The 143,752-nt window shown below is 37.7% G+C and overlaps 5 protein-coding genes and 1 long non-coding RNA gene across 12 annotated transcripts; 4 read left to right on the forward strand and 2 right to left on the reverse strand.

Annotated features, from left to right (window-relative positions):
* Nucleotides 1-1,443: 1,443 nt before the first annotated feature.
* On the reverse strand, nt 1,444-39,728 carry LOC121302742 (AP-3 complex subunit sigma-1). 4 transcript variants are annotated; one of them, XM_041232901.1, is made up of 7 exons: nt 39,508-39,724; nt 34,284-34,375; nt 30,644-30,755; nt 22,888-22,959; nt 14,999-15,106; nt 7,014-7,055; nt 1,701-1,786 (listed from the first exon to the last, which is right to left on the reverse strand). In XM_041232901.1, the coding sequence occupies exons 1-6, from the start codon at nt 39,574-39,576 to the stop codon at nt 7,020-7,022; spliced, it is 489 nt and encodes a 162-aa protein (XP_041088835.1). In that variant the 5' UTR covers nt 39,577-39,724; the 3' UTR covers nt 1,701-1,786; nt 7,014-7,019. The 4 variants fall into 4 exon arrangements, with proteins under 4 accessions (XP_041088814.1, XP_041088825.1, XP_041088835.1 ...); XM_041232880.1 differs by lacking the exon at nt 7,014-7,055 and having other exon boundaries at nt 1,444-1,786; nt 39,508-39,723; XM_041232910.1 differs by lacking the exon at nt 22,888-22,959 and having other exon boundaries at nt 39,508-39,728.
* A 37-nt stretch (nt 39,729-39,765) lies between these two features.
* Nucleotides 39,766-42,723, forward strand: LOC121302754. The gene is made up of 3 exons (XR_005947724.1): nt 39,766-39,853; nt 40,526-40,834; nt 41,798-42,723. It is a non-coding gene; the product is annotated as an uncharacterized LOC121302754 (long non-coding RNA).
* A 4,867-nt stretch (nt 42,724-47,590) lies between these two features.
* Nucleotides 47,591-61,725, forward strand: LOC121302759 (cysteine dioxygenase type 1-like). 2 transcript variants are annotated; one of them, XM_041232931.1, is made up of 6 exons: nt 47,591-47,820; nt 50,769-50,846; nt 51,146-51,303; nt 56,938-57,107; nt 58,493-58,588; nt 61,014-61,725. In XM_041232931.1, exons 1-5 carry the CDS (start codon nt 47,651-47,653, stop codon nt 58,541-58,543), a joined length of 627 nt encoding a protein of 208 aa, XP_041088865.1. In that variant the 5' UTR covers nt 47,591-47,650; the 3' UTR covers nt 58,544-58,588; nt 61,014-61,725. The 2 variants fall into 2 exon arrangements, with proteins under 2 accessions (XP_041088865.1, XP_041088875.1); XM_041232941.1 differs by lacking the exon at nt 58,493-58,588 and having other exon boundaries at nt 47,593-47,820.
* Nucleotides 61,726-86,071: 24,346 nt separating this feature from the next.
* On the forward strand, nt 86,072-90,252 carry LOC121302766 (transmembrane emp24 domain-containing protein 7-like). 2 transcript variants are annotated; one of them, XM_041232954.1, is made up of 4 exons: nt 86,072-86,167; nt 86,440-86,657; nt 87,252-87,497; nt 87,738-90,252. In XM_041232954.1, exons 2-4 carry the CDS (start codon nt 86,496-86,498, stop codon nt 87,972-87,974), a joined length of 645 nt encoding a protein of 214 aa, XP_041088888.1. In that variant the 5' UTR covers nt 86,072-86,167; nt 86,440-86,495; the 3' UTR covers nt 87,975-90,252. The 2 variants fall into 2 exon arrangements, with proteins under 2 accessions (XP_041088888.1, XP_041088897.1); XM_041232963.1 differs by lacking the exon at nt 86,072-86,167 and adding an exon at nt 86,189-86,349.
* Nucleotides 90,253-101,277: 11,025 nt separating this feature from the next.
* LOC121302775 (protein fem-1 homolog C) lies at nt 101,278-109,563 on the forward strand. Of its 2 annotated transcripts, none has more exons than XM_041232978.1 (3): nt 101,278-101,795; nt 102,123-102,673; nt 106,777-109,563. In XM_041232978.1, exons 2-3 carry the CDS (start codon nt 102,130-102,132, stop codon nt 108,084-108,086), a joined length of 1,854 nt encoding a protein of 617 aa, XP_041088912.1. In that variant the 5' UTR covers nt 101,278-101,795; nt 102,123-102,129; the 3' UTR covers nt 108,087-109,563. The 2 variants fall into 2 exon arrangements, with proteins under 2 accessions (XP_041088912.1, XP_041088921.1); XM_041232987.1 differs by having other exon boundaries at nt 101,278-101,429.
* Nucleotides 109,564-138,413: 28,850 nt separating this feature from the next.
* Nucleotides 138,414-140,261, reverse strand: LOC121328489 (THAP domain-containing protein 1-like). The gene is made up of 2 exons (XM_041273177.1): nt 139,379-140,261; nt 138,414-139,017 (listed from the first exon to the last, which is right to left on the reverse strand). Exons 1-2 carry the CDS (start codon nt 139,590-139,592, stop codon nt 138,683-138,685), a joined length of 549 nt encoding a protein of 182 aa, XP_041129111.1. The 5' UTR covers nt 139,593-140,261; the 3' UTR covers nt 138,414-138,682.
* Nucleotides 140,262-143,752: the final 3,491 nt, after the last annotated feature.

Consider the following 143,752-nt stretch of genomic DNA (forward strand, 5'->3'; position numbering starts at 1 on the left):
TGTGCACAATGGTTGAAATAAATGCTGTACAACATGTCTTTTCTTTCAATGCCACTTGTTTACATCAGAAAGTCACTCCCTTTTCATTGTTAAAAGGTCAAAAAAGAACTATGTACATTTTCAATTATTAATTTCTATTTTTGTGGCACCTTCCTTTCCCCCTGTTTGAGCTTTAACAATAACAACAAATAACAATAACAGGCCCTAACACTGAACCTACAAAATAAGCTACACAAAATACTTTTAGTGCGGGCACACACAAGGCAAGAGTTCTTGAACTTATCTAGCTAATCATCCACTAGTTTGGGCTTATTTGCAATACTAAGAGCTTAATATCGTAAATGTTTATTTAAAAAGCACAAAGTTGACATTTTTGGCTTCATTTTACGTTGCCATGGAAAAAAAAAGTAAGCAAATATAGTGCTAATAAAAACAAACTAATTGTTTATGTCATGTAAGTTTAATAAAAAAAGAAGTTTAAACTTAAAAAGGGTCTGTGTACAACTTAAAGAAAAAATCTTAACGTTCTGTTAATAAAAACATTTAAAAATGACCTTGATTTTACAATCAAATTTTACAATTTAAAACATGCTTGTTTAAACATGGGGTGTATTTTATAATTCGCTGGATCGCCTTGTTTGTCTCCATCAGCATCAGGTCACAAAGAAAGTGCAGGCGACAGGCTGTAGTTACTGCGATGAATATTTACTATGTCTACATGTCTTCTGCAGAGAATATGGCTTTCCAACCCTCTCAAGGATTCACAAAATTGGTACGCATGCAGACCAATAAAGAAATGCGGACTTGTAGAAGACGCAAGTGTACTGTCAGTATATTTTTAACAGGAAAGCGTTTATAATAAAGGCAGAGCAGGTGCTCACGGTGTGAAGGTGAGCTATACATTCCTAATGTACAGATTATTCCAGGAGAGTGGGGGTCTACAGGGTTTGCCAACAATGCCTGCGATGAAAAAGTTATTTGATGCTAGAACTCTCAATTTGTTGCATAAATAATTATACTGTACAGTTTGACACATATTTCTAGTGTGTGGTAGGCAGCACTTCCTGTGCTTTGTTCAAAGCAAGTCCTTACTTATTACATTGAACCAGTTAAACCCCTGACCTATTAATCCTGGAATGGAACAGCACTCCAGGACAAAAATTAAGTTGTTTTAATACTTTATTACGTTGCAACAGAAAAAAAAAACAAAAAAACAAAAACAAAACACAACTGTTAAAATAACAAGCAAAGCAGGAAAAAAGGAAATAAAAATAATGCTTTGAAGGTTTAGAAACCAAACAATGTATATGTGAATAATTTGTAGAACTGGTTTTACAAAGTCCTGGAAATGTTTTAAATACTATATGATTTCTTTTAAAATACTGTAGCAGCCAAGACACAGCAACATGCCTTTTTGAGGGGCAGAGGAATGCAATTAAGAAAGCACACAATCACTTTCCAGTTCCTTAATGAAATCATTAAGCAAGACAAAATAACATTCATTTTCAATAAGATCATGTGCAAAAGAAAAAGAAAAAAAAAAATCACTCAGTACCTTCATTTATTTTCTGGATAATAAAAGTTAAACCTTTCTTTGATTTGGTAAACAGTTGCATCGTAAACATGTGTTAGCTCATGTGTACTGGAAGCAGCCACATTATTTAAAGGAGGGTAGGTTTGGCACTTTTATGCTGATATCTCCAATGTTTATATTTCGAGGCATTTCTGGGAGGTTCATATTCTTTACAGCAGACACAGCCCGGGCTGGAGCCCCTGCTAGACCAGCCTGCACACAATAGGAGGGTACAATTAGATCAAATACCATCCAAGGTATACAAATGCAAAACACTATAATACATTCACATACACAAGCAAACCTACACTGTGTAAAGCATAAAACAAAACACATACAAACATACATAAGTATGTCTACAAAACACTACTTGAAAAGATGCACATGCACATTTTAGGTGCCTTGTCTTATACCCAGAAAAAGCCAAGTCAAAAGATTTCACATTTTAACAGTAAACACTGTAGCCATCAAGACTACACTTATTTCCTACTAATTAAGGTGGAACCTTTATAGTTCTGATTACTGCTCCTGTAGCTAGATCAGGGTGGTCAGTTACTTTCCTTTATGCAATAGTGACCTATTTGTGTGTGGGTTTTTTTGTTGATTTTTCCAAATATTTCTGCAAAACATCTGTTCTTAACTGCATAAATGAAAAAGGAGACGTGGGTGAACCAGACATTTTTTTTTACCTTCACTTTTACCCTCTGTACATAGACTATGGTATATCGTATGCTAACCATACTGATTCATAAAGGGTACATTCGTAAACACAAGTTAACCATTTACAGTATGTTAGACTGAACAAAACAAGCTTAGGCTCCAAACCAGCAAATGGTGATAGTTGTCAGTTATCTTCAAGACTCTTAAGGCTAACCTTAAAAATCCTGATATTTTGGTATGATCTGTGACTTTATATTGTATAGAAAATATTTTAAAGAATCTATTGTGTAACTAAAAACACGTGGACATATCCAGTAACATATTTATTATCCATAATTATTAGCCCAACTTTAGTTAAAGCTTTAACAACCATAAAGATTCCACCTTAGAAAAAGAATCCGAGCGACGAGGAAGCAAAATGGAGGTCTCTCTGCTGTCACATTACACACAGATTTATCAGTGTCATTTTAATTTGCCGTGGGGCCAGTTACATCTCAAATAGTTTCCACTGCACTCCCATGCTACCACTATGCACAGATTGTAGTCTAAAGCTATGCAATTTGTAAAATTGTTCCTAACAGAACATTTACAAAAAAATGTGTTAAACACATGACCCTATTAAAAAAATGAGACTGTAAGAAACAAAGTACGTTAGATGTTTTATGGTAGGCAGCTGTTCAAGTCCCACAGACCCCAAAGAGATTACATTTCTTCCATTTTTGAGGAAAAATATATTATATACATGACTGTTTGGTTTCAATCTTCACGTAATGCAAAGGATGTGTCCGAACTAACCGAGCTGGGCAGTTAAAACCTTTTACTAGTTAGGTTCTAAGAATACAATGTGTGAGAAACGTTGATTCATACACTTGTATGTTTTTCATGGAATGTCTGTGGAGTAGACGGTAACTGATTTGTGCAATTGTTATCGTAACTTAATTGGACAGTTGACAATAGTCAACATGTTGTTTTTTTTCAGTATTTTGCTTGTACGTAACTCATATTTATTCAATTGAGTTATATGGCGAAAGTTAATCTTGAAATCGTAGTGAAAGGAAAGAAAAAATAAATATGAAATGGGGATGAAAGGGGTTTGAAATCGGTCCGGGACACTTATTGTGGTCTGGCTAAACTCTCCAAATCGCTTTGATGGAGGAAGAGACGCAAAAAGCATTCCATATAAATAGAGATGTAAAAATGCTGTACTTGTTGATATAATGGAAGTGGGAAGCATGAATCTTAAATGCAATTTTTAACCTTTGTAACATTCAAAAGTGGACTGGATTGCATACTTCAGATGGAACAGGATAAAATCAAGCTTTACAGACTGCACTGTGGCACAGATGGACACGTGGTACACTGTGCAAAAGCACATTCATACTGCTGAGAGTTTTGGAAGTTACACAAGTCAATAAAGAGTGCGATTTTATTCAACTGGTTTATGTAACTACAAAATTCTAAATCTATCATTAGTAATAGGGTTTCCAAAATATATTTGTACAGTCATGCATTCCATTTAATCAGTTCCATCAAATTCACAGCAAGCATACAACCACTACAGACTGCAGCCAAACGTGTTGCATCGCCCTATAGAATTAACTGATTTTGCTTCATATAGAAGAATGAAACCTGCTGAATAATGTTACGTTAACATTGTTGAATTGCATATCACTTTTTGGTTTTGATAAACTGAAAAATGTGATATTTCAAAATCTAACATGAAATACTATACTGTTATGGCTTCCAGTAGACTACTGAGATTTCATTTTATAGTTTCTTTAAATACATGACATTAAATAGAAGATTGAAACTATGTTTATAGATGATTTTTTTTTTTGATGATGATGTCTCAATCCTACAATTCTAGGTGATGCTAAACTTTTGTCCACAGCTGTACATTATGACTCATGCTGCACAGTCATGGGACATTTACTGGTAACTGGCAAGGGAAACAGTGCCATGCAAAGAATCTCAAAGGGTTAACTGAAAGAGTTAAAAAACTTAAACATGTATTTTGTAACACAAATATGTTGAAAATAAGCCAGCAAAAATACAATTACAGTTGTACGGTCCTATCTCGTGCTATGATTTCAATTCAATAAATGATAAATGTGCACGTCACAAATTTTGATTAACAGCTTTTTTTTTTTTTTTTTTTTTTGACATCTTTTTGAGATTTTTGAGATTTCCATTTCCCCACTGGTATTTCAACCAAAGAATCATTTGTTCTTTGGCTGAGAGAAGACTCTTCAGATATAAGCATAGTGGCTACTAATGGATAATGTCTTATAAACTGAATAATTAGTATTAATAATTAGTAGTAACTAAAATAAATAACTCAGACTTTGTATATTTTATTGAATTGAACCCTTTGGCTATTTTGTTCCAATGTCTACCAAGCTGGTATACATGCAAAGGCACTGGGTGTAATCAAAATAAGATAGAAGCACAAAGACAAAGCATTGTGTGTTAAAGAGGAATACTGAGAAGCAACACATAGCAGCCCATAGTGTACCTCTAATCTCACTACAACTCAAGAGCCCTCCAGAAATGATAAGCTACAATATTCCTGCATCTTTAAATATGTAATGTACTGTACTGTATTGTATTGCAGAGGGTTGAAGGTGTTTTAGAACAGAGTAGCACACTACATCACAGGCTACCAGGGGGCTGTTTGGCTAACAAAGGTTTACACTATCTGTTATAAATAACTAGATGGGATAAAGTGAGACTTGTGATAAAGACCTCCGGGTTTGCGGCCTTGTCTTCCTAACCTCTGGGGAAAAAAGGCAACACCATGTGTTTGTTTGATGCCGTTTGAACAACTTACAGCAGCGTACTACTGTAGCACACAGCTGCAGTTCAAACTAAAACTGCGGCATGCAATTGGGAATAATATACGAGGTAAATGTGCAAGGGCAGGAAGTCACAAGGTGGGAATATCTATTGTTCTGCTTTAGGAGAGCCTTGACCTTAGTTCCATCTTGTGATTCAAGAGACTTCATTACCATGAAAGCATATGCCTGGCTTCAATACCAGTACCCACTTAAAAAAAACCCACAGTGGGTGGCTAGAAAATAAAATAGTTAGATAACCTTTTTTTCACTAGAAACTACTCTGAAGTTGCTGCAGTTACAATTATATTTAATACGCGTGGTGTGTTTATAAGGAACTGGACCAAGTGACATTTAAAAACATTTATTTTTCTAAAACTCAGTATCGAAAGATGAGGTTTTTAGGAACAGAAGCAATTCAATAGAGGATAGCAAATCTTCATTACAATTTGCAAAAGCATGACAAAAGGCATCTAATGTCAGCAGAGTACTGACAATGACAGTCTGTGTAGTAAGTACTGGGATAAAGTCAAGTATGTTTTAGGTCAGTAGTTATTACTCCTGGCAACATGACTCAAATGGTGTTGGATGATATTGGAAATACTTTGTATTCCTTTTTCTTTTTACCTCTGACACACTTTCCCATCTAACGGAATTGTCTGACTTGGTGATTTGTGCTTCAGCCACATACCCAAGAGCACCCAAATAACCAGTTATTACTGAAATGAGTCAAAACACTCCTTAATTACCTTTAAACTCAAATGTTTCTGGGTTACAGTTACTACACAAACAACTTGCATTATGTTGTATAAACACACATCAATGTTCACTTTGACCCACCCTCCCTAGGAATGAAAACAAACTTTGAGCAAAGTTGGCTAAAAACTATGGCAGGGTTGAGTACAAAGACACAGTACACAGATTGAATTTCTCTGTTAATGAGTGTAATTTTGTGAACACCAGCACTAAAAGAAAACAAAATGAAGTCTTTAGGTATGTTAAATTTGAATAATACTATTAAGAGATTTTTATTTTCCAGGTGGTTCCTTAGATTTGAGATTGGTTTCCTAGGCATCTCTCTTTCACTAGATTGACCGAACAAAACAAAACAAAAAAACATGCTATCCAATCAGACTGACTGTTACCTTTCAATACATGAATTGCATGCATTTATATATATATATATATATATATATATATATATATATATATATATATATATATATATATATATATATATATATATATATATATATATACAATATTCCTGCATCTTTAAATATGTAATGTACTATACTAGGTTTAAATGTAGGTCTGTTATCTTCTTTCACTTTTTGATCCTTTAAAAAAAGGGAGTCATATTTTAATACAGCAAATTTTACTTGACGTCGGGTAGTCAACAAAGTAATTGCAGTTTCTTTAAACAGGATATTTGCCCAATGGCAAATATTGAAAAGCATTTTTACATTACAAGTCTAATCTGAAGTTTCTGCACCCCTCTATTGAAATCTGTGGGTCTACATGGTAGGCAAGTGGTTTTATGTTAAGTAATTAATGCTGGATATGTTGGCATCTATTAACCTGTACAGCAGTAAGCACTCTACTCGTGCCACATGGACTAACTGGCAAATAACCAATTTAAAAACCAGCCACATTCCAGCTGTAGGTTTGCTTTCTCTGCAATGCCAGAAACAAGGAAGACAAAGGCAGATGCAGCTCACCTTTAAAAAAAAAAAAAAAAAAAAAGTTGTAAGAGAAGCAAATACAGGGTAAGCTAAGGCAACAAATACAAAAAGTGCAAAAAGGGTAGCATGGTGAAGAAAATCTATTTCAGAATGTCATTTTTGGGTCATTTTTGTCATTTTGCTTTCTATTTGTTAGACTACCGTATAGCAACTACGTGGACAGATTTTTGGCTTTTGCTTTTGTTGGAAAGTCAGCAGTACCTGTATCTACCTGTCCTGCCTGGGAGACTGAAAGATAAAGGTCTGTAAGAGAGAAGAATGGAAAGAACTAGAAAAGTCAGGAATGAAAAGTCAGGAAATTAGGAATGATTCTTAAAGCACAAAGATTAAAAATACAATACATCCTACCACAGTAATAGGAGGAGGAATGTGACCAACCATAGACCTACTGACAAAACTGTGCATGTGTCACTTTGACTTTTTATTTTACTGTCTTGGCACAAAACATTTAAATTGAAATAGAGAACAACTACTAGCACAAATACTCATGAAAAGCAAGCATCAAGTACTGGGCAATGTCTATGCTCACATGGGGCTAAAAGAAAAGGTTAATACCTCATAGTTGGCTGTTATAATTAAGTATACGGTTGTAGTCAAAAGTTTACATACCCCAATGAAAATTTATAAATTTCTCGAAGACAAAGAACTCTTTTGTAGCAAAACTTTTGCTTTTGTGAATGAGGAAAAAATAGATGTCTACAATTTATTTATTTCAGCATTTTTTTGCAAAACTCCAGAAATGCTAATTCAGAAGAAGTATTCATACCCTTTGAAGCTATAATTGTATTGTCTACAAGGTGCTTGAAATGTCAATATGATAAAGCAGAGACTAATTCTAGAAAAGTGTAGAAAATGCGATTGTAGGTGAACATTCTTAGAGAGTATAAAAGGGTTAGGCATAGGATGATTGCTGTCATTACCAATAAGTCAATATGGGGGGAAAAGTAAAGAGCTATCTGAAGACCTTAGGCAGAAAATTATTTATTGTCATAGAGCTGGAGAAGTATACAAGAACATTTCCAAGCATTTGAGTATCCCAATTTCAACTATTGCTTCTATTAGCAAGAAGTACAAGACTCATGGTACTGTTACAACCCTCCCTCGGTCTGGAAGAAAGAAGGCTCTTTCACCAAGAGCAAGTAGACGAATTGTGAGGAAGATTAATAACAATCTGAGATTGACTGCCAAAGATATCACTATGTAACACAATTTTTGTTCCTGGGTAGTAAATGTTATTTCCCAATTGCTTATGCCTCAAAAGTATAGAAAATGGTTATTATTCCCCACAAACTTTGCTTTTGTGACCTGGACAGTGATATTTCAAAATATCAGTATTTCCAATGGGAAAACGGGCAAATGTGTGTCTTTTCGTTCACATAAAGTCAGAAAAAAACAACATATGAATCCAAGTTAACATGTATTTATACTAAAGTAATACAAAAATGACTACAAAAGATTTAGAAGTGAGTAGTTTTTCGAGATTTACGATTATACTGTAAATTTATTCAAAGTGAATTGGCTGCAGGTGGGAGTGGAGTTTCCATTTCAATCACAGGTCGAGTACTGCACGGTGAAGGACTCAATTTTCACAGGCCAAGGAAAAAGCCACTCTTAGGAAAACGTCAAAAGGACAACCGCTTAAAGGTTTGCAAAACACATCTGAGTTCTGGTCAAAGATTTTGTGGAGTGATGAAACAAAAAACCAATAACAAAAAAACCAAACCAAAACAAAACACAGAGCTACTTGGTCACACTTATAGTTGTTACGTTTGAAAAAAATAGTTTGGCGAGGAGCACAAAGAAAAGAACACCATACCTCCTGTCGAGCATGGAGATGGTAATATCCTTCTATGGGGCTGTTTTTCCTCTAATGGCAGATGGAAATTTAGTTCCACTACATAGTAAAATTGATTATTTAGCATACCAAAAGATATTAGCCAAACATCTGAAACCCTCCACTACAAAACTTGGTTTAACGCACAACTGGATGTTCCAACACAAAAACGATCCAAAGCACAAATCAAACTCTACTTCAGAATGGTTAAAGAAGAATAAAATCAAGGTTCTGGAATGGCCTAGTCAAAGTCGCAATCTAAATCTGATTGAGAATATTTGGTTTTTGTTCAAGGCTGTGCACTATAGAAGTCCTCGGAATTTGAATGAACTGGAATAATGCTGCGTTGAACAATGGTCAAAAATCACTAAAGAATCATGCCAAAAGCTCAATAACAAATACACTATTCATTTAAAATAAGTTATTATTGTTAAAAGGTGCCTCAACTAGCTATTAATTTAACTTTCCTCGTCAGGGTATGAATACTTTTGAATTAGCATTTTTGGAGTTTTGCAAAAAAAAATGCTGAAATAAATAATTGTAGACCTCTTTTTCTTGTAACTTTTTTCCCTCATCCACAAAACCAAAACTTTTGCTACAGAAGATTTTTCCTAGAATTATTTGTTTGAGAAAATTCTAGAAATTATAAAACTTCCATTGGGGAATGTAAACTTTTGAGTACAACTGTATACATTGAATATTGTCTCCTAAATGGTCATTTTATTTTATTGCTTGGTACTGTAATTAACTCAAATAAAGCTGGAAGAATATAATAATACATGCACACAGCAATTATTACATTGGAGCAAATAACCTTCACAAATCCAAAATAATTGTTTTCACAAGCTGTTCAATTAGACAGCAAGGTACAATTAGTGTTACAAATCTTAATTGCACAGATAGTTTTTGATGTAACTGCATTATATTTAATTCTTGCCTTTAGTTACACAGCCCCATAATACAAGTTATATTGCATTGAACAGTACCTTGATAGAAGCCATTAGCTATAGCAAGACTCAATATACTAGTACTATCTTTATTTGAAAGCACCAATCCTGAAGGAAGTCAAGTCTATGGAAGGTCCAAAGAGGAGAGAGGAGAACAGATCTGATGCTTTAGGAACAGTCAAAGACAAAGTATACATCTGGCATGAATGATTCAATGGTTTGGGATGTAGCGTTTTTGTTTTTAGTGTTGAATTTATAATATTTACTAGAGGACTTGAGTGTGGTTGACCACTGTCTACATGCCTAGAAGTGTTGTAAAACAGCCTAGGCCTGCGGATACTGAACCATATTTAAAATTAAAAATAAAAACAAGAATGTGTTGCTGCGGTTCTAAAATGGCACCCCCTACCTACCCTACCAAAGTTAACTGGTTGTCAAATGAATCAGTCAGAGTGGTATATAAAGTTACAAGCCATGCTAGTATGATGACATATTTGCACAGGTTGGAACATGTGTTAGCCAATGTGATTTCTGCCTCTATTCTTGCAATTTGAGAAGATGCCGGTAGTTAGATATCAATAAGTTTACTTAAAGCTACATTCTAGTGTAATTCACATTTACAGTCGCAGACAAAAGTATTTGGGCAGTTAAAAAACAAAAACAAAGCGATTTCTAAATTGTTCTACTGAAAGGATATAAAATTAGAGATTCAGCTTTATAATAAAACAACAAATGATTACATGACATGTATACAATGAAAAATAACATGCAAAAACTAATTTCATACTGACAAAATTATTTTGTGTGTCCACCCTTTGCTTTCTTTACAGCTTGCAGTGTGTTTTTTTGTATTTTGAAAATAGTTCCTGGCATTTTTCTAGAGATATTTTTGCTCACTCTTCAACACATACAGCTTTGAGTTCTTTAAATTGACTTTGGTTTCATTTTTGCAACAGCAGCCTTCAAGTCAATCCACAACATTTCCATGAGATTCAAGTCTGGGGACTGAAATGACCAATCCATATCAGCAATCTTCCTTTTTTTTCAGAAATTCTTTTGTAGACTTCGCAGAATGCTTAGGGTCAATATCCTGCTGGAATATAAACTGCCATGCAATAAGCCTTCTAGCAGTGGGTAACAAATGAGAGTGCAAAATTTCTTGCAATTTTCCAGCATTCATTGATCCTTCTATGATACAAAGGTTGCCAGTGTCTGAGGAAGAAAAACAAGCCAATACCATCACACAACCTCCTCCATGTTTAACACTGGGCATGATTTACTGTTCTTTAAATTCTTCTCCTCTCTTCCTCCAAAACAAACTGTTGCTTTCTTGGTGAAAAAAAAATTATATTTTGAATTCGGCTGACTGTACAATGTGGTTGTAGAAATCGTCAATGTAAAACTCCAATCGCTTTCTTTTGTGTTTTGTTTTTAGCAAAGGTTTGCATCTTGGTTTTCACCCACGGAGATTTATCTTGTTAAGGTATCCTTGAATTGTTCGCTCATGAATTTCTTGACCACCTTCTCTCAATTCTTATGTCAAATCTTTTGCAGTAATCTGAGGATTTTGCCAGGCTGCTCAAATGATTCTTCTTCCAGATTTAGCAGAAATTGTTCTTGGTCTTCCACACCTGGAGCTAGTTGCAGTAGTTCCTCTTCTCCTGTGTTTGTCAATAAGAGCCCACACAGTGCTTTTCAGTACACTGAGTCTTTCTGCTATCTTTCAGGTAGTTTCTCCTTTTTCATTTAGCTGTATCACTGCCATTTTGAGATTGTGTCTGTAGTCTTTAATTTTAACAATTGTCCAATTTATTTTTCAGCACTTGATGATTATGTATTTATTTATTCTATAATTATCAGGTGTTGGTTTTCAAGCATGACAATTGTCAATAATTAGCAATGAATGGGTTTCATATGAAATATGTTGATCGCCCAAATACTTTTGTCAAAGTATGAAATTTGTTTTTTGCATGCTATTTTTCATTGTATGCATGTAATGTAACAATGTCGTTTTATTAAAAATATATAAATCTCTAATTTATATCTTTTAATAGAACCAGACATTATAAAAATCACTTTCTTTGTGGTTTCTTTTTTTTTTTTTTTTTTTTTAAACTGCCCAAATACTTTTAGTTTGCGACTGTATACATACTGTAGCTACTGTTTTTTTCTCAAGTGCATGGTCAGATATGCTCTTTTTGAGTACTATGATGGAGATTAGCAGGACGTCATCTAAAATACACAAATACATTTAACTTAAATTAAATGTTCGTTTCCTAAATGTATTGTACCCTTAACTTTTTATGGTATGAGTGGTTCTAGTTGCACTCGCCAGAATTGCTCTTTAGTTCTAGTTGTTTGCCTCAGATGTGTGTAACCTAGGCTACAATATCAGCTAAAATGTCTTTACACAAGTACCAGCCAGTGCCATCTAGTGCTCTGCCATTTGTCAACAGTTTTGCTGGCAATATACTGCTGTACACTAGACGGTGCTGGTGCTTACTAATATAAAGACACTGTCTGATCTATCCTACATTATATATGTCTAAGACAGGTAACTACAACTGAACAGCAGCTCCTGGACTCCTCAGCACATACCTGCACAATATTTGAGTAAATCGCAATAAGTACCACTAAGAATAATTGCAAACATCATTAAAAGGCACTTGAACAGTAACAAAAAAAATTGTATTTGAAGCTACAGTACTTACTCTTACACATACTGTATTACTGTAATTTAGTAGCACAGCTAACACAAATCCTAATCTGTATAGTTTCGATAATGCCATAGATCACTAAAATAGATCTTTACCTAGGAATGACAGAGGCTGAGAAACAGGAAAGTTGGCATTTTTTTTGCTTTTCCCCCTGCACACTGTCAACACCAAGTGAAATCTAGTGTACCAGACAGTCTTGCAGTACAGATGGACCATGCATTATAGCTGTTTTTGCTAAAATATTGTTTAAAAATGGGCACAACCATCATCTTTATTTTTGGTACTTGTACCACTAATGTGTTTGCTTTCTTAAAAAGTTAAGATCTTTTTTTTTTTTTTTGCTCATAAAATAATGTCTATAAACTCTGCTAAAGTAATTATATATATATCTGCTGTGGAAGACAGCATGTCTTAAGAACCTAGTTGGAAAGTCTGTAGCCACTGGTATCTCACAATTCTCTGTGAACATAAGAAAGTTTACAAACGAGAGGAGGCCATTCGGCCCATCTTGCTCGTTTGGTTGTTAGTAGCTTATTGATCCCAAAATCTCATCAAGCAGCTTCTTGAAGGATCCCAGGGTGTCAGCTTCATTGTCATTGACAAGCTTTCTTGCTTGTGGGTTGTGAGTTCCAGGAGGAAACCTAAGTCACCCCACAGGATCATCAAGCCTTCTGTAGCAATACAGTGATTGGAAAAGTATCACTGTGACCCAGCATACATTAACTAAGTAGAAAATCGTACTCATGTTTTTGTAAATGTGAATCTATTATTTCTCTTGGAGTATATGAACAGATCCAAGTAATTTCTATTTTACAAAGTGTACTAATATAAATTTGTTTACAATGGTAAGTGACTGCTTCAGACAGTGGACTCCCAAAAGAGTTGTTAAAGATCAAGGCTGGACATGCCATCATGGGGATCCTGTCCTTGTCATCCAAGTCACAAACCCATTGGCTACAGGGAGGTTCCCTATTCTGTTGGAATGCAGACACTGGAACTTCAAGCTGGCAATGTTCGTAATAGTTCCATTTAGTAGAGTAACGAGCAAATGTTTACTAGAATGATATATGTGAATTCAATACCTAAAACAAATTAGTGAGCACGTCTGTGGCTCTAAAAGCAGCTAAAAGTATGGGCTGCTTCCCTGTCACTGCCATGCTGTGCTGCCAGTTGCTGAGGCCCTTTCTCTTTCAAGTGTCTCTCCTTCACTTGAACTATAATTGTCCAGACTGCTCAAAAGCTAGTTTACAGCACATCCAATCTAAACAAGAGGAGTCCCTCTCTCTGTCTTGCTAAGTTGTTACATGTAAACATATAAATAAGCAACCCTGCTCCATTTCCTTCCTTCCTTTTTTTGTGCCTGGTGAACTTGGACAACTACATTTCAGGATGTTGTACTTGTTAGGCCTTACCCTCATGGTTCTGTTACTCGAGAGGTTACAAACTTGCAAAATCTTCAGTGAGGCCAAGGGAAAATCCATACTGTATAGAACTGCACTAACTAAGATTATTTTGAACTAATATTTATATATATATATAATATATATATATATATATATATATTTATATATATATATATATAATATATATACACATACACACACACACACACATTTGCTAAAGGGTACAGAAGGACCTTTTTATTTTATTGAGTTACATGTTCCTATGTGTTGCTACAACTGTTTACATAAGGTGTGTGCATTGTTTTATTTTTTTTTTATTTTTTTTACATTTTTACCACTTTTTTAAACTTTTAAATTGCATTACCAGTCTCAAGATGGCTTCCCATGAACCCGCATGGACCTCTCAGAACTACATTTCCCATCATCCTCCTGCTCACATATGTAACAGATAGATTTACCAGTGAGCAGGAGGATGATGGGAAAATGTTGTTCTGAGCGGTCCATGCAGGTACATGGGAAGCCATCTTAAAAAATGTAGAAAAAAAAATAAATTTACACACCTTATGTAAACAGTTGTAGCAACACATGGGAACATGTAACAAAATAAAATAAAAAGGTCCTTCAGTACTTCAGTACCCTTTAAGGACCAAGTGGTGTATTGACATTTATGTAGGCAAATCAGGTCGACACACAAGAGAAATATTTGCTTATCCCAGTGCTTTAAAACAGCAAGTGAATCATTCAGGTTAGAATGTATATCTTTTATTTTATTTATTAACATCCTTGACTTAAGCACCATCAAATCTTACAAAACCTTTTTCTTTTGTTCTAAGAGAGGGAGGAGTTGCCTTATGTCCACAGATAAGAGATCAAACTTCTATTGGCCATCTGTGTACTTGCAGAGAATGTGTGATGCTGCCTTTTTACCTCTGATATATGGATATATGTAGGCAGACTGAACAGCATTCATTACATGCGCTTCAGGTTTGGAGAACAAACCTAGATTATGTACCGATGCTTGGTAAATCCCGACACTGATAGCTGATGCTTGACTGCTGTGGTAAAAAGTGTACATAAAAAGGAATCATCTAACTTAAAATTGCAGAAGAGGCAGAAATGCTAATGTTTTACAAAACCACACTGTGCAGAAATCACACTGAAACAATAGCAGAAGAAGCAGGAGCAGGCCTGGTGCCTTGCATAAGGGCATCCCAGGGAAGTGGGGACATGCAGGGTTCCACAGGCATGCCAGAGTAGCTACAGTGTCTGCTACACGGGCTCTTACCTCAGACTTCTCCATTTTGTTCTCAGCATCAACCTGAGTGACAATTTCATTCATATTCGTCTCTAGCACCATTCCTCCCATTACCATCTCAGCCAGGATATTGTGAACCTTTCAACAAAACAAAAACAAGAAATTACTCCACACTTCAGTGCTGTCGGTATAAAAAGCAAACACTGAAAATACTTTTCCCATATATAACAAGTAAAGAACAAAAAAACTAAACTTTTACATGTGCATTGTTGTATCTGATTAAAAAAAAAGTTTTACTTTTCATTTTAAAATGCATTCGTCTACCAATTAAAAAAAAGACAAAAAAAAAGGTTCTACACACCCTTAATGAGCAGTAAGGTCCCTGTATACTAACTACCAAAGGGACTGCCCTAAATGATCTTTCATTTTTTCATGCATTTTGTGCTTGTAAAAGACGAATCACTGGATCAAATTCCTCAATCCAAATAGCAAGTGAGGCATGGGGCAGCTGCTATACAGAGAACATCCCCATGCACTGCAGTGCAAATGGAGCTCAGTCCTGTCCTAAAGAAGACTGACTGCTATACAATTAGTACAATACAGAAAAGATCAGCATCATTTACAGTACAGTTAAGATGATGATATGCGAATGCTCAGGAAGACTGCTGTCAAACAATGATAAACAACACTTGCTTCTTTATACAAACCCTTGCTTTTATATCAGACAAACCCAAACAAAAAAGTTTGTCAGAATGGAGAATATTTAACAGCATATCCAAGGTCAGGTGGGTGAGAATTACAGCTTACAGGTGCAGAGAAGACATGTACTGTATGAGATATTGCCAGCTGTATTTGCTCATGTAACGGCTATGCCATCATATTGCTATTACTATAATCATAAGTACAGAATATCTTTACAAAATTAAAAGCTAGAGGATACTGTACAAAAAGAATGTATTTTTTCACATTTATCTACACAACCTACCCCACAACTTCCAAGTGAAAAAAAATATTCTAAAAATTTGTAGAAAATTAATTAAATAAAAACTGAAATAGCTTGGTTTGATAATGTCTACATAAGTGGGAAAAAAAATCCTCATTTAAATGCATGAAACTCTGAGGCACTGACAAAATGTGAAAAAAGTTCAAGGGGGTGTAAACACATATATATATACATATATATATATATATATATATATATATATATATATATATATATATATATATATATATATATATATATATATATATATATATATATATATATATATATATATATATATATATATATATATATATATATATATACATATACACATACACACACACACACACACACACACACACACACACACACTGCCAGTCAAAAGTTTGAGTACACTTGCTGGAAACTAGGTTTTTTTCATAATTGACAATGTTTTACGTCGTGTACGTTTCTGTAAATACTTGAAAATGAAAACACATGTTACAATATACAAAACAAAACATAAGGAGTATCAAAGCAATGTTCAAGAAAACTGAAAATTGTCTCTAAATCTTGGATTCCTCAAAATAGCCACCCTTTGTCTTAATAACAGCCTCACAAACACGAGGCATTCAGTTAACAAGTTTCAGCAGGAAATCACCCGACATGTCTTCCCAGCTCTTCTGCAGCAATTCCCAGAGATGTAGGGCACTTGTGGGTAGCTTTGCTTTGACTCTTCTGTCCAGTTTGTCCCATACAAGTTCTATGGGATTGAGGTCTGGAGACTGGGCAGGCCAGATCATTAGATTGAGTTGTCCTTCAGTTTCCTTCTTCGCCAGATAGTTCTTGCACAACTTTGAGGTGTGTTTCGGGTCGTTATCTTGCTGAAGAATGAAGGACTTCCCAACTAGCTGTAATCCTGATGGAATGGCGTGCCTCTGAAGTATGCTATGATAGCCATGCTGGTTGAGCTTGCCATGGACTTGGTAAAGATCACCAACTCTGTCACCAGAAATGCAACCCCAGACCATGACACTGCCTCCTCCATGCTTGACAGTGGGAACCACACATGCAGAACTCACGCGCTCACCCTCTCTGCGTCTTACAAATACTCTGCGGTTGGACCCAAATATTTCAAATTTTGAGTCACGGTCCATAAGACCGACTTCCACTCCTCAAACGTCCAGTTTCTGTGTTTTTTGGCCCAGGCAAGTCTCTTCATCTTATTCTGCACTCTTAACAATGGTTTCTTTGCAGCAATTCTTCCAGTTAGGCCAGCTTCACGCAATCTCCTCTGAACAGTTGATGTTGAAACATCTGTACTTCTAGTAGCATTTAGCTGAGCTTGTATTTCAGGGGCAGTTAATCGCCGGTTTTGCAGACTTGTGACTCAAATGAACTTATTCTCTGATTCTGATGTCACCCTTGGCCTGCCTGACCTTGTTGGCTCCTCATGAGTGCCAGTTTCTTCAAATCGTTTGATGGTCTTGGCCACAGCAGTTACAGACGCTTGCAAAGTTCTTGCGATTTGTCTTAAAGATTGATCTTCATTTCTTAAAGCAATTACAGACTGTCTTTTTTCTTTTCTTAACTGAGTGTATTTTGCCATTTTCTGCTCCCTTCTATTCAGGAATGACAAACTTGTGTCTATGCTACCTATATTTATAGTAACCATGAACCCTCACCTGTTAACAATAATTGGTGACGAAAGGTTAATTAGGTAACATGCTAGTTAACTCAGAGAACACTTTTATACTTAGGCCAGTGTTCTAACACCGTATTATACACATTTCAGACTTTTAACTGACTTGGGCTTCAAAATGAAATCCCCTTGCTTTGGTTAACCATTTCATTGAAATTGACAAGATTTACATTTTCATTTAAAAATTAAATTTCTGAATGCAGTTCACTTATGATTATCAGCTTATATAAGTACACATATCATATAATGAAATATTAAGTGTTTATAAACAAGTTTATACAGTTACAAACATAGATAATCATGAAAAACCTGGTTTCAAGCAGGTGTACTCAAACTTTTGACTGGTACTGTGTGTATTATGTATTATGTATTTATATATATATATATATATATATATATATATATATATATATATATATATATATATATATATATATATATACACACACACACACACACACACACATACAGTGGCTCTCAAAAGAATTCACCCCCTTGGACTTTTCCAAATTTTTTTGTGTTACAACATAGAATCAAAATGGATTTAATTGGGAGTTTTTGCCACTGATCAACACAAAAAAAGTCCATAATGTCAAAGTGAAAAATAAAAGCTACAAATTGTTCTATATATATGTGGCAGAGCAAAGCTCTGCCCTTTTTAAATTGGCAGGGATGGGGTTAACTTCCCCTACCTGCCTGGGTTTTTTATGTTCAGGTGGCTGGGGTTGATTAGGTTAATTAACGATCAATCAGTGCCCAGCCACCTGACATAAAAGGAGGTCTCTGCTTTTCATTTGGGAGGAGGGAGCTGAGGAAGCAGGTTGGGTTTTTTTGGTTGTTTGGAAAATTTGAATCCAGTGAAGGCATTGCCCAGCCTGGAAATTGTTATTTTTGTAAGTTTTGCTTTTTTTCTTTCTTTGTGTTTAAATTGCTTTGTTTTGGCCCTTGTGTCCTTTCATTTTTGTGTTTATTTATAATAAAATAGTTATTTTTTTGAACTGCAGTCTGTCTCTGGGCCTCTTTCCACTCTGACACCACATGTGGCAGGCTGGCGAGTGGAAAGAGGGAACACAAGGGCCAAAACAAAGCAATTTAAACACAAAGAAAGAAAAAAAGCAAAACTTACAAAAATAACAATTTCCAGGCTGGGCAATGCCTTCACTGGATTCAAACTTTCCAAACAACCAAAAAAAAACAACCTGCTTCCTCAGCTCCCTCCTCCCAAATGAAAAGCAGAGACCTCCTTTTATGTCAGGTGGCTGGGCACTGATTGATCGTTAACCTAATCAACCCCAGCCACCTGAACATAAAACCCAGGCAGGTAGGGGAAGTTAACCCCATCCCTGCCAATTTAAAAAGGGCAGAGCTTTGCTCTGCCACAATATATAATTTGTTTTATTTCTCAATATAATTTTCTTATTCAAGATGTAATGAGGTAGAGGTAATCCTGTGAAGGAACATGTTCCCAGTATACCTGTGCACAAAGCGGCAGGTGGACCAGCACTAAAGAACTAAAATAATTCGGTACGATAAAGCAGTGCGTCTTATTTGTAGCCCAAGGGTGTAGAATTTAGCATGTCTTCAGTTTACCGTGTAGCACACAACGGCACAGGTTAATCGAAACTGACAAGATAATACGTAGCTGTAATCAGAGTTGAATGTTTAATGAGGACATTGAAGGACATCAAGACTTAGCAAGTTTAAGCTAAAATGCACTACCAGACAACCAAGTGTGTTTTAATAGTCGTGCAGCACCAACAGTGTATTTTTTGTTCTGAAGCTGTGTATTTTCACTGGGTTCAAACTTGACTTTTTGAACCCACAGCTTAATTATAGTCACTGCCAAGACCACGCAATTTATCACTCCTACTGGCTTCGGTTCTGTTCCTCTTAAGATGAAGGATGGCAGCTTCTTGTCTAAAAGATTCAATGTTTTACACCAATCGGGTATAAAGCAGCCAGGACAGTGGTTACTGGCACTAGTTCCATAAACATCCTCATCTTCCAATGAACCACATAAACAAATCATTGCCTACATGTACCTGCATGATTTACACCATATGTGGTTGAAAAATAAACCACTGAAGAACACGTCATAAGAATCACATAAAACTGCTCTAGGAAAACATTCCCTCTTCAAAGTCTTTAAACAAATAAAAAAAACTCCTGGAAAGTTTTAGGGCAGTCTCTTATATGCAGGCAAACTGTCACTCTTGTATGTCCCTCTTGTTGTCTTTACCTTTTCAAAGCATATGACAAAAGATCTTGGCATTTTTTTGTCTCTCCTAATTAATAAAATAACTTCTAAAAGTTCTAACTTATTACATATAAAACACTATTTTCACATGTAAATGTGCCATATGAGGGGTCTCATCAGAAATATATAGTTAAATATAAAGGTTAAAACAGTGATCCCCATACAAAAGAATAAGAGGCTCTATATTGCCAAGTGAGGTTCTGTTTTGATCACAGTGGGAAGTGGAAATCATGCGAGATGTTGTAGCCAAATCGGGTTTAAATGGAGGCTGGTTAAATACATTGGTAAGGTAACTGCAATGGTTCTTTTGAAGTACTATTTTCCAGCTATCTGCTTACTAAATTCTAAACAGAAATCAGAACTCATTTATTTTACATAGTTTACATATCGTATATATGTACTGTTTCTGAAACGGGTAACCCCTTCCCCGTACAAATTCATATGTTATCCATGCACCAGAGTGTTTTCTCTTAAATCAAATTGACACCTTGTTGTTGTGTGTTTTCAAAACATTATTTTGACAACTACTCTGGACAGATTAGCAAACAGTTGTTTGACTCTGTAAGCATTAAATACTAACAGTGAGGAACCATTTGCTATTCAAGGTATACAACAGTCGGGGCTGAAATCTTTCAAAATCAAGTGGACGTTTAAAAGGAAAACACAAATGGGGCCGTTCATAACACAGAGACATTAAAATGTACATGCTGCACTGACATTTTGCTATCAAAATTCAGGAAAGCCAGATATTTCTCAGTCTTGCAGAACGATAGGAAATACCAAAAGCTATCTAGGGGATTAACAGAGTGAAGGGCTTTGTACTACAGTTGGGTAATGCTGTCCAGACTACTTGAAAATACACGATTTAAGGAGATGTTTTGAAATGACTTATATTCCCCTCCCCAAAAAAAGAAGTAGTACTTAAACACCTGTGAAACACCCCCCCATCAAGAGATGAAAACACAAATACTAGTATTTTTAGCCGATCACCAGTAAACCAGAACATTGGGGGTTTACCTCTATTTCCTTCTAGGATGGTTTACATTTCTAGGGGTTATTGGGTCATTACTCTGTACCTTCCAGAATATCCAGCACTGTCACTACTATATGTATAATAAATTACAGTACTTTGTTAGAGAGATTTATAAATAAGAGTTATACGCAGACTGGCTTAGCTCAACTCAAGCACAAGATACATTTTGTATTATGTAAATGAACGCTCAAAACCATAAGGACATACTAAACCTTTATTCCTATAAATTCCTATGTGTTTGGGCAGTAGTCTAAACGGCAGTGTAGCTGGACAAGTTCCAAGCAAACATACATAGGGAAATAATGTTTGAACGCACCCCTGCCTGGGTACTGTCAACATACTGAAAAGGCAATAAATTCCCCAGGTGCTATGCAGCTGTATGACATTATAAAATTGCTAACTTAAACAAAAATTACCCAAAGAAGAAAAAAAGTTCAGTTTTTGAGCTCTGTAATGGTTGTGTCTTTGTGGTGAAGAAATGTGACATTGCCATCAATTGCATTTTTCAAATCTCAACAAATTATATTTGGGATGGAGAGTGACACAGGAATCAGACCCATCCTGTCCCATGAAAAATGTTTCAATGTAATTTTTTTTCCCCAACTCATACTGTTCCTTACATATTTTTTTCATTCCCGTCTTGTCAGAAAATGTTCTGCCCCATCCCGTCCTGTGATATTTAAAAAAAAGAGAAGAGATTTCTATTGCAAGAACAAGAACCACATAAACCTACTTCAACCATGTTATTATGCACACACACACACAAAAAAAATAAAAAATAAAAATTTGAGGGTCACAGTCTTTTGAGTTTTACTCCAACTTGAACTCCCAATAAGGTTTAATTAATCAAATTATTTGCTGAGGTTGACATATTTAAAATTAGTTTAGGTATTTTACAATATTACTATAAATGTTATTTGCAATCAACGACAGCAAGATGTAGTGGGGTTGAACTGAATGGGTGGGCCAGTGACATCATTAATGGGGTGCGTCAATTAAAATGCGTGTCGTTGATACAAGGGTTACTTGTGGTGCTGTACTGTTCTTCTTGCAGCCTTCAATGTTGTTCCCACCCATTCCTGGAGCCTTCAGTTCTGCTCTCAACAGTTCCTGTGACATTTAAAACTCTTTATTCCCGGTTCCACCCGTTCCTTTCATTCCCGCAAACATAAAGAGAAATGTATTCCCATACCGTGGGAATCCTGCGGGGTCCACGGACCCCCGTGGGAGTCCCGTCCTAATGTCACTCTCTAATTTGGGACATGCACCCACTCACACTGCTGTAAAAACAATACAGAGCTATCAGCAACTTGAGAAACAAAGTCCCCATGACCTACATTCACTGGTAAAAATGGAATTATGACAAACGGACAGATGCCTCCGCATACTCTCATCTGCCCTTATAACGTTTTATTACAGTTGCATAAGCGGTAAGTGTGACACTGACAGAAGGTTGAACAGACCGAAGGGTTAAATATACAGTATCCCCAGATTCTTAAACATTCAATAAGAATGTCTTTAGCCAGTCACCACTATTGAACAAGTGGTTCTCTAGCTGTAACACTCTGGTCTGCATCCAGGTTTACTTTGTCAACCATTTCCAGTCAGCTGTTTGGTTTCTGTCCAAATTCATAAAATGATTTACTTATTTATGTATTAATTAATGGCATCTACATATACAGATTAGGTCCAGCAGGCAAAAATGTATACAAAGCATTCCAATACATGTAATTGCAAGTCCAAGGCATCAATAGATGCTTTGCACAGTCTACACACTATATTATACTCTAGTACTCCACACCCAAGTTTCTCTAGAAGCAGAATTTAGACCCGAAGCACTGTTTAAGACCAAGGCTGGCCCCCATCAGGTCTTTGCACCCCATCCAAACATCTGAATCATTCTCCCCAATACAACACTTGCATGAAATGAACATTAACAAAAGGGCACACTGTATCACTGTACCTTGTCCACATGGAAAATTAAATCCAGCTCACAGACGTTCTCAAAACATTTGTCTAGTGTTTCCACAAATACCTGTTGGGGGGGGAAAAAAGGGTGTTTTTCAGTTAGGCTGCAATTTGGTAAATATTTTTGAAGATACAATATTTTACTTGAATATCTCAATATCCTAGGCCACCTCCCACTACGTTGGTAATATACAAACATTAGTTAATATTAATTTCTTAATATACAGGACGACACCTACATTATGTGATTACTATTAAGTAAGTAAATAGGGTTTTAGTCCTTTACAAATCTAATATTTCTTAAAACATTATTCTCAATTCCATTATTCAATGTTTTCAAATATATCAAAAGAACCATGAACAAAACAGAAATGAGGCCAAGTTATAAAAATATGCTTTTCAGCTTCAATATCAAGAGAGTTTAACCAGTGAAAAAACTAAGTCAATAAACTAACAAAACATATTACGTTTATTAAGGCTCACAAAAAGTAAGTAGAATATAGAAATTAGAAATCATGGAGGCAGAATTAGAAGTATTGACACAAGCAGCAGGAATGAAACATTTAAACAAATATTTGCATACGCACCTAGGCTTCTATATGGTGAAGTACACGTGCACGTAGGATTCGTGCACATTAGGTACAGTGACTGTGTTACGCAGCGTCTGTTGTGTTGGAATGAAGACTACATTTTTGTTCAGTTTGGAAACAGTTTAAATTGCATTTAGTATTAAGTTTTAATCCAGAGTTACCACAAACTTGTGGATAAACTCAATCAATGTTTAAATGGCTTTGACGTTCACAGTCGCTGTTTCAGCAAAAACAGCAGGGGTGTAATTGTTACAGTATGTACACATTAGCACTGTACGGTATATGCACAAGTTTGTTATATAACTTCATGAAGACCTTTTATTTTTAGTTTATATGTTTGAAACACTGGTCTTACCATATATTAAAGTTAAGAAAAGTGACATTTACTTTGGGTTCATGGCCACTGATTTATATACACAATATTTAGAAATTACATTGTAAAAAAAAACCCCAAAAATATGATTGTATTTAACTTTTACTCATTATATACTGTGGGAAGAGGGATATGATTTTTGTTTCTATCCTAGTATGTGCTGACTGTGATTTACACGTACAGTCGCTTCCACATGTGCTTCAAGTTCAGGTTATCTGCTTGTGCCAGGTCCAGGGTTTCGTGCCTAGTAATTGTTGGTAGCTGCATGCAGATCTTTGCCTAGCCATGTTATACTATCTTCAATTTTAAACAATACCATTTTTTTTTTTTAAATTCAGTAAAAACGTTTTACATTGTATGAAGAGATAAGACAGTTAAATAGTAAATGTGAATAAGAAACCTAAGTTACAAATTACAAGGTGGAACCCTAGTTGGACAAGCTGCTAGTAGGGAGGGCAATCGTAATTTCAGATGTTAATAAAATTAAGAATGCACTGGCTTTTGCAAACAGTTTTCATTTAACTTAAACATATCTAAAATGAAAACACTGCAAAAAATGTTTTTAAATGTTTAAAAAGGCTTAACGCACCACAATTAGCTTCTTGTTTGGCAGGCTGCCATTTTTTTTTTTTTTAAGCGCCTGTCAGTCCTAAGCTTTCATAATAAAGATCGCCCATTTATTTTTATTATTATTTATTTTTTTATTATTATTATTTTATATTTAAATTTACTCCAAACTGATTGGCAGTTTAAAATAGGAGGAATGCAAGAAGCATTCCTCCTAAAAACCAGGCACCTCCCTGTCTGACACTGTCTGTGAAAATGGCTGCTATGTGTTTTATTTTATTTTTCTTTTTAAAAAATCCTTAATTCATCAAAATGTTATTTTACTGTCCTGTGTTTAAATTCTATGAAACATTTAACAAGATTTGTTGTGTTATCTAAAATGTACATTATCTTCTATGTGTATTCAGGTTAATAGTTCAAAGGTGTTTATGTTTTTGAGACATAGCCCTATCAAATCATGTTGTTTTTTTTAGTTCGTTTGTCTGTTTTTTTTTTAAATGTTTGAAAGTTATGGTTTTGTAAAACCACCCCCAAAGTTTTAAATTGAGTTGTTTTTAATGTTCTGATTGGTGGATTTCTTCCAGACAAAAGGGGATAAAGAAGTCAAAAGGTACTGTGTATATTTTTTAAAAGTTTCGAGTGTACACTATATTGTTCCTTTTGTGGCCAGTCCAAAATAACAGCTTATCTCCCGGTACCACGGTCATGACACAGCGGCTAGCGCTGAGCGGGCTGACTAAATCTGAAAGCGCATTACATATTCTTACCCCTCTATCTCCAAGACCACAAAAGGTTGCTTAATAATTAAAAATGTTTACATGACACCTAGACTTACCAATCGTGTAATTTTTGTGTTTGTAGTGGCTATGGTGTTAAAAAAGCGCCCCAAATATTTAAATTGAGGTTTTTGAAATGTTCTGATTATAGTTAGATATTTTGATTCATGATAACTCTGATAATCTTACAACGATTTCAAAATGGCTGCATTCGTGATGCGCACTCCCATAGGAGCCAAAGTCGCCCATGCTGTGTTCGTTGGCCCTACACTTAGGCCTATTTAATTTAAAACTTCATAAAATGTTCATTGTTGTTTAAATGTAAGCGTAAAACTAGACCCAACAGCACTATGGAATACAGTCTTCTGTGTTGAGACTAGTATTGAAACATGTTTTCAGTGCTGTATTCAGTTTATAGTTTTTCCTTTTTTAATATTTAAAAAAAAAAACAAAAAAAAAAAACGTGAAAGCAATGAACCCAATGTATGTGCACACAAATAGTGCTTCACTTGTTTGAATCAGATTTACATTTGATATACTTGTATATAACGCTTCAGTACTGCTGTCAGATGTGCTTTGCAGTGACATTAGATACATAAACTCAGGTTTGGGGCTGTCAGAAAAATAAATCAACCTTTAGAGTGCAATATATGTACATGTCTTGCTGTTTATGTAAACATCTGAAGGCTCATTAATACGAACCATTGCTATGTTCTCCAGCTGTTCGGATGAACGGTCTTGTATTGTATGTTATTCTTAGTTAATTTTGAACTGTTGTTGAAATGATATAGGGCATTCTGACACATTTTTTGGGGTCCGTAAAAAAAATACGTTGGGAGAAAAAGGAGAAGGACATATTTACCTTACTTTGGCTACTTATTTCTCTTACTGTATGACAGGTACTTACTTTTTACATCTACATTTCACCTAAGAGGGCTGGGAACTACAAATTAAAAGTGAAATGGTGCTTTTTGTTGATTTACGTTTGCTGCGACAATACCCTGGAAACACGTAAACTATCCGCACTGTATTGCGCTTCGCTGATAACTTGGCGCAAGGAACTACCGTTCCTCTCAATACCCTCGTAAAGGTTTGTTTTTCAATTTAGAATTAGGACATTAATAATTTTTATTCACTTAAACGTTCGACGTTTGATGGGAACAATTCATTTCATGGGAGAAAGTCATACAAATCATACGCACCAGGGATCGCACTTCTTAACCCTTTATAGGAAGAAAGTTGTATATTGTTTTTTAGACAGACATTCTTAATTAGAGAAGAATCAGCTTTGTTTGTCTTGGACAAGACTGTAAAGATCAGCACAGCAGGTAATCAACTATTCCCCATTTTAAATCTGTATTACCCTCTGTTACAAACATCTAATCCTTTTGAAGTAGATCAACAGGAATGCTCCGGGTGAAGGAAGCAGGAAGACAAACTTAATCTCAAGTCTCATAGCTTAAGATTTGAAATGTCATTTTATAAAGTACATTCAATTACAACTATGAATTTCTCCCATACACCATCTCTAGGAAAAAGGCAGGGCAGATATTTTCTTCCAACTCATGAAGGGTCCCAGGGTGCAGAGGGGAGAGTAAATGAAACAGGATGGTCTTTACATTGGCAGAATATTGAGCTAAGGAAAACATAACCAGAACATGAGCTACAGGGTCTGGAAAACAATTACCTACATTGATTCCTGGCAGAGGCCAAAGGTTAACGTTTCACTCTTTTATTTGGATTTATTTAAACAAAACATCACCTTTTAAATGCCATTCCAGCGACACACAGTACACAGACAGATTGTTTTTAATTTTAAACACTGATGCAAAACAGGCCCCCTTGTGCTGGGGAAAATCTAGAAGTAGAGAATTTCTGTACTTTCTGTAAAATCCTGTACAGAAATTCTGTACTTATCAGAGTATACAGTTATAATGATTTTAAAACAGCCCATATGCCTGCTCCAGGCCACCCTCTAAGCGTTCACGTACAAATAGCGCCCTCTGCTGTTTTCCTCATGCATTAAAACATCAAGCTGTTTAAAAAAAAATAGCTTGTGTGACTATTTACTCAAGGTTATTTATACAATTAAAACATTATTTTAAATGGCAATACAAATAAAAAAAAAAACATTTCTGTTATTTAACAATTAATATTTGTTAATTTAATTTAAAATTTAAATACAAACAATATAATAATTAGACTGGGTTCACCGCTTTACAACTGATCCAACATATTACAATAAAAATAGCCTACTAAGTAATTAAACTGTTTACAGCATTTACTGAGAAGCGTGCCTTATGAGCGCTGTTGTGGAGTGTCCAGATTCTGTATTTTTCACAGTCTGATCCAGTGGTGCTCAACCCTGGTCCTGGGAGGAACACTGCCCTGCTGGTAACTGAACTAATAATTTGCTTAATCTGAGCTTTTTAATTATTTTAAACAGATGGAGATTTCACTTTAGGTATAAAATTGTATAATGAACATAAATTCTTAAACTTTTTATAAGCTACTCTATTTAAAAAGCTTAGATTAGGCAAATTATTAGCTCAATTAAGGGTTCAATTATGTAATTGAGTGCTTGGTTGGAACAAAAACCAGCAGGGCAGTGTTCCCCCAGGACCAGGGTTGAGCAGTACTGGTCTAATCCATACTAGTTTCCAAAAGGAGACATGCAACAGTCAGCTCAACTATATGATATTATTCTAGCAGCAGCACACACAGACAGTTCTATGTTTATTGTTAACATCCGACTTCCAAATGACCATATATTTAAGTTTATTGCTTTATTCATTTTTATGCACATTTTATTTTTTTTTATTTTTTTAATATTGATTACACATATAATGCAATTGTCTTCAATAAAAAGTTTTATTATGACTATTACTATATACATACACGAATGTCGCATGTTTGTTGTTTTTCTAATCTTAAATCTCCACAGGTTACGTATGCCAATGCCTGTGTGTTTGCTACAAATAAGATGTCAGGCATTGCGATTTGCCAGTATTGCCCAATCCTATTATTTACCTCCTTAGACAATTTAAACCATGAAAAAAAGCTAGCATACTGCAAAGGAGCTTTTAAAATGCACACTCAAGCTCTCAAAGCTGCATTCATATTTGATGTGCCTCATTCATCTAGGCATTGATATTTCAGTGGCTTTTCACATCAAACTTCAAGTTGCATTAAGCCAATTACCAATGCTTTTCTGTATTTTATTCAAACTGAACAAAAAGTAATACATACACTATAAAATGATTCATGTTTGCATAGCTCTGTTTCTAAAGGCACCTTCTTTAAATCACAGGGTTCGAGACTAGAACAGTCGCTGATCTTTCACACTTAACATGGCTGAGAAAGTGACAAGAAGTCTAACAGACTGATTAGATTTTCAGTTCTGTATTGCACTTTTACAAATGCGATTTTGCACTGCCTCAGCAGTAGTTATAAAAGCCAATGTAATTTGTTTATAGTTTATAATTTTGTAACGTAGAAGGGTTTAGTTTATGCATCAGAATATTTTTGTTAGTTTGCAGCACAGGGATTATGTTCAAAGTACAAACCTTCCTTTCTTATAGTATATAGAAAATACCAAGTGTGTTTTTCATAAACCACTAATGTACAGACTTTGCGAGGAACAGTGTTAATAAATAATACATAAAATAAACAGCGTACTATATTAATTCCATGACTGATGTGGTAAACAAATCTGAAGAGTGTACACATTAAGTGTGGCACCTCAAAAAGCAGATGTGTATGACGCAGTTATCTTTATTAGTGTGTTGCTCTTGTTGTGTATTTTCTTTTATTTCAGTAGTCACATATTGTTAAATTTTTTAAAACTCAGAACCTGTCGCCTTGTCACTACTGGATCTATGTGGTATTTCTCAGGTTACTGGTTGCACATTAGTACTGTACCCGCTGAAGTTAGAGAAGAGACATGTTTGAGCCATTTTGAGGTTCAAGGGTGCTTTTAACTTTAGAGTTTTAACACTAGAAGCCCCGTGGCGGTCATTTCGGTGGTTTTTGGTTTTAAAATGTAATTTTCTCCAGTCGTTTAACACGGGGCTGTGCGTTCATGTACCTTTCTGTCCGTATGTCTTAAATATTCTCACAAAACACGGGAGGGCAGAAATAAAGGAGATATATTACATCATACGTTAAAGCCCCGTTAGCAATCACATTGACGGCCACACAGAAAACAATTGTATTTTGATTATACAGAACGGTATTCTATTTTATTTTTATTTACCAGTCCGCAATGCGTTTAGCTGTAATTAGATTAGTCTCTACTCTCTGCCTGACAGTATATTGTTTTTCAATCAGCCTTTTCAAAGGCTGGCGCCTGCTTGCCAGCTGTGCTGTTTTGGTCAGTCAAATGTCAGAGACTGTGGAGTTTTACAACAAGAAAATATGGCGTTGATGTTTTTGATCACATGGCACGGAAGTATTCCATGCAAGCTGGCTCCCGACGGTGGTCTGTTCAGGTGTTTTACAATGTATTGGACCTAGCAGCCATCAACTCCAGGGTACTTTACAAACAATGCACTGAGAAGAATTTACCAAGGAGAGAATGTATTTTATAGTTAGCACAGGAACTTCGCAAGTAGCATTTGGAACAAAGGGAGACTGCCGAGTGTGTACCCACAGCTGAAGCTGGCTACCCCACTGAGAGCAGCAATAGACGCCAATGCCAGGTTGGCAAGTACAATAAAAAAAACTCTGGGTATCTGTGCCCTGTGCAGATAGGCTGCGTGGAGAAGCGCATTAAATTTATTGATTGTGAACAGTCTTAAGGTTAAGGTAAAGGAATACCATTTTATCAAAAAAAACTAAAATAAATTACAGACTTTTTTTATAACTTGTTGTGCTTTGCCTTTCTGTAAAATGCATCTGATAATAAACCGATTGCAACACTTTTCATTTTTAAATTTTACAAAAAGGACTAAATATTTATACAGAATATTTTTTGTTTAAACCGATGTCTCTTCAGAGGTTTATTTATTTACATTTTCTTGTTTTAAAAATAAACATTTTATTTACACAGTGTATGTGTGTATAAATTTATAAATATATATATATATATATATATATATATATATATATATGCATGCTTCGGTTGCCAACTAGATCTATCGGTTGATTAGATGTTTATGTAACATACTCATTAAAAAATAAATAAATAAATACATAATTACATCTGACTGTTTCTCCTTTCATTATACTACCTACAGTGTTTTGAATACAGCCATCAGAAAGAGTGCTGCGGGGTTCTAGGTATGACAATATCTCCGGTCCTTCTAGTGTTAAGAAGCCACCGGGATGCAATGGCTAAAAATGAAATACAGTGAGACAACAAATCATTGAAGAAAAATGTGATACTTTATACTCTTACCAAGTTGCTCTTTGAGCAGTCTTTTTATTTATTAATTTGTAACATACCTGAATTAGATCTAAGATTCCCAGTTCACTTTCTGAAGAATCCACACAGAAGACAAAATATAATGTAGCGTAATGCCTGTAAATAAGCTTGTTGTCTGACCCTCCAATCAACCTAAAAAAAAAAAAATAACAAGGTTAAGGGTTACAGATTAAAGTATTGACTGGCCAGAGCAAACAAAATAATTTGCTTCAATTAAGGCAATTTCAAATTTGGCAACGGTATCCTATATTTTAACTGTAAAGCCTGAGCATAAATTAGAGTTAAGGGAGATTCAGAGCAAGGCAAAACAAAGTCAAGTAGGGTATACAAACAGCAAATACTTATGTCAGTATACACTACTTGATATCCTTGTTCCTCAGGTACAGCACAGATAATGCAGTTTTACTTCAGATTAAATGACTGAGGGACATATTTTGAAGTGCAAAGAAAAGGCACATTTTCAGAAAGGCATAAAACTACTGTAATAGATTACAGGAAGGATCGGTTCATTTATTGTTTTGAAAGTAGTTGCTTGCTAGTTATATGATTAATGAAATAATTTTATACCTCTCTGTAAATGTTAAGTTTCTTTGCATTTGCGTAGATCTGCTGAAAGAGTTAAAGTTAAAGAACAGCTTACAGATATTAACCCTAAAAGAAAGAAACATTTCCAAAAAAATACCTATTTTGGATGCGCTCTGATCTCGGATTTACGTCGTTCCACAAATCGTTAGCGAGGCTGGCCTTACGCAATGCTCACAGGAGCAAAACGGGTCACTGAATATTTTCATTATGAATTATGGAAACACTTGTGGATAAAAATGATTACTGCAGCAGTTAACTCAATCATAATCCAAAATGACCCCCTCACGTTACAGGTAAGGACATGGGGCTTTGAACTGCAAATGTGCCGCTTTTTTTCCCCCCATTCTGAAGCCAGTCTCAATAATATAAAACAATTTGGCCACATGCCATGTATCTTCAAATGAATATATTAATCTTCTGACACACAAGGCCATCTGCCAGGGAGATTAAGAGTTTAACACAGAGGGAAACGTTCATCTTTTGTTCCCTATTCAGGGACAGAAAACAAACACCGTATTTTAACATTTGTCCAATAACCTGTAGCATATAAAAGGGCAACTTTTCACAACAAACAGCATGAATCAACCTGCAGTTACTGGATTTTTTTTCCCCCACACAGGGGGTTTCTTCCCATATGCTACTAAAAAAAACTGATGTTTCCAGGGAGAATGTTACTGTTACAGCATTTTCTAAATAGGACTAGGAGACATACAGTAAGACTTAGAAATGGCTTACCCATGGTACTCACTTGTGGTTCTTTCAATCCATTCCAAACTAGGACTTTGTTCAAGCCAGGTTCTTAATTACTTAACTTCTTTTTTTATTTTTTATTTAGTAGTCACCAATTGATTTTTACCCGTTTTTCTCCCAATCTGAAATAGTTAGGCTCAGCTCACCGCTACCACCCCCGCGCTCACTCGGGAGCGGTGACGGCGAACACGCGCTGTCCTCCGAAACGTGTGCCGTTAGCCAATTGCTTTTTTTCACTCTGCAGGCCCGTCATGCAGCCACCTCAGAGATACAGCGTCGGAGGACAACGCAGCTCTGGGCAGCTTACAGGCGAGCCCGCAGGCGCTCAGCCAGTCTACAGGGGTCGCTGGTGCACAGCGAGCCAAGGACACCCTGGCCGACCTAAGCCCTCCCCACCCAGGCGAATTTAGCCAACTGTGCACCGCCCCTTGAGAGCTCTCGGCCACGGTCGGCAATGGAATAGACTGGACTCGAACCAGCGACCTCTAGGCTATAGAGCCTTTGCCAGATGCACCACTCGGGAGCCCATTAATTACTTAACTTCAATTAAAAAGTTAATCACCTGTTTGGAACAAGTCACTGGATTGGATTGAAAGAGCCACAAGTACCAGTGGTAGATACATCTGTGTACTGAATTTGTGTCGAGAAAATGTGTGAACCTGTTTCATTAAGCAATAAACCTTCTATCCACTTAATAAAGCACATTTCAATCCATCAATCCGATCGTCAGTCAGAGGGGAAAAACTGAATGTCTACCCTTTCAAAAAAGTCAGTAAGTACTACATTCAGGGCAAGGGAATCCAGAACACAGCGCAGGACATGAAATCATTTTGATTTCACTTTGCTTGTTTCCTTAGATATGCGACATTGGAAAATGTCCTTCCAATTGGTTTTTAAATCAGTCTTTGTGGGAGTTAATTCCCATTGATAGGTTCTCAATTTTAAACACAAGGGAAAGACCGCTTTTCATGTTCTGGTTAGCACATGAATTAATAGGGAATACAAGTGGGTCAAGCTCCACTGGGGAAATCTGATAAATCTGCCGGATCTCACCGACTGATTGTAGCCTAGTTTGGCATTGCTGAATTATTTGAAAGTCTGCAAAGGTTTTTAGGGATTGTTTGTAATGTTGCTTTCTTCCTCCTTGTTGAAATTCTCTGTCCTCAATTGATCATGTTGCTGTATAAATATTTTAGTTGTTTTTTTTCTCTCTCATCTATCTCGCTTGAACGTTATAAATCCTATAACTTCCATCTCATAGAAGCCAAACTATCTCATACAAAGACATTTCAGATGTCTGTATCACATCAATCAAGGTCTACAATATATTGTATGTGTAAATGTACCTGTACAGTTATTAAAGTATGTGGACGAAAACTAAAAACTTATGATTTAAACATGCATAAAACAAACAATGAACAATGAAAAGAAAAAACAACATTCTAGAGTACAATGCACAGAAAAATATTTAACCTCTGAAAATGTTTCACTGTTATCAAAGCATCTGTAAAGCAAATAAACCTGCAGGTGTACAGAACAGACGAACGACTGCTTGCACAGTTACTGTAGTGAGCCAGTGCTTAAAAAAAAAAAAAAACATGGTAAATATGTTGAGTATTATTGCTTTTGGAACTCATAGTACCTCAAAAGAAGACAGTCAGTGCCTCTGTTTTAAGGACCTATAGTGGCACCCTTTTCAATATGGATAGTTTTTTTTTTTTTCCTCAGATACAGGTGCTATGACCTACTGATCTCTGAGCCCCAAGTCAGCAAAATGGGGAACTTACAGTACAAGTAATCATTAGATTGATTAGTTTTAGCACTTTCATCGAACAAAACAAAGCATTCCATGGCACAGCTTAATATGAAGAGAAATGTATATTCAAGGTACTGGTATGACAAAAGGGTACATTAAAAAGCAAAATGACAGCCACACTGTGTCCGAGTTGTGTGTATACTGTATTGGTAACCCTGGAAATAGAACGTTTGTATCTACTCTACAGTAGTTTGTAAAAATTGTTTCTGAGATAGAAATGCCTTCCTACCCCAGCTACAATAGCAGCTGTCAGCCACCTGGGCGAACTCTATCAGGTTTCATGGGACAAAGCAGTTTGCATTACAGGCTATAGTCTAAAAGGACATCTACTGTTTATGTCCCAGATTATACTACTTTGTTTGAGTGTTTTTTGCAGCTGGTAAACACTTTAGAACATGTTTTTTTCTACGAAGGTTTACCAACTGCAAAATAAAAATGGGTAACTATAGAAAGATCACAGTACTATGACCCCAAAAATGGTTATAGTCATGACATATGTTAATACTTACATTCCACCTTCCAGGAAATTACAAACATTTTCATCTCTTTTTGAGACTAAGTGGAATGTTTCTCTGATAATTTGCTGTTCTGTGTCTTCACTCTGGGTGGGGTGGGGGAGAGAGAGAAGAAAGGTTCAGAAGAGGGCTGAATTGTACTCTGTAAAAGAATTGCATCACGATCGAACAACAACAAAGAAAAAGATTAGAACCAGCACACTGAGTCTTGGAAAGATTAGCCAACTAGTAAAGTATTTTGAATTTCTTAAACAAGACTTCTGATTTAACAGAGCATACACTGAAAAGGGGGCAATAGTCTCCAGGATTTTGTACATGAAAGGTGTTTTAACTTTTCCACAGAACCCCCGCTAAAATAACAGAAATGCCTTTTATAGTAAGAGAAGAGCTTCAGCAAGCTCTTACAGGATGGATCCAGTTCAAACTGATAATTACATGCGGACACCAGCACTAAAAGTCAATAGATTGTGGGGCTTACCTGTATGTGAAAAAATAAGGCAGCCAGTATTATGCCATTTTTAATGAAACTTAAATACAGAAAGCATAATATACAATATTTTGGGGAAAATATAATATAGGTAGATCCTTAATTAACTACATTACTATCCCTATAAATACAGTATACATTTATAACGAATCCCCTAGCAGCTGATGACTGACATCCGCATAAGACACATACTTGCCTCTCAATTACAAAGCTTGTTCTTTAGTTGAACGGTAAAACATTGGACTTTGAAATGTCTGGTTTGCGGTTTGCATGCAACCCTTGCCTTTCCAAATCATTACACTCTTAATTAGAAAGTGATGCACTGTAACAACTCATAGTGTGTATCATGTGATTGGAAGCGATTTCCGTTTCTATGGCAGTACTTGTGTCTTAGTTCATCAGGAGTTTGGCAAACAAGTATTCTTAAATGGATAAAGATTTTGAGAGGGGACCAGCACAATTCACCGAGAGGAAGCACTAGCCTTCAAAAGACCCTCATTGTTTATGTAATAATACATTCTATACTGAAGACAGTTCCCATCTTGATGCTGCTCTTCCAGAAAGTCATGTCTGCCTGAATCAATAATTTTTGTGAAAAAATAAATACTGCCCTTGAGGATGTTTATCTGGTAGTTTTACAAAGCACTGATAAGTGGGAACAAAATTTGCCAGATGCCAGCATGGCGTAAAGAAAAGAACCTTGAAATACAAACATACTGTACTGAAAATATTTTTGGTCTTTCAATATTAAAATTACAAAAACCATGACCTTTCGATTGTGGATCAAACAGTACTTCACATACAACCAGTGCATAACACTGCACTCCTGTAGTAAGGTAGAAAAACTAAATCAGTTACTTAAGAAAAATAGAATAGAATTATGCGATCGCTTCACAGAGGTAGACTATATTAGCCTCTATATATTGTCACTTGAAATACCAAGTCTACTTCTACCTTTTTCCTGTTCCAAAAGGAGAAAAAAAAAAAAAAAAAAAAAGTACTTTCCTACAGCCTAGGCTGGTGCATTGTGGAGGCTGTTCTTAAGGCGCGTGTTATAAAGAAAAACACAATACATCTTAGCGTGAACCAAGGTTCAGTTGTTTGATAATGGACTAGAATGACATTGAGTTAGCATGTGATTGTAATACAATAAAAACAAAATGTCATTACTGTACAGACTTGTCAGCTGTACAGTGACAGTTTGCAGTCTATGAGTTTACTAAACAGAGGACTTTATACGTTTAAACTGTACATCTTTAGCCGTGACAGAATTATTTACCCCCTATTTCCACAGTAGACTGCTCGCCTTAATCTATTGAATGGGGATTTAAATGGACAAATCACTTAATCCACTGGGTTACAAAACAGGGATTTAGAGCGGGACGACAGAATCTTAGTGTTGACATACAGACATCCAAATGAAAATCACAATCGTTTTTACACTCCTTTAAACTGAAATTTCTACTTTTGAAATGTATCTAATATAAATGTAACATCTAATATAGTTGCACATTTGCCTAATTTTTGCCATCTATCTATTCAAGTATGTTTTTTAACTGAAGAGATAGCAATGTATATCTGTACATATTATCATTATACTGACAACAGCCAATGAGAGTACAAATAGTTTTTTTTTTTTTAAATAAATAGATTGCATACAAAATAAAGTTTTAAATATCATATAGCTCAATTTTGTACCTACAGTGTATGCGTACAAAGATATGGAAGATAAACAGATAATTATGAACTAAAAGATGGGGGAAAGATGGGGAATAAGGATACATTTATTTAGCGTAAAAATATCAGTATCTCACCGTGTTTTAATTACCGCTGCAGTATTTTAAATAATGGTAAAAACTTTGCAAACTTCCAGGCCTGAAAATGGTAATTCAAGGTTTTCCAGAAAGGAATACAAACCTGAATTATTGGTGCAGCTGCTCTTAAATCTCATCTCCACGTAACTTATTAGAAAGGGAAGGTCTGTCCATTTCTAGAGCTCATTTTCCTATTAAATGAATGTGACTGAACTAAATCATGTGATATACAGCAGTGTGCTGAGAATATGCAGGTCAGCTGGGGGAGGGGAGAGAAAACACACCAACTCTACAAAGCTACTAACAAACTGAATCAAGTCTCTTTTCAAATGCATCTGCCCGCTGCACACATCCTGATGTTCAGATAATGACACCGGAGAGTAAGGCTATGTAACATCCCCTTAGCAATGCTCATCTGCTGATCTAATCAATTAGTTGATTATTTCCGAGCATTACTCAGAACTACAATTATGCCTTCTGTGAAAAAAAAAATAATCTTATACAATGTATTCTATATCCCCCACACATATCTAAACAAATATCCAATCCATTCAGTGCTTTGACACTCAAGGAGAGACTAACATAATTTGCAACTAAACTGGATGCAGTCAGTTTAGATTTTTTTAGATCAACTTTTAATCAAGATAACAAAAATGTCATTTTCAAATGAGAAAATAAAATTGTATCTGACATATTTATATTTCACTTGTATTAAAGCCAACTAGCTGATGGGAAAGTGAAAGAGATTTAGTTGTTATACAATAATTCAATTGTACCAACAGGTGACACTATGAGACAGCTTGTCATCACAGTGATTTTAATGATTTTCGACTTACAACTTAAAAGCACTAACACTACAGAGCACTTGAACACAATGGTATTTATTCAGTTGATCCAAATGTTGACTTATCTAAATAATGACTTTAAAATCACAAAAAGACCTAAGTATATTTTCTAAGACTGAAATGTTCCAAAGTGATGCACATTTACTGTTATATGTTTCATGCAGTTTAGAAATGTATATGATCTCAACAGTAGTGTGTGTGTAGATACTGTATGTGTATGTGTGTGTGTGTGTGTGTGTATATATATATATATATATATATATATATAATGCCTCTGTTCAGATCAATTCAATAAATCTCATTGTCTTTAAATTTTGAATATACAGTAAATACAGTAATGTCATTTCCTTTTTGTCTATCTCTGTATTGAGGGGTTACACTTCAATAAGGTGATTTAGACAAATTAACAGAGCATGAGAATGCACAAGTGGATGTTTTTATTAATGTGGATTTGAATGTTGCCACCAATTGAAATGAACAAGCTTACTTGTAAAAATTGAAAGCTAATTTTTTGTGGAAATCTCCACTTTTTAACCATACCTTAGTTCTGACTGAACAAGTATTCATTTTGAAACCCCTACCTTGACTCTGATTTTGTGTGTGTGTTAACTGGACCACAGTAATTAGGTACAAAACAGGAACCCATCTGTAAACCTTGCATGAAATTGTTTGGGATTATTATAAACTGTAAATACCAATAAAATAATGTACAAAGTACAGTATGGTGAATAACTGGATATTTTCAGGTATTTCCTGTCAGACAAGTTTTTCGTTTTTTTTACATTTATGATTTATGAACTAGAACATTAATTTTAAATGCCCCCCTCAAACACACGTTTAAACCCACAGACGCACCACACACAAAAAACCTAAACAAACAAACTCTGAAACCCCTGTGACCAATTTAGATGCCATTGAGCATGATCAATCACATAGTGGCGAATGAGCGCAATTAAGACCTGCCAGCAAGAAGACTCGCGTCCTCAGCAATACATTATACTGGTATATTAAAATGACCTGTATTTATAAATTATTATTATTATTATTATTGTATATATAGCTCTGGAAAAAATTAAGAGACCACTGCAAAATTAGCCAAGTACAAGGTTGTCCTGGAAGAAAACTTGCTTCCTTCTGCTCTGACAATGTTCCCCAACTCTGAGGACTGGTTTTTCCAGCAGGAAAATGCTCCATGCCACACAGCCAGGTCAATCAAGGTGTGGATGGAGGACCACCAGATCAAGACCCCGTCATGGCCAGCCCAATCTCCAGACCTGAACCCCATTGAATACCTTTGGAATGTGATCAAGAGGAAGATGGATGGTCACAAGCCATCAAACAAAGCTGAGCTGCTTGAATTTTTGCGCCAGGAGTGGCATAAAGTCACCCAACATCAATGTGAAAGACTGGTGGAGAGCATGCCAAGACGCATGAAAGCTGTGAATGAAAATCAGGGTTATTCCACCAAATATTGATTTCTGACCTCTTCCTAAGTTAAAACATTAGTATTGTGTTGTTTAAAAATGAATCTGAACTTATTTTCTTTGCATTATTCGAGGTCTGACAACACTGCATCTTTTTTGTTATTTTGACCAGTTGTCACTTTCTGCAAATAAATGCTCTAAATGACAATATTTTTATTTGGAATTTGGGAGAAATGTTGTCAGTAGTTTATAGAATAAAACAAAAATGTTCATTTTACCCAAACACATACCTATAAATAGTAAAACCAGAGAAACTGATATAGATAGATAGATAGATAGATAGATAGATAGATAGATAGATAGATAGAATGCAAGCAATGCACTTTTGTTCTGAAGATAACAGTACTGTGATGAGTGAGAGAAGGTCAGAGAATAAATAGTATGTACTGGCTGCACCTGCTAATGCAGAAAAACACAATGAAATCCGAAATCCAAATGAACAAAAATGTTTATCAAAGCTGCTCTCAACATACTTGATCTTATCGTGCAGTAGACTGATAACGATGGCTTTTTTGTTGCTCAGTCTAACTTTGGTTACTTGCTACACACTACAGTCAGAAGCAGATCATTCTATCATATGATACTCACATAGTGTTCGTAGAATTTGGAGAGCCGGGGTTTGCCGTGGTTATTGAATATGAGGATGGCTTTGATCATGGTGTCAGAATAAAATAACAGAGTCAAGGTATGATGGTCAGTCTGTGTTAGACTGTGGGGTAACTGTCACTCCGACTCGGGTCTTTAATTGTTCTGCTCCCCGCTTCCACCTGAAAATCAGCTGCACACCCTCTCTGCAATCGCAAGGCGGAAACACTCCACGTCAATTCATCTTCACAGCTACAGCAACGGAAGAGGGACAAAAACAACCACTCTCCACCAACAGGCAAAACCATTGCATCAATGATCGACCCGCGTGTGATTACGATACTGCACGGTTGGTTTTTATTATTATTATTATTATTATTATTATTATTATTATTATTATTATTTAAAAGATTCAAAGATAAAACATATTATCATATCATATACTTCCATTTGTATGCGCATGAGCGTTTACATTTCCATACGGCATTTACGTACTACATTCTTACTGTATTCACACTTTGTGTAATGTTACTTAATCTTTCTGATATCTTTGACACCCACTGCATAATTTAGACGGATCTTTTTACCAAGCTGTAGTGTCTGTTCCCATTGAAACCTGATTGCTAGTACTTCTTGGTGTATCTATATGGCAATGCCCTGCATCGTGGAGAGATCCTGTATAATTGTCAGGAATAATGAAAAGTATTTTAATGAACCTTTACCACTATATTTTTGGTTATCATGTTATAGAAAATTTCTCGGCAGTGTGTTGTATTAAAATAGCCCAGTCACTTTCTTTCATTTATAAATGTTTATAGCCAATGTCGTATATCTGGGGCCACATTTTATTTAAGTCGGAAAACCTTTTGAAGTGTACTTATTCTGTGTCTGTCTACAATCAGTAAGCTACTAACTAATGTACATGCATGTATAAAGTTGTCCATTCCATCTAGGAGATATGCTGGGAATTAATTTTTAAAAAAAGAGCTTTTTTTTATTGTTTTTTTTTGTTTTTTTGTAGCGATCGTGGTCCGAGCAAAGGAACCAGGCATACGCTCTACTTTGCAGTGCAAAGACTAATGACACTGGGACAGCCACTACCACTGGCTCTCTTCGCCAACCGAACAGCTGTCCAGGAATCCACGTGGTGTACGCTGGCAGCTTTAATGTTCAGGAGGGAGTAGCGCACCCCAGTGGATCTACTGTTTGGCTGAAGTGAGCCTACGATGTGCGGAACAAGGTGCGGGATTGAGAAGGGACTGAGCCCTAAACTGACCAGCCAGTGGGAGGGGCCCTGTGAGGCTATAGGACAGTTTCCAAGGTTTGGGCAGTAAGTGGAACGTCTCACTGCTAGGAGGGGCAATGTAGCGACCCGGGGGTGGGTGGGGGTCAGTGATGTGCAATGTAAATAGTTATAAATGTTGTAATTGTGTGTGTGTGTGTGTGTGTGTGTGTGTGAGGGAATGGGTTATTATTATGTATTAGTGTTGTGTCATTATTATTTAAATGTATGGTTTGGTGTTTTAATAACACAATGTTTGGTTATTGTTGTTTTGCAGCATGGATGGGGTTAAAATACCCTAAAATACCCCAAAATATCCCATCCATGCTAATCTCTTGTAGAATGTGACCGTCTCCATATTGAGTGATTTACTGCTAATCTGGAGACGGTCACATGTATAAAAACCCATTCAGCCAAGCAGGGTCGGGGAGTACCCTGTCACCTTATCAGTGTACGACTTATCAGTGGTGACACATGAAATTTAACACAAACTTGTGTTACCTACAGTGGTATAATTGTACTACATTGATATCACTTTTTATTTTTATGTCTGCATTGCAATAATTAATATTCTTTTGAATATTAATATGAAACACAATTAAAAGTTACGGCTGGTTATTAGTTTAGTTCTTGTGAAAGTTACAAAATAAATTGGCAGCAATGTGTTTCACTTGAAGAAATTTCCTTCAGCAACTATGCCCTGACCCAACATTAACAAATTCATTCACCTCACTTGAGAACTGCTTGTTGGTGCTGAATCAAGTTTCCAGGTCCTCAACCATGGGAATTCAGCCAGCCTTTAGCCAAAGTATCTCTGCTAAGTTTTTACAACCAATTGTGTTAATCCACAAGGCAGTTAGCACTGCACTGATACTGAATCTATCTATCCACTGGAATCTTCCCTTGAATTTCAAAACAAAGGTTCCAGTTCTTATTTATTTTACTTTGTATCTACATACATGCACAACAGTTTAACACAAAACCTTACATTTGCTTTTTGCTATTTTGCAGGTGGATAATGGATTACCAATTTAACCCTGGGGATATGTACTGTATATAGGGCATAGAAGTGTACCACCTGGTTAGTTGGGTTGGAGAGTGATGAGAGAACTAACTAACAGCTGAAAGGCACTGCACCTGATACACGATCCAACATTGAGAAAGATGTATTCTAAAGTCTTAAGTTTGGACGGATTTATGTTGTGTCTGAAGTTCTGTCTCGACCTAACTAAGTAATGCCTTTTATAAATGTCAGGATCTGGTTCCATATGATTGGAAACAGGTATTGATTACCTGGCTTTGAACTTGCCTGAGGATCCTAAATGAACCAGCTTCCTCTTTCAAATCAGAGTACTTTAGATTACAGCCATGTAATAACTAGGTAGCCGATTATTACACAGTAACTACAGTGTAATTACCTGGTAAAGGGCTGGTGTAGTTACATCTGGTACCAGCTTTTCATGAAATTACACTCAATGGTGTCATGGAAGGGGGAGGGCATAGGCATACAGGCATGCTTTTGCAATACAGTGCCACTGAAGGCATAGAGCGGTCAACACGTTTTGCACGTCACAGTACATTATTACCACCGGTTTCTTCTCATTAACCTGTTCTCACATGAAAAAGTGAGCTGTGAAAGAGGGTGTGATTGCAGTTCCAGCTTTGACTTTTATCACAGTGCCTGAAAAAGGTGAGAATCTAAAACAGCACCCTCAGAATAACCAGTGCTTCCATTTGTAACAGATGTATGAAACTAACTCAACAATGCATTGTATTTATTAAAGAAAAAAAAACAGATTGAGATGACTATGACTAAAATAATACGGAAATTCTTTATCCACTCAATGTTTCTGCAGAGGGAGAACATGTAATAACTTACTGTTGAATTATGTTTCCAGGAATAATTAAATTAAATGTTATACTTGTTAGACAGTGAATTGTTGTAGTTCTCTGTCATTTACTTGTTCAAACCAGCCTTTTATGTGTATATTTCTGCTTTTGATTTCATAACAGCATTTCATAGATCTAGCATTAGTTTGAAAACGCAGAGAATTGTATCTGAAGGATAAAATATCAGACATGCCGATTTAAAAAAAAAAAACATGAAAAAGTATACCCGTTTGTTACAGCAGCACATTACTGAATTAATATTATTATAAATTTTAATTACACCTACTTGAAGATACCCCACAACAGTAAACAAGGAAGTAGCAGTTCTATTTTATTCCACTAGATAGAGTGCAAGTTTTAAAAAATGTATGAACCAGAGGCCAGTAGATGGCAGGCTTACTGCAAACAAGAATGAATGCAGTATGTGTCTTGTTTTGTTCAATTGCCTTACAGCATACACAATGTGTGCAAAAGTGAAGTTCCTGCTCGTTTCATTTCCACAAAGTGTAAGGTACTGTATTTTGTTCTATAGCTTATAATTTAGAGAATGCATTTTAGGTTACCATCATATTTCATCAGAAGAATAGGCACTTTGCATTTTAATCAATTCATGTATTTATAAAAGTGTAATACCTAGTATAAAATCATTCGTACAAACATATATGTATACCCAGTGGGACATTCCAGCTATTACCAGCAATACACCTCTTTATTGCAATATTTTAAAGTCAATTTGATATTGTCTACACTCTCAAATCTTTTTAGCTGTAAACAAATGTTTTAAATACAGAACAGTAGCAGCTAAATATTAGTGTGTGTTTCATATCCAACGTTTACCTGTTACCAGCTGTACAGCAATTGCTGAGATTTTCAGTGGGGTACATGCATACATACATACATACATACATACATACATACATACATACTATATGTCCAAACAGATTTAATGTAGTCTGTGCCCAGACACAGCATTGGTTTTCAATTAACAACATTAACCTAGTAAAACATATACTTGGAATGATATTTCTATTGCAGAACTGGCCAGGAAGTGACAATGCTGTACAGTCCATGTTTACTTTGTTCATTCCAGATAGACCACTACTATTATTATTACAGCATCTGCCACAGGTTACAGTCTCCTTTGCTTCCTTTCTGGAAAAAAAGCCTTGCCAGTTAAAGCTTGACTTAACACTGTGCTAGCCTGCTTTACTAAACTATATTCAAATGATCTGGGAAGTTAGGTACAGTACTGTAACAGCACATCAGGGTCCAGTACATATTACTGGTATTGTTACAACTTACTGTCTGGCCTTAACGACTGTAGGAAAAGCAGATACTGCAAATAGGCAAGTCAGTCATTTCCAAGAAATGAATGTTTCTGCAATATCTCAATGACATGCCTGATGCCTCTTTGAAAGGAAATTGCAAAAGGGGTGCACTTGTCATTTCAAATTACCCAACACTTCTACAGAATTATAAACTATTTTGCAATGCATGCTTTTGAAATTGCTTTTACAATTTGAAGTACATCTCAACCAACTAAATTGTTTTTTGACCTCTACAGTAGTTGTACCAATATAGAAACACTGCTATAGAAATAATCAGGCACTATAAAGATAATACAGAGGACATACAGAAACGGCATTGGTGGAAATAGGAAAGCAGTTTAATGCAGAGGAAAGGGTTAGAAAATGATTGCAAAACAGCTACAGGTTGCACAGAGAGAACTGAAACAAAAAGAAATAGCAAAGGAAGAAGAAAAGTAATGACTGATAACACATAGTTATCTTGTGTATCTTCTTGTTTTGATTCACTTTGTTTATATATATATATATATATATATCATATATATATATATATATATATATATATATATATATATATATATATATACACACACATCCACAGGGGGCAGTGTTGCAGGGGAATGGGTTGTAACCAGATGCACCAGCTGTGATGAATAGGAAATTGATTCTAAACAATACAAAGATAACTTATATTTCAAACCTGTACCAAGTTGGCATTTAAGGATAATGTTATGTTGCTAACATGCATGTCTGTAGACAAAATCCACCTAGTTTATACAGGCTCACAAACAGTTGGTTTCTGTGCAGTCTGAGGGATCGCCTGCATGGTGGTTTCTTAAGCCGTGATTTAACAGTTTGTTTAGGTCTATACAACAACACTATTCTAATCTACTGTCTTTCACACACACACACACACACACACACACACACACACATACACATAGTTCATTCTGTGTAATTCAATTGTTACCCCTAGTTGTCCCTAGTTCTTCGTTTGTTTCTGTTTGCTTTCATTCAAGGTGTACAAATATTTCAAATGCATTAAATATCTTTGCAGTAGTCCCATGGTCTGAGTGCAACTGGGCTGTCAGAGAGAGTCTGAACAGGACAGATGAAACCAGGAAGCAGGGGTAACTTTCTGTCTATTTGAAATACCTGTGCATGGATATTTCAAATTGAAGAATACAACACAAAGAAAGAACCAAAAGATCTTCATTATTAAGAACAAGGAGTCTGGTTCTAGTTAATTGGTTCAGATAAATTTGTACTAAAGTTGCTTCAACAAGAACACTGGATTGAAACAGGTGTTAATGAATACTCAAGATATGCAACAATTGCCAGTACATGGATTTTAATGTTACATATTTACCCCATACACTACTAATTGGTGACTAATAATTGATAATACTTATTATTATTATTTTATTTCTCTAACTAGCAATCACTTTGTCTGGGGTTATTGATTTTGCATATACAGCTATGGGTGGAAGTTGTTCATCACCTAGAATTTTAGGATTGGGACATAACTAGTTGATTTTGATGTTATTTGTGTTCACTAAATATGCAGATATTTAGGAAAAACGTTAGTTTACCTACCGTAAACCTGGTTACCTGAAAGAGAGGCTGGCCACCAACATTGTTATGGGATGCACTCCTGCCTATTGGTAGGTGTCACTGAGCTCCTTATGTCAAAGCTGCCGATAGGCCCCTCCCCCCATTGACCAACTCGGTCCCGCCTCCCGAGGGTAGTTCACCGTCACGCCGAGGAGGATCATTCTCTTTCGTGACGAAATCGTGATGTCAATGGAAGCGACCTCACGGTTGGTGGCCATCTTCTCTTTCAGGGAATCTGGTTTATGGTAGGTAAACTAACGTTCCCTTTCAATTCGAAGATGGCCACCAAACATCGTAATGGGAAACGTGTACTTGACCCGTCGCAAGGGAAGAGAGAACGGCAGCATATGAGGGACGCCAAGTCCTGAGGGAGGGACCTGCCTCTCGCCTGAGATGAGGCCTGTAGGCGGTGCCTAAGGTCACCTGGCAGGGCTGTGGAAACCAGCACCGTTTGGATGAGTGTACGCGTCTGCGCCGAGTGCCAGAGGCTCGACCTGACCCGCGCTGGAGCGGGGGTGGGAGCAACACGGCTCAGGCTTTGCTGCAGGATCTCCTCCACTGCTGGGCCGAAGCCCTGGTGATATGGGCGCGTCCAACAGTGCGGCCTTATCAGCATCAGGCACCCGCACCTGTGACAGTCACAGCTGTCTGCGCGCGACCACTAGGCCCGCCAGGCTCTGGCCCAGGCTCTGACCCTACAGTCACAGTTCCATGGCCACCAGCTCTGGTAGCGGGGCATCACGCAAAACCGTCCAGGTATGCAGTGAGCATGCTGGACGTGTTCGCTAGGCGGGTACTCTGGGCTCCCGCCACATAGGCTCTACGGACGAGAGTCTCCATGGGGGGGAGAACATTTGGATTTTGATATAATGAGCTCAGTGACACCTACCAATAGGCAGGAGTGTATCCCATAACGATGTTTGGTGGCCAGCTTCGAATTGAAAGGGAACAGTAGTTCAGAAACATTCTGTACAATTTTTGTTTGCTTAAATGTGTCAAAGAACAAAAGGTAACTGAATGTCAGTTGCTTAATGCATGCTGGCTACACATTAACCCAGTGAAAATGGACACACAGATACGGTGCAAGGCTTAGCCGGAGTTTATAGCAATCTTCTGTTATATTTATGGAAGTGTATAGAGAATCTCATGCGGTTTAAATCTGTTCTGAAATTGTTACTGTAATATTCTATTTATTTGGTCATTATTGTTAAGGGGACATACCTTCAATGCATTCAACTCAAAATATTGTTTTTATGCTTTCTAGAAAAACAATTTTGAATTAGTAGTAATTAGTAATTAGTGTTGAAATCCTGCATATTTAGTGAACGCAAATAACATCAAAATCAACATCTCAATTTAACAAGCATAAACATTTTTTTTGGGGGGGGGGGGGTGAGACATTTTGCTGTATCATTTTGTAGTTTCTTTGATTACATGATATTAAATAAACAGTATAAATGATGTCCTATAGTAAATTGGTCAAGTCCTATAGAATATCCTATAGGATTTCTTTACAACCTTTTTAGTCCTATAGAGTGTCCTATAGTACTATTGTAGGGTGACCCTTTTGAGTACTATAGGAGGATATTTTTTTTTTAAAGAATCCGTTAGGATTTCTCTAAAAACTTTTTAGTCGCATAATATCCCCGTGAATTTGGGGTCACGGTCATCTGTCTCCTTGATTTCGCATCAAAACAGAATAACGTTTCTACAGCAGGCACCAAAAAAAGTCAGAATTAGCTATTCGGATCACGTAAGATTTTAAAGGGTGGAATTTTTTTTCGAAGCGTTTTCATATCCAAATGGTTTACTTACCAAAACTATTAAAGTAGCTATGTTAACTTTTGAAATATTCTGTTCATTTTAAATGATATGTTTATCTTTGTTTCTGAAATACATTAGTAATTATATGTGCAGTGGTAAAACATCCTCTCCTTTTGTTACAGTTGGTAGAGTCCAATGGAATGTCATTCTCGATTGTATAAATACAGTACTATTTTGGTGACAAGAAGCAGTTACGGTTTATCATAACACCAGCGGAGCAAACCGAGGTATGGAGCAAACCGAGGTGATGAAGCCAGAAACTTTAAATGATTTAATTAAAGTTTTGCATCAGATTTTTTCTAGCGATACAGTTAATGTTGAAGAGGTGCAGAACCTAATGGAATCATATGAGAGTAAACCTGAGGAATGGATGGAATATGCACAGTTTGACAAGTTCAGGTATCAACTTAAATGTATATTTTTTTATGTATTTATTTAATCTGTAAATGTTTGTTTATATAAACACAGTTATTTTGAGTTTTTTATATTTTAATGAAAGAAAACCTATAATAAAGTTACTTGCTATAAATGTTATGAATATTTATTATCAGGACCTATGGAATTGCAATACTTTAGACACTAAACCAGACACATTAACATTAACATGTTTTATGTCAGTTCATTTATATTATGGTGTAATCTTCCATGTGCAATAGTGCTCAAACGAACACAGAAGTATACAGTAAGACACGTGAGTGGTTATCAGTATATGCGTTTTTATAGATTGGGTAACATTTTCTTTCCGGAACCTTTATTTTTTTGATACCCTTGCTGTTTTTTTTTTTTTTTTTTTTTTTTTCTGTTTTCTTATTTGCCAATTTCTAACTAATCTTCTGTTAAGAAAACGCCTACATAGTTATCCTAAATAATTGCATCATGCCTTTGTGAACTGGTTGTACATTTCCATATTTTTGGAAGCAATCAATAAACAAGCAATGCTTTAATGTTTTTTTTTTTTTTTTTTTTTTTTTTTTTTTTTTTTCCTGTGCTGCAAAATACACCACTTTTCTACATTGACTAAAATCAATTAATAAATCTAGAAAGTAACACGGTGGCTTTTTTTTTTTTTTTTAAAGCTTTCTATTTTTGTTTTGAATTCCAGTGATGGCTGATCATGACTAAGAGATAAAACTGTTTGCAGAATAGGGGCCGAGGTTCACTGTCCCAATCAGGTTTTTTGTCGAGACAAACACCCACCGTGTATGTTTAGTCACAACTCGCTCACTGCGGAGCAAGTAAAATATGTGATAAAAATAAGAAGGCATATCGCCAGGCAGACATTTAGATAACGTAAATGGCGTAACCGCAACGTTATAACAACGATACAAATTGCATAATCAGTTCTAATTATAACTAGTACAAGAACATTCTGGTCTTCCAATTGATTTCCTAAAATGAATGCTGTACTGGTTCAGTTGTTCGCAGTTGACGTGTGCCTTCAAATGTTTGATCATGAGGGCTATTCCAGATTGTACCATCAACACATACTGCACTTATGACTTTATCCAAAATAGTTTTATGTAATACAGTATTCATAAACTTGTAACTGATATTTTATTATAAAACTTACACTGCATGAATTTCTCTTAGGCTTTGATTTAATCAAAACATTCACGAATTTTAACATATATATGTCTCAGATACATGTGTATATCTGCCCTAAATTAAAACATACCTTTTTTTTATTATTCATACAGAGAACTTTCAAACAAATAACCGTTATTGTTAATAAAGACTGAAATAAAAAAAAAAAGTAAAACTGTCACAAAGAAGGCTGGAGTGGGGGATGTCAGAGCAGAAACAGGAACCAGGAAATAAACAAAGAGATGGAGTTTTGGGGAAGCTGAGCACTTCCTTGCGCTCAACATTTAATAAATGAACAGACAGTAAATAAAAAGGTTGTAACAAAAACAGCACACCAGGTGAGGCCAAAATAAACAGACAAACAAAACGGACTAACACTTAAACAGTGGACTAACAGACAAACGTCGTGAATCAAAACAATAGTTGTATATTTTACTTTGTTTCGTTTTCTCGTTTTTAATTCTCTCCTCTCCACACCCGTTCTCCACTCACCAAACACACAACCCTGAGTGAGTGAAAACATGCAGCTTTTATGCAGCTGTACTGAGACTCGATTGCTAAGCAATCATTCAATTGGAGTCTCGGTACAACAGCACATGAATTAGTAAAAGTGCGATTCCCTGTGCTCACATATTATTTTATTTGCACGTGAAGTGCTGTGCAATCCTCGTGCCTAAATACAAAATATACATTTCGCAACCCATATTTTATACATAAACACCAACATTAACACACTACATACAACAGAAAACACTAATAAACATAAAGGGGCGGGACACTCCGCCACACTGTGTTACATATTTAACTTTGACAAAAACTTCACAAAGATGATTGACAGCATGCAGCCCAGCAAAGTCTATTGCAGAAGGTCATTCTCTTATTAGAAGTCTCCTGCTGGAGGCACAGAAAATGCATTGAACAGTGCTTCACCTAGATGAGCTCATATTGGCTTAGTAAAAATGATTTTATATATATATATATATATATATATATATATATATATATATATATATATATATATATATATATATATAATATATTTTAATTTGTATTTTTATTTGCAATCAAATTACTAGAATAATGATGTACAACCATGTGCTGAATCTTAGTGGTCTTGATTGAAGATGTGTAGATGAACATGGTTTCAAGCTGAGAATGTTAATATTTTGTGGCTGAACCATGAAAAAAACCATGGTGAAACATGTTTTAAACACAGGGTATTGGTTGTTACAAATCTGTGTGTAGGCTTGTACTGTGAGATCAATCTAATGGGTTACATGCTGTCACTTAAATTCACAGTACATGGTGTAGCAGCTGTTATTGTGAAGACCATTTTTTTTTTTTTTTGATCTCATTTAACAGCTGCTTTATAGGGGGATCACCAGCATGGCACACTGTCTGAAATTACTAATTCTGTAAGAACATGCTCCTTTTACCCCAGAGAATCTCTCAGTCTACACAGAGGCCACACAATACAGGCTGGCCAGCAGTGTTCAAATGTAATCCCCACAGGGCACAGTAATGTCAGCCCTTTGCCCAGCTCTGTGCTGCCAGCATTTATAGACACATGTTGGTCTACTCATATTCTTCTTCCATGGTTCTGTAGAAAAAAAAATCAACACCTTGGTAAAAGCAGCATAATCAAGTATAAGGAAAAGACCAACATGGTCGATGCAAAGTGAAGTCTGGAAAAATGTGTCAGATACACCATGCTGTTTGCTAACTGTTATTCTGTAATCAACCATGTTTTTTTTTTCTTTCAGATACACAAGGAACCTTGTTGATGAAGGAAATGGAAAGTTCAATCTCATGATTTTATGTTGGGGAGAAGGTCATGGCAGGTGAGGAGTCGAAAATCTCTGCTCAAACAAATCATTGTGAGAATGGTTGTTTGGACCAAACACAGACAAAAGTGTTGCACCACAGGATAGCCGATCACTTGTCTATATAGTGTTGTTATATCTATGAAGTGTGTCTATTTGACCTGATTTCTTGAAAAAAGGTTATGAGAGTGTTATTATAGAAAGGTGGAATATGCATGTGAATATACAATTTACAATTTGAACTAATAGTATGTGTATATATAGTACATGCCACTGGGCATATATACTGAGTTCAGTTTCTTTCTTCCCATTTGCAGCAGTATCCATGATCACACAGATTCCCACTGCTTCATGAAGTTGCTCCAGGGCCAATTGAAAGAAACCCTCTTTGAATGGCCTGATCATAAAATAAATGGAGGGATGACTAAGAAATCAGAAAGGGTCTTACAAGAAAACCAGTGTGCTTATATCCACGGTAAGGATGACTTACATTTTCTTTTTAAACGTGGCCCAAATTTTATTCTGAATTCAAGTGGTATGTTCAACACCCACATAGATGGACAGCGTATTTGAACCCAGATGTATAAGTGCTCACTCAGACCTTATTGTGTGAACTGAATCTTTTTTATTTTTTTACATTGTCACACTGGTTATTACAGAGGTAAGTAGCTGCAGCGTCTCCAACCTTGGTATCTGTCCCAATTCAATCTTTATTCATGCTAAACCTGTGATGATGCTGTCTACCCCTGTGTAATGGATAGGGGGATTTTGTATTATTAAACCAGCTGAAAAAAACCCCAAAAAACACTTGTGCTATTTGATACCTTTTGAAGTTGGGAATGTAGAATGCCATGTAGAACATTTTAATTTAACACAATGTCTACAGGTTTATAGACTGGGATATGTTTATGTGTTCCTTTAGGGTTGGATATTGGAGCTGACCAAACAGTCAATTAATAAATGTGCTGATAACATCTATTGAACCGAGGTGTTATTGCACTGATTGCATGCATTGCAGTTTTATCTTATAGTAGTTATGCAATAATTCCGTGCCAGTAAACAGTTCAAGGTACTAAATGATGGGTGACTGATTGCTGTTACTACCTACTATTACTTTGTATCTAAAGCTATGGTATATAAACTTAAAACCATAACTTGTCAAGCTTTGCAAATTCAAGTTGATCTGAGAAAACATATCAAACTAGAATATATTTTACACATAGAATATTTATGGCTTGAATTTTATTTTCTGTTTAGTTGTAGAAATCTGAATGCATTTTGAGAAAATTGTGAGAAGTAACAGATACCGTCCATGCTCTATCACACCATAAAGTTGTTGTTTTTTTTTCAGCCCACCCCAGTCACAAGTCACTCTAACAAGTGTATTCTATTACGTAGGTCCACAAAATTGATGATTGGTCAGTAGCAATGTCTTTGCACACTGCCCACCTTCTGAAAGACATTTTCTTTATGTAGAGAGTAATGCATGATTGACATTATTTAAAATATATTGCCAAAACCCTGGTTTCCTGAAATAGATGACGACCACCAACAATACTTTTGGGATATGCCTGCCACAGGTCAGGTATTTACTGAGCATTTTATGTCAGAATTGCCGATAGGCCCCTCTGGGGAGTGACGTCCTCTGTCCCGCCTACCAAGGGAATAAGTAGTCACTCCACGGAGCTCGTTTTCTCTTTTGCATCGAACCTGCGAAAGCTGGTGGTAGACCGGCATTAGTATATGCAGTCGAAACTGTGTCCACAATCCAGTGGGACAGTCACAGATGAAGAGCTGGTCAAACTGATGCAGCGCTCTCGTCCTATCCACATAACCTCTCAATGCCCGAACCGAGCAGACGGTCCCCTTCAGGGGACAGACCCACAGTTGGAGTCTGCCCAGTCTGAGTGCCAGAATGTGTCTGTCATCTGACTGAGGAGATCCAAGCACAGCTGTATGTCCCAGGGCTGGCCTTGCAGCAGCTGGCAAAGGTTTGAAAACCAGATTCTCCTGGGCCATCTGGGGGTCACCAAGAGAACTGTCGCCTCTTCTGTCCGGATTTTCTCCAGGAAGGCCTGGGAGCAACGGTATTGGCTGGAATGCGCACAAGAACATTTTGGGCAACTCGTGGGCTAGGACGTTGACGCCTAGTAGACCTCCACAGAGGTGGAGGGAGAATCAAAGGGGGCAGTGAGTCATCTCTGCCGTAGCAAGGAGATCGACTCGGGCCCTCCTGGAACGATCCCAAATGCACTCTACCACCTGGAGGGATAACAGATGCCCAGGTCAATAGCTGGAAGGCTATGCGGTGCAACCCCAGGGACCGAAGCCCTCCTTGGCAGTTGACATACGTTACTTCAGACATGTTGTCCGTGTGGACAAGAACATGTCTACTCTGGAGCACTGGAAGGAAGTGGTAGAGAGCCAGGTGAATCACTCGCAGGGATGTCCCAACTCGACCAGGACTCCTCTGTCTGCCCAGACTGCACCCCAACCAAAGTAGAGTAAGTCCGTCATCACCTCCTGATTGTAGTGACTCACTCCCACATGGGACACAGTCGGTTGACGATGTCTGTCGCGTTTAGGATGCAACCGGAAGGCATTGAGCCACGTCTGAACCAGGTGCATATGGAGTAACCCCAACTGGAGAGCTGATGAAGCTGCGGCAGTCAGACAAAGTAACTTCTGACACAACACCAATTGTACTGTCGATCCCTGTTGAAACAGGGCTAGGCAGTTGTGAATGGCAGCCACTCTGTTGTCTGACAGGTAGGCTTGCATTGTGAGGGAGTCCAGCCGGATACCGAATTAAACCGTACTTTGCACCGGTATTAACTGGCTTTTGACATTGTTGACGGTGAGACCCAGCCTCGATAGATTCTCTGTCACAATCTCCGTGTGGGCCACTGCTCCTTCTGTGATTGGGAGCAGATCAGCCAGTCATCGAGGTAGTTCATCACCCTGATCCCCTGCAGCCACTGAGGGTCTAGGATGGTATCCACACGCTTTGAAAACATGCGGGGGCTAAAGAGAGGCCGAATGGCAGCATGGAAAACTTGAAGCCGCTTCCCCGAAAAATGAAGCAGAGATATTTCCTCTGCATTGGACGAATAGGGATGTGAAAATACTTGTCCTTTAACTCCACAGTGGTAAACCAGTCTCCCGGCCGGACAGATTGTAGAATGTGATAGTGTGTGAGCATTTGGAACCTCCTCTCCCTCAAGAACCCATTGAGGTGTCTCAGGTCTACAATGAGGCAAAGCCGCTGTTCTTTTTTGGCACCAGAAAGTATCTCGAGTAGAACCCCTCTTCTTGAGAGGTGTGTTCTATGAGATGGATGGCTTGTTTGAGAAGTAATTTCCCTACTTGTCTGAGTGCCAAAGCCTGGAGAGGGTCTGTGAGGCGTGTGAATAAAAATGGATTTTCCAGACAGCGATTTACGTGTAAAAAAAATAAAAATTTTATTTAATATTACACGGAAAAGAAAAAAAAAACAATAAAGAAGGATGTGAGGGAGGGAGTGCTGGAGTAATCAAAAATAAAGGAACGGAGGCCTCTTAATCCTCTTCGTGATCTGCTCAATCCGAAATGAAACAAAAAGGAATACAAACAGAAAAGAGCAAAGTTAGTAAGGCCTCCGTCCGTAATTAAAAGTAAATAACACAGTCCAACCCTGCACGTACTTCCCTCCAGCCTTTTTTTCCCCGCCTCTATTCCTCAGGACCAACCCCGAACACAGTAGCACATTCCCTTTAGTATGCAAACCCCGCCCCGGTAGTCAGTGGATCACCAATCCCAGACTGACAGGTATCCTTAACTTCACTTGACTCCAGTGGCTGGAATTTACATACTCGTACTTCCGCCCCTCCCCAAGGTGCTGCCCCTCATAAAGATGACTTTTGTCATGGTTACAAGACCTTGGTAAGGGAAGTCCCGAGTTGGTTTGATGCCTTCTACTGTTGGGAGGCTGAATTGCAGACCGAAACCCCTTTGACTCATCACAGGGTCATTCATAAATGCCGATGTCCTTTTTTCCACTAGAATGGTGGGTTCTACGAGGCGAGCTAAGTTACGTCTCTCACAGATGTAACCGTGATCCCTTGAAAGGGAGGAGGGCCCGCATAGAACTGCAGTGTGTAACCGGTGTGTATGGTGGCGAGCATCCATGAGTCTGAGGTGCAAGTGCTCCAGTATTATAGCTGGTGTTGAGAGAAAGGGTGGGTCTGACACCGCAAGTCTTCAGGAGCCCTGCTGAGGCTGAGCTGGAGCCTACTTTGGAGGTTGCCTAGGGCAACGTTGGAACTGCCTCCCTGAGCGCTGCTGCACTGGGGCCCCTCGCCTGGTGTTTCCCTGTCCTTGCGGGCGGCCCCGGTTAGTAGCTGCAGCGGAAGCCTGAAGGCGATGCCTCAGGTCTCCACGCAGCGCAATAGCGATCGGAACCATTTGTGTCACCATGTGTCACGGGCGGACGCCAGCATCTCATCCTCTCTCGCACCGGAGTACGGGAAGGGAACAAGGTCACCTGTCAGGATACCTCTCTTTCTCGGTGGGAGCGTTTCAGGATCTCCTCCACTGCTGCCCCGAATGTACGTCCAGTAAGGCAGACTTGTCCGTACAGTCCGTACCTGGGACAGCCAAAACTGTCTGCAGGGTCTTTAGCCAGACCTCCTACCAGAGGGGCTTGTACCAGGGCTACGATGGTAGAATCCACCTGCAGGAATTCCGCTAAACCCAGTGCCCCTGTGCCTTCCAGTGAAGCCTGCGGGGCTGCTTGCTTTGAAACTGAGGCCGGTCTGTTCCAAGAGGATCCATAAGCGCCCGAACTGAGCTCGAGGGAAGGGTAACACCAGTCTCTGAGGTAACCTCAGAGCTGGTGCCTGTCTCCTGGGTCAGCTCTTGGACCTCTCTTTCTTCCTGTCGGAGGGAGTCACCATCCTAGGAAGCCGTGTTTGAAATCAAGTCCTGTTCCTCCTCATCGCCTCGTCTTGTTCTGAGATGTCCATTGCGCACCCCGGCGAGGGCGAGGTCGGTCCCAGGGCACATGCCAAAGGCGGGGCTGGGGTCGGAGCAGGGGGAACAGCCTGCTGCCTGACGAAGTACTCCAGAACTTGAGCCATCTGGCTCTAGAGATATCCTTTACCTGCCTTGAGTGTTTCGCCTGCTTAGTGTTCCAGAGGAGGTGCTTGTCCTGTGGAGGGAGCATCTGTCGGCAGGATGTGCAAGGGTGACATTTTGACATTGTTATTTATGTGCCAAGGCGAAGCACCAAGGTACAGAGTGTCTAAGCACCGTGCACTGAGGCTCTGAGGCAAGGATGTCTATCCTGAACCGCATGCAGTCACACAACTGTTGCAGCACATAGTTTGCAACAAAGTGGAGCGTCGCCTACAGGCAGAGGGCACCGAGCCCCGAGGGCGCAAGCACTGAGGGCAAGAGTGCCTAGTCTGGACCACGTGTAATTTGGAAAAATACTTTTTTTTTCTTTTTATTGTAAAGAATTAATAAGAAAGACACAAGTACACACACACAGTCGTTAACTATGGGAGGAAAACAGTCACCATGCCAGGCGGGCGAGCTGTGGAATCCTTTATTTATTTATTTATTTTTACCAAGTGCACCGAGAAGGAGAGCCGAGACATTACAGTGCAATGCAGTGGAATCGACTCAAGAGACGCGTGACTCCTTAACTGGGCCCTGGGTACAAACTACAGTGTGACTTTAAGATTACCTGGCCACTTCGCTCATGGATAAAATCACCTCATTTCATAGGAATGTTGCAGCCAAAACCTGTAGTCAACACCTTTTTATCTTCTTTTCAGTTTTAGTGACTATCAAGTATTTGGAATCCTATGCCTCTTCTCACTACTAAATTATTGCAACATGTTTGATCAGTACGACTTTGGGTATACTTTTACAAGCACAGCATGTGCCTTGTGCCTTACATGGAAAGAATAGCTGCCATGCTTATCATAAACTAGCAGCATGCCCTAGTAAAAAGGTGTTTCTAGCCTTTCAGCCTTTAAAGCCTACTAGTAATGTCAGCATGAGGTCTATTCTAAATGTTGTAAAAAAAACCTGCCACATAACTTGGTTCTTCTGCCCTTTGTAGATTCCATTGGCCTGCACCGAGTGGAAAATGTGAGCCACACAGAGCCTGCTGTCAGCCTTCACTTGTACAGCCCTCAATTCGACCAGTGCAACACTTTCGATCAAAGGACAGGGCACAGAAACACTGTCAAAATGACATTCTGGAGCAAATACGGAGAAAGAACTCCATTTGTACGTTAAGTTCTTATTAATGTTCTTATTTAGTTTAAGTTTGCTTTCATCTTTGTTGTCAAAACAACAGTTTTTTATATTATATATATATATATATATATATATATATATATATATATATATATATATATATATATATATATATATATATATATATATATATATATTATATGGAAGTTGTCATGCTGGAACATCCAGTTACGCTTTAAGCCAAGTTTTGTAGCGGAGGGTTTCAATTTATTGGCCAGTATCTTTTGGTATGCTATGGAATCCATTTTACAATGGATTGGAACTAAATTTCACGTGCCATTAGAGGAAAAACAGCCCCATAGAAGGATATTACCACCTCCATGCTTAACAGTAGGTATGGTGTGCTTTTCTTTGCCTTATGCCAGACTTTATCCAAACATAACGACTATCAGCATGACCAAATAGCTCATTTTTTGTCATCACTCCACAAAATCTTTGACCAGAACTCATATCCATCATTCAAATACCATTTTGAACACTTTAATCAATTGTCCTTTTGACGTTTTCCTAAGAGTGGCATTTTCCTTGGCCTGCAATCATTGAGACCTTCACCATGCATTACTGAATGCTTTATCTACAGTTATATAATTTATAATTTCTTACCAAAAAGATAAAATAAGTAGCCTTTTAAAAATAAATAAGCAAATAAATAATATAATAATAAAATAATGTGGAGCACATTAAGCAGGTGTGTTTCCTCCTTTGAATGAAATCTTTCCTTGGCAGAGTTTGCAAATTCCGTTTTCTCCTGCTTGGTAAAGAAATTCCACCCAATGTTTTGCTTGGATGCCATCGTTATGTATTCACAGACCGAGTTTAGTGATCAGGAACGGCACTTCATTTTTATACCCACACAGACGCACGTGTCTACTTTGCAACTGCCTTCAGAACCCAGCTGGGACAATTTACAGTAGCGATTGTGACAGTCCATAACGAATTAGCGGTGCTGTACGACTGCATTAGTTTTAAAACTGAACATAACAGCCATGTTAACAACAACAACAGTGGAATATGGCCAATATATATCGCAAAGAATCTCTCAGCATGATGTGCATTTAACACTAATAAAACTAATAACATTAAGGGACTAAATGTGTGTGTATTATATAGTATTTAAATATGTATCAAGCAAAACATTAATAAAAAACATTAATATCTGTGATTTTTTTTTTTTCAGTCGTTAGCTGAAAAAGATCCAAATACCAATTTGAAATACTACAACCGCTTTTGGCATAGCAGCTTTCTGAGAATTTTTCCCTTGGTTTTCTAGAAATCCTCAAATAAATCATTTAGGAGATTAATTGTTTATTGCTTGTTCTGTGATGTTATCGGTTTGCCTTTCCTTTGTTGTGCAGACTTACTACTGTGGTAAACACATTGTGAAAGTGGCCCTTTGTGTTCAGTGACAGCACAGTTCATTCTTAAAATTGAAATGGTCCTTTATAAAACACGTAAGTGTGTACACATTCATTTTATTTTTTGCAGTTAAGCATCTGTTATTTATTCAGTACAACGCAATTAACAATCCTAAGTTGTTTACATGTTATCTGAAATTATCAGATAATAAAAATATCTTTATTAAAAAAAAAAAAAAAAAAAAAAGTCTTACCTGTACTTTGACTTTCTTTACAGCCTGAATAATAAATTAATGTAATAATATTTATTAGTACTTGCTTTGAAATGTATAATACTGATTCAGAGATTGTTTTATTACCAACCAACTTAAGGGATAGCTTTTCACTCAAAGATAAATTATATTAGTGTATGAAGCCAAGTCAGCAGACAAATTACTTTTTAAAGATTTGCAATTAGATATGTAGGGCCATATTAATAAAGGTAAGTGTTGAGTTTTGCAATTTTGCAATTTCAATTTTTCTTTGCTTATCGCACTAATGAAATGACACGTTGCTAGTGTGAGTGTACACACATATATATATATATATATATATATATATATATATATATATATGTGTGTGTGTGTGTGTGTGTGTGTGTGTGTGTGTGTGTGTATATATATATATATATATATATATATATATATATATATATATATATATATAATCATATATTATATAATTATAATATTTAAAACATTACATTTCTAAAACCTTTACTAAGATTTGTTAATACATCCTATATGTTATTATAGATTTCTGACAGTAAATGACATTGGGAATGAGACCCCACCATCCCCACCTTCAACACTGTTGTTTCCATGTGATTGTATCTTTTTAATGAGAAGACTCCTTTTTCACAAGTCCACATAAGCAGAGCTAAAGATGTTTCGCCAGATCATGGCAAATGTGCTCTTTACTTCTGGAGTCTCTATTGGGAAGTCATGAAAAACATTGGTGCTATGCAGTATATATAATATGATATAAGGAATACTGCATGATATGTATGAGTGCCTATGATATGTTGGAAACTCATTCCTGGTTGTGTACTCATACTCATTCATAGGGTCTTGGTCACTTAGGTGTCAAATGAGAATATGTTCCAGGGACATATGACAGTCTATACAACAGCTAGTTCTCTGTGATCAGAAACATAAGCTTGACACAGAACATTTCTGGAGATCTTTCCACCTTTTATAGCCAAAGCAATCCTCAAGAGCTTTAAAGGTAACACGTATTAGTAACTGCACAACTAGACTACCACTGCTGATAGATAAATGTCTCAAATAAATGTATATATGAAAGTTTCCACTTACTGTATTAACTGTTGTTAACTTAAAAGCAACCCCAAAAGATCCCAACACAGTAATCTGTGGTAGATCTTTACTGCTACAATTCCATTAAAAACTCCGAAAATTAATAAAGGTATTTTTTGACACTGGATTGTGTTTAAAATGAAAAATATGAAATACAGTTTTAATTTGGGTAGAATGATTGTAAATAAAATCCATTCAGAGATCCTCTTTTAATATGAGAGTATGAATAATAGCGCAGGCTGATGGGAAAGTGGCACAGTCTTGTGACACATTTATGCAAAAGGAAACCTTTACTTAAATATGAGAAACCTTCCAATTTTTATATATATATGCAATTTATTTTTTTTTTCTTTTTGTTTTTTCTGAAGTGGTTTTTATCTGTTTGTGGCAATTGTTTTGAGAGTTCGGTTATTCAGGAAGTGAAATGATGTGAAACAATTTGAGAATCGTATTGTTTCATTCTACTGTGGGTAGGAAACTCTGTGGTCCCCCAATGCTGCAAATTAAGTGATACAAATGTTCATTTTAAATTTGCAGTGATGTTAACTGCACTGCATTTGCAGGGCAGTACCTGCCAGCATGGATTCACCATCATCATGTAGGTTATGTAAATAAAACACTTGTTAGGGGTAACCTTTAAACTCCTGAGAATTCATCTGAAGTGGTTTATTTTCATGAAATCTTTGTTTGACGGTGCTAACTTCCAGCCAGATTACATGTAACCTGTTGCTAAAGCATGGTGCTGATAATGCAAGCATGGTGCTGATAATGCGTACCGGCGCAGTGTTCAAACTGCTACGCATGCATTCGATTTAAAGTGCAGTTCCTTTTCAATAACATTTTTAAAGTTTCCAAATATTTTGTTTAAGGTAAGCTCCCGAATAAATGGCATAAAACCTTTTCTGTTAGACCAATCAGTGATTAGTGGTGGGGCTCTAGACAGTGAGGAAATATCTCAGAAGGTCTTTTTCTAATAAACAAAACAATGGTGGTATTTAAACCTGCTGTTTTTATATTCCTTTGTGCACAAAGTGCATAAAAAACATCAAAGGATAAAACCAGCTTTATTTCTTTGGGGTCTCCTGTTACTGCGGGTGCTTGCGGTTCTTTGTTTTTTGTGTTTTTTTTTTTTTTTAACACAGTGTGATTTTCTTTTTCTTTTACAGGAAACCACTGCCTCAGGAGAAAACAACTGAAGGACTCAATTGAATAAACCTTGTTTGTGTCAATCCAGGCAAGATCCCCAGTTCTTTGCTGGCCATGCAGAAAGATAAAATGAAGAAGTTCTAAAGGCCTGTGTCAATAATTAGAGCATGTGTCTTACATCACTTTTTGATAATAACTAATCCTGATTAATGGACACTGAATCATTGAATAGTGGCATTAGGGTTAGCAGAGGCATAGATCTACTCTTTGTTCAGTAAGCTCTGAGAAACACCCTGCCAATAACATAATTCTTTTCAATCAAGCTTATTCCCTGACCTGTGTAATTCCACTTTGTACTGTTATAGAGAAAAGCAGTTTTCAGTGTAAGGGTTGTCCTCTTGTGGATGTAATAAAGTGTAATACATATTATTATTATTATTATTATTATTATATATTATTATTATTATTATTTAATTCTGTGCCAACAATAACAGAGTAAAACAATAATATATTTTTGAACAAACAAAAAAAGTAACATGTTTTTATTAAACCTGTAGATCTGTTGATTGTGTCACAGAAATTCGTTTTACTATCACTCTAAATTGTAAAGTCTCTTTTCAGATAAATTGTACAGTTTGATAATGCTGAAAGTATTTTATTTTTTTTTTAAAGTAAAAGCCTTTTTTGGATGTTTCATTTTTAGCTATAATAAAAAATCATGTTTACAGAGAAGTATTTACTTTGAAGGTTGGTCTTCATTTTTGAAATGTTTTGTATTGTATTTAATGACACAAGTGCACTAAACAATACTGTAAACCTCTTTTTCACTTCCATTTTAATTTGAGCGGAATTAAAAATCAGATAGCTTCTAATTTCACTGTACTACACAATACATTTATCATGGCTAATTTTGAGTTTTTTATATTACTGTAGTGGTTCTTAGTATAACAAAGAATACAGTGTATTCAAATCTGTGTGATAAATGATGGTGTTAATAACGTTTCTCAATTCAAGAGACATTCTCGCACGTATAACACAAAGTTTAATTTAAACTTTGGCAGGAGGTTCCTTGTAGCGCCAAAGATCAGAGCTCTATGCGAGGAAAAAAAAAAGATGCCGTATCACAATATCATAGACTGAAAGCAGAGTAAGAAAACACAACCTGCAGCGATATGCTTTCTGCAGCCAGAGGTCGGTCATTCAGAACTACCGACGTGCAGAAACATGCAGACATGGTCTCTTTTGAGACCTCTGGCACCCTGTGACAGGGTCTTCCACGGGTCACACGCGTGTGGGTCGCCGCTGTTCAAGCATACAGAGAGACTGAGGTTGGTGTTGAAACGCCGGCACAGGCGCGCAGGATTTATTAACAACAAACAGAAAGTGAAAGTAAAATAAAGGCGGTCATGTGACGTTACCAGCGATGGTAACGCACAGAGGACAGATACAGAAAACCGTACAAAAAGTGCAAAATAAAACACAATACCCCAAACTATAACTCAAAAGGTGCCGTGAAAACGGCAGGCCTTGCAGCAGCCCCGAGCACAGCGATCGCCATGCTTTTATCTTGACGCTCCGCTGAGACACGCCCACCTGCCTGCTGGAACAGCTGATTGCTTTCAGCTGCTGCTCCACGCAGACCGGTAATCGTCCCCAGCGGAGCGCCACAGCAGCTAAACAATTAAATCAATTGTAACAATTAACACAAAAACATACAATAAACTACATATTTCACTGTGCAAGGCTTACGCTTTGCCACACACCCCCACTTTAAAAACTGCTCAGTACTATTTCACACGCCAGGATTCCATGGATTTGATATTTGGCAAGAGATTAGGGGTGCCCCTACTGATGTGAGCACTGAGTTATTAGGTGGCAATGTGGATTGGCAACAAGACACTGTATAGGGTCATATTTAGGTCTCTGATTCAAATCCAGCCATCAGTAGTGATCTAATTGTTTTTAGATGGCCGGCTGAAACCCTTTATGGCAGTCATAGCCAAGATCTTCGAGCACATCCAAAAACTGCCATTGCAGAAGGCACTGGAAAAGAAAAGATGAATAACCTCCTGTGGCAAAGTGGCTGCTGATAGTGAACAGGTGCTGGCGACCAATCAAGAATGTGTAAAGCACGGAGGTAAATAATGTAAATGGTTTTGCAAACCAAAATAGTAACGCACATTATCAGCCCCACAATAATACAATACACGGTCACCAGTCCGGGTGCATGCTGTAGTGCTCATGGTGGGTGATAACAATTCTAAACAGTGAGTGAAGTGCAGTGTTAATCCGGTTTAGTGCTGGCCCAAGGCGACAGCTCCGAATACGTGCTTAGCCGTCTAGTGATATACAAACACAGACAGTTATTTAAACAGACACGAACAAACAAACAAAACACGAATATTTCAAGTACGCTTTTCTCTGTGTCTCACATGGTCCTTCCGGTTTATAACCACAAACCCAAGCGAAGGAAAACATTAACAATTCTCCAGCCCCTTTGTGCTGTCACACATGACCCCTTGGTAAACGATTGCAGCTGCTTTTATTGCTTGCAGCTGCTACCTTGTTTACCGTCCAGGTCAATACGTTCCTGCAACGGAGTCTCGCTTTCTTCCAGGCTGACTGACTTCCCGATCCTGGAAATGAACTGCCCAGCCAGCCTGCCTTTCGATTCTTTGTGCCCTCACTGGTGGGAAGGAAATTTCCAACCAGAACTCATTATATTTCCGTTACACCTCCAGATAAAAGTGTATTGATAATTTCAAACACTTCTATCGTAAGATCTTGATAAAACTAAAAGAAACTTGGCAAGGCACACCAATGTTTCAACTAGGCCTAGTACAATGTGCCTAGTGTACGTAACTGGTTTCTTTTATTTTTTAGCAAGATCCATATAAAAAGTTCACCACTGTAAATTGTTTCCGTAATTTTCATTTTACCATGTTTTCTGAATTTACTATATTCTTGCAAACATATGCTTATGTGCCTATATTCAAGGGTTCACTCATGCGCAGTAATATTGTCATATCAATCCAGAACTTGGATATAAGCATAAAGGAAACATTAAAAACAACAATAATTCACCTACGTAGGGACGTAGTGAACTGTGAACAAAAACAAGCAATAAAAACGCTCACGCTTGCATTTGTCAACAATAACATGGTATCATGTTAAAACAAAAGTTCCTTATCATCATCAATGAACATCAGTGAACTGTGTTGTAATCTTGGTGCCTTGTTAAGCTTCAAATTCAACAACTGCTGAAAAAATCTGATTAAAAAAAAAAAAAAAAAAAAAAAACCTCACTCGACATGTTTAACATGTGGTCAGCGGTTTTTGCCAATACTCACAGCACACATCCACATGACAGAACATACCCCCTTTCCACATGTAATTTACTACCTCAAACCCAAGGGAATACAATACTATAAAAGGCAAAAGTTCTAAACACAGTTGCTTTTATTCATACCAAGCTTTATGTTGGTCATTACTTTTAAGCACATACTGCAGATTTTTGGAGGAGACAAACTCGCCTTTGTTACTTAAATTACTTTTACAGACAGAAATACAGCACAGAGACATGCATGCAATGTTAGATGTTTTACCACATTTGATTTATCTCAGCATTATTTAGTTCAATTGAATAGACCCTTAACTCCAGTAACTTGTGCAATAGCAGAATCTATCTGCAGGAATGCAATGAAGGACAGTGTGAATTAAATGATTTATGATAAATAGTTTTTACATTTATTTATTTATTTTATTGTCCATCAGATTTTTACCCCTTAGGCCATTAAAACCTGACACAATCAAAAATAACTGACATTACTGTAGCTCTCTTTTTATGTAATATCCAAGGGCACTGGAACTAGGGGTGCTGGGTGGTGCGGTAACACCCCCTTGACTGTGCATGGCTTCGATCATACACAGGGGTTACAGTTTTGTTCAATAGCTTTCAGCACCCCCACTTTAAAAATTGTTCTAGTGTGTCACAAAGACGGCCGCAGTGGGTGACGACAGACCAGAAACAGGAACTGACTCAGAACACAGGTTTTGGAATGGTGAAGGCGCTGATGCACAGTTTAATAATTAAACAGACAGAAAATAAAAGATTTGTAACAAAAACAACACATGGCACGTGAGGCCAAAATAAACAGACAAACAAAACGAATGGACACTGACAAAAACAGAGTGGTCGAACGCTGCACCCCCCCCCCCCCCCCCCCCCCCCCGGACACACAAACCTGAGTATGTGAAAACATGCTGCTTTTATGCAGCTGTGCAGTTGGAGTTGCGGTACAACTGCACGTGAATTGATAAAGTGCAATTCCCCGTGCTCACATATTACATTTTACTTGCACGTGAAGTGCCTAAATACAAATATACATTTTAAACACTTGTGTTACGCAGACCCGTTTATATCCCGTGTACCAATGACTATACACCAACAGTTAACACACCACACGCAACATATAACAGAAAATACACACGGGACGGGCACTTTGTCACACAGTGGCACTGGTAATACCTTTTGGCAGACTGGAAAACATGTGTTTCTAATGAATATAAAAGGCAATGAGACACCTTGTTTTATGGCTGTTCATCAGTGTCAAAATAACATGTTATCAGTTACTTTACAGCACAGTGTTTGGCAGACACTCTTTTATTCACTCATCCTATTTCTGTCAGGACCTCCAGCTTGTCTGATTCTTTATTGAAAACAGGGTTATGCTCTACCAAGTGTTGACCATACAAAGCTATGACTCATACATATCATTTATTTATTCCATTCGGTTCATTTTTTTCTATTACCACAATGCTTTGGTTGGTGAACTAAGTAGTTTGTTAGACTGCTTTTCATGTGCAAATTTGTTTAAAAAAATACAACAAAACAAACAATGAAACTAAAAATAAGATTTCCAAATATTACAATTCATTCATTCATTCATGTAAGTTTTTCTATAAACCATGGCATTGATTATAAACGTTGTCACAAAGTAGTGGGTGACATCAGACCAGAAATAGGGACCAACACAGAATAGACACAGACAGGGAGTTTGGGGAAGCAGAGTGCTTGCTTGCGCTCAGCATTTAATAAATGAACAAACAGAAAATAAAAGGTTGAAAGACAAACAAAACACAGGACACAGTACTGGTAACCAAAAAAAGAGACAAACAAAACGAACTACTCAGACAAACACGATGATCTGTTATTAGGATTTACTATTAGGATTTACTATTACCTCAGTCTCCAATCCCATTCTCCACTCACTGAACACACAACCCCAAGTGACTGAAAACATGTTGTTTTTATACAGCTGTACCGAGACTCGATTGCTAATCAATCATTCGGTACAACTGCACGTGAAAGAATAAAGTGCAATTTCCTATGCTCACATATTATTACATTTTACCTGCATGTGAAGTGCTGTGCAATCCTTGTGCCTAAATACAAATATACATTTTAAACACTTCTGTGCATAACCCATATTATATCCCGTGTTCCACCTATAAGACACCAACATTAACACACTACATGCAACATACAACACAGAAATATACACAGGGGCTGGGCAACATTGCCACAACATTTATTGTACCTCATGTTATTCAAGGATTTCCAAGACTAATGATTGCTGTACAAGCACAAAGGAAAGCATAAATTACACTAACTATTTGCATAGTTAACTGATAAACACTCATCAAACTAAAATGTTAATGGTCAACCATAAATAGTTGACTTTCAAGAACTGCATACCAGTACTCTTTCAAAGCCCTTGAGCTTGATTGAAGGTTACATTCAAATCAAACACTGTCAGATCTACACACTGTTGTTTAAAAAGTAAACACCCTTTAATTCATGTTAATTAGATTAAAAGCATGGCAGCAGAGTCAAGGATTAGTATGAACATGGAAAAAGCATGATTATAATCAGAATGGCTCGTTACTGTATGCTCATGTGTTATATATTGTATATGGTCCCTGACACGCAAGTTTATGAAAACAGTCCTTTATTATAAACCTCACATCCAATCAGGTTCTGAGTTTACTTATCCACAGGCAGATGCCCTCTTAAATGAATGGCACTTTAGAAATACGAAATTCGGTTTGAACTATAATTTAAATTTCAAGTAGCCCCATTTCAAATTCCAAAAGAGAATTAAAACAGAAAACTAAAGCTGCTTTAAACTAGTTGGTTGGATTTTCTATTTGATTTTTATAGAAGTATTGCATCACAGTGGAAAGGCTTACTGGAAATGTTCAAAGTAAAATGTTATGTAATACTTCTCTATGGTCAAATGTTTCCACTGGCAAGGCAAACATTTTGTTTTGGAAAGCCAAGAATGTCTAACATTAGATAAAATTTAAAAAAAGTACATGATGACATAATTTGTGAAAAAGCTTAGTCCTGAATAAACCAATGTATAATTTGGAAACTTGAGAGCTTATTTTCAGGTTCAGCCTTAGTTGAAAAGTAATTGTTGTGTTATTTTATTCCTGGATTTGTAATGCATTCTGTTTAGTCAGCTTACCATGCTGTTACAGTTATTATGCAAGACTTCCAAGAAACATATAAAACCATTCTGTCCATACAACTGGAGGGTAGTAAGGAAAAACATGCCTTATTGCTTTATGTGAAAAAACTAAGAGCTGTGGATCAGAAGAAGGTATGGAAATGATTTCAACTATCACAAGAAGGCTAGTCAAAAGAAGCAGCTCTGCATGGTGTGGAGGGTTGTTCTGCATAGGACCTGGGACATTTGCCTGTGAAGGCTCTCTTAACAAAAAAAAAATAGCCTCCCGGACAACTGGAGTTGTTACAAACAAATTCTAATCGCCTTCTCTGTTAAAACAATTCCAGTGAAAGTCTTGCCAGTCATTTAGCAGCCTCTAAAGAGAAAAGTGTTGAAATGATAAATGTTTGCATGTGTTCTGTGTGCTAAAGTGTTGAATAATAGCAGGTCTAATCCAAGACAGTGGGGCAGAGCTGTTAAATGAGTTCACTTTCCACAGTCCCTCTTGAACATGGGACTGGTGCAGAGGTAAAAGGAAATAGATGGTGAGGTATAGACAAGGCCAGCTACCAGGGTACTGCCCGGTAATAAGGGTTTTATTGCAATTAGAAACTGATAAACAGAACCTTTGATTATGATTAATTAGTACTGTACGTCCCTAGTTTTCCCACTATCTTGCAATGCAGTTACTGTAACAATAAACTGTAACTATAACAATTAATCCAAAACTGACCCATATCTTTGTACAGAGATCAGTGGGCAGGGCACATGCAATAGAAAGCAAATCATGCAATCCTGAGCAGCCCCAGTGGAGTTCTTCCTTCCTTTTGCCATAAAATAATAAATATAATAAGTACAGTAAGTAAGAATTGTGTTTAATTTGGGCTGTTCCCTCACTCTCTGCATGCATAACTTGTGGTGTAGTTCCTACATTGGTTATTAAAAGTGAACATTATAAAGCTTTCAGTCTGAAAGATAAATAAATACCCTCTTCATAAAAGAATAATTTAAAAATATGTTTAAAAGGTGTAACATATGACACATTTTATGTGTACGGTCTATATATTAAAAAAAAAAAAAAGACTAGAATTGCCCTTGGTATCGAGGGTACCAATAGGATTGTGTTCCGGTATTATTGGATAATCTAAGATTGCCTGAAAACAAAGATGATCATACTGGTGAAAGAAAAACAGATTAATATAATACACACATATTGTGTCTAATCTTTTCATCTTGAAGTACTAAATATCTGTTCTTTGAAGGCGTCTACAGCTATGGCCAACATTTTTACATCACCTAGAATTGTAGGATTGAGACTTAATTAAAAAAAAAAAAAACTATAAGAACATAATTTAGATCAGTGTTTCCCATCCCTGTTCCTGGCAGCACACAGTGTCTGCCGGTTTTTGATCTAACGCAGCACTCAATTTCTTAATTGAACTCTTCATTGAACTAATAAAGTGATTAACTGGGCATTTTCCCATTATTTTCAAGCTCTTCCTTTGTTGATATAGTTTAATTAAGCAATTGGGTGCTGCGAGGGAATGAAAACCAGCAGACATGGCGTGCAGTCAGAACAGGGTTGGGAAACACTGATTTTGATATTTTATTTAATATAACGTAATCAAAGAAACTACAAAATTATATCACAAAGGTCTACCGAAAGACATAATAGTAGTACAGTATTTCATGTAGATTTTGAAATGTTACATTTTTCAATTTGTCCGTTTTTTGGTTAAGTATATGGAAAACTGCAAAGTGGGCTGTAATTCAATATGATAATGTAACATGAAACAATGAAACAATATGAGTTCATTCTATAGGGTTATGCAACACTTTTGGCCAGAGCTGTGGAGGTGTATCTATACAGCAACGGTATCAAAGGAAAGCCAACACAGATTCAGAAAAGGGGGATTCTGTTTGACAAACTTCTAAGATTTCTTTGAAGAAGTCACTGCAACAATGGATATAAAAAGAGCCTACAATGTCATATACTTGGACTTCCAAAAAGTCTTTGACAAAGTGACACATCAAAGACAAATTCTGCAACTGCAATCTGTGAGTAGTACAGTACATGCAAGGGGATAGAAAACTGGTTAAAACACAGGAAGCAGAGAGTACTAAAAAGGGGAAACCTACCTGTGTAAATGTACTCAGTGGGGTGCTGAAAGTCTCATTCCTTGGACCACTGATGTTTCTTATCTACAGTGGCTTGCAAAAGTATTGACCCCCCTTGGCATTTTTCCTATTTTGTTGCCTTACAACCTGGAATTAAAATTGATTTTTTTGGGGGTTTGTATCATTTGATTTACACAATATGCCTACCACTTTGAAGATGCAAAATATTTTTTATTGTGAAACAAACAAGAAATAAGACAAAAAAACAGAAAACTTGAGCGTGCATAACTATTCACCCCCCCAAAGTCAATACTTTGTAGAGCCACCTTTTGCAGCAATTACAGCTGCAAGTCTCTTGGGGTATGTATCTATAAGCTTGGCACATCTAGCTGCTGGGATTTTTGCCCATTCTTCAAGGCAAAACTGCTCCAGCTCCTTCAAGTTGGATGGGTTCTGCTGGTGTACAGCAATCTTTAAGTCATACCACAGATTCTCAATTGGATTGAGGTCTGGGCTTTGACTAGGCCATTCCAAGACATTTAAATGTTTCCCCTTAAACCACTTGAGTGTTGCTTTAGCAGTATGCTTAGGGTCATTGTCCTGCTGGAAGGTGAACCTCCGTCCCAGTCTCAAATCTCTGGAAGACTGAAACAAGTTTCCCTCAAGAATTTTCCTGTATTTAGCGCCATCCGTCATTCCTTCAATTCTGACCAGTTTCCCAGTCCCTGCCAATGAAAAACATCCCCACAGCATGATGCTGCCACCACCATGCTTCACTGTGGGAATGGTGTTCTTGGGGTGATGAGAGGTGTTGGGTTTGCGCCAGACATACCGTTTTCCTTGATGGCCAAAAAGCTCAATTTTAGTCTCATCTGACCAGAGTACCTTCTTCCATATGTCTGGGGAGTCTCCCACATGCCTTTTGGCGAAGACCAAACGTGTTTGCTTATTTTTTTCTTTAAGCAATGGGTTTTTTCTGGCCACTCTTCCATAAAGCCCAGCTCTGTGGAGTGTACGGCTTAAAGTGGTCCTATGGACAGATACTCCAATCTCCACTGTGGAGCTTTGCAGCTCATTCAGGGTTATCTTTGGTCTCTTTGTTGCCTCTCTGATTAATGCCTTCCTTGGCTGGTCCATGAGTTTTGGTGGTCGGCCCTCTCTTGCCAGGTTTGTTGTGGTGCCATATTCTTTCCATTTTTTAATAATGGCTTTAATGGTGCTCCGTGGGATGTTCAAAGTTTCGGATATTTTTTTATAACCCAACACTGATCTGTACTTCTCCACAACTTTGTCCCTGACCTGTTTGGAGAGCTCCTTGGTCTTCATGGTGCCGCTTACTTGGTGGTGCCCCTTGCTTAGTGGTGTTGCAGACTCTGGGGCCTTTCAGAACAGGTGTATATATACTGAGATCATGTGACAGATCATGTGACACTTAGATTGCACACAGGTGGACTTTATTTAACTAATTATGTGACTTCTGAAGGTAATTGGTTGCACCAGATCTTATTTAGAGGCTTAATAGCAAAGGGGGTTATTTATTTTTTAGAATTTTTTTAAACAAGTTATTTTTTTCATTTCACTTCACCAATTTGGACTATTTTGTGTATGTCCATTGCATGAAATCCAAATAAAAATCAATTTTAATTCCAGGTTGTAAGGCAACAAAATAGGAAAAATGCCAAGGGGGGTCAATACTTTCGCAAGCCACTGTACATCAGCGGCTGAAATCGAGGGAGTGGCTGACACGCCTATAGCCACCCAGGAATAACTGGGCAGAAATGTGGCAAATGAAATTCAATGTCAACATGCAGGTCACAAAAATGTAAGATCCAAATACCAAATGGGGGGTATGACAGGGAGAGAAGGAATTAGAGCTGTAAGTCTATATCCTGACCACAAAGAGCGCTACGTATGGGTAGAGGTGCTTTCCCAGAGATGACTCGACTCTATGGCAGGTTGGAAACAGAAGTCAACCATTTTGGAGAAAAAACGTAGCTGCAGTATGGTTAAACAAATTCACTGTGATCAGCTGCGGGGTACGCAGTGATTGGATAATGCGGGGCGCCAGACTGGGCACAGGGAGGAGTTGGGCAGTACAAAGGGGATGCAGCTACGTGAGTACCGCCGTTTACGCTGAAAGTGTTAAGAAGCTGGAGCGCTGTTTTGTTTTGTTTGTCTGTTGTGTATTGCAGAGGATTAGGGAGCTGCAGCCAAGGAGCCAGAACAAACACCCAGAGCATTTTAATCACCTCACAGCATCGCACTGCACCAGCAGCCTTGGACACAGAACACTTTCCATGCACAAAGAGCAGATTATCATTATTGTGTACTTGTTTTTGTTTGAGATTGAAACCCGCCGTATACCCCCCAATACCATCGCTGGTAGAGGGGCGGATTTATTATTTTATTTATTGTGAATAAATATAGACATTTTGAACAGCAAAGCTATTGTCTGGATATTTATTCTTTATTCATACCACTCACCTCTTGACAGGGGGACAGAACTAAAACAGGCACACTGAGAGAAAGACCTTGGTGTTGTAAAATAAATTACTGTCAGCCACCACACAGTGTGGGGAAACAATCAAAATGGCAAATACAATGCTAGTGTATATAACCAAAAGTGTGGCGTACAAATTCAAAGAGGTTATGATAAGGCTATAAATGCACAAGTGAGACCCCCACTTGAAATCCTGTGTCTAATTCTGGTGACCACAGGATAAATGGGACATTGTGGCCCTGGAGAGAGTCCAAAGAAGAGCAATCAGACTAATGCCAGAAATCAAGAACTGAACTACAAAGATAGGCTGAAATAACTGAATCTATTTAGCCTGTAACAAAGAAAAATAAGAGGGAACTTGATTCAAGTCTTTAAAATCTTAGGAGTTGACAAAGTTAACCCAAACCAATACTTTAAGATACTTTAAGAAACAAGAAACCAGGACCAGAGAGAACAGTTGGAAATCAAGTGAAGATAGACTTAGGACAGAGGGATGGAGACACTTCTTTATACAAAGAGTGGTGAGGGAAAAATTGTTTCATCCCTACACCCGATGTGAATCAACTGGGGCAACACTGGGGAGGCTGAAGGATGAAATGCATAAAACCCTGCACTTTGTAACCAGGGAACTGCAAAGCACCAGATGTACTTTTGCATAACGGCTCTGCAAGATAGAAGGTACGGTAACACTGTAACATGCATTTATTGGCAGTGGTATAAGTCTCCAGATATTTAGCTGGACTGGCAGAAGGTTATGCCGTCTGTTGTCTCCATTCTGGTATCTGAAATTGTAGAAGCATCATGTTATGTGTTTTTTCCATGTATCTGGTTTGCATGTGGAGTATTTGGCATTGCAAAAATTGGAACATGTTCTACAGATGGTGTATTGTATCAGCACTGGCCTCTCGTGTTCTTGGCCCACCACCATTTCACATGTAGGAGTAGATAAATCACTGTAGACATATGTAAAAAAAAAAATCTACTTTTACAGATATAGATAGATCAAGATTTTGACTGTTATGTTAAATTTGACATGGGAAGTGAATATTTAAAAGGGCAACTTGCAAAAATAATACTTCATTTACTTCATCATAAGGCAAGTTAATAGCAATATTACTGGGTTAAGAAGATTTCTATGTCTTTGACCAGTGACCCCAAGTGTCTTTCAAAGAAATACGGGTATATTATGTATTGGGTAATGTATTATTAAACATATATATACAGAACCATCCCAAGTCGAATGAAATTTACTTTTGTCAGCTATTTTAAACAATCAAAACCCTTACCTACAGATTACACAAAGTATATTTAGTCAATTTACGTTAAAACAAGATTAGATTAATTTCCTGATACAGTACTACAAATTTTCTACATGGTACCAAACAAATGTAGCAATTGCTTATTGTAAATTACTTTATAAAATATGAATTCACTAAACACTAATTTCCTGTTAGTGGAGCCCTCCCAGTGAAGAAAAAATGTAAATAAAACAAAATGCTGTAGTTTGAACAGCTGAGTGTAAAGGATATTGGGAAATGTATTAACTTGCATCCAGATTAGTGCCTCTGTAGTGTATTTTAGTGCTGTTTGGAGACTACAGATCCTATGATGCACTTTGAGTTGCTACAGCTTTCATGCTGACGCAATTTTGTTCACCCTTTGCTCACGCGGAGTGTGTTCAATGAACAGAGCGCCCCAGGGTGTTGCGTGGCTTTTCCTATTGAACAATGCAATGCGCACACCATGAGCACTTCCTAAGAGTAGCGAGCCAAGTTCCGAGCTGCCTCGCCGGAGGTTCAAAATGGCCGACCTGCATTATCAGTGCAGTGGCTGCAAATCGATTTTTTCAAATATGGATTTGTATGACCAACACATGTGAGAAGTAATATTTTTTGTTGTCATTTTGGTTTTGTAAAACTGATGATGATTTTTTTTTTTAAAAGTGATGATTATATTAATAAACAACTATTAAATGAAAGAAAAATCAACATATTAGTAGATTTATAAAAAAATTAATAACTTGAAAGAAAATTTACAAAATAAGTCTTTAAATTTGTATTAACAATGAGTTTTGTGCTAACAAAATGCACAACAAAATTATATTTGATCCATTGAAATTTAAGTACAAAGATGCATGTACATCGCTTTCTATTATAATTATTCACTCCAAAATTGTATAGCACAATATCCATGTAGACTGTCTCATAAGAATTTAGAATTAGATTATATTTTGCCATTACGTGCAAAAAGCTTGCAGCCACATATTTGTAAGAAAGACTTAACTGTAGTAAAGTAACTGCCCTCTGTTAATAACTATGTTTTGGTGGTGGGCTAAAAAATGTAGGTTATGTTTTATTTTAGTGTGAGCATGTGGCTGGGTGGTGTTGATTGAATGATTAATGATCAATCAACCCCTCAGCCAAATACTATATAAGGCTCAGCTTCTCCTTGTTAGGAGAGAAGTATGGAGTGAATGTTTGTTTGTACTATTTTATTTTGGTGCTGTAAATTTCAGTAAAGGCTCTCCCCAGCTTTAAAAGTTTTTGTTAAACTATTTATTTTGGCCTTTGTGCCTCTTCCTTTTGTTTCTGTGTATTGTTTATTTGTTTTGTTTATTGCAAATATGCCATAGTGCTAACCCTAAGCAATTCTGTGTCTGAGTCTCTCTCCCTGCTGGTAACACCTGGGCCATGATTCTGACCTGTTTACAGGGTCATATGGGATTGATCAGATTTTTTAGAGCATTATACAGCACCCTGGATTGTATCATCCACCCATCCATGGTGTGGCAGAGCAAAGCTCTGCCCTTTTAAATTGGCAGGGATGGGGTTAACTTCCCCTGCCTGCCTGGGTTTATTATGTTCAGGTGGCTGGGGTTGATTAGTTGATTAGGTTGATTAACGATCAATCAGCGCCCAGCCACCTGATATAAAAGGAGGCCTCAGCTTCTCATTTGGGGAGAGGGAGCTGAGGAAGCAGGTTGGTGTTTGTTTTGTGGTTTTTTGAATTTTCTAAATCCAGTGAAGGCATTGCCCAGCCTGGAAACTTTATTTTTGTGAGTTTTGTTTTTGCTTTATTTGTGTTTGAGTATCTGTTATTTTGCCCTTGTGCACTTTATTTTTGTTTATTTATAATAAAATAGTTATTTTTTTGAACTGCAGTCTGTCTCTGGGCCTCTATCCACTCGCCAGCCTGCCACATTTGGTGTCAGAAGTGGGATAGCGCCACCTAGAGGCTCAGAGCAGTATTTATTTTTTTTTTGAGAAAAAAAAAATGGGAAAGAAGAGCAGACAGTGGAAAAGGCAGGACAAGCAGCAGCTGAAGAAATGTAAGCTGCTGCAGCCACTGCTGGAGGACCCGGCCAGCCTCTTCCCCTGGTGTTCCTGGTGTGGGAAGGAGGACCATCGTTGGCGGTCCTGCCCAGACGTGCCACCGGCAAACTGGTGTGGCCGGTGTGAGGAGGACGGCCACAACTGGGCAGGATGCCCCTACAACCAGGCCCAGGAAGAGGTGCAGTGTTCACCCCGGGCATCAGGGGCCACCCCACTACCTCCAGCACCACCACCTTCACCACCGTCCCAGGAGATCTGGGACTGGTTGATGCACCCTGAGGCAGACCTCGTCCACGATCTCCCCATAGTTATCAACACGCTGTGGTGTCGAGGTGGGAACAGTGGGAGGAACAGCACCACCCGGCCTCCTTCCCAGAGGTTGCCCTCATGGTGGTTAATTACCTGGCGGTAGACATGGGAGATCCACCGGTCACTCCAATAAAGAGAGGTGAGCCGCCTTCCCGAGAGCCAGAGAGGGGCGAGGAGCTGCCGTCGCTCCCAGAGCCAGAGAGGGGTGAGGAGCTGCCGTCGTCCCCAGAGCCAGAGAGGGGTGAGGAGCAGCCGTCGCTCCCAGAGCCAGAGAGGGAGGAGGATCTGCTGTCGCTCCCAGAGCCAGAGAGGGAGGAGGAGCCTGCCGTCACTCCCAGAGCCAGAGAGGGAGGAGGATCTGCTGTCGCTCCCAGAGCCAGAGAGGGAGGAGGATCTGCTGTCGCTCCCAGAGCCAGAGAGGGAGGAGGATCTGCTGTCGCTCCCAGAGCCAGAGAGGGAGGAGGATCTGCTGTCGCTCCCAGAGCCAGAGAGGGAGGAGGATCTGCCGTCGCTCCCAGAGCCAGAGAGGGGTGAGGAGCTGCCGTCGCTCCCAGAGCCAGAGAGGGGTGAGGATCTGCCGTCGCTCCCAGAGCCAGAGAGGGAGGAGGATCTGCTGTCGCTCCCAGAGCCAGAGAGGGAGGAGGAGCCTCCGTCGCTCCCAGAGCCAGAGAGGGAGGAGGATCTGCCGTCGCTCCCAGAGCCAGAGAGGGAGGAGGATCTGCCGTCGCTCCCAGAGCCAGAGAGGGAGGAGGATCTGCCTGTCGCTCCCAGAGCCAGAGAGGGAGGAGGATCTGCTGTCGCTCCCAGAGCCAGAGAGGGAGGAGGATCTGCCGTCGCTCCCAGAGCCAGAGAGGGGTGAGGAGCTGCCGTCGTCCCCAGAGCCAGAGAGGGGTGAGGAGCAGCCGTCGCTCCCAGAGCCAGAGAGGGAGGAGGATCTGCTGTCGCTCCCAGAGCCAGAGAGGGAGGAGGAGCCTCCGTCACTCCCAGAGCCAGAGAGGGAGGAGGAGCCTCCGTCACTCCCAGAGCCAGAGAGGGAGGAGGATCTGCCGTCGCTCCCAGAGCCAGAGAGGGAGGAGGATCTGCCGTCGCTCCCAGAGCCAGAGAGGGAGGAGGATCTGCTGTCGCTCCCAGAGCCAGAGAGGGAGGAGGATCTGCTGTCGCTCCCAGAGCCAGAGAGGGAGGAGGATCTGCTGTCGCTCCCAGAGCCAGAGAGGGAGGAGGATCTGCTGTCGCTCCCAGAGCCAGAGAGGGAGGAGGATCTGCTGTCGCTCCCAGAGCCAGAGAGGGAGGAGGATCTGCTGTCGCTCCCAGAGCCAGAGAGGGAGGAGGATCTGCCGTCGCTCCCAGAGCCAGAGAGGGAGGAGGATCTGCCGTCGCTCCCAGAGCCAGAGAGGGAGGAGGATCTGCCGTCGCTCCCAGAGCCAGAGAGGGAGGAGGATCTGCCGTCGCTCCCAGAGCCAGAGAGGGAGGAGGATCTGCCGTCGCTCCCAGAGCCAGAGAGGGAGGAGGAGCTGCCGTCGCTCCCAGAGCCAGAGAGGGAGTGAGGAGCCGCCGTCGCTCCCAGAGCCAGAGAGGGGTGAGGAGCCTCCGTCGCTCCCAGAGCCAGAGAGGGAGGAGGATCCGCCGTCGCTCCTCAGAGCCCGAGAGGGAGGCGCCGCCGCCGCCTCCGCCACCAGAGGGAGCCGGGGGCCGCCGCCGCCGCCTCCGCCACCAGAGGGAGCCGGGCCGCCGCCGCCGCCTCCGCCACCAGAGGGAGCCGGGCCGCCGCCGCCGCCTCCGCCACCAGAGGGAGCCGGGCCGCCGCCGCCGCCTCCGCCACCAGAGGGAGCCGGGCCGCCTCCGCCACCAGAGGGAGCCGGGCCGCCGCCGCCGCCTCCGCCACCAGAGGGAGCCGGGCCGCCGCCGCCGCCTCCGCCACCAGAGGGAGCCGGTCCGCCGCCGCCGCCTCCGCCACCAGAGGGAGCCGGGCCGCCGCCGCCGCCTCCGCCACCAGAGGGAGCCGGGCCGCCGCCGCCGCCTCCGCCACCAGAGGGAGCCGGGCCGCCGCCGCCGCCTCCGCCACCAGAGGGAGCCGGGCCGCCGCCTCCGCCACCAGAGGGAGCCGGGCCGCCGTCGCCGCCTCCGCCACCAGAGGGAGCCGGGCCGCCGTCGCCGCCTCCGCCACCAGAGGGAGCCGGGCCGCCGTCGCCATGCTACCTTGGACATTCGGGGCCCCCTCAACCAAAGAAGGCTTGGGGGCTCCGACATCAACCCCGCCCACCACCACCCACCATAACAGCCCACCCAAGGGACATAATTGGACTCTTGGGGGGAGGAGGGGGGGGGGGGGGGAAGGGGGGAGTTGGCCGATTGCGGCCGGTGTACGTTGTACATGGGGGGAGGTGTGTGGCAGAGCAAAGCTCTGCCCTTTTAAATTGGCAGGGATGGGGTTAACTTCCCCTGCCTGCCTGGGTTTATTATGTTCAGGTGGCTGGGGTTGATTAGTTGATTAGGTTGATTAACGATCAATCAGCGCCCAGCCACCTGATATAAAAGGAGGCCTCAGCTTCTCATTTGGGGAGAGGGATCTGAGGAAGCAGGTTGGTGTTTGTTTTGTGGTTTTTTGAATTTTCTAAATCCAGTGAAGGCATTGCCCAGCCTGGAAACTTTATTTTTGTGAGTTTTGTTTTTGCTTTATTTGTGTTTGAGTATCTGTTATTTTGCCCTTGTGCACTTTATTTTTGTTTATTTATAATAAAATAGTTATTTTTTTGAACTGCAGTCTGTCTCTGGGCCTCTATCCACTCGCCAGCCTGCCACACATGGTAATCTCAGTAAGGTTGCCTTCAATCTGCACCAGGCGTTCTTGTGTTAAAGGAGATTCCTCCTCACACTCAGCACTGCCCCACCGGTTGGTTTGAGCAATGCAAGAGTCAGCATAACACTCACCACAAAGTCTCCACACATCTTGTCTTCCGCCAATGGCAAAATGGCATTCATTGGTGAATAAAACACTCCACCACTCTCTGCTGCCACCTCAGATGTTCTCTGGCCCACACCACTCTCTCAGCTGTCAGCATTTTACCCCTGAATGGCCTCCGAGCATGCAAATAATTTTCAAGCAGATGGCGAGCTACAGTCATTCTGCTGATGCAAGGGTTATTTTTTCTTGAAATGTATTATACTATAGCCACTGCAGTCTGAAAACAATTACGCAGATGGATCAGTTGGATGTGAGGGACCTTGGCTGGTGTGGTGACCCTCCGCCTTCCAGGACGTGGCATGTCCCTCACAGAGCCAGTTTCCTGGTTTCTCTGGACTAGTCTGAAGATTGTTGATGCAGAACATCTCATTCTCTAGGCAACTTCTCTCACAGACAGGCAGCCTTCAATCATGCTGAAAGCAACCAGGCGATCTTCATTACTCAAGCAGGGCATGGTCGTATCTTTCACTGTTCTTGCGTTAATTAAAATCATGTCTTTTCGAATGGCTATTTATACAGATTCTTAATCACCTCATTGAGCACCTTGTGTTGACATGACTTGAGCTCAATATTTTGTTAACTCAAGGAACAATGCAACTCAAACAATCAACAAACCTATCTGCTCACTATTTAAAACATAAAATAACATGTACATGACCAATGAGCTAAAGATGTAATACTTAGACTGCCACAAATTTTCAGTTGGATTTAGGTCGGGGCTCTAACTGGCCCACTCAGGAACATTTACCTTTTTGTTCCTTAGCCACTCCAGTGTAGCTTTGGCTGTGTGCTTTGGGTCTTTGTCATTCTGAAAGGTGAACTTCCATCTCAGTTTCAGCTTTCTTACAGAGGGCAGCAGGTTTTCCTCAAGGACTTCTCTGTACTTTGCTTCATTCATTTTCCCTTCTATCCTAACAAGTGCCCCTGTCCCTGCCAATGAGAAACATTCCCATAACATGATGCTGCCACCACCATGCTTCACAGTAGGGATGGTGTTCTTTGGGTGATGTGCTGTGTTGGGTTTGCGCCAAACATAGTGCTTTGCATTTAGGCCAAAAAGTTCTATTTTAGTTTCATCAGACAACAAAACATTTTGCCACATGGCTACAGAATTTCCTGAGTGTTTATTGCATACTTCAAATGGGATTCAAGGTGGGCTTTCTTGAGTAAAATACAGGCCAGATTTGTGGAGTGCTTGGGATATTGTTGTCATATGCACACTTTGACCAGTCTTGGCCATGAAAGTCTGTAGCTCTTGCAAAGTTGCCATTGGCCTTGGTAGCCTCTCTGAGCAGTCTCATTCTTGATCGATTATCCAGTTTGGATGGATGGCCTGATCTTGGCAAGGTCTTTGTGGTGCCATACACCTTCCTCTTAATAATAATCGTCCTGACCATGCTCCAAGGGATATTCAAAGCCTATAATTCTAGATTATAAGGCAACAAAAGGTGAACATTTTGAAAGGGGGTGCAAACTTTCTATAGGCACTGTATATATATATATATATATATACACATATATATATATATATATATATATATATATATATATATATATATATATATATATATATATATATATATATATATATATATATATATATATATACAGTACTGTGCAAAAGTTTTAGGCAGGTGTGAAAAAATGCTGTAAAGTAAGAATGCTTTCAAAAATAGACATGTTAATAGTTTTTTAAATAGTTTCAATTAACTAAATGCAAAGTGAGTGAACAGAAGAAAAATCTAAATCAAATCCATATTTGGTGTGACCACCCTTTGCCTATATATAAAGGTGAAAATCCAGAGCAAATCATTAATTTCCCTGTTTTCTGTGTAAACTGGACACATTGGGTCAAATTCACATAGCTTTAAAGATCAAGTAGCTGGTGGCAACAAACTCTGTTCTTTATTTAGACACTTCCACAAAATAGAAAGCTGAGGACTGAAAGCAGATGTGAGACATATAGGGGTGGATCAGGTTTCATGTGCTGGGAATATCCTTTACTTTGGTGAAGAAGGAAATTAACAGCCAATCATATTCATTCATCACAGAGATCAAGGGTTTCATGTTTTTTGGTGAAGCATTAGGAGCCTTGGTAAGTACAGGCTCTAATCTTAAAGGTAAATGTGTGATTGACTAAGTCACCCCAAAACAGAAATTAAAACTAAAACCATCTCGCTTTATTTGATCTTACCATAAACTGCATTTAGAACTTTTTAGTAGAATTCATTTTTATGGGTCTTTGACACTGATGCTTCATTTATTTATTATGTCCTGAAAAGAGTAACTGCAACAATTACAAGAAAAAGATAAGAGATTAATGAGGTGTTTCATTTGCCCACATTTTTGAAAAAAATGTTCCATATTTTAATGTTAGAAAGCCTTGCATGATTTATATGACATGTGTGTCTAACACTGTCTGTTGAGGCAAGAATGTTGTAGTAGTTTTGGCAGCCATTATCTGTTCAGGAAATGTGCCTCCCACAGGCACCACAAATAAGCATGGGAGATTGGATATTTTTTTTTTTATTTAGTGTGCCCAATTATTTTCCCTGTGTTTTCTTCCATATATGGAATGTCCATTTTTTTCCCCCTAACTGCAGAAATTCCCCACACAGTTCAGGAGACCTGAAGGTTCAGTGGGCGTCCTCCAATCCCACGATCGAGCCAGCTTCCTTTTCCATCCAGGAACTCAGAAGTGGATGTCAGTGAGCTAGCGACCTCTGAAGGACAAAAGCCAGTCCTGCAGGTGTCTGCTTTTGAGCTCACTGGATGTCTGGCCAGCAGGGTTCATTGTAGTGCGATAAGGAGAAACAGTCCCTGACGGTTTTCCCTTCCGAACCCAAGAGAGCGCCAGAGCCAATGCAACGCTCCTTTTAGAATCCCCAGTGAAGACCAGTGACTTCACACAGCCAAGACACGAACCTGCGCTGTATAACAACGTGCAGCTGTGCTTTTAACAGGTGAGCCACTCGGTGACCCCATTGAATACTTTTCTGATTGACTATACTCGATGAGTTCATATATTTATTACACCATTCTAAAACATATGATATGTTTATTTGCACCATTATCTTGAAGCCTTAAATTAATATTCACTCTGTACCCGTGCTGACCTTGCCATGCGGCGAAAAAGTGGGGCCCGCCAGGTTCGGCTGATGGGAAACAAAGGAAGCACCCTGATTGGCCGGCAGGGCCTTTCTGTTGGGCTAGATCTGAAAATTAAACCCTCATCTGCATGAAAGTTTGAAGGGTCTGGGGGTATAAGAGCAGCCTGTGCCAGCTTGTGTGAGATGTTTAACCTTTTATGCAAAATAAAATAACCTGCTTCTACGCGCCCTCTTTCGCAAACTTGTTACAATATATAGCCTTTACATCTTATGTAATTATTCAAATTTCTGATTGGTCAGCACCAGCTGTGTATATAAGCACTTATCAATGGATAGCAGTAATTTACAGACAGTCAAGGATAAATGTACTCTTGTTTAAACAAAGCTTGCAATAGACAGTATCAAAACCTGTTACCCGAATTGAACTTAACATGAGTCACTTCAAATTAATACCACCATCACACCAAAAACAGCAACTGGTTTTTTTATTATTTCTTGGCTGACACCTGGTGGCAAAAACAAGTTGTAACATGATAAATGTGTAAGTAATTGCATGTTTTTCTTTAATTGTATTTTAAGTAGCTTTTGGTTGATGATTTTGACTGTACAGCCATTATGTTTGTGTAGTCCCAGAGTCTGTGAAAATAGCCCGTAGTTGATTTATCATAGGTGATAATATAGACAATATAAAAAGCATGGCATTTTACTATTTTGTAAAATTAGAGTTAGTTTATAGGTTTTTATCTTTTTGAGGCTGAATAACGCATTGTGCTACACAAGAAAAAAAAAGTGTGATACACTTTTTTGGAAATCTTTATGCAAAATACACCTAGTACTGAATTTTTATCCAAACTCTATCTTTTTTTTTTTTATCAAATGATAAAAAATCTAAATATATGTTAAACTTATAACATAAGAACCATTTTAACAGTTCATCAGCATTTTAATTAAAAATGTAGAACTATGTTGTCTAAAAATCTGCTTAATATCAGTATGACATAGTTGACATGTACTCGATAGAGTTGACGCAATGTCTGATGGAGGTGACTATAAAGGAAAAAATGCTTTTTGAAAAATGCTAAACTAGGCATCAACTTCTGTGGACACCATAAATACCAGAGAAAAAAAAACAAATCTATCTATGGATCTTGATCAGTGTGTTGGTCTCTGCTAGCTTGTACAAATCAAGAGATGAAGAAAAAAAAAAAACCTGACATCTCAAAAATATGGACAAACCTATCAAAGCCATGGTCCTGATATATAAAATGTGAAATTTATGAGGTTGGTCGCAGTCTTTTAAGATGATCATCCTTTGTAAAATCCATTACTTTTGTATGATGCTATATCTCTCTCGTGCTGCTTGCAAGAATAGGAGAGGCATTTCCAGTCAACTTAAAGAGTAAGTAGCAGGGTTCCAAAAAATATAGTGTTATACGCCCCCACGTTTAAATAATGTACCTATCATTTTTCTTTTCATTGTTAACATCCTGACAACTTTTTACACTTATAACTTTAAAGTCTGTTTCCAAGCTCTTTTCAAAATGTCTGCTTTACTGCACTGGGGTTTGAGATCTGTCCTCTATCACTGCAGGAAGAGCGACTTATTATTATTTTTTAAAACATAACAACAAGTGCTCTGGCTTTTCTGTTCCGTACCACATCATGGATCGTTATTGCTGTGTTACCTATTTGAGTGCACATTTTAAAAAGAGCTTTGAAACAGACTTTAAAGTTGTAAGTGTAAAACGTCAGGATGTTAACAATGAAAGGTAGGATGTAGCCATGGGGGTGTAGAAATTCCACTTTCAGGTCTTGATGTTCGACATCTACCTTGATGATTTTAGCTAACCACCAGTGATTGTCATAAATGACTGCTAGACAGTCTCTAAATTGCAGGCTTTTAAGAGTGATTTCTATGGTTGTTCCATCTGGACCATTCACAGGTTTGTCATCTACTTCCTCCATCAGCTGAGCCAAAGGGCTCCCTTTCTTGACCTCAGTTACTTCCTTATTGGAGGCTGTATGGTCCATTGGTTAACGAAACGGGCTTGTAAATGGGAGATCCGCAATTCACATCCTAGCTCAGACACTGACTCATTGTGTGACCCTGAGCAAGTCATTTAACCTCCTTGTGCTCCATCTTATGGGTAAGATGTTGTTGTAACTGACTCTGCAGCAGATGCATAGTTCACTCACCCTAGTCTTGTATCTTGTAAAGCGCTTTGTGATGGTGGTCCACTATGAAAGGCGCTATATAAAGATTATTATTTCCAGCTATATAGACACCTCTGTAGATACACCTGGTTTATTTCTGACATCCTCTGAGTATACTTGCAAACTTGTGCAACCTGGATTGATACAATGGCAGAGAGATTGCTTGTGGCACAAACATAACAGTATTCTGTGGTGTAACAAATTTCCATCAGGAACAACTTGGTGAACTTTCCTGGCTGATGGCAAAGTTTTGAGATTTGAAGCAGAAGCCAATCAAACATGTCAATCTTTCCTCAACATAACAGTTGGATAGATCGCAGACTATTAAGGACAAGGCTGTCAGTTGTTCTCTTCGTGGTCCCTCCAATTCCATCGGAAGTTCCTTTTCCAAGTGAGGTTGGAAAAAATTCCAAGTGGCTCCTTTAAATCCTAATGTATGTGGAACAAGAGAAAGACAACATCAATTGTTCTTATTATATTGCTTATGGACCATCTGACCGAATGTTTCAATATTTAGATGTTTCCTGCAGATGCTTTTCAATGAAGGTTCCATATACACTCAGATTGATGCTGCATCCTGATGTTTGGATCCTGTAACTGTACAAAAACCTGACTTATCATGCTTTGCATAGAATATCCCAGTGTGCAAGTTTAATTGACGAGGTTAATTGGTACACCTTCTGATGTCATTTCCTCAATTCTCTCCCACTGTTTACATGTCACTTGTGTGTAACATTCTGGGTCTAAAATCTAATTTTTGTTTAAGCATTACTGACATGTTCGAAGATAACATGCTTCACATGCTGGAGAGCAATAGACTGAAAGCTGTATTCTAGTCTCATTGATAGCACAGAACCAGAGGATTTAAAAACCTCTAGCACTAAAGATCCATTTTCATGGTACTGACACAGAAATGTTTGACGGTTTGTGGTTTTTGGTGCTCAGAATGAAGAATAACTGAGTTTTATAGTTGGGTTTTCTATAAGGAATTATGTGTGGAGGTTTTAGGTGGTCCATATACTTTATCTAAAAAAATAGAGAAGAGTTTGCAAAAAAACAGTTATTTCACTGAAACTATTGAAATAATGCATATTTTCTTTCCGTTCCGCATCGAGGACCCTATACACGACGATGCTCCACACTCTCCACTTCCTTGCCCTCGTCTCCCGCCGAGATACCGCTTGGCGGCATCCCCAGTGGGCTGCTCTGTACAACCTGCTAGTCCCGAGAGAAGCTGGAGTTCTAGGGTGGAGAGTCCTCCACGGAGCCGTCGTGTCAGGAGAGTTCCTGCGTCACTTTACCGCCCTTTCTGCAGTCAGTCCGACTCGATGGTTTCTATTTATTTTTTCTGCGCCACGCTCCTCCTGAAAAAGCTCCTGCTGCAGTTCCCTACACTCATTTTTTCGGGTACCCTGTTCGTAGCTCCACCAAGACAAGAGACCACCTGGTGAATATGCTCCTGGCTCTTGGTAGACTGGTCATCTACAAGACCAGGAAGCATAAGATCACCAGGGAGGGTCTCTCTAACTGCGGAGCCATGTTCAGGGCCCTGCACCTGTACCAGATTAATTTGGAGCACTGCTGTCAAAATGACGGCCCTTGTCTTAATGGTGTCCATACCACCCCCTTTCTCTGACTATTTAATTTGCAGTCTTTTTCAAGTGGCGCCTTTTTTAAATTTAAATCAACATTACCTGTCAGGACAGTCTTTGTTTAGCACCCCCTTTTGCCTAGCGATTTTGGTAAAAAAAAGTTTTCGACACCTGACTCTGAGTAGCTGGTATAATCCCCCTATTATATACTATATAATAATAATAATAATAATAATAATAATAATAATAATAATAATAATAATAATAGAATTCGTAGCCTCCTTTTAAGCCTTTCACCAGGAATCCTAAATTAATCTCACACACACACACACAGTGACTTAAAACCAACTGTATTTGCAGTGATCTCGGTCTTTTTTTTTTAATCTCCCAAAATTTGTACAGACTCCCTTGAACGAACGAAAAAAAAAGTATTTCCTGAATCAAAGGTCAACTCTGCAAATCCTCCTGTGCCACGCAGGAGGAGCGACGACTACATCCGGGTGAAAGAATACTTGTAAAGCTGTGAGTAGGACCTGAAGAGGATATATCATTTAAAAATTTCATTGTTATTACTTAATCGCAGTCTACCTTAGTGTACTGGACGTAAACTTACCAAACATTTAGGATTTTACCATAGAACAAAGTAAAAATAAATAAATAAGATTTGAAAACGTTTTTCATTCACATCCGGATTTGGTACAGGGGTATAGCATTTCTAAATAGATTTAAATGTGTTGATGTTTAATATAGTATCGGTTTTTATACTTGTTTTATTTTTATTTTTTTATCTGCAGGTCTTGTCGTAGGGTCGAAATCCACCGTGAGTGCGTCTGTCTCCCCTTGTTTGAAGATGTATGGTGCTAATATCGGAGTGCTCCTGCAGGTGCTGTGGGCCCAGCTCCTGTTGGGGTGGGTCCGGGGCTCCGAGCTTACTTTTGAACTCCCAGACAACGCCAAGCAGTGCTTCTACGAGGAAATCACAATCGGGACCAAGTGTACCCTGGAGTTCCAGGTAAGGTTTAAAAATAAACGACATTACTGGCATATTTCTATTGGTAATTGCAAGATGGATGAAAGAAATTGAGGTGACTGGTATATTCCACACCCAGTTGACACTGATGAACAGTCACAGTACGACTGAAAAAGTATACATAATCCTATCGATTGTTTTTTCAATACAGTACTAAACATATTGGCATTTCTCACATTCTGAAAACGTTGTGCAGATGCAGTAATTGTCTTAATTGTAAAATCTGAAGTTAATGCAGTAAAATACAATGGCTGTTTCTCTAACCTGTGCCGCCCTTCTCCCAACATGTCATTCGTTTCCTCCCTAAACAAACAGATCGTTATGGGGGTGCGTCTGTTTATCTATATATCTATATCTAGCTGTAGAGACAGAGCGACTACATTACGTTCTTAGGTTTATTCGCAAGTGAGTTTATGGCCGCTGTGAGACTCGTACTCTATACTACAGCATTCCTGAAGTCTTGTGCTGCATATACAGTTGTATTTGAAAAGAGTGCATTAAAACTCACATTTGTGCACTTGGTTTCCAGCAGTTGTCCATGGAGATTTCAAATTTCGTATTGATACTGTGTTCTAGGTTGTCACTGGCGGTCACTACGATGTGGATTGTCGACTTGAAGATCCAGAGGGAAACGTCCTCTATAAGGAAATGAAGAAGCAGTATGACAGCTTTACTTTCACTGCAGCAAGGAATGGGTCTTATAAATTCTGTTTTAGCAATGAGTTCTCCACCTTCACACACAAGACTGTCTACTTTGACTTCCAAGTTGGAGAAGATCCTCCTCTGTTTCCCAATGAGAACAGAGTTACTGCATTGACTCAGGTATGCTACATAGAGTAGGGACTATGCTACTTAGAAAAAAAGTTATGGAAAATAATCTACAGGTAAAAAGTACATTTTAAAACATATTCTTTCTTGAACCGGTGACCATATTCATTTACATTGTGCCAAGTAAAGGTTGAACATTTTAATCTTAAACAAAACCTGGGAATGCCATTAGTTAATGGATGTATTTTTTAAAAATAACTGTATGAAGCTTTTGTTTCATTTTCTTCACCACAGATGGAGTCTGCTTGCGTTTCAATTCACGAAGCCTTGAAGTCTGTTATCGACTATCAGACCCACTTTCGCCTGAGGGAAGCTCAAGGACGTAGCCGTGCAGAGGACCTGAACACCAGAGTAGCTTTCTGGTCCATTGGAGAAGCAGTTATCCTTCTAATTGTTAGCATTGGCCAGGTGGTCCTCCTAAGGAGCTTTTTCTCAGACAGGAAAACCACCACAACCCGTGTTGGATCCTAACAAATTGCATTACACAATGCACTCTGTCCACAACCACACAACCACACAAGCACTGTTCATAAAGTAGGTACCGATGGACTTTCAACAAATAAAATGAAACAGGGTTCGGACCTTTTTGTAAAGCTTACCATTGCTATGGATTTTTCTTTACAATAAATACTGCATTTTGAATTTAAAGATTATCACTGTGTAAACAACCTTTTAAGATCAGAAATAAGGTTAAAAAAACTCTAATTACCTGAAATATGACACTTAATTTTGTTTTATGTGGACTGGACGGTTGACCTCTTCATATCATTTTCTTTTACATTTACTTGTATGAATATATTTGACTTCACAGTAGGTCCCTAAGATTAAATGTCTTTATTTGAACCCTAAGGATCTGGCTGTATGATTTTAATAACCCTGACTTGTCATTAATTCAATGATGTGCATTCTGAAGTTATAGTTGGTTCATTACATCACAGAAGAAAACAACTCTTTGTTTAAAAGTGGTCTGTATATCTAGTTGAATTAAAACGTCCAATATCAACTGTATGCGGCTCTTTCTAGCAATACATATTGTGGAGGTGACTCTCTCAGATTTGACAATAACCATCCAAGCCTTTTACACAAGACTGAAGCTAATTTCTTCATGTCTAAAAAAAGTTAATAGTTTATTTGAGCATTTATGAATACAAGTTGAATGCTAGCATCAGTCTTTGACTATGAACATGTGATTTTATTTCTTTTAAGGTGTGTTTTGGACAGAAACAGTGTAGATGTGATTTAATTTTATTATGTAGGAATAACTGCGGGGGGAAACGACATATTTTCAAGGAGTCTAAGTGGTCAAGGTAGAAATTCAGATGTGTATATATTGGAGGAATGATAGGATATGGGTTTGTTACATCAGAGACCAAAGGCACCTGACAAAGGCAAAGCCAAAAGTGTGCACTAGATGTACATGTGACGTGTATACACAACATACTCTTAAGATATGTAATTATTGAAACACATCATTACAGCTTATATCTGTTAACCACCTCCTCTTTGTACAGATAGGGTTGGCAAAAGGAATGTTATTTCCACCTAAATGTTTGCTCCATATTTTTCGCTTTTACTAAAACATAAGAAATTGGGCCTATAATATATGCATTTCTAATCTTTAATTAGAAAAAAAAAAAAAAACTTTCAGATTACCAAATTGATTAATGGTCATAAAATATCTGAGCAAAGACAAATGGGTTGTTAATTTTAATAGTATGGACTTTCAAGAAATGTGTGTGGCAGAGCTAACCACTAGCTTACAAAAAGAGTTGAAACACATCCTTTCCACCATAAAGACAAGATTTATGTAACATTTTGTACATTTTTTGATATTTTGCTTTTAAGGTTATTTCATTCCTAACAAGGAATTGAGCAGCAGTACAAATAGTTTCTTCTTAAAATACATTTGAGAGTGACTCAAGTATCATGAAGAAACTGACAATTTGGATGGCCATATACAACCTGTCAGTAAATCTTAAACCCTGCTATGTGCACCTCATTGCAAAAATAAGAAAGTTAGCATTGCCTTATTTATGTGACACATATCTCTTATTCCTTAAAGGGTTAGTGTTGCTGCCCGCTTGACTTTACAGCAAAAACATGCATTGGCCCTTTTGGAATGAAGGAAGTGATTTACTGAATTTGCTTGAGTGAATTCAAATTGGATGTGTGTGTGTGTGTGTGTGTGTATATATTTAGGTTTGTCATTTTTTACTGTAGGGCTGTGGGTTTATCAGATTACAGTACTTAATGTGGGTATATTCAGATGATCTAAATGGCAACGACTCCAAATTCTGCCTACATTTAAATAATTCAATTATAAATGCCTTTTATTTACTACGACATGTGGGATGTTGTGTTTTCATAACCTTAGACCTTTTATTAATTGTTTAATAATGCCTATATTTAGATCCGCCCTATGTAGATCAAATGAATAGCCTGTGAGCAAGGATCATTTTACACCTTTTGAACTTCTATTTACATTTTAACCTCTGATTTTACATGCATCAATTTTGAATTTCTAAGGATTATCTAGACGTGTTGCCCAAGGCTTGCTAAATATTCCTGTAACATTACTGGAAAGACTGTATTGAATAAGGTTTGTACATGTCATTTTGTCTACTGTACCTAATAGTTAATTTCTGATCTCCAAACCCCTGTTTATTTTGTTTGTTTTATTTTTTAGAATGTTGTAAAATGTTTGGATGACAGAATGAGCAGACCCTGTGAATAAATATTTTAAAAGTAATACAAATATCTGATTGTTTTGTTTTTGTTGCCAGCCCTTCGTAGGGGTTGCAGTAAAATCTTCCAGCGTTCCATCAAATGAACATGATTGGTATAGTATTGTACAGTTGTGCCTTTTTGTATCTTTCTGATAAATGGTTCTAAGTTTGAAATCTTTATGTGCATTTTAGAAATTGATGCCCCAAAGAAGTTTTTTTTTTTTTTTTTTTTTTCATGTATTTGATAGTGAACAGTTATTTCTGATTTTGTTTATTGGCTTCACCAATTGGTGTAATTAAGTTCTAAGAGACTTAAAAGTGGTACTAGCAAACTTAAAAAAAATAAAAATGAACATACCTGACAGTTCCATTTGCTATAACTATCTGGAATGTGCATTTTTGAAAGAGACACATGTAAAATAATTTATTTTTTTATGGTATCTGGCAATATACTTGGTAAAAAAAAAAGAAAATCACTCTTTGCAAACAATATGTATGGAATTATGTTATCAATAACCATTTTAATAGAAACCAGGAGGTGTAATGGTCACCATGAGGGTTACACCTCATTTTGGCTTTGTTCAAAAATCTCCATGGTCTTAAAATATTTAGTTAATATAGTTGCTCTGTGTAATCCACGCATTTTGTGATGTTTGGTCACTTAAGAATTTATCAGCATGAGTTAAAAGGCTTATGTGAAATTCAAAATGGATCAATCATTAAACAAAACTAATAGATTCATAATAAAAAAATCCTTCTCAATCGGGGAACCCAACAAAATAAATAAGGCAAATGAAATTTGGGGGTGAATAGACCTTTCAAGACTTGTACCTGTACCTAGCAGACCCATCCTTTGCCCTGTCTAATGGAATCAAATGCTTGCTGAGAATTTGTACAGCATGATGCAAGCTTGTGTATTAACGACCTTGTGTTCTGTCACCTGAACATGATCTAGGCAGCGGGACTTCAACAAAACACAGATGGCAATATCCCCTGCAGGAAAATGTTTTTATTGGTAACCTGTTCATGTTTTTTATGTTGCGCTTTTGCCATCTGTTACCTTGGATGCCCCATTCTAGAACTGCAGTCTGAGAATGCAGCTAAATCAGCAGTCCGACTCTTAATTCCCAAACATTCCAAGACACCTTTTTTTCTATTTGTTTGATTTATAAGAAGTGTAAGTACAATATCAACTTTATTAACTTTGTGTATTAATAATAAATGGTGTAGATTTTTGGGAGGTCTAAAACTCCACAATGGACCATCAAACCAACTGTTTGCTAATTAAACCATTATATTATTTAATAAATACAAAAATAAAATCATGGCTTTTGTTTTAAGAAGGTTTACCTTGCTTTATTTTTAGCTTACCACTGAACCAACACTGACCAAGCAATTTGTTGCACTACAAATGATTGCCACATTGTGGTGCTATATTCATATTTTCCATACAAAAAAGGGGCAACAGACAATCCCTCAAGCATATTCACATACAACTGTCTTTGGTGGGTTACTGTGTTTACTGCACTTTCACAGAGAAAATGGGGTAGCACAAGTTTCAACAAAATCTGCTTCAGGGATGAAAGAATGCTTGAGGACTTTTGAAGCAAAGCAATTTGACCTATTGCTTTATTATTAAGTGTAATTTGGCAAACTAATTGTGACATTTACAGTTGAAATCTACACTGCAGACCAGTATGCCAGTCTAAGTAAGATATCTCAACTGCAGACCACTTTTGTAGTTTACAGAAGGTAACCACTTAAAACAGACCAGTAAACTAACCTTACACAGGCCCATACATATATATATATATATATATATATATATATATTATATATATATATATATATATATATATATATATATATATATACAGTGGCTTGCAAAAATATTCAAGCCCCTGACCAATTCTCTCATATTACTGAATTACAAATGGTACATTGAAATTTCGTTCTGTTCGATATTTTATTTTAAAAGACTCAAAATCAATTATTGTAAGGTGACATTGGTTTTATGTTCGGAAATATTTTTAAGAAAAATAAAAAACTGAAATATTTGGTGCTATATTGTATTGTATGTGCGTGTGTGTATACATATATATTTACTTTTCAGTAATAGACACTGAAACTCATTTATTAAGGTTATCTTTCTATAAAGTTACTTAGTGTTGAAGGACTACAGTTACATCTCACGTGTGTCGATTGTAATTAAACTCACAATGAAGTCTACTAGTTAGAGCTGTAATGCAACTCCCTCTCCTCTTGATCGTCCTGTTTTCTTTCAAACGCTGATTCATCAGTAGCCATGGTAAACAAAACAGATCTCAGTATTGAATGTGCGTTGAGCCACCTACTGACAGATATTAGTAATGAATTGTGTAACTTTACAACCTCACCCTCAACTTTCTTCTGGGGATATCAACCTATCAGTAGGTGTTTAGAGCAGTTAACATTCATGAATTTGTGCATGCCTTTGCATTAAACAGAGAAGGAAACAAATATGAATGCTGACAAAACAGAATGGCATGTTTGAATGAGTAGATATAAACACCTGCAATAGTCAGTGACAATGGCTTAAAATTGTATAAGCTAATTTTATTGCTCACTCACTAGACACATAAAAAACAAATAATTGTGCCCATTTCTCGAATTTAAACTTCTTCCAAAAACAGAAAATTAAGAGTTTAATTAAGGACATTGCTTAAATAAAGTCATTTTGCTGCATAAAATGGAGAATGACATGAATGGAGCTGACTAGTAAATATGATATTGCAGAGTTCAGAGACCTGAATTTGATCAACATTCAGTTTCCTTTAAGCTTCTAAATATTTCATTTGCAAGTTTTTAGACTCCCTTACTCCCTTACAGATTAGTCTGTTTTTGATGTAACTGAAAATACTTCCAGAAAAACACATGACTGGTGTGACCGGTATCACAGAAATGGGTCTGTGAAACTAAATGCATATGTCTGTAGCTGGTAGCAAATAAAGTGTGTAACACACAGTAAATGTTTGGATTCGCAAGAGTGCCTAGTAACAGAGTTATGCATCCCACTGTCTCAAACTGCTGAGAGGCAGACTTTACCTCCCACACATTAAATAACTAATAACAGTATCTTATTAGGATTCCATTGCAAAAATGAAACATTCCTCTTCTCCTGTTTGGGGATGGATCAAATTAAAAAATTATTTTCCCACGGGCAAATTTTAAACGTGTTACTTTTTGCACCATTTCGTATACAGTGACTATTTAATCTGGAAACAATGCACTCCAAATTTCAGAAAAGTTCAGTATGATAAATCAGGGGTTCATAAAAATCTTTAAACAATACAAAGGTTCCTAACAAGTATGTTTCCATGCAACATGTTTTTCAACTGAAGCATACTTTAGAACTGAATTTATAGTGCAGAAACCAAAAACAGCTTGCAGTATCAATGCAATGTCCAGCAGGTGGCATTGGCGTATATACACAGTACACAGTATCTACTACAGCTGATGATGTAAATAACACTGTCAGTAAGTGGCTTTTGTTGTCAGAAAAAAATGTAATCTGTATATCCCTCACCATGTGGATGAGTCTGTATTTGATTGCTGTAGCTTCTGGTTTTAGTCCTTTTGATCAAACAACTCTTATTCTTGATTATATCCAGCATGAACTTGAAGTATATACAAACACCTCCTGCTAAACAATTAATAAAATAACGAGTATAGAAAATATAACCGCAAGTGTGGTAGTCGGAATCAACCACAGGAAGGTAACAAGCATGCATGGGACATTTTAAGTTTAACTGTTTATACCAATCATGCCCCTTGGTGCCATAGGTAATAAACTTTATGTGTCAGTCATTTTAAAATAATTTGGTAGTGGTTTATTGAAATGTTTATGTAAAATATTAAAGTTGGAAAAAAATGCATGTTTTGGTTTGTAAAGGCATTTTGATTTGTATTTATTTGCAGGTCACCATTACATCAAATTTAAATAATGGTTTCTGCTGGACAGAGAAATCATTCAGGATTTGTGTGCAAAATGGCATATAAGGATGACTCAATAAACAGACATACAGATTGGCATTGTGGAGGGGCAATGACCTGCAGTGTCATAATTACCACTGCTGCAGATTTAAATGATGAAGTATCTGCTGGTAACAGGCAGCACATAGATTCTGAAAATACTTTACATCAATTTTCCCATTTTTTAAGTATTCTTGATTAGAGTTCTGGTTAAATATCTTTCCTTGCTAAGAGATTCCTACAATGCAGCTCAGTGACCCCAGCTTGTGAGCAGTGTGGACAGGTGAACAGCAGTTATTATTTGAATAGCTTGTTACTGATTTTGCATTTCATTATTTATTCAGTAAACCTATGGAAGTATTGCACTTCATTTACTATAGGGATAGAAGACACAGGACACAGGTGAGCTACTTTCAGGTCAGGTCGTTTTCCTCAGGTCTTTCCTATTCTATATTTGGGTCATATTCGATGCTGCTGTAAACGTTGTGCGCTCCAATATGCAATATGCAGAAAACCATAGCAATTGAAAATCAGTTTTTAAATGTAAAAACCTTTTGTTATTGCAGCTGCACAGCCAAAAACATGGGATGCATACCATATTGAACATTTACAATGCAAACATCACTTTTGTATAGCTACAATTGAAGTGAAACTAACTACTACAAATAGGATATGGAGGGCTTGTGTAAAATGGAAAATATCAAATGGAAAATGTTTATTGTAGAAAGAACAAAAGAGCCTGTTCTTAAAATGTTTACTCCAGTCTGTAATTTAATCCTATATTTCCAAGGTGAAAACCAATGTCGGTATTATAAAAATCATATTAACCAGAGTGTGCTTAAGAGACACCTTTCTAAAAATAGGAAACACAGACTGCAATAAACCCTTTGAGGATTAGACCTGCTTGTGTTAAAAAAAGATCAAGATTATAGGTTTATTCCACTATGGAAGTCTGGACAGGTTTCTCAATGTTTGAGGAATAAATCTAAACTTGTTCTCTTTGTACATTGTGTTTTCTTTCTTTCTACAATTAATGTTTCTGTTTTACTGTACATTTGAATACATTTTATACTGTACTTGCACAAAGGCTTTTTGTGGAATATGATATTTGCTATTTAAAATAACTAATAAACAAAACTGTTGTAGTTTTTTGAGGGTTAGTAAATGATATATTTAGCAATGTTATCAACCACATGCTTCTCTTACTCCCCAGGAAAATAATATTACATTTATAATCTGTTAATGCATCAGCTATGCTATGGGTGGAAGTCTTATAAAGCATGTGACTTTAGAATCAAAGAGCTGAAGAAGTGTGTCCAGCACTATGTTAGCACATAATGTGGACACTAGGAAAAACAGGATGCATTTTTCCTTAATGGCTAAGAGAACCACAAAGAAAACAGTCATGGTAACTACACCATATATTGTAGGACAATCTACATTTTTATGAATAGTTTTTGAAAATCTTTTTGTCTTTTTTCCCTTTCTTATCATTAATGAGATGAATAGGATAGACAGAAGCTATTTCTACACAAGTCGAGTTGTCCTGTTGATTAGATATATGCATTTTTTTTAAAATTTGGACATAGTATCTCATATTTGTGTGTACTGTAAATGGCAGCAAGAGATTATATTATTATTTATTTTCCCTCTAAAAAACTATGTGCATTCCTTGCCATGTTGTTTTTTTTTCAGTTTGATATATTATTAATTATATTACAGTATTAATAACAGAACCATCAGTAACTTGAAATGGTTGTTCACTATGACCTATATTCACTGCATGTCTATGTAAATAAGTAAAACAAACAGACAGGGTTCCTCCACCCCCAGATTCTGATATATTTTACAGTATGTTAAATAATGTGTGTGGCAGGTCAGACGCCCGCAGTGTAAAGATTGTGTATTGTGAATGAAAGTTAATTCCATCCCTGCCAGAACCCATGGGTTGGCCATTCCTAATTAGATGATTAAGTGCTAATTGGGGAATGTTTTTTTGACTCACAAGGTTAGGGCACAAATATGATATAGATGTTATGTGCATATCTCCTGTCCCACTGGGACAAGACAGAGGCACAAGCGAAATATCAAGAAACATTTTTGTTTTGTTTTTTTAAAGGAAATGTATTCAGTTGAACTCTGATATGTTGTCATGTGACTGAACCTTATATCCACAATACTTCTGTTGCCTGGACACATTACACACAGTAGACAATCGCTAATCTTAATCAGCTGGGAGTAGACCCTATTCTGATTAGGCTAGTGGGTACGTTTCTGTTATTCTACACATTTTTGTCTCTGTTGGGAGGAAAATACAAAGAAATAAAGTAATTTAAAAGTATGTCGGACACCGTACTTTACACACATGGGCACTGTTGTATTGCAGTATTATTTAACTGCAATTCTCCTGAGAGGAAATTCAGTTTCTAGAGCTGCTCTCACCATGCAATTCATTATGATGGCATGGTTTGGATTATAAAATAGTTTGGACTACCAGGATTTGGATTATTGAAAGCCTACTGTACTGTAGGTTCAATTGACAACTATTCTCATAGCATCACAGTAACTGTATATTCTTGTGGTAACCTTGAATGCATTAATTGTCGCTGTTAAACTCTTAAGCACAATATACATGAGTCATAGCCATGCGGATAAACAGTTTAATGGTTCACAAGCACTGGGGGAATATTTATTTATTTATTTTTTACTAAATGCATGAATACAAATGAGAAGAGGCTTGTTCAGGTGCAATAAACATTGCCTGAAACACATGAATTGATTGATGATGTTGACACAGAGTGCTGTTTATCTTTGGTCTCAAATATTTATTTTGATAAATGATGCCACTAATGAAGTATATGCACTTCAGTTGATTCTCAGCTACACTGAGTCTCACTGAAAATCCAGTTTCAAAAGTTCTATTAAAGCAGACTTAGATACTAGTCAAGATGACAAACTAAAGCTAATGCCTTCATCAGTGTTTTTCATCATTATACTTTGTGGAGTTTATTTGCCTTGATTGGCTGTTTCAACTTTTTTTTTTTTTTACTTTTTTAAGTACCTTAAAGAGATAACTGTCATATATAAATATCTGGTCTGGAATTGTTGGCATTCCAGCCACCTGGAAAGGCACATTCTAATCCGACATATAATGTCCATGTATAAATGGACATATGAACAAAGATGTATATATACCCAATATCAATACTGTGCTAGCATCTTGATTTTATAACTCAATGTCGATCAATGCTCCAATGTGTCATTATTATCACATGACTCGTGTTCTTATGCTTATGTGTTCTTTTTTTTTTTTTTTTTTTTTTTTTTACTGCTTTAGCACGGCTTTGTCCTATTTAATAAAATCACCAGATAATATAACTTTCAGGGCAGTCTCTGAGCAAGCCTGAATAAGCCTGTGCAACGTCAAATTTTTTTGTTGACTTTATGGAGCATGCAATTTATCCATGAACTCTGAAACAACAAAAACAATCTGCTTGTTATGCAGAAAGCATAGCCCCCCCATCCCAATGCAATACTGCTGCATAGTGCAAACAATCCCAATTAGGAGCTGGGCCCAGATCACTTAAACTCATATTATAGTCCCCCAAACAGTCTTTAGGTGAATATCTCATTGCAAATTCACCAAATCTATCAGCTCTCTGGAAAGACACATCATTATTATTACAGTTATTACATTGCAGTTACCATAGTATTGGTATCATTGTCACAGTTTTTTGCATGCATATATATATATATATATATATATATATATATATATATATATATATATATATATATATATATATATATATATTTCATTTGAAAATGAGTCATGTGTTGTTAGTATCTCAGCAAATTATTAGAATGCCATTGTGTGGGCTGTTGCCTTAACTCTTTTCAATGCTTTATCAGAGGGTGTTTGCTGAAGGTGGAAAAAAGATTTTCTACCTTGATTTACAGTTCTTCAAATGGTTGTATCCTGGTGGCAGAATGGAATTGATCATGCGGGCTGGTACAGGTCTATTCTTTAGACACAGTGACCTGTACACCACCTTCTAATAATCTTGTCTAGGGTTTGCCCTCTCTTTATTCCTTGGTTGATCTTCCTGATTTAATCTGGTATGGCTCCTGGTAACTCGTATTGATGTATTAAGCTGTTTGTAAATGATTTATAAATCGAGTAGAGAGAAGGTGACGGGAAAAAAAAGCAATTTGAATTAGTTTTCTGATCTTCTTGAAAAGAAAACACAGCATGCTCTTTGAAGAGTATTAGTAGAAGTAATGACAAATATGGTTTAGAGTCTCACCACCTGTCACAGAACCAGGGAGGGGCATTCACTTTGCGTAACAGTACAGTACAATGCATAAAGAAGTAGCAATAGCTTATCTGCGACTAAGGACTTAAACTAAAGGATTTATCTTTCCCTTGTGTAGCAACATGCCAGTCATCAGGGGAGCACAATGGCATGTTTTTTTATTATCACAATACGCTGAGAACTTCATGTGCTGTAAGGCTGGACAGACAGGACCAGACTAACGGTTGTGACACTGGTTTGGAATGTAGAGTGAAATCCTACAAATAATGTAGCAAGCATGTAAAAAATGCATCGCTGAAGTAACGCCCAAGGAGCGTGCCTGATTGTCTCACTGACTGATTAAATTCAAAGGCAGAAACTATTTTCATTCAGCTACAACCTTTGGACGGTCTGCTTTCTGATAGTGTAGCTATTTCTGCCTAGTCACTCAGCTGTGCCTGACTCTTTGGTCTTGTTGAAACACCACCTGCATTCTTGAGTGAGTTCACGTCTGTCCCTTTTATAGTTTCTGGTTGTCGTTCAGTTTGATACATTGATTAAAAATCCACCCATACTGTCTTAACTGATGAGGCAATGTAAAGTGTGTGTGTGTGCTGGCTGTTTAGGTGAGTTTTGTTTGAATATGAGACTGTTCCTTTAAATAGTAAATGCAAGCCTCCAACCACGTGCGTACTGTATGTACAGAAACCATGTACAACAATAAAATGTCATCAAGCTGCCAAACTACTTAGTTTGCACCTACACAATGATGTTTTGTACAGGTTAATGACTATGTGTAATACTGATGCCATGATCCGATGATAGAATGAAGGGATAAGCCATATAAAGATATGTTATTTAAGAACATAAGAAAGTTTACAAATGAGAGGTGGCCATTCTGCCCATCTTGCTCATTTGGTTGTTAGTAGCTTATTGATCCCAGAATCTCATCAAGCAGCTTCTTGAAGGATCTCAGGCTGTCAGCTTCAACAACATTACTGGGGAGTTGGTTCCAGACCCTCACAATTCTCTGTGTAAAAATAGTGCCTCCTATTTTCTGTTCTGAATGCCTCTTTGTCTAATCTCCATTTGTGACCCCTGGTCCTTGTTTCTTTTTTCAGGTAGAAAAAGTCCCTTGGGTCAACATTGTCAATACCTTTTAGAATTTGGAATGCTTGACTCAGGATATGTCTCTTTTTGTACATGTGAAATGTTTTTGGTCAGATATTCCTTCTTTATTTAACCATTACTTTGTTGCTTTAGACCACTAGACCATGTTAACCTCCCAAATTTCTCTTATAGTTTACCCACGCAGATTTGACTTGATAACCCGTAATAGCAATGGTAGTATTTAATCGTTTATTTAAAAACATGGAAAACAATGATTATCCTGTATGGAGAGTCCCACGTCTGTAACTCTCAATTTAGGTTTTCTAGATGAAAATAAAATGTAAACGTAAGTGTTACAACTTGCCCATGGCTCACCTATATCAATGCAATATCAATTATGTGAAATACAGCATTTTAGTTTCTGAACAAAATGTTTGTTGCCAGGGGACCTTTGCAAAAATACACTACAGTATTGTATATATTTATTGCCAAATTAAACTAATGTATGATGCAGTGTTTTAGACACAGAATATTTGTAAATCAGTCCTGCTGCAGAACAATCAATACTACAAAAGAGATTCAGACGTAATATATTACTGTCATCCAGAGAATGTTGCTCTTGGTGAGACACATTGTTTCAACAGATGAATAAAATAAAAAATTAAACAGATATATAAAAAAAGAAAACGCTACAGAACCATCCCTTGTAAACATGGAATAAACTATAAGCATATTTTAATCTTCTCAAAATAGTACATATAGCCTACACGTTGCACGCTGAACAACATTGCTTCTACAGTATATTTCATTCATCAAATTTCAATAGTGTTTTTTTGTTGTTGTTGCAAATATAGCTGTATATTGTTGTAGCCTACTTGCCATTCAGACAAGTTAAATGCAAATTAGGTTGCACTAGGCATTTCAGGAAGCGTTTTTATTCAGAATTGATAGAACAGGTGATTAAATCCTGCAGCTCATCATTAGTTTTCTTTCTCTAGCAGATCACGACACAGCCGCGTGTTTAGATTGTATTGGTAGAAGTTGAACAGCGTATTATCTGGTGTAGTGCAGGCTTTTAAATGAGTGCGTGGGTTACCTCTGAAACAGTTCACATGCATTGCACGAAAGCACTGTGAGATTTGCAACAATAACACATTTATTCCTGTGTTTTATCTAGAACTTGGAGTGTGGCATGTTAACTATAGGCTTGTAGAGTTTATTTTTGTCAATGAATATAAATTGTGTGTATGAAACTATACGTACAGGATATTCCATAAGAGACAAAAAAAAATCCACATGAAATAAAAATCAATCATTTGAAAGCATGTTTATGCTTTTTCTCTTTTTAATGAAAATAAACCTACTCGTGCTTCTTTTAGTGTGTTTCTGTGTAGCGTAGTTCCTCACTTTTTTAATTTTATTTTATACCCAGCCGCGATACATCCCAATTAAAAAGCTAAGGAGCAAGCGAAACCTAGCAATCTAGTCAGCTGGGAGAAGATTCGTCGCATTTCCTGCAAAAATAAAATTCTGATTGGATCTCAAAAACAGATAGTTCAGCTACCCGTGCGATTGGTTCTTTCTCCTGCCAATGCAGAGTTTCCTGTTCGGAGACCTGCCTTTAATGCTTAGTTCCAGTTGAAGTGAATTCAGGCGACATGGAGCCCTCTCGGGAAGTGGATGTGTTCACTTACATAGTTCTCTGATGTCAAATTATACAACTTTTAGCGTTCAATGTCTTGTAAACTTAAGAATTATTCTGGACTGGGTTTTGCTTGTTGTCGGTAAGAAAATAAACACGATATATTTTGGTGAAAAGAAGCAATAAATATCACCGTTTCGGTGTCGTTTGTAGCTTGAAACAGGAAATAGAAGCGGGGGAGCTACGGTAACAACCCTATGCGAAAACCAGTCTGGCCTCTTTTTTAAGCGAGAAGTAAAACTACAAAATATAAGGTCAGGGTTTTCTTAAACTTAAACGAAGCTGAGCACAATAGCTATAAAGAAAAGGACTCACGGGGCATGGGTCCCTCTCGCAAATAAAAACGGGAAGCAGTTTGTTGGGAGTGAATAGACGGCATCTACAGACTGGCCGCAGCCAGAACGACGACTAGACAAAGGAAAACGAAGAGATCTTGCTTAATCTGTTGGTGGGTCACTAGTAAAGCAAAAAAAAAAGTGAGCTGTGTTCACAGCAAAACAAAATGCAGTCAAGACCGACTCCGCATATTAATTTATAACGCTGTCTTAGAATTGAAATGCATTTCATCGTTTGTACTCTACATTAATGAACTTAATACTGCAAGGGTAGACGATATAGTTTTAAAAAACTATTTTACATTGACATGATTACGGGGCTGTCTGTTGAGAAATGAGAAATGCAAGTGTTAACTAGCGCTCCCATGTAAATAAACAATTACTTTACCAAATTAAGCATATACTTTTTTTCTTGTCATATTGGCTGTTATTGCTTTCAGGAATTAAATGGATCTAAAGACGGCGGTGTTCAACGCAGCCCGGGACGGCAAGCTGCGGCTGCTACAAAAACTGTTGGAGAACAAAGCTGAGGATGACATTTCAAAACTGATGGCAGAGAAAACAAATGGGGCCACACCGTTACTGATGGCAGCACGTTACGGGCACCTGGATTTAGTGGAGTACCTTTTGGAGTGCTGCAGGGCCCCAGTGGAAATCGGAGGGTCGGTAAACTTTGACGGGGAGACAATCGAAGGTGCCCCACCTCTGTGGGCAGCCTCAGCAGCTGGACACTTGAAGGTAGTGCAGTCCCTACTGGGCCACGGAGCCTCGGTAAACAACACAACCCTCACAAACTCGACGCCTTTGAGAGCCGCCTGTTTTGATGGACACCTGGAGATTGTGAGGTACCTGGTAGAGAATAAGGCGGACCTGGAAGTGGCAAATCGGCATGGGCACACTTGCCTCATGATTTCTTGTTACAAGGGACATCGGGAAATTGCACAATACATACTGGAGAAAGGGGCTGATGTCAATAGAAAAAGCGTAAAAGGTAAGCTACTGGTACAGGTCGTGACTCGCGTCATTCTGCATGACTAATTATACCCGGGGCAACATGAGTAAACTGTATACTATGTTTTTTCAATACCTAAACCTATTTTACGTATATATGCTTCATGTTGCCTATCAGTAACGTGCAGAGGACATTATAAAGGGCACGGACTCGCTGAGAGAAAAGGGCACTTTTCAATCATCGCAATACTGAGAAAGTGTACTTTTGGGGCATAATGGTAGGAACACTATTGTAAGTATTGTACTTAGACTGCGGGTCGAAAAATGCTAATGTCGTGTCCACATTTTTTACTGAATCCTTTTGACACAGCAGATGTCCAGCTATATTGCAATATGTTATTTAGTGATGCATATGAATAGACAAATTAAGAATACCAAAGTGTATTTAGCTAGAGACTATGTTGCTACTGTGTGTCCTTTACTAGGCAAATACGTGTGGTTATCTTTAAAACTTCTCATTGTCTAAATTATGTAATCACGATTTGCTACCTGGTTTAAAGTCTTGATTAGTTTTGCTATTTCCTGCCTTTTAGTCTGGATATTTTTCTAGAGCCCCCATCTTCGGTGCCAACGACTTCCTCTGTTGAAGACTGTCATACATGGCAAACTGCACAATGCTGCAGCAGGCATTCAGCCACCAGTTGCCACAGTTACCGACAGGCTAGATAGACATACTTTCAGCACAATTACTAATTTAAAAACCCTATGCAAAAACAAATGTTTTTGTGTTTTATATCGAGTACTAAGCTGTACAATACTGGCTACCACATATAATGGATTCAAGTCATTCCGTGTCAAATAAACAGTTTTGTTTTGTTTTACATGACTGCCTCCAGTTTGTCGCCTTATATACTGATGGATAGATTTGGAAACTCAATATTCCTGTCTCAGAACTGTTTGTCAATATATGTCCCATTTCAAGTTTAATGAATTTTGAAGTGTCCCCCCTCCCCCAACTTGTATTTATAGAAAACATATAATACTTATCTTTTACATTTGGCAAGTTTATCTGTGGAAGAAACTCTTATACACCTGGTTTGGTTCATACCCTGAGCACTTGCTGAGAACAAGCCAGGCCTCAGAGAGGTCAGATTGTGACAGGGTTTCTGGTGGTTGGCTGTTGACAACATGGTTCTTACTGTTGCGTGGAAATGCATTTAAGAGAAGCAGTTACTGGAATCTGTCCTAGTTTATAGTCAAATGCCTCTAACTGTGAAGGATAGGATTGGAATGATGTGCATTTTTTTGTATCGCCACATTTCCATCTAGGTTCTGGCTTGCAGTTGGAGTAAAATATAAATGTAAAATAGACAATGAACATTTGTTTTATTTGGACAGTCTTCATGACAAGTTTTATATAATTTTATATTTGAGCAAGAATTTGCTTAATGTAAACCCTCTAAATATTAACTAAGATGTGAAAGTTATTGCTTGCATGCCAAAGTGGATTGACTTTTTAATTTTTTTTAAACATTACCCTTTTTGAATCCAACTGAAAAGATAAGTATAGCAGATGACGTAACAGTTTTGCAAGACTAATGACCAGTTACTTAAAACTGCTCATTTCCAGATGCCTATTGAAATGAGGAAGTTGAGATCCAGTCTTTTGAAACTGCTCATGTTTGTATACTAGGTAGTGCTGACAATGGGGGAATTATGTAAACCATACTGTAGAGGAAGTAGTTGTTATTATGCTAAACAGGGATGTGCAATTTAAAAAAAATAAAAATGATAAAATTCTTCTCCAAGGGACAAAATGCCAGAAACATCTGCTTGCCCCTTTTCGTTGCACACAACACACCACACACACATAAAGTAGAATAACTTGTAGGATTTTGGTTTTATTTAACAGTGAACCCAATCAATCTGTTAGTGATTAACAGGGGTGGATCTGGCCTTATAGCTTGACTGGTTCACTAAATTCTTCAATATACACAAAAAGGTTCCACATGACCCTACCTCATCTCAACAAATGGTTTGGAACAGATTTCTAATATATTTAAGTAGCATACTAAGAGTACAACTATAATAAGTAATACTTGGGAGTTTTTCCAATATAAAAATAGCATCTGTCTGTTTTTTTATTATTATTATTATTATTATTTATTATTATTTTTCAGCCTTTCTCTAAGTTGAATCCATCTCCTGGTGTACAGGTGTTTTGTGGAAATCAGATTTTTCTTGACGTTCTTTTAGTTTTGTAATGGCTGAACCCCAGATGTTTAAAGGACTAACCTTTTAACTGTATAACCTGTCAAGTTTCTGTGCATTTTGTACAGTGTTTCTACCTAAACGCACACAGTACATTAGGGTCCATCAAATTCTGCAAAGAAAAAATGTTTTTTTCTTTTGCTTATTTTTATTATCTAACTTTATTTTAAAATGGTGTTCAACATTTTACAGCTATTTGTCGTGTTCAACATTTTACAGCTATTTGTCGTCATCTAACATCTTGTCCCATAATGGCTAAGTGGAACACTGCTGCAGCAGGGTGATCCTGGTTTCATACCCTGATGGCTTTCTAATTTTTTTAATTTTTTATTTGAGGGCAACATTCTTTCCCTGCACTACTCTCACTGAAAAATAAGTACATTCAGGAATTGCCATAAGATTTACAGTCTGTAAACATTTCATTTTTATCATTCTAAACATTTGTTTTAATAGTTTCACAAATCGATGGATTGTGCACGTCCAATAACTTGCTTCTGTTTTAAATATAGTAGAAAGTTATATAATATATACATTTAATATAGCATTGTGGTAAATGGCAAAAACTAGGTTAGCAACACTAAAATCGAAGGAGAAAAAAATCATTAAATTTTTTGCCAGGGAAAGTTTGTTTTCAAACAGTTTAAGTTTTTTTTTTTTTTTTTTTTAAACATCTCAACAAGTACACGCTTGACCACAAAGTAGACTCATTTTATAAATTACACAGCACAATTTTTTAATGACCTGCTAATACCTTTAACTTTACTAGATTGCTGCATTTAAATGTCAGGTTCATGTATTAAGAAAGCAATATCACTTATTCACTTATTTGCTAATTTGCAAAAAAATATAAATATCTTAAGTTTAAAAGATTATTTTGCCTTGCCAGAGGCTTTCTTGGCAGCCATTTCTGGGTTTCTTTGTAACCAATAGATCAGCTTATTCCACAGCTAGCCAATTGGAAATTATAGGAGTGGGACGTAAACACTTTTTAAAAAACAATGTTTGTGCTAGACTTGCGCAATTCAGTTTTTGGAAACTTGCGTGGCTGTCTAGAAATATACTCGGAGTGTTTTTGTAGCAACAGAATGAACATAAGAAAAATAAATAAAAACTACAGATGAATCCGCTTTATGTCATGATTGCCATGCAGGCATAATTCGTGATGTAAAGCAGGTCATGATATTCCGAGTTTCACGTTTGCCTATGAAAGCACATTACGAGTGCAAGGTGGGGAGGGGGGAGCGAGAACTGTGAAGAGCAGTAATACTGTACATTTAGTTGTTCTTTACATTTAAACAAATGCATATAGTTTACTACAGGACAAATACATTTTGTATTAATTGTAATGAAACAGTTTGTGTCTATCTAAAAAAGGCATGAATTGTCAAGTGATGAGACTTGTCAATATTTTTTTATTTTTTATTTTTATGTGCATTTGTATGATTGACTGTTAAATCTTGGTGACGTTGGTGTTTTGTAACTGAACTATATCCTGTTAAGACTGCCCACACTGCGTTTGACAGGCTGCGCAAAATATCATTTTATCAGCCGAGATGATTATTGGTTGTTAGTTTCATTGGAAGTTTAATTATATCCTGTGGTTACTTAATAAAGCCTGTCCATGCTGCATTTGACAGGCTGCACAAAATGTGACATTAAGCGGGTTTGTGAGACGATATTTAGCTTTGACTAGCAACATTCTATTTTTTTTATACAGTTTTTTGTATCAAGGTGTATATAGCAGAGTGTAATCAAATACTTAATTACATTCTCACAGGTCTTAAATGAACAATTGATATGCCAAAAAATCATTTCTGCTTGTCTATAAGCTGTGACTTGTATCCTGACCCCCTTTTTAAAATTATTTTACAGGAAATACAGCCTTGCATGACTGTGCAGAATCAGGAAGTCTGGAGATCATGAAAATGCTGCTAAAGTATGGTGCTAAAATGGAGAAGGATGGCTATGGGATGACCCCCTTGCTGTCAGCCAGTGTGACTGGCAACACAAACATTGTCGACTTCCTCACCCAGCACCCGCAGGCCAGTAAAATGGAAAGGATCAATGCTTTGGAGTTGCTGGGGGCCACTTTCGTGGACAAAAAGAGAGACCTTCTGGGGGCTCTAAAATACTGGAAGAGGGCCATGGATATGAGGTTCAGTGATGGCAACAACGTCCTCCACAAGCCAGAGCCAAAGCAACTGATCATGGCCTACGATTACACCAGGGAAGTGAACAGCGGTGACGAGCTCGACAACCTAATCGCAGACCCAGATGAGATGAGGATGCAGGCCCTGCTCATTCGAGAGCGCATCCTGGGGCCTTCTCATCCAGATACGTCTTACTACATTCGTTACAGGGGGGCTGTATACGCAGACTCTGGTAACTTCGAGAGGTGCATAAACCTGTGGAAGTATGCTCTGGACATGCAGCAGAGCAACCTGGACCCCCTGAGCCCAATGACAGCCAGCAGTCTGCTCTCATTTGCTGAACTCTTCTCCTTCATGCTACAAGATCGTGCCAAGGGGCTTTTGGGGACATCTGTGTCCTTTGACGACCTCATGGCCATCCTCTCCAAGAGTGTGTTGGAAATCGAGCGAGCTGTCAAGCAGACTCAGCCCCCTTCAGACCCGGCCCAGCTTAGCAAGGCACTGTCCATAATCCTGCACTTGGTTTGCTTACTAGAGAAGGTTCCTTGCAGTGCTGAGCAGGATCACTTCAAGAAGGAGACCATCTACAAGTTCCTCAAGCTTCACCCATGTGGGAAGAATGGCTACAGCCCTCTCCACCTGGCTGTGGACAGGAACACCACCTGCGTGGGGCGCTATCCGGTCTGCAAATTCCCCTCCTTCCAGGTCACCTCCATCCTATTGGAGTGCGGGGCAGACTTGAACTGCAGGGATGAGGACAACAACAGCCCTTTGCACATTGCCGCCTTCAACAATCACCCAGACATCATGAACCTCCTCATTTCCTCCGGGACCCACTTCGACAGCACCAACTCCTTCAAGCAGACTGCCTGTGACCTGCTAGATGAGAAGGAGGTGGCAAAGAATTTGATCCAGCCCATCAACCACACCACCTTGCAGTGTCTGGCAGCACGGGTCATAGTAAAGCACAGCCTTATTTATAGGGGACAGATTCCTCAGAAACTAGAGGCCTTTGTGTTGCTCCACAGATAACAATGTACAGTGCAAAGTGGTGGGTGATGCTGCCATACTTGAATGGGGTGTGAGGGTTGGCTGTGTATTTGTCCCTCCCTGAGCTCTTTGATTGTATTCACCAGTTTTCAATAAACTCAGATGACTTTGGTATGCTTTAATTCAGAAGTATTCTCCTCTATTCCATTTATAGATTGCATGCATTAGCATGAAAACGATCTGTAACATGGCATACATGTACAGTATATTGTACAAAAAACAGTTAAATTCCCTTTGATTGAAAATTACTATAATTCGTCCTATAGTGAGCCCTAAAAACATCTGCCAAAGTCCCATCTGCTTTAGTCTTGTTTGTTTCTATGCAAAATTTGTAGGGTCTTTGGGACTGGTTTAAAAATGTTTACTACTTTTGCTGGTGAATGAATTTTATGTATATTTGCATCTCTTGTAAAGCTTTGTATGCTCTTATTTCCCTTGCAGCATTTAATTCTTGTAAGGTTACATAAATTGTGGACCATTTTGTTTCCGCACCATGAAGCTTTATGGACTGGTTTAATGTTTGCAAATACCACAAGTGCTTTATCTTTTCTATGCACTGGCTTCAGTATGTGACTGTTCTGTGTTTGCTCTACTCCATGCAGTAACAAGCATTTTTTTCTTCATTGGGAGTGCTTGCCATGCAAAGAACAATTTTTTTTTTTTTTCCTCATCAATCCACGGTTGTGATAATGACACTTTTTTTTTTTTGTGCGTGTAGGGCTGTTTTAATGACAGGTGACTTATCATACACTGCTGAGTTTGAGTTGAATACAAAAGTAAGCTATTTATCATGCCACCCACCAGTTTTATTCAGCAAAGACAAAGTGCAAATTTTATTCTGTAAATTGAGGGATAATGTGTTTTTTGTGTGTAGTGTTATAATTACAGGCTGCATTTTTTGTTCCATTTGTCTCTGAAGACTATAATTACAGTAAAGAACACGCTCAACTTACATTTAAATATAATGCTAAACATTGTAAAAAGGAAGCTAGATTTTTTTTTTTTTTTTTGCATTTCCCATTAAGTGCTGCATTTGCCAGAATACACATGTAAACCGCATCGGTATGAAGGGTTTATCTGGCATTACTGGAGCATATTATCAGTATTCTGTTTGAAAGAATAACTGTAATGGAATTTGTCATGTATTTTAAGATTAAGAGGAGTTTAAGTTCCTGTAGAAGTGTTACTATTGTGTTCATTTCACTGTTGACATAACAAAATCATAGATGCCCTGCTAAAATGTAAGGTTGTTTTTGAGTGTGAATCATGTTTGTAGGTCAGCTTTGTTCTTGCGGAAGAAAGGGCTTTTCAGATTTAATAAGGATTGACACTACAAGTTAAACCAGTTCAGGAAATAACTAACTCGGCACTTTATTTTTATGGCATATATGATTTACTGGCATATCAGCCCTGTTGATGTCTTAAACAAAATGTTCACAATAAAACATGTTGCACTTGCTTTTCCTTGAAGTGTGAGATTTGTGTTCTACTTGTATATTAAAAAAAAAAGTCCATTGCACAGTACATGATACAAAGAAAAGGAACAATCCATGTATGTGACTTAAACTCCGGAAATCCCAAACCCCACCCCTTCTATAAATAAAAACAGAAACATTTCCTTCAGAAATTGTAGACCCTTTACCTTATAAATATCTTGGTATCTCTGAATACATAATCATCTCTTAAAAATATGCAAAATATTTTAATGAGCAATACTTCTCAGAATTAGAGACACACTAAAGTGTTCTCCCCATTTTTATTTATTTATTTTTTAAATATAGAAAAGCTGTACAACTGGAGATGGGAATTTGTTGCCAGATAACCTCACTCAAGACTACTTGCTCACAAAATGTTGGTATCCCTGAGTAGATAATTGCCTCCTCTTTCTAAAAATACGCTAACTATTTTAATTTACTGACAATGCTGTATGATTGGGTGGAGCATTTGTTCTCAGTTTTACTTCGTGGTGACTGCGAAGCTTGGTACAGTATTCAATGCAGTTCCTAGCCAGAAACCTGTTTTGAGGGTAAAATGAAGAAAACATTTCATACCTGCCATTGGAAGTAAGTAGATTATATCTGGGGCACTACAGCACTTGTTGGACAGGCTGCTCACAATATTTTACATAATTTTAAAGAGAAGATGATTTTATTTTTATGGATACTAAGATATTTAGTGAGCCAGTAGTCTGAGTGATGTTGACTGGCAACAGACTCCCTATTCCCCAGTTTTATTGCTTACCAAGAAAAGGAGAACATTTGGTAACTATTGTACTTGTGAGATAAATTGCTGATTCAAATCTTTTGCATACTTTTAAAGAGGAGATGATTACCTATTCAGGGGTATTTAGTAAGTAAGGGGTCATATTATATAGATAATATGTTCTGACTATGCACCCCACAATTATCCCACAAATATACTTGAGGTTTTTTTTTAAAAATTGTTATAATCCTTCCTACAACTTCAATTAACCACACATTTATTTCATTTGTAAGGAATTGTATCTGCTTCATGAGAATTACTGCCCTTGGCTTAAGATTGATGTTTATAGGAACTATCTGTGTAGGAGTTGCTTGAGAAATGAGTAATTTAAGGGCTGAGAATGGAATAGTTAGCCTCCTACAAACACAGATGTCAGTAAACCTGTTCAAAATTTCAAATACTAATAACAAAAAAAAAAAATCAATGAAAAACATGTTTGAAAACAAAATTGCATCTCACTCCTAGCTTGGGCAGTTCTTGGTCATGATTTTTAAAGTTTTATATTTGCCTGAAATAGCCATTCAAATTGAACACTTGAAAAAGTAGCTTGCAATATTGAAGGTCATCATCAAAGCTCCTGACTGAAGGCCCTATTGCTTTAGTTCTCATTTTAACACGACTATGAACAGAACTATTCTGTGAAGAGGAGGATGGAACTGCACTCCCAAGTCACTTATTTCCAAAATTAATGTACAGTAGTCCCTCCCTAAAACAGACACCAGACACAGACATTCAGATATGCAAAACACAAGGTCTGTCCCCCAGTAATAGCCCATGAAGTTAGGTCACTGTGAGACGTACTTAAACAAAACGGCTGGCATCAGACAAGATGAAAATAAATAGAAAAATAAAGAGATGCATGCAGCCTACAGTATAAAATTGTTAAGTACATGATTAAAGAGGGTATATAAACTCTAACCCATTAAGTTCCAATTTTTTTTTTCTTTGGAAAAAATCGCAGCACAAGCTGTATTTATGTAATTGTATAAATTTTAAATCAATATTTCTATACAGAAAATCCTTTGTTTTGGCTACATTCTATGTTGAAACCACAATTGTCAGCACTTGGTTTCTGTGGCAAGCTCAATCTTAATAGTCTGTGCAGCACTAACAGTATATCATGGGCAATAATTTGAATGTCAAATAGAAGACAGTATCAACATTAAATGAAATAGTATTAATTGTTCTATGGTGGAATTTATTTTATTTGTTACACTATTCATCCAGTATATAAACACAATTCAAATAACTAGTCTGTCTAAGAAACTGTTTGAGATACTGTACAAATAGCAGTGAGAACTCGCCAAAAAGTATACCATTTTATATAAACTGAAAATATAAGAACAACTGGACTGGAAAAATGTGACACTGATGCAATATTAATCAGTTTCAGTGTGAAATCAGACTAGAAAACTCAATGCCTTTTTTTGCAGTTGCCAAAATATAACCTTCTGTACTAACCAGCAGGTCTGCTGCCTCCCAAAAATGCAAAATACACATTTAGTGTGGTAGTTTTTTACACCCCCTTACTATATTTTATGACTATATGAAAAATGCCCTTAATCTTGAAGTCAATATGCCAAAATAATGCAATAACAAAGTAATTAGACAAGCAAAACTGATTTCATGTCTCCAACATGTACATAGTAAATGCAGGCGGCTACAATGTCCCTTTGAATCCAGGTTTTTAGTTTACTAATTTTGGAACCAGGTAGTAAGCATGGTCTTCCTCAAATTGACATGCTCTGCAGCATTCCCCGGTTCACTCCTTAATCCAGGTTCTCTCTTGTTCAGGACCTCATCTAAAATTTTTGTTTCTTTTGATACTTTTTGCATCGTTAGTTACATTTTAATCTGAAAATATAGATCATATATAAATTAGGTCTACAGACTCAATCACTTTATTTAACAAGCTTTCAGCTTCAGCACTTCATACGATTCATTTTTAAAACAACATTTTAGAGTATCAGTGTTACCTATGTGTTTTTTGCACAGTACAGTAAACCATTTTATTTAGAAAATCTAGGGCCAGCTTCAGATGTCAGCAGAAAACACCGCTGAATATAAGAGCACAACACAGCATTTTATTTCAAGAGGTGTTCTGTGCACAGCAAAAAAGAGTCATCAGTTGTATCTTTTAGAAACCATAAAATATGTTGCAAATGTATACACTACTGCATATTAGCCTCATTGGTGTAATTTGATCAATCAGTTTTTAATACCATGGGTGAGGTTAGCATTTAGATTTATAAAAACAAGTCTATTCATAAAAATGTAATCATGGTGAATGTTTTACTTCCATCTGAGAATCTGGACCCCTACATTTAATCTTTTCCTTGCCCAGTAAGGAAATTGAGAAAACAGGTTTATGCAAACTTGAAAATGGAGTGAACCTATGGACCTATGATTGTCTACATTTCAAAAACAGATATTAAAACAGCCATTATATTCTCATTTTGTTGTATTAGCTAAAAGAAGATACAGTGTTTGACATGTATGCGTATTCTGAACACCTAGCCCTTTGTGCTGGGACTCAGTCCCTTGCTTGGCTAGTCTATTTATACAACTGGCGTTTCAGGCTGCAGATAGAACACATTATAACCAAAGTTCAAACTAACAGGTGCCCCAGAACAAAATCACTTCAGGGACAGTAGTGGATTTAAATAGCATGCCTCATACTGAAGGAATTCAGATACTGCATGTATTTGTTTTTGCTTCTTGTTTCCAGGAGACTGTCACTGTGTTTTTGTTTTTGTTTTTTTATGTGAGGTCATGCTGTTTGGATCATTTTGCAATTTCTTTAGAAAGCTATTAATAAAATATAAGCTAAAACATAATTTAGTAATATTTTATATTAACTGTATACAGTTTGAATCCATAAGATAAATAAAATACATTTTCAGTAGTGGAATTAAAACCTGAAAAACAAAATAACCTAACGATAAAAAAATAAAGGTAGAAGAGAAAGTCAGACGATGAGAGGTCTGAAAGTCTTGATCATTATCCCAGATATCCAGTCACTTGTCAAGTTGATGGGTATGAACAGTATATCCCTGTGACAGGGTAGGCATCACTGCCCAACCCGGTTACCGGCAGGAAAGAGACCCAGAGACAGAAAGCTGCAGTTTAAAAGTGCTGTTGCCCACTTTATTAGACTAACAAACAGAAACACAAAACAAACATGGCATGAAGGCCAAAATACAAGGTTCAAACAAAACAAAGCAATACAGGCTGGGCATTCACCTTCACTATAAAGTTTTCAAAATTGTATAATATCACAGCCCACACATACACACTCACTCTCCCCTCAAACAAAACAAAGGATGTTGCTTATTTTTCTGCATGTGGCCACTCCCCAGTTAGTCTCAATAGCCTATTTGGGGAATGGCCACACCTGTGATTGCTGGCAGGGAAAGATTTAACACCATCCCTGCTAACCTTACATTCACACACACACTATTTACAGTAACAAAATGAAATGGGTGGTATGGCTGGCACCTAGTATTAAAGAGGGAGCCGCGATACTGGGCAACCTTAACCCTGCTATGACATCATCTATGTTGCACAATGATACCACCCTCTTAAACACTGTTTCTACCTTCCAAGTTTCAATTCTCTGCTTTTTTATTCCTGTTATATCCATAAACTGGTCAAGTCTAGAAAATTTGGAACCAACTTACACTGTGGACTATATCCACATTTTACAATCTGTATTTGTTCAAAGTAAAATCTAAATACTGCATGATTGAATTTAGTGTGGTCCATGCTTATACTATTAGGCCATTCCCCAACCACCAACATCACAATAAAAATTAACAGCTATTTAGTAAAATATATATACTCTTGCATTTTATGGTGTGATGTAGATATGTGAAACGATCATACATTTTGACTCATTTTTATCTTTGTTTCTTTTAGTATTTCCTAATTGGCATTGCTGAGTGGTTAATAGTTATGGATGATCATTTTTACTCATGGATTACACTTTTCTTTGATTTGGGACATCAGTACTATCCCAGTGATTGCTGGAAGGTAGTGAAACTCTTGGGTGTGCACCAAAAAAAAAAAAATTCTGAAATGAGTGCTTCTAATATGTAATTTGTTGTATTTCTCTCATTAGCTACAATAATAAAGTATGCTAGTTCAAACTCAATTTCCCAAAAAAAGAATGTGGTTCTACAGATACACTCAAAACTCAAGTGTGAGGATAATAAGAAACAATACATACTTAAGAGCATACACCAGAATATAATTTCTTGATCAAACAAGCTGGTGACTCACTATCTGATATCTGCGTATGTATTTTTCGAGTGGCAAATAGGGCTTTGCCCTTTTCCTAGACAACTTTTTAGCAACAGTGAAACGGCTGTTTTAATTTCAGAATTCTGAGATGTCTTACATCTGTTACAGGGATGATATATGCTTGTAAAGAATCTGTTGTTTCATTGTTATATTTTAATATCAAAGACTGTACTTGTAGGCTGCAATACTAGTAATTAAATGCCACAGTGTAAACTTGGATTTAAATTTGAGGGTGTTCAAGAGTTGTATCCTATTCACATTACATGTATACTGTGCAAAAATGTGATTGTGAATTAAGTGAATGAAAATAACATTGTTTCATGCATGTTGATCACACATTATTTAGGTAGTGTGGCTAAGGTATAAGCATTAATAAAAGAGAAGAGCAAATGAATGATATTTCAAATGATTCAAGAAACCATAAAAATATAAGAACATAAGAAAGTTTACAAACGAGAGGAGGCCATTCGGCCCATCTTGCTTGTTTGGTTGTTAGTAGCTTATTGATCCCAGAATCTCATCAAGCAGCTTCTTGAAGGATCCCAGGGTGTCAGCTTCAATAACATTACTGGGGAGTTGATTCCAGACCCTCACAATTCTCTGTATAAAAAGTGCCTCCTATTTTCTGTTCTGAATGCCCCTTTGTCTAATCTTCATTTGTGACCCCTGGTCCTTGTTTCTTTTTTCAGGTCGAAAAAGTCCCTTGGGTCGACATTGTCAATACGTTTTAGAATTTTGAATGCTTGAATTAGGTCGCCGCATAGTCTTCTTTGTTCAAGACTGAATAGATTCAATTATTTTAGCCTGTCTGCATATGACATAATAATAATAATTCTGGTCACTCTTCTTTGCACTCTTTCTAGAGCAGCAGTATCCTTTTTGTAGCAAGGTGACCAGAACTGAACACAATATTCAAGATGAGGTCTTATTAATGCATTGTACAGTTTTAATATTACTTTTCTTGATTTAAATTCAACACTTTTCACAGTGTATCTGAGCATCTTGTTGGTCTTTTTTATAGCTTCCCCACATTGTCTAGATGAAGACATTTCTGATTCAACAAAAACTCCTAGGTCTTTTTCATAGATTCCTTCTCCAATTTTAAAATCTCCCGTATGATATTTATAATGCACATTTTTATTTCATGCATGCAGTACCTTACACTTTTCTCTATTAATGTCATTTGCCATGTGTTTACCCAGTTCTGAATCTTGTCTAGATCATTTTGAATGACCTTTGCTGCTGCAACAGTGTTTGCCACTCCTCCTACTTTTGTGTTGTCTGCGAATTTAACAAATTTGCTTACTATACCAGAATTTAAATCATTAATGTAGATTAGGAATAGCAGAGGACCTAATACTGATCCCTGTGGTACTCCACTGGTCACCACACTCCATTCTGAGGTTTCTCCTCTTATCAGTACTGCTATATAACTTACTAATATCTCAAAAACCATAATCAACCTTTTTGTTGCCACTGTACTGTCAAATCCTTAGAGACCATTTGAGGCTCTGACTATATTTCTGTGATATAAACATAGACCATTTGGAGTTATTGTCTTAATATTTGGTACACACCTGATTTGCTCAGTTTCCATTACCAGTGCCGACTTGTAAAAATGAACTGATCCATTGTTTTAAACTCATGTAAACGATAAAGATTGCACACTTGGAAATATTGTATTTTGGTACAAAATTGTTTTCTATGATTTTTTTTTTCTTTGAAGATCCATTGCTGGTGGCCTTTAAAAAATAACATTTCACTTCTGCATTGTTGTACCCTTTAGGCCATTTCAATGGTACTGCCTTTTTCATGTATCCATTTTTCTTGTATTACATCAGATATGCTGGTCTTACATTTTGATCTGAGGGATGCTTTTTAGGTCATTATGTGAAAATATCCACCATTTAGTTAAACAACTACAAGTATGTGTGTGTGTGTGTGTGTGTGTGTGTGTGTGTGTGTGTGTGTATTTATATTGTTATAGGTGTTGCTAAGAGACAATACTTTCTCCAGTGTGATAAACCAAGCAAAGTAATGTGTATTGTTAAAGTATTTTTTTTAAAGTATGCCTTCAGAAGCACCATAACCTGCTGAGAGAGAAAAAGATCAATATATTTATCACATCTGCCAACAGAAACAACCAGTGTGTGGGACCATGGAGCATGTTTTAAGCCTTATCCACGTGCAGGGAGCTGCTGAGAAAACACCATGCAGGCAGAGAAGAAATGTGATCACTGACCGAGATAAACTGATACTCCCGAGAGCCAGACAGCATGTGATAATCACAGCCTCTGCAGAGCTGAGGACAAACTAATCCATTCTGCAGCACTGAGAAATAGCAAAAATAGTATGCATCTACTGGGGCATAACCATTTTTGTAGGTTACTGGAGGGGTCAGGTCATCACGTGGTGTATAGTTTTCTGTGCCTGCCTTGATGTATTCTTAGAAATGAATCCTTAGATTCTGGGCAAAGACAAACACTACAACATATTATTAGCCGAGGAGGCGGTGGCCCTAATATTATTGTGTACAAATAGTAATGCACATTGAAATAGACTTATAACACTTAAGTCTATTTAAAATAACTATAATTCAATTTTGTGTAGTAATGACAGCAGAGTGAAATGTCTACCATTTGCTAGTTATATAAATTATACATGGTATGCATGTGTATGCACCATAGTGCTGTGGACCATGTTCTCTAATAAACAACATTGATCAACTTTTAGATCATTTAAAATTATCGGGTAGTCAGTCCCACAACACTAAATAAAGATTAATCTTCCCCTCTAAATTAATTAAGGTGTTTTTAGAGCGCTATTCACTTTAGCTGGTGAAAAGGTATTTTCAGAAAATATAAATACCTGTAATAAAAGTGAAGCCTGTTTATATTCTATTAAAACACTATTGCTGTTTGAATTAAAATAAAAATGTTTCCCTGTGTGTTTTGTGCGTACAGTACTTTACATTTGTTTTATCTGTAAAGTCTTTTTCTATCTTGACCCTATTTATGTGGCAGAATTAGCATAATTTCCATAATTATACTGTTTTAATTGCAGAGGATGCCCACGATAGGCTGATGGTTATTTTTTTCCCCTACATTTTGCAATTAGAGTAGGCAGGATAATGTGAGGGTGGATCTCATGGAGGAGAGGTGAGACACTCACCCACCAGGCTTCATGCATCAGCCCATTATCTCCTTAGGATTAAAATCATTGCAAAGTAATCAGCATGCATGGGCATGTCCTTCCCAACTCATCACAGGTTCTGCTTTTATGACCACACACTCCAGCACACACTTTTAGCTTAAGAAACTAATATCTTAAAAAAATGGGCTGTGAATGCATTCTACCCAGTACGATGTGCTCGATCTGAGGAACCAAGGAACTTTCCTCCCACCAGTTTATCATTTCTAATAAACAAAGAGCTTTTTCCGGTCAGTCATTGATTCATTTTGTGATTGTGGTTGGAGTACAGCGTACTAGGAATTGACAGCACTGCTGAACAATGATACATGGATGAAGTCACTTTAAATTTGTCGATAATAGAGACTGATCTAACATACATTGTTCTCTGTCTGAATGGGTGTGTTTATGCGCCACAGAAGAATAAGCTCTTCAACCATCACGGCCAACTGAAAAGCTAAATGACCAACTGCTGTCAGTTTTAAACATAGCTGCTGTTTGAATTTTTTTTTAAAGCGTAACCATACAAAAAGCATACCGGGAAATGACAGCAGTGACCACCCTTTTTAATTGTAAGAAAGGATTGTAAATTATGGCAAAACAAATGGATTTGATTTTTTTAAACACAACTCAGGATGTCATCGATGCAGCCATGGTGATTGCAAATAAGATAACTATTATAATGGGAACAGCACCCATTCCACCTGCAGCTTCTCTGGAGATGAGTTAACACTGCAGTGTCTTTTGGGACCTGTCCTCAAACCATTCTTAGTGTTCTACTTTTAGTCACAAGTTTTAAATATCTACATCCAATTTAGTGTTGGCTCAAGGTTTTTATGTCCTATCCAAATTTCAAACTAAACATTGTGCTAAACTAAAACTGCCTCAAACAAATGACACATGATTAAATAATACTCACAGATGCAAAAGAAGAGATAACTCTTGAAACAAGATTAATTTATAGTGGTTTCATATTTTGACTTGACCAAGTATTTTATTTATTGTTTGGATTTGGATGCTAGTGAGTGAGGCCTAGATTCCACCACAGAGCAGGAATGTCTTGGGCTACCCCAGTGTGAGCTTTTCCATGCTGCAGTGTGAATGTGTTCCAATCCTGGCCGTGACAGAATGTGAAACAGGAGGAGAGATCTATTTTCAAAAACAAGGTGCAACACAGCCAGGCACAGACTGTGTAGTACTATTTTACTTGGCAATTAAACTACCTTGACATGCAAGCTTGCTATGCTTGTAAGACATGAGTTACACAGGATATTGTAGTTAATACTGCATGGATGTTTAGCACCTGCATACCTATTATTAAGGCTACAATTTTGGCACATTAATTTTTTGTACATGTCACGGGCGAGGCGTGGCTAAAAAACAAGGATTCACGGAAAGTTCACCAAATAATGTAGTTTTAGTTACATCAACATACACAAGAGATTTTAGATAGTAATAATATAAAGACTATTGCTTTTGACTACTGACAAGTTTAAATGTTACTTTAGAGTACAAAATGCACAGTTAGACAGTTTGTTATAGAGAAAGCCTCTGGATGTCATAAACTTCTGTTCTCTGATGCATTTGTTCTTCTGTCTTCACAGTAAACAGCTCACTCACTGTTTTTTTTTGTTTTTTTGGTATGGCTGTCTTTCCTGCTGCTGATTCAATGGCTTGTAGATTCTGTTTATGTAAAGCGCTTTCAATATGTTTGTCACAGCTTGCTATTCATTTGTAATCTACGTGAACATTACATGCTGTACAAAACACCCTGCCACCACTTTCATGAAATGTCTGCTTTGGGTATTCTTCACTTCTCTGCTTAGCAGTGATAATTGTCAGTTTGCTTGCACTTCTGTCACCATTTTTTCACCCCATTAACCTCTACTCCACTCATTCATGCTTGCTCGCTCAGCTACAAATCCAATTCGCTGCCCTACATAGCTACACTTAAATGTTGTGTGCACACACATACACAACCAAACAATTTACAGATGTGTATTTTCAGTGCATGGCACACTGCATTTTTGAAAGAAATAAAGGAAGGGCCTAATCAAATGTGTTTTTGCATCCGTTTTCTTCCAAGACTTTATTCAAATTCACGATTTCTGTGACCACTGTGACCTCTGTGACAAAATCATAGCCTTACCTAATATGTAGAGTTTATACATTGTTTGCTAAATAACTCCCACTGCAGCTTTCTTCCTAAACCGGTAGTTGCCTACACTTCATCTCTCCCCAAGGACTGCAGCCTTTGTTTCACACTCTGCAATATAGAATTTCACATCCGCTCACTTACATATACTTACTTTTAAACAGAAGTAAAATCCGCATCTTGAATTTAAAATTGTGTTGCAATCCTACTGCCTTCATGCCCAGCACTTAACTGCAAACTAGCACTGGGTTTTAGCTCTAAGGGCCTTATTTGTGTTTGCAGTTATGGAGGGTGGGAAAGAAATGTGAAATATGTGGCAGACACCTGGGTAAATGGGCTTTCCCTCAGGGCACCATGCAAAAACTGCACCTCCCTATTATTCACAATCTGACAGACTTTAAAAGATTGCTGCTAGCATGTGCTTAGCTGAGGAGTTCTATGTCGGAGGTTCATAGCTCTGTCCATTGAGATACATTCCACTCCAGATCTGTCTTCAAAGAGGGTCTTAAATGAGTGAATTGAACATGCATAGGGTTGTGCACCACTGTTTTCATTTTAAGACATGATATCTGCTACAACATGAAGAATTCTCTGTTTGGAGGGCTTGCTTTCAGGTAGTCCACTTTCTTGGTCATTTTACCAAGAGAGAGTAACTGTCCCCTACTCCTTCAATGCCTCTCCAATCATTAACAAACCAGCTGTTTCCTCTATTGATTGACCTTTTTTTCAGCCACTAACATGCCTTGACACCAGAGTTACAGCTGAGGTCAAATGACCGAGGAACCAAACATCCTGAAAGTAAGCAAGAAAACTGAGAACTTTCTTTAACCCTGTGATACCAGGTGTCATGTTTTAATATGAAAATACACGTTTGTTTGCCTATATAGCAAATGGACGTACACAGAAATGATTTTGGTAGTAACAGTACTGTAGATCTATCTCTTTCCTATGACCCATGACTAGCCAGGCAATGGCAGGGCATTGGTATGTATAGCATATACTATAAATGGGTAGGTTGGAATGATTTTTTGATTCAAAACCCTTGCATTATTTAGTGTAAATGCAACACCACTGAGAAATACAGACAGTTTGTTACCATGGAGACTGAACATTCAAAGCTAGGAATGGCGATTCACGCAATTGCTGGTAAAGAACCCGAGATAATGAATGAAAACAACACACCAAAATGTAACAATAATAATAAAAACAAAAAAAAAATCTAATTCGTTTGAACAATCACATGCTTCTAATCCATGCAGGTGTCAGAAGCCCACATAATTATGAATGTAAATTAATTTGAGTATTTTTAGTTTATTGGCAAAGCACTCCTTTGTCTGCAAATGTCAGAAACACATTTTCAGCACTGTAACAATCTAATTATAACCTGTTTCGGTAATGATGATTATTATTACAGGCTTTTTTAGAATTATTCTTTTATTTTTTAAGACATTCTAACCACATGTTACCCAAATAGCTTCATACTTATATAATTACTTACATTAACTTCCTCATATAATGGCCCTATAATATCACGTTCTAAATCCAAGTGCCTCGATGTATGGAAAGGAAAGCTATTTCCCAACACAAATCCCAATAAAGTAGTACATTCTAAAAATAGCACAGTTCCCTGCTGAAAATTCAAGCAACTACTGGTGACCAGTTTACAGCTGGGAATGGAACAAGTAGTTAGTGGCTTGTAACTGGCCAGTCAGCATGTATATACAATCCCAGACAACTTTTACAGCAAATACATTCATTTAGACAACAACTGACTTTACAGTAAAGGGATTCTTAATGGACCAGTTTTTTTCTTAGACCAGGTTAAGCAGCATCAAATCTCTTGACTGGCTGCTGCGCTGATCCCTACTTAATATCTGACTGTCTAAGATAAATGCTGCTAATCAGTAATCTCAGAGTTGCTTCTTGATGCATGCAGGATAGAGATGGAACATGAGAGGGCATCATTTAAAAGCTTTAATAAACAAATAAAAAAACATACATCATTACATCATCATATCTATACAAGTGTCACATTTTGCTTTGTAATTAAAAAACATAAAGCCACAACAGAGAAATTAAGTTGAAACCTATAAAATCAAAACAAAGTATCCACAACATAAGGGGCTTGTTACCTGGAGGTTCCTGGTTCAATCCCAGTTCAACCACTGGGTGTGACCCTGAGCAAGTCAGTTAACCTCATTATGCTCTCCTTCTGATGAGGCGTAAAACGGAGGTCCTATTGTAAGTGACTCTGCAGCAGCAGTTGTGATGCACAGTTCACCCCCTAGCCTCTGCAAGTCGCTTTGGATAAAAGCATCTGTTAAATAACTAAGTTTAACACATTTTGTATTGTAGCTGCAAGCAATAACTTTATACCCTAACAAGTAATGGAGTCTCAAACGTCTTGGCACATTCTCCTAATGCACAACAGAGGGGCGCAATTTGTTTCTATGCTGTAAAGTTGTTGTGTTTTTGTTATAATGGGTGCTGTTGTTATTCAACGTGTTAAACCCAAGACAAACAGATGTAAGTTATTTGGAGATGTGGACAGTTTGGTTAAAACTAGGCACTGGCTGTAAGACGACGAAATGATTGAACCTATGTGCAAAGGCGGAACTCACTTGGTAAATTACCATAGGCGTGATGTGCACTACATCTTAAGGGAAACATTAAAAACATCAAGATATGCTACCCATTGTCTGGTGCTTCTGCCTACCAGGTATCATTGCTCTGTTGTATTTTTCCACTGCATCAGTACTTAAGTGCTTGCATAAATGGATCAAGCAATACTTTAACTTCCTTGGACGGCACCAACTGTTTATTCTCCCAGTCACCAGTAAAGGTGATGAGCCAATTCTCTGCTGTTTCCCACGCCAGCTGGTTTTAAGATGAATATTCAAAATTAAATAATACTTAAATGCCAATGCCATGACATTTGGTGGGCGCTTGGCGTTTCATTATTTAATTTTGAACATTTATTTGAGCCTTTAGCACCCTGTGAATACAGAGCATTGCTGCACATGCTTTTTACAGTGTGCTCCTATTTCTTTATTTCAGCTAAATAACCTGACATTAAATCCAAGCAGCCATGATCTAATGTTTCTACACAGCGCACTTTTGCTTTGAAGCATTACCCCACGCTTGTATTACCGTATGTAATAAGTCCAGGAATATCAGGCATCGCAAGGCATCTCTGACATCTCTTAAAAACTGCAGGGTGGACTGTTACACATTATGTGTGCATTACGGGAACTCCTAACAGCTGCTGGGGCTTTAGGAGGGCTAACTGTATGTAGTTTAATGAAGTGGTATTCCCTGTCATTCACTGAGGGACGAACTCTTTTCTTTACATTATGGAGTATGTTTAAAATGAATACAATATCTCCTGCAGGTTTGACTTTGGTAATGAGGTTTATATTGTACTGTGTACAATTTTGTTTAAAACCTGTTATCACACTAGACTTCTTGTTAACATCGTTGTTTATATATTCAGAGGCTTGTCAGATCCAGTGAAATTGCAGAAATTAAGGGGGACTGACACAAGGAGTTTCCTATTCATTTTCCTTCAAAGCCTTACCGCACCTGCCACCATCACTAACACAGATAACAAAATAAGCAAATGTAGAAAGCCAATGAGAACAAAAGAAGACTAACAAGAAACACAATTTACAGGTTATACGGAACTCTTCAATACAGATACTGCACAACCCAACCTTGGACACTTTGCCTATGCAGATGAGAACAGACTATATATAAACAGTACGTTCCACATAACTAAAGTGTCTGAAGCACAGACAGTTTGGGAGACAATGGAAAGTTGGTTGAAGTCAGTGCAAAGTATGCTAGCAATGGAAATCCCCCCCCCCCCCCCATAATGACTGGTTATTATCTAGCCTGCCAGTTGTAAAGAAGTGGAAGAACGAGAGTGTCCACCTGTTGATTCACACCAGGTCCCAGAAGTTGAACTCCTGAAGGATTTTTCAGTCAGTCGAGGGAAACTCAAGACAACGACTACATCTTTGATAGAAACTGAAAGCATAGACTGGAGCCTCCTCATAGTAACCAGAACCCTGACGAGTCTCAGTGCAGCTATTGCTCAAATAGTAGACACATTCGGTTCAAAACTTCACGAGATTTCTCATTGAAACAACATCAGTTTGCAGTAGGTTTTTCATATCTGGTCTTGGGATCTGCTCATTTGAGCTTTTTTTTTTCCCTGTGTATTTTGCCAACTTTTTTGGCATTCAACCCTGAGTGGCATTGACAGCAATGATGTGTCACAACTCTGCTGCCAGCACAGCTTTGTTTCCTGTCTCCAGTGTTGTATGCTTTCACGATATTATATATGCTGATTTATGAACTGTAGCACACCACTATACAGCCATCAAATAAGACTGACCTTTACCTCCATGTTTTATTGCTTCTGTGTCCCAGTGGGTCATGTGAGGCTTCAACAAGCTGGACCTGGATCTAGCCCCTCAACTAGGGGCAATTCATTTGAAGGTGATATGCTGCACATATTATATATGGAATAAGTGTGCCAGGATTAAAGGCTGTAATTATAATTGAAGGTAAATATTGGACAGTAATCACTGCCACTTTATTTTTCATGTAGTGTTTAATGTATAAGTACCTCGACCTAGGGGTGTAATTTACTTTGCAGCAAATTTAAGTGTGCAAAATCAGAACAGCCAATGAAACAATGAATCTGCATCATCATCATGAAGCACTGCAGGTTACTAGTTGACCTGATGTTCTAAACATGATTCCCACGCATTTGCTCTCCAGCTGAGAAACTGCTTGGGGTGGGTTTTATATATTTTCGTCACTGGTAACTCCTGGAAAAGTATGGGGGATTGTGTAGGAATGAGCAAGTCTCTGCTTTAGCCAGGAAAGATATCAAATACATGTATTGCCCTCATAACGACATACATAACAGGTACTAGGTTTTTATTAGTTTTATGGATTTCCACGGATACATGTTTAAGGTTTTTTTTTTTTTTAATTCATACTAACAATTGGGCTTTTAATCCCTGTTCAGATAATCGTTGCAGCGGGCAAGCCATTTCCTGTCCAGTGCATTGTGTGATCACTATTGGTACCTTTGCGAGGCAGATCTGTTGTAAACCCTCCCCAACCCCCGGCCCACACACCCGTCCCCGCACCCTGCCCCCACACCCCCCAAAGCGACCCCACCCCCAACCCACCCAACACATTGGCTTTTAATCCCTGTTCAGATATCGTTGAAGCTGCAAGCATTTTCATTTCCAAGTGCATTGTGTGATCACTATTGTTACTCTTTGCGAGGCAGATCTGTGTAAACGTATGACCCGTGCATAAAATAATGAATGAATGAAGGGATTCATCTTTTTTTTATTATTATTGAATTGGTCTCTTGTGCTTTTTAGATTGTAAGAACATAAGAAAAGTTTGAGAAAAGGCCATTCAGCCCATCAAGGCTCATCCATTGTTAGCACACTCCCCTACTGGAGGGAACTCATTTAAAAGCACAGAATCTAGTCTTTTTGTTCTCAGTGTAGATCCTGCTACTTCACCTAGTAGGCTATTTCATGCAGTATTAACTGTAAAAAAGTGCTTCCTACCTTCTGTTCTAAACATACTTTTACTCAGCTTCCAAGAAACCCCCCTGTTCTTCTCTCTGTGCTACATTTCAAGTAGTGTCTTAGGAATCATTAGATCAGTGTATTTTTGTATCAGCATATAATATTTACCACGCATTCCTGAAAATATATTTAAAATGAACAAAAACAAATTATATTATGGAAGGTTAAAGGCATTTTGGAAATGGTAAAGGAATTAATGCCGTTCTGCACTAGGGAAACTGAGAAAACAGAGGACTATTTTTACAAGTGGTCACGAATGGCATTATTGGCACTGTTATAGTAGATGCTTCAAATCCTGCTTTAATTCACTAAGGGTAAATAGTTTCCACAAAATGTTTGTTTCCCACCGTACACAAGTTAATCCTTCTGAGATATAAAATACTGTCCTTTATAAAGTACTTGGGATTTAATATCAACAGGTGTGTTTTATTAGCTCACTTGATGAAAAGCTATAAATGACATTAGTCATCATATTGGAAAGTCATCTATTGCGCACATGGGGATCCGCCAGCGCTGTAAGGAATCAGATTCCCATATAAAACCTTTTAATTTATGGCTGCTGGAAGTTTTTCGTCACTGAAGAAAGGGTACACTGGTGCCAGCTATGCTACAGTCTCCATAAAGAGCTGAGACAGGAAGAGAATCCATGAAACATGCCAGCTAAGGCACACTAATATTATTTGTTTGGAAATGGAAAATACCTTTAAAAACAAAAAGGTAGCTTTTAAAAGCGGCTTTCTCAATAAGGAACACAAAGTTACACCCTGCTATACTTTTGTCAATTAATGAAATTGCATTTTAGTAATGCTATTTATTATTTTAATAACCTGTGAGGGTAAAGTAGGCTTAACCGTATGCATAATATACAGTAAACTGTATAGGTATACTAAGCCTGCAAGTTTACATAGATGGTGTTTCAGTGATGGTAGCTATACAAAGCCAGACTCTTATTGTTTACAACACACATTCCTTAAAGGGTATTTAGCGTTGAATTCAATTTCAGCAGCAGGAAAGTGTGGCACACGGAAGACTGGTGGAGCTGCACAGATGAAGATCCTAGTCAGAAATTGTAACAATGCAGGATAGCTGTGTGCAGCAGCAGGCAACAACATTTTCGTAAAAGATGGTAAAAGAACCATTGTCTCATTGATATAGTCCATGGACTGAACCACTGCATCTCTACACAGGCTCAAGCTAGACCACCGAGGAACAATAACACCACATATAAGGATATTCATTACAGGGCTTTGTACTGCTCCATTAGGATTTTTCATTAACATGTCCTGTAGTTAAACTTTCCTTTCTGTAACCTAATATAGCAATTCATAGCTCAGATTAAAACCTTTTCAGGCTTTCTACTAATTTTGCACTAGCACTAACATCCTCAAGGCTTTTCATAATAAAGGTATGACCTTCTGGATCTGTCAAGTGCCCTTCTGTCAAGTGCCCTTCTCTACTCCATTGTAGAAATTATGTATCAACATTGTCTGCTTGTTTAGATGTCATTGCCTAACTAGAAGAATGTCATTCTATCAATCACCATATGAAGCCAGACCCAGACACATAAATGGTGTTACATGCTTGCAGCTGGACTTCTTATGCCACTAACACACTTTTAAGAACCTTAGTACAGCCACAGTCAAAGCTATAGTGTGGACTAACACAATGAGGGTTTATAATAATTGCCATAGAGAAGACACTACAAGAATCGCATGGACTCATTAAAAAACCTGCAGAAACTGGCATGATCTGATCTGACACTATTAACAAGAGGAGAAGGCTTTGCTTGGTAGACTATAAATGATTATTCCCTAATGGAGATACTTTGTGTTGCTGCCCATTAAACTCAAACAACAGAGCACTTGTGTTCCAGAACGAGCTGACTAACTGACAGGGAACTGAGCTAACTCTGACAGCTGTGGGTTCACTGCTGCTTCACAGTCCCTCAGTCCACACAACTATGCTGTTGATGTTAGGAAGATAATCACCCAAACAGTTTTCTGAGCATCTCACTGTTTGCGTTGTTTGTCAGGCCTGCAAAGGCGCTCATGAAAATAATTAGGAACTGTAGGAAAAGGGTTAAAGAAGAATTTTTTGGTTCGGTTGCTGAGAACCCATCAAAGTCTGTCCTTCTACCTGGCCATACTGTTGATGTATTTTTCATCACACATGCATACTGTCGATATGAAGATTTGGGTTTTTTTTTTAAATGTGCAAGGCAAATTCTAAATTAGCCAAAGTACATGTCTAAAACAAAGTGGCTTAAATTCACATAGACCTGCAGTTTCATGTGTTAAAGTATCAAACCCCTCTGAAGAAGTACTTATAGTACCCACTGTAATCACAGCATCATGCTTACTTTTACTACAAGAACATTACCTGCACAAATATTTTCAGAAATATTTGATATCTGCTTTTGGTTGAAATGACAAAAAAGAAATTCCTCCCTTCGTACACAGTCTGTTATTCATATAATCTGCCAGCAGTCATCGGCCAAATGCACACTCTGGGATAAAGTAAAAAGAAAAAATGGGAAAACCCTTTCAGCTTTATAAACAAAAGTATGCCCTGTATCCTACTGTACCAATGAGTGGAACTGTATATCACTGGTCATTTAGATTTTTGTCAGAACATAGATTTCTGAATTTTTTTTAACCATTTATATTTTAGACATATTGTATAACAGTCAAACATCACAAGCATTACAATCACAAATTTCCAGAGGTGCTTGTTTCTGTGATGCTTCTTTCTAAGTTTAAAAATCATTTTCCTGTGACAAAAACAAATTGCCCCCCACTTTGTACATTTTTAGTTGATACTGAGAGATACAATGCTCATGTCAAAACTTAGAGCTGAAGTGTTGGTCTCCCTTTGCTATGACTGTTTAAGGCCAGGGAACAGATTTAAACTTGCTAGACATCACCATTCCCATCTTCATTGGCCCTTCCATGAGAGCAACCATTTCATGAAACACACAAAGGCATTCTTACAGCCCAGCCACATAGAATGTGTTCCGATTGTGGCTGGAGAATGGATCTCTTGCTTTATATTTGACCTTTCTTTTCATAACTTGTCTGCTGCAATGCACCCATGTGTTGTTCCTCATGGCAGGCTTTGTGCTGATTGCAGTTAGTGACGTGCTGATGTGTTAGTGATCACAACCACAGGATTGAAAGCTTATAAATCTACCATAATAAAAAAAGAGTACTGATTCAATAAGCTTCTGAGTGCAAGGGCCTTGGGATGCGATACTTATATTAATAAGTTTACTGTGACCGCTCCTTGCAATTCCAGTGAACAACATTTGAGACCACATTAACTGTCAGCCCAAGAACTTGATCTAGTGCTTGGCAGAGCCTGTAGAAATGCTATACGACTCTTGACCTGACTCTTTAGAGTCACCAGGGTGCAAACAAAGTGCAGAGAACATTTCATATAGAAATTAAAAGGATACTACAGCATAAAGGATTTTCAAATATTTAAAGTCCAGAGAGGTATGGTATATTAAAAAACATGGAAAAGCATAGGAGAACTGCAGAAGTACAGTGCAAAAATACCATGGTAAACTTTTATATGGGTTTGTGGCAAAGTGGGTTGCAGTGCGTAGGTGTAGAAGTGATGCGGCACTCAAGGAATGACAAACAACAATGTTCACGATGCAATGGTGGTTTATTTATGATCCAAAGTCACTTGACAACTGTAAATACTAATACCTGGCAATACACAATGATGTGTACTGCCCAGTAAAACCCAGGGGTTCAGTCCTGTAACAATAATAGTGTAAATACACACACAATACACAGACATGGTCACACCAAAGTGAGTGCTTTAAGTGCGAGTGGTGAAATATATTTATAGGTGAACTTTCATGTCATGTTGTCCAGGCCTTTAGCAACAGCTCCTTGTACCTGTTAGCTATCTAACAAGAACAAACAAGTACAATTAGAAACGACAAAATAAACAAACACTAAACACTCATGGTTTTCATATTTCTGTCCTTCAGCGGTTTGTCAGTAACCATAACAAAGGAGCAGTTCACATGCCACGCCCCCTTTTGTACCGTCAGCCATGCCCCCTTGGTTAGCGAGTGCAATCGCTTTCTCTCCAATCTGCAATCGCCACATCACTTCCCGTCTGAGGCGATGATTTGGTGTACCGTGGCTCCGCCCCCTTTCCAGATGGCCAACTTCCATCTTTCCCTAGATGAATTGTCAGACCATCCAGTCTGGGGCACTCTGTTCCCTTTCCACAGCTCCCTCACAGGTCGGGAGGGAGATTTATAACCAAGATTCATTCTCGCTCTGTCACATGGGTATATTATATACAATGTGATCTGTGTGATTCTCTAGTGTTGTTTCTGCTTAGATCATTTTTTTGCCAGCAACTTTTCCAGCAAAGACTCAATTTTGCGGATTGTGGGGAGGTGAGGTAGTGTTACAATGTGTAATGAAGTCCATAGGTGAAGCATTGTACCTTGAAACCTGTGCAGCACTGAAATGCTTTCTCATCTCACTTCCCCACAAACAGCTTTGAGGAGTATTTTATGCAACTTTATGTGTGAAGCTTGGTGAAGCCATGATTGTGATGGCACTGCTACAATCTGGCCATTAAAATATGAAAAACAGATATCTTTTGGAACACCCACACTAATTATATAACATAGTTCATTAATCATCTACCAAATTCAATATTATGTAATGTAAATAATATAAAGCATCCCTTTAAGTTCTGATATAAAATACATACTTTCTTAATTAGCAAACATAGTGTAGCGTGCACGGGGGAAGGCAGCAGCAGGGCTGGTAGGTGATGTAATCACATATAAAGACATAAGCCTGATAAACGCTCCTTACAAAGGAGCCAGCGCGGTATCGGCGCTATGCTTTAGTGAGAGGTCCCAGTTTCGTGCCCGCCCTCTGCCTGTGTGTGGATTGGCTCGCCCTGTGTTAATCGAGACCACTACAGTATGTGAACTTCGCCGTTTAAATTGGACATTAAAATACAGGTACAGAACAACATTTGTAAAGCCACCTGTTGTACTAAACCACATTTCTTGAAAGACCAGTTCATTTCACAACACAATCAGTCTACTACATTCATTTAAACCTGTTGTACAAGACCCCTTTCATCCTGTGATCTAGACCACTTTTTACCTGTAGGGACTTTAGGAAAAAAAAAAACAAACATAATATTAACATTTGTAACTTGTATATCACACCGCAAGCATCAGTGGTTTCTGATTCTTTTGCACTTTAGTATATTTCTTAATTAGATAACTCTAATTTTCAGCGAGTCCTTTGGAAAATGACAGAAAATTATAGAATTGTTTTTGTCCTACGTGAGAATTTACCACTGTGTTGCAATAAGGAATGCTTATTTAATTTAGTAGGTCAATATTATGCTTTAATCGCACTTTCAGTAACTACACCTGTTTCATATTTCCCTTTACTTGCAAATTACATTTATTTTCATATTCATATCCCTTAAACTGGACTATTTAACTTAAACGAAAGGGCATTTTTAACTCAACCACTGCACAGTCCAAGCCATGTTAAAATGTTTCTTTCTCTCATTTTGCACAACAATATAAAATAATAAGTATGCAAGTGCTCAATACTACACTTCACACAAAGAGATGCCTGAACTGCGTTTGAACAACATGCCCTTTTCTAAGCCATTGACTTGTGTTAGCCCCTCATTTATATTCAACCATTTGTAGCAGTGTGGGAGATTACAGAAAACAAACGAAAGTTCAGATGTAGAAATCATGTTAAAATTGCTTGTTTCCTGGGAAACACCTTGCATGTCATTAAGGCAACTAGAAAAAACTCGAGTGAGTCAGACACAGAATATAAAGGTGTTTCTGTAAGATTTCGTCACAAAAAGCCAAAGGAAGAAAAGACAAACGGTTCATAAATAATGTTGCATATTTTTACATGTTTGTATTTAAGCTAAGTACCTATACTATCTAAATGCAAGGGGTTCAATTTAATGATTAGGGACCTGGGTGGATCAAGGTCCAGGAACACAACATGCTAAAAGAGACACTGCTGTAGACAGACTATTATTGTATACATTACAAGAGCAGTGAACATTAGAGATTGAAGACAAGATTTTTTAGGAGCTTTTTTAGGCCAAAATTAAAGGTTGTCTTTAATAGGATTCAAACTTTGTTAGCTGAATCTATGAACAGAGATATATAGGCTGAAAAATACACAGCATTGGGTTACTCAATATATCAATATTTTGACTGTTTTCTTTAAGTCTATGCACAGCCTACAGTTGAGTTCATGCATAACTTTAAATGCAATAATACTGTAATTGGACATAATAACTTCAATTCTTCCTGCAAAGCCATTATGCACCTTTGAGCCTTTCAACAATAACAAAAAAAGATTACACACACAAAAAAAGAAATCCAATTGCATGTCTTTCAAAACAGCACTAACAAGCAATAAAAAAGGTTAGTTATGTTTGTTATTCTCTCATAAAATATTTAGCAATCTTACTTTAAAGACCCAAGCAACAGGCATAGTTCACTGAAGAAAATGGTTAAAAATGCCTACATACTGTTTTATTATCTTTAGATGTTCCTTCAACACAGAGGTGATTTACCCCCTAGTTATGGAATCAGAATATACTAACATAATGTGCCATTTACACAGCTAAAAAAAAACTGGAGGGACCTTGCATAATGAATACATGACTAACGCGCACAACCTTTTGAGAATGAACCAGTCTATACCAGTTTTGTACATTGAATCGAGTGCTGTAACTGTGTTTGATTGCTTAAATAGCTGTTATTTGTCAGCCAAGACCATTCAGCACCGTGGTAGGCTAGTATTATTAAAATGACATGACGACAGGATGATTAAAAGCATAAAGCATTACTTGCAGTCATGTATTGAAAGCTGAGTGATTCGTCTACAAAGAATTTAGTTCTCTAAGTACAAGTTTGTTAACAGACCCACTGGAGAAACCTGTTAAGGATGGTTCTAAAAACCTAGCAGGTCCTTGTGATTAATTTCTATGGCCTAGTTTCGTTCTGTTATGTTACAGCGCTAAAGTCATGAGATCAATTAACAATTCGTGTGCTTTACAGCGAGCTACTGGCCTCTGGAGGACAGAAAGACTTGCTGTAGCAGGGTGAGGTGACCCAGTCACTGCTGATTTTGCCTCCATAACCTGCAGGAGCACCAAATGCAACACTCTCTGTGTAATATCCAGTGACTTTGCTTGGATATAAACCAGCTACCTGTTTACTCTGAGTGGATCACAGTGTATCACCATGCAGTTGTGCTTTCACCAGGTGAATCATCCATGTCCTTTTTTAACAGCAGTTTTAAGCTGCTGAAACACGAATAGACACAGATACTTTTATGCAGACAAATAGAAAAACACTACGGAAAATGTAATGCCTCATAAAAATGAATTGCTAACTGAGTCCCAGGAGTGAAAACACACAGTTTCTGATTACTTGGCTATTCAGAGATATACTGGCTTACTGAGTGGAATGGAGTGACTGTAATATCTAATCTAATTGGCATGTGTTATTATTTACTCAGGACACCCAAGCTGTTTTAAAATAAAGTCATGGTAAGATTTTCCTGTGTTAGGAAATGCCTTGAAGCATGGGTGAACCTAAACAACAACTCTTGACTGGAATAAACTTGAACTCATTCCTACCACACCTGTACAACATCCTCCAGATGCACAAACTACAACTTTGCAGATAAGACTATAACCTATGCCAGCCATTGGTGTAGTGGGCAGTGTTGTAACAGATAGATGGGTCATTGAACAAGATTGGGGTTCTATAGGTCAGCTATATATTGCTAGGCATGCAGCTGGAAATATTAGTGTCCCCAATTGCCTCAGCCAATCCAAGGAGTGCCAAGGCAATAACACATAGGTAGATATCCTCTAATGCTAATTATATTATTGGCTACAATTACTGTACTTTAACAACTGCTGCAGCAGTTCTGTTAAAAGAGCTTACCAAAGTAGAATCATAACAAAGTGTAATAAAACACTGAAAGCACGGTAAAGCATAGGCAAGCACTGGAAAGCCCATAGAGGTACGGTAAAGCATATTAAAACAAACATAGCAAACCATGTTAAACTATAGTAAATGCAGAGCATAGCCATCATGTGGAAACTGAACAATTACTGTACAAATTTACTGTGGTAAACTTTCATAAAGATTATCTCCTGTAAGTAAATGACTATAGTTAAGGTCTTTTATTGTAGCTTGCCTCTGCCAAAGATCTTTGTGATTAAAATGTTGTGACATTTAGTAATAACAGAAAACTTTACTTACGTGAGCACATGTGTACTTAATTATCATACAATTAAGATAAAAATTTGACATTAAACAGATAAACATGGTGACTAGCTATGCTGTGTTTAAGGTCAGTTATCATCAGATGTGCTCATAGACTGTAAATGCGGGTATCCGTTTTTCTATTCAATATGAAATGCCCAATTCAAATGTCACCTCACCGTTGCATTGGGTTACTAATGATCAGCAGACTCTATGGATGCCTGACCAGTAGGGGTCTCTGAAGCACGATGAGCTGAACTATCCCCATTCAATTATCCTCCCTTAGCCAAGATCAGCACTCCAAGCAGTGCTGCTTTTGCTAGGTGAGCCACTGGTGACTCCCCAGTCATAATTCTGTTTTGTTTTTAAATTAAGAAACTTCTGATATTGGGATTAAGGTAAATGGTAGAGACAGTGTTGAAGGTTGAACAGAAAAAAATGTAGACAGACCACAGGGATGTCAATAAAATATGTACTATGAGGGAAATATTTGATGTAGCTGAAGAAACCTAAATGGAAATTCTACCAAAAATGTGATGCATGTAAACTTTATGTGATATGTAAATGCAGACAGGAAGTGGTGGAAGCCCAGATTTATATGGGAGTGCACTTGGGTTTTACAGACTGGTTTAATGATGTATAGAATACACCTCAGGGACCTCAGCTTTAATTGACAAGCTGAAACGAACCATACTTCACAATATCAATAAACAAAGAACAACAATTTAAATCCACCTTAGACCTTCATTAACATACAGTAGTGCCCACAAGTATCAACACGTTTTATTAATGTCAATATTAATGCATGCAGCGATTGCTGTTTCTGATTAAAATGTAATGTTTAACATTTAATGTTTTAGTACTGGAGTTGAAACATCACGTTTCTCCGGGTTCTGAATGTAATTTAACTCAATCGAGTAGAAGAGGTTGATGAAAACAAGAATTATTGAGCAGTTAAAACTGATCTCTTGAGAAGGATGGAAAATGACAGTTTATCCACCCAGGCTTACACAAATAGATTGTACATGTTACAACACATTTTCTAGAAGGAACACTAATCCCAAAGTAAGTCATACCGAATTGTATAGAAGATTCACAGAATGGCTGTCAGTCCTGCTGATTAAACTTTTTTTTTTTTTAGTCAAAAGATATTTTTCTCATTTTCTTTTTGGAGTAATGGGTAAAAACACAATTTTCTGAAAAGTATTTATTTGAGAGCTGGGTGTTTAATTACTGAGTAGCAGTACTATACATTCAGACAATTAAACAACTGAAACCTGAGGGTGTCAATATATACAATACATTTTTAAAAAGCAAGGAAAGAGGCAGCAATCCTATTGGCTAAGAAGTGCAAACATGCGAGTTACTTTGGCTTTATTAAAACATCTAAATGACTTGCAAGCCTTTCATACAAGTCTGGGGGTTATATTCTGCCATTCTTCTCAACAGATCTGTTTCAACTGCTCAATACTGGAAGGCTGCCTACTTTTCACAAATACATTCAGAAATGGATACTGATTGGAACCAAAAAAACCAAAATGTCATTAAAAATAATAATAATAAAAAAACATTTATTGCAGACTACACAGGATGTTTTGGCAAAACTGGATATTTTTTAAAATATATTCCTTACGCAATTGGTAACCCAAAACACTGACACCTGGCTCTAATCTGAAATATAAGTACATCCATCTGGCTTGAGTTGAGTTGAAGATATTTCAGAGGTACTATTCTGTCGTTATTGACGGTCTAATTCCAAGGACATAATTTAAAAAAAACAAAACAAAACAAAAAAAACCCTCTAACATGTTAGATATTCGTATTTTAAATCTGTGCAAGTTAATGAGCACCAGAGCTAGAAAATACGTTGAGATAACACCGCAAGGAGGTTAAAATGGTCTGAGTGATGTTCTGAATTAGAATCCATTTAGCTCTGTGGGTTATTGGTATTATTACAAAAGGAAGGAAAACTCTCAAGAGGAGCTATAGTCTAGTTTCATGAAACTGAAATACAAAGCTCTAAGCAGGGATTTTGGATGAGTAGCTACGGGATGAATCATCAAATTGAGCAAAAGGCAACAAAGCACCATGGGCTTAGCGTGTTCTCACAAGGCCATGTGCAGCAGGTTGTTAGTTTGGCTATTCACTGCCTTGACTTGAGCACTTAAAAATCACAGAGGGATAACATCATGGACAAAATTTAAGTACGACAGAATTCAATTACATTATCCAACTCATAACAATATTTATAATTATATTGAGTTCCATGAATATCCGCCTTTGTTTACTATACATGTATCGCTTCTTCAAGAGGAAATTAGCACAGCTCTAAATTAGGTGGGGATCAGCCATGTGATAGGCATGTCTTGTCAGCTGCCAGTCCCAAGTTGTGCAATCCACATTCTTGGTACTTTAAAATACCAGTACTTACTGGCTCATGTTCTTGTAGCTAGATTTCTATACAATGCAGAGATGTTTTGCATGCCTGTGTAATTGAAAAGAAACATTGGGCTGTACCTGGCATTTCAAACTGATCAAGAAAAATAAAATAAAAAGAGAAATGATTCCAGTACAATACAGTCTTTCTGTTTTTATCTATGAATGTGGTTTACACCTTTAGAAAATGAATCATCATAAACACTGTCAGCACAAGTCAAGACTGATTTGTAATTTTAATAGAAATAAGTAAAGATAATCTTGAAGATTGTGAATTCAAAAATGAATCTTGAAATAACTGTGTGAAGGTAAACATGTTTTTTGTTTACATGTTAAAGTTATTTTTTACTGTTTATAAACAAATATAAATATTGCATTATGAATATTACATTAGGCTTTTTATGCTGAATGTTAGTTATATAATTTTAAATCTAGTAGCACAAAATATGTTGTCTTTATTGAATACAGTGTTAAGCAGAAACAGTTATTATGTACTCATATATTGCTGTGTACATGTCTCATGTTAGTGTTTGCATGTGTCTTTGCAATTCAATAGGTGCATGCGAGCCCAAAACATATCAATCCTTTCAGACTACCCAATCAATCTCATTCTGAAGTCCTGAAACCATGGCTCCTCTTTTGTCAGTAGTGCAGGACCAGATGCTTAAGATGTACTCTCCTGGTTGGCCTCATTTCTATTTTTAATACTGAAATCAGCCAATCAAGAAGTCAAGAAGCAGGTATGGTGAGACAGTAATCATTTAATGGGAGCAGGGCACACACACAAGAGTCAAATATGGTTCTGCTACAGCATGACAGATATGAAGTCTTAGTGTGCAGTCTGGCACTGCTGAATTATATTATGAGAGGGCTGGGATCCAAACCAGGGTCCTGTGGGCAAGCGGCAGGAGTCTAGTCTGTTTCATTAATCCAGTTTTATTCATGTGTGTTGAAGGGCAGACAGAAAAAAAAAGAATGTTCTACAGCTGCCATGAAATGGACCCATAGAAAACTCCTGCTGTTTACGCTGTGAGGATAAAATAGATTCGCCAAAACGTTAAGGTTGGGGCTTGACCATATTTTTGCAACAGCTGACTTCATAGTATTGTTTTCCTTTCTTACATCAGTCTCCCAATTACCAGATTGTTAATTGACAAAGAATCCTGCAGAGAATCAGTTTAAATTAATTCACAAGTCAGATGGCTTGGTAAATCCCTCAGGGCCCAATCTAAGGTGCTTCATTAACCAGGTCAATGTAAGTCTCCAAAAAATAATAAAAAGACCACCAAACATCAAACAATAGTAATCCAAAATAACTGTAGCAGTTTAAAGAACAAACAAAAACTGCTATGAAGGTTTAATATGCCTATGTCTGCTAAACCTGCTTGAAAAAACAAATATTCAGCTGTGAAACTGTCTCAATATACTTATGTATGAGCACCCCCTGGTGGAAGATCATGTGTCCTGCTGTATGTGCTGCAGTGCTACTCATGTGTGGCTCTTTCTCATGTCCCAAACAGGTATTTAACTACTTGAACACCTAGGTAAATAAAACAAGGCCCTCTTCAGCTAGATTCAATAATTGGTTGGAACAAACCCCTTGGGTGGAATGGATTTCTATTTTTAATACTGCTTGCAACAAGCATTTAAAGAAAGCTAGGAAAATATTTTATTTTAGACTAAGTTATTTATAAGTTCAACCTTAAAGATTAAGTAGCAGGGTTTTGAAAAAAAAAAAAAAGAGTGCTACATGTCCCCACGTGTTGCTAGAACTGTTTAAATAATGTATATTTTACACATAACTTTACCTGTTTCAAAGCTCTTTTCAAAATGTCCGCTCTAGTGCATTGATAGTGTAAGGATTATTGCCCACGTTGTTAAACAGGTAACACAGCAAGAACAATCCATGATGTGGTACAGAACAGAAAAGCCAGAGCACTTCATGTAATGTTTTTTTATATATATATTTTTAAATCGCTCTTCCTGTAGTGATTTAGAGGACAGATCTCTAACCCCAGTGCACTAGAGCGGCCTTTTGAAAAGAGCCTTGAAACAGACTTTAAACTTATAAGTGTAAAAAGTTGTCATGATATTACAGGTCCATTATTTAAACCATTGTAGCAAAGTATAACGCTATATTTTTTCAGAATCCAGCTACTTACTCTTTAAGGAATGAAAATAAACATCTTGCACTGCGATGCAAATAATACATTTATAATTAAGTGTATTTACGTAGAAAAGCTCAAGTAACTGAAGTCAAGAAGAAACACAACGTTAATTGATTTCACTACAAAAAGGTTTTAAAATGATCATTTTCTTCTCTCAAGGCCTGACACTCGCTTTCTAAAGATCGGATATAGTCTCTACAATGTTCACTTTCACACACCCTCGCCTTTACTTCTTGCACAGGAGGTACAGGGTCTTGTAACTCCTGCTGTGTAGCTGACAGATCCAGGAGCCCTGCCGCTGCTTCACTCTCCTCCTCTGGCCTCTTCCTCTTCTTGTCCTGCCTACCCTCAAACCTCTCCATGTCTCTGGCCCTCTTATTCTTCCTAGTAGAAGGTGTATGGTTGAAGATAGATGGCACATAGTCAGGGGACAGGGGGTTATCAGACTTCTTCCCTGCAAAAGGTAGAGACAGTACTTATTTTCAGTTTGTAGATATACAAAATGTAATTAGCTGAGAAATATCAGTTTTTATGTTGAATTAAATGTAAGCATTATATCCAACAAATTACACAAATTTCTCATACTAAAGCTATTTCTGTTTACATCACGTACAAATGACCCCAAAACAGCAGCATAGGCGGTTCTCAGTTTATCATGGGGGTTTTTGTCCCTGTATGAAGGGTGGGGGTGTCGGGGTGGGGTGGGGGTAATTCGTTTACATACATTTTAATAATAATAATAATAATAATAATAATAATAATAATAATAACAATGTAAGTCCGTTACTAACTACCAATATATTGCTGCTACTAACCTTTTATAAAGTGCTCACTACACAAACGTGTGTACTGAGTTGGAGTCCAGTCGGTCTTCGATTTTGGGTTCCGTGAATCCGTTTTTGCTACTCTGTTAATGGCTGAAATCCACTTTGCCCTCCTGTCTGGCTCAGCAGGAATCCTGTAGAAGGATACTCGGAATTGCTTTCCTCTTCTGTTGGTGCACCCAACAGCACAACACACATCTGGCATTGGAAAAGCGAAAGTGTAACGACCGCTCTTCGTTAATGGTCTGCCCGCCAATGCTTTTTGACCTCCAGTATGGCCGCGCCGTGCTGTGAAAACGTCACATGAAAAACCTCAATTGACGATGAGTGGTGTTGAATAATGGAAATTGTTTTCGCATTCAGTTTTCCTAAAGAGATTTTAAAAATTGACCAGAAAAAATCCATCATAGCAGCAAAAAAATAAAAAATAAACTGGAGGAAGTTAAATATGAAGCCAGCATGTTGTTCACATGCGTGACGGGAGTTGTAGTTTTCTTCTGCATTTCTGCTGATTGGAAACACCTTTCCGCGTATACCGGATAAACAACTATTCCCAGAAGACACTACGCGGGTAGCGTTAGTAAAGTGAGATATAGTGTCAAAGTTTCATATTATGATAGGGTGCGTTGTTAAGTTCACCGCTGCATGAAACGATGTAAAGCGGATTCACCAAACTGTTGTTAAATTCACCCGGAGTTTTTCAACGAACTGTTGTTAAATTCACAGTTGCATCAGCCGGGCTGGGAGTCGGTGAACTGCAGCAAGACCGAAATGGCCCCTCCCACTGTGGAAGTTTGTCTTGTATTGTACAGAGATACTATTAACAGTGTAATTGAGACGCAACATCTTTTGAAAATAATTATGGAGTTGTGTATTTTTTAATAAATATACAATAAACGTACTGATAAACAATATCACATTTGCCTACGAATCCAGAGTAGCCGACTGAGTTGGTGATGTACAAGAATTTGATGGAGATTAGATTTTTTGTCGTGTGTATTATTTGTCCTTCTATACTTAAAACAAATATGTTACAAAGTTGCGAAAAGTGAGCGAACTGCATTTGAAAGTGTAGCCATATATTAATATTTATACAGCTGCACGCTAGCTGCTGTTTATATTTTAATGTAACAACAAGCTAGCTCCTAAAATTAGTCGGTTAAATATAACTAAACCTTCGTCCCAATAAGCCTTCAGCTCGCATAAGTCAACCACAGCCTTGCACGCCGCAGCAGCAGCCTTTCTATATTATTATCAGCTATGTTGATTCACCACACTGTTGTTAAATTCCCCGCTCCCATCGATGTTTTTAACAACGCACCCATAGCACTTGCTTTCTCTGAGAACAGGTGTTGGCGTTGTTCATTTGAATATCTTGTTAAATCTGACTGTTTCTGTGCGTTGCACCAAACAGGAACTGGGACCACAGGTTATATCAATATACACGCTCGCCGTCAGCAACACGATTTAGCAGAAATAAAGTTTTTTAATTCAAAATAAAAATGGCTGCCCTAACGACCACAGCGTCCAATGATACCTTCCAGGTAAACAGTCAAATATTTAACTTTTTTTTTTTTTTTTTTTTTTTTTTAATTAAAACGTAGTTCAATACAGTGTTTAATGATACAGCTTAAAACTGAAGCGTATTTTTTTATTTTTTTTTGTAAATATTTTGACTGGTGCACGATGATTTGGTATAAAATCAAATATGAGTTTATAGATCAAGTAGCTGCTAGGTACTGTTGTGTTGTGTAAATTAGTCGGTCAAATACAAGTTGGTGGGTCTCTTGTCTCTGCACAGTTGCATTTATAAACGTAGTTAACATACACTCCAACATTTGTGATGAAAATGGCTCCACTTGTGTGGAATTAAGAGAGCAAGCGACTCGTAGTGTGGTAGTGAACGACCTTCTTCTTCCAAGTGTGTCTGACACGATATGCCCCCCTAAGTTTTTAAATGTTAACTTTAAAATATGCAATTTCCTGCAACCTAGAATGCACGTTTTTACATTTAGATACAACAAAAGTCTGTGTGTTTCATTATGCCTCACAAAATCTCACTAACAAATTCCATCATGCTGAGCCTTTCCTGTCTTCTTAACTCTGTGCCCAATTGCACTGTCCTGGCCCACGCTTGATTTGTTTTTGAAGCAGGTGGTATAATTGACTTGCTCCAAAAAGAGGGGAGGGGGTATTGGACATTTACGTGTTTTATACTGTATATTTAATAACAGTATTTCAAAATTAAATATTAACATATCAACTATGAATGCTTCGCTACAACATTTTCATCACAGTATCCAATTCTAAAATCTGTTACATAATGTGTGTGTGTGTGTGTGTGTGTGTGTGTGTGTGTGTGTGTGTGTGTGTGTATATATATATATATATATATATATATATAGTGAGTTGAGTCATTTGCACTTTGATCGTTATAACCCATTTCTCTCACAGGTGCTTACTTTTTTTCTTTGGTGGAGTAGGCCTTATAGGGTACTCCTTCCTTTACCAATGTATCACTGTCAGTGTCACTTCAACTTTTAGTTAACCATTTCGCATATACAAAGAAAACACTGAAATTAAAATATTCTGCGAATTGTATTTTGTTTGCTGTCATAAGAACATAAGAAAGTTTACAAACAAGAGGAGGCCATTCGGCCCATCTTGCTCGTTTGGTTGTTAGTAGCTTATTGATCCCAGAATCTCATCAAGCATCTTCTTGAAGGATCTCAGGGTGTCAGCTTCAACAACATTACAAAAGCAGTGCAGTGTTAGGCTGTTGGGGAACATGTGATGTGAGTGTAAAAAGTCATATGACAGTGGGATTATACAGTTTTGTCTTAGATTGGCTATCCTATGTGTCAGTCATTCTGGGGCTGTGTAAGGCATTGCAAAATGATGCGGCAGGGGCAGGGCTTTGCTCCAAACAGACATGCTGTGGTTTGACTGTGGTGCTAAACCATACATGCCAACAGTCCCTATATGGTCGGGACAGTCCCGATTTCCTAGCAAATGTCCTGCTTCCAGACGCATAGGAAGAAAGTCCCGATATTTACCCGTAGAAAAAAATGCATTTATTCTGCACAGTATGTAGTAAAAACCACACGCTGTGCTCATGCTCTTTGTGCGGATGACACATCTGCTGATCACTAACTTATACAAAGGCAAGAACGCTTCATTGTGTCTATTTTTACGGTCATGATGGTCGTGTGGTGTTGAGTTGGGGGATATGTCTATTATATGATCAGCGTCCCGCTGAACAGTTTCCAAATGTATGCAAGTATGCTAAACTTTAAGATTGCACTGTGTCTAGGAATCCAGGACAAATTCCGTCCCAGAGGCATTTAGTCCAGGACTGGTACTTGCTCTTATATTTAGGGATTGTCCCAACCAATTAGGGACAGTAGTGATCTACAGTAACGTTGCAAGACATACAGAAGAGCTTACCTCCATCGCTGTGTAAAACCCCTGCTGGTTATTGCTTTACGTGATCTGCTTCAGACACATTTATCCTTTTTAATTTCCCGCCTAGATTACATATAGTCACATGACAATCACTGCACAGCACTATGTGTATTACACTATTTGTATTTTTTTTGTATGAAATACAAATAGTAATTATAAAAATGTGTTTTTGTTTCTTAAGGATATTGTAAAAAATGTGTTATTGGGCAAATTTCACGATTTCCACACAGCCCATGAAATCATGATTTACACAGGGCCTTAGTCATAGGGTGCAGGAATTAAATGACGTTACTTTAAAACTAAGTAACTCAGGGATAATTACTGATCTAAATGGGTGAGGAAGGCAATGGCTGAACTGCCTTAAAAATAAATACATTTAAATTAATATTAAGGTTATGAATGCTAGAAGTTTCAATGCCTGGCGCCAGCAAGAGTTACACCCTAAAAATTTTTCTCTTCAGGGGTCCCCGAGTGGCTCATCCTGTTAAAGCGCTGCCGCGGGGAGCGCAGGGTGAGTCATACAGCTTGGACGGCGCTGGTTCATGTCCAGGCTGTGCAAAGAGGCTGAGCTTTGCTGGGGACTTTGAAGGGGGCATTGCATTGGCTCTGACGCTCCCAGGGGTGGGGATGGGAAACCGGCAGGGACGTCACGCAACAGCGAACCCTACTGGCCAGACACCGAGCATTCAGAGTGGATAAGAAGCAGGGCTGATCTCTATACAGGATGGATAGCCCGCCCACCTCTGCTCTAGATTGATTGCTCAGTGTAAAAACGTCTTTAGGCTTGCTAGATCGGAGGACGCTCATACAATTGTGCTGTGTGGGGTCTCGCTGCGCTGAAGAGTGGAAAAAAAAATAAACTGTACATTTCAAATTGAGGGAAAAAATAAAAAAAATTGG

This window comes from Polyodon spathula, chromosome 2 (assembly GCF_017654505.1).
Source record: "Polyodon spathula isolate WHYD16114869_AA chromosome 2, ASM1765450v1, whole genome shotgun sequence".
NCBI lineage: Eukaryota > Metazoa > Chordata > Actinopteri > Acipenseriformes > Polyodontidae > Polyodon > Polyodon spathula.

Coding starts and splice junctions, on each gene's coding strand:
- LOC121302759 (XM_041232931.1), top strand. CDS start 47,651: ATGGAGCAAACCGAGGTGATGAAGCCAGAAACTTTAAATGATTTAATT. Junction 47,821..50,768: donor GCACAGTTTGACAAGTTCAG/GTATCAACTTAA, acceptor TTTTTCTTTCAG/ATACACAAGGAACCTTGTTG. Junction 50,847..51,145: donor TGGGGAGAAGGTCATGGCAG/GTGAGGAGTCGA, acceptor TCCCATTTGCAG/CAGTATCCATGATCACACAG.
- LOC121328489 (XM_041273177.1), bottom strand. CDS start 139,592: ATGCCAGATGTGTGTTGTGCTGTTGGGTGCACCAACAGAAGAGGAAAG. Junction 139,018..139,378: donor TAGTGAGCACTTTATAAAAG/GTTAGTAGCAGC, acceptor TACCTTTTGCAG/GGAAGAAGTCTGATAACCCC.
- LOC121302766 (XM_041232954.1), top strand. CDS start 86,496: ATGTATGGTGCTAATATCGGAGTGCTCCTGCAGGTGCTGTGGGCCCAG. Junction 86,658..87,251: donor AGTGTACCCTGGAGTTCCAG/GTAAGGTTTAAA, acceptor ACTGTGTTCTAG/GTTGTCACTGGCGGTCACTA. Junction 87,498..87,737: donor GAGTTACTGCATTGACTCAG/GTATGCTACATA, acceptor TCTTCACCACAG/ATGGAGTCTGCTTGCGTTTC.
- LOC121302775 (XM_041232978.1), top strand. CDS start 102,130: ATGGATCTAAAGACGGCGGTGTTCAACGCAGCCCGGGACGGCAAGCTG. Junction 102,674..106,776: donor CAATAGAAAAAGCGTAAAAG/GTAAGCTACTGG, acceptor ATTATTTTACAG/GAAATACAGCCTTGCATGAC.
- LOC121302742 (XM_041232880.1), bottom strand. CDS start 39,576: ATGATCAAAGCCATCCTCATATTCAATAACCACGGCAAACCCCGGCTC. Junction 30,756..34,283: donor AATTTCCTGGAAGGTGGAAT/GTAAGTATTAAC, acceptor TTTTTTTTTTAG/GTTGATTGGAGGGTCAGACA. Junction 15,107..22,887: donor TAATTTTCCATGTGGACAAG/GTACAGTGATAC, acceptor TTTTGTTGAAAG/GTTCACAATATCCTGGCTGA.